This window comes from Schistocerca nitens, chromosome 1 (assembly GCF_023898315.1).
Source record: "Schistocerca nitens isolate TAMUIC-IGC-003100 chromosome 1, iqSchNite1.1, whole genome shotgun sequence".
Lineage (NCBI taxonomy): Eukaryota > Metazoa > Arthropoda > Insecta > Orthoptera > Acrididae > Schistocerca > Schistocerca nitens.
The window spans coordinates 926,685,019-926,829,197 of record NC_064614.1 but is presented as its reverse complement, the minus strand read 5'-3'; the positions used below and the strand labels follow the sequence as shown (position 1 = coordinate 926,829,197).

The window sequence follows — 144,179 nt, the reverse complement described above, 5'->3', positions numbered from 1 at the left end:
GCTATATTGGTCTTAGTAGTCTGGTCTTTATGCTTGTATATACTATAATCACATTTTTTCTTTGCTTTGACCATAGCAGTTCTTGACTCAAGACGAATGACGATGACCGTTTTAATCATTTTCTTTACAGTTGAAGTGCACTGCCCTTGTCTATACTTCCCATATCCTTCCCTGTAGATAAGCACATTGTTAGAGGTATAGGTCATTTAATAGTTTCATGAAGCCTCTAGGGTGCTACACAACCTATAAATATTGCGTTTTTACTCATACAATGCCATACTTTGATTCTATGATACTATTTGTCTAATAGGTGTTCATACAGGCCATACAGAGCCGTACTTTTATATAAGACTTTGTTCTTGTAAAAGCCATCTCGACTCACATATTGTTATTATGAGTTATGGATAGTCCTCCGAGTGCCATATAAAGTTATAAGTAAATGAAATTTTATAATACTTTCTCAGCTTTGATGTTTATGCTACGTAAAACTAGGCCACCTTGAGCCACAAACATGTTTTCTGCCACATATTTCCTATTAAGTTCAGTATTTATTTTATAGCTATTATGATCAGCATTTATGTATGTAAAAAAGCCACTTGACGCCTCTGATCGACTTTTTTCTATTCAATTGTTTTAGTTATTAAGATTTGCATGTATTCTAAGTACAAGGCCACCTGGAGCCATTCAATTCTTGATTGTCCTGTTACGTTTCTTATGTAATTACTGCACAATATTGCTTATACAAGACCACTGAGAGGCACAGTGTAATGTTAAGAACCAGTGATGTTCTATGTCATGTTTGGTTATTTTGTCTAATTGGCAGCCTGATGCCACACTTATTGATGTTGCCATATTCAGAGTTCACTTTTCCTTTTCCTATTCACTGTGATGTAAAGCATTGTTGCTTCATGCAGTGAAGGATACTGAACTTTTTCCGATAAGTTAAATTACTCGATGTTGACATAGGTAGAAATGGTTATGTTCCACTACCTTACCATTGCTACTTTTCTGTAACTTCCATTATCTAGTCTCCTACCTCTGTTCATGGTATAGGAGGAATTTACTACTGGTATTCATACTTCAATGTGATGATGATGAGGTCCTATACTCTGACGTGGCTATAGGTTGTTTGGATCACAGAAGAATCCCCACTATGAAGAGCAGTGATCATGCTGGTCATCATGTCACTGATATTGTGGTAATCGCCAACTACGGTTGTTGGTAGTCTGATGCTGAGTACCTCTTGTGTTGCTGCACATGCCTGAGAAAAATATTACAGAGTTCAGATGTCTTGGTACACTGAATGCAATCCATATGGGTCACTACTAGTTGATGAATCTGCACAAAACAAAAAGATATGGATTTATGATGCAGTCACTTCAACACGCTCCTAGGATTCAGCCGTGACTCTTCCTCTTCCATGTCCAATCCTGTACCATTATGTTGACAATTAGGATTGTATACTGATTCTGCATTATATGATTTGTCAGCAACCTTGTTTACAAGACAATTTACTCAGAGCGTAACCAGATTATGATTTATACTAGTGCAGCCAAGTACTATCAATCCTTTAAAGTTTAATGATGTTATAGAGTTAGATAAATTTACTACACAATTGTTGTACAAGGTACTTCCAAATATGTGCAGATTTGTTAAACGCTGATTGAGGGTTGTGAAAGGTGTCTACCAGGGCACACTTGTACGTGGCACCAGAGTAAGATAAGAATATTAATAAATTAAAATGAAACTACTGTACTATAAATAATTAATGTCTCTGACGGGCTCGATAATGTGGATTGCTGACTGCGCGACAACAGAGCCAAAGATACAGTACTGCTTCGTCGGAGTAAGAGGGCGCTAGGCGCATAGTTGTAGGTGGCTGTCTGAAGGGAAGACGATGGAGTAGTCGGTTGCCGGCCGGAGTGGCAGTGCGGTTCTAGGCGCTGCAGTCTGGAACTGAGCGACCGCTACGGTCGCAGGTTCGAATCCTGCCTCGGTCATGGATGTGTGTGATGTCCTTAGGTTAGTTAGGTTTAATTAGTTCTAAGTTCTAGGCGACTGATGACCTCAGAAGTTAAGTCGCATAGTGCTCAGAGCCATTTGAACCATTTTTGAGTAGTCGGTTTTAGGGGTGTGCCTTGTGAAGCCACCAAGAGCTAGATGAATTCAGGTATGACAATATTGTAGATCATGGAAGAAGTCTTCATGCAACCAAGGTAGAGATGTTAAATAATTATGATTACTGTTTTTGCCAGCGCGTTAGTATAGATGAGTTGGCTGATAATTTGGAATTGTTGAGTAACCCCAGGATGTATGTAAACGGTTTTGACAAAAAGGCTAGTTAGATACTTCATTTTTGTAATGCTTTTAAGATTTGTTAACAGAGCTATGTAAAATTTGATAATTTGCATTTATGTTGGATTAATGAAGTTAGACAATACTTGCTGTTTAAATCTTATTGTTTGTGAATGAAGTGTGAGTAATGTAATTTCAGTTGTCAGATGTTTTTGAAAAGCCAAACGTAACTTGCAATATAATTTTGCTAAAAAAACTCAGTATTAGTAATTCACCATAATCAGTACTGCCTCCCAATCCAGGTCATATATTTTTTAAAGAAGTTGAATTTTCTTAAATATTCTCGTTTATCAGCCAAATGAATGCCATGTGCATTTCAAGTATTATGGCCAGCATTGCACATTGCTGAGCCTGTACCTAGCATTCATATTTTTTGTGAGAGACCAGAATATATCGTGTTACTCCGTTGCTGCTTTAGAGGTAAGATAATTTAACGTATTTGTTATGTGCACAGGGACCAAAGTTATCAGTTTTGAACAGAGCTGGGTGATTCAGTGCATAAGGGGCTGAATATATTGTGCAGTGACTGTATTTCTTTATTGGTATTGGGGTCGTATTGCCCAATCAATTCGTAAAGTTTTGCTAACAATAACAGAGTAACCACACCACTGGCACTTACAACACGCAGCACGTTAATTCGAGTTCAGTAGTCATTCTAAGATCCGACTTCATTCGTCGTAATCTTAAAGCTTTTATTAATTCACATTTTTTTAAAGAACGTAACAAGACATGAAACCTAGAGTAACTTTCTCTCCTTCCTCTATTCTGCACAAATCTGGATAACGCGTTTCAGTACTGCTCTGTCTTGCGTGCCGCTATGCTGCAGTTTTGCAGGGTCGGCATTGTTCTGTGCACATTTGGCAGGGTTAATTTAAGGGGTGGCCGGATGCCCTTCCTGTCGCCAGCCCGGTACCCGAGAGATGATGAGAGTGATGAAATGACGAGAACAACACAAACACCCAGTCCCCGTGCAGAGAAAATCCCCAACCCCGCCGGGAATCGAACCCAGGACCCTGTATACAGAGGCAGCAACGCTAGCCACTAGACCCGAGTTGCGGACTGGTAAGGAAATGAATTATGCGCATAAATTACAACACTACGTTTCTTTTATATAATGAGAGAAAGTGCTCAATGCAGATTTTAAATTTAATGAACTTCTCAACATCCAAACAATACACTTTCTTGTCTCACAAATATAGAGTTTTCAGTACAAAAACCAAGTTATGGTTGGCGTAGCAATAGCAAAAAAAGAAACAGCATCATTATTGTATTTACCTTACATTCCATTAGATTTCTTCCTTCGCAGATCAGTTTCATAATAATGTAGACTGAACAAAATGATAAATTGAGACATCGAATTTGAATCATAATATTGCCATAGATTCGTCACAAACACTGCTTAACATTATCAGCCGAACTATTTAACACAGCTGAACTTCGACAGCTCTGAACATTGAACCACTGTGCCCTCGCGCAGCTCAAAGATACTCACTTAACTTCTGCGATACAGCTTACATCGCTCAAAATCGATTTAGTTACCAAAAATTCAGATACCAAAATTATACGTGACACCTACCAATGGAAGAAGGATAAAAGTCATCTTTTAAGGTAATCCAGTTATTTATATTTGTAACTGTGTACCTTCTAATTGTTAGTGTAGAAATTTTGCAAAGAAGTATATGGTCTTGTAGTTGAAACAAGTATACAGGGAGGCAACTGTACACAGGAATATTTTGCTAAATTATCTATGTGTGAGATCTTCATGAAAACGTGTATTGTTGTTATGGCTTAATAAAGTACAGTTAAATTGGGAGTCTTTCTTCTGATTTATCAGTCGTTAAGATTAGTTCCTCATTTTCATTACTTTCATGACTGTTTGTACATTCGCACTGCAAATCGCGAGCTGTGTACTGAGCACATCGCGAGCTGTGTATTGAGAAGCATTTATGAAAAAAGGTGAGGTACAGCCTTAAACTGCACAGCGCAGGTACGGGAAACGAAATTTCATTTTGGGACAGCCACATGATTATTCTTAATAGCAACAAAATGCAGAGCAGACGGGAGTTCCGTACGCACAGGTACGCCAATAAATTTCATTACCATCAAAATTCATGTCCACTTAAGGCACAGTGATTGGCAGAGAGTATTTGTGAAAATATCAATATCAGTTCAGAGGCTCAATGCCAGTAAAATGTTTCAGTTAAGTGCTATCTTGTGAATTTTTAAGCAATTTTATCAGAAAATCAGATGCGTTGTTTTTTATGTTCCTTTGCTGTGTAATTACAATAACAGTTCTGGTACAGAAATTGTATGCAAGCTAAAGTTCAGCAATATTCGGGACCAACATTTACACTGAGTCATTTTGTTTTGTAGTCAGATGGCGTATGTAAATTTCATTGAAAACGGATTATTTTCTCGCAGACTGGCCGATGCACCGACCAGTGTCGATTTCGCATCGTGTTTTTCACATAGTTTTGTTGCCCGGCGCTGAGATTGTGAGGCAAGATGGTCAATGCATTAATGGAAAAAGTTTGCGGTTGCGTGCTATAATGTTACATATCCCTTGCTACCAAACTGTTCGTAGATGTACAGAAAGTAAATATTCTACGTTGAATATAGCGATATATATAATTAGGAGATAAAGTTATTCATCCTGCTATGGCTGTCTCGTTGCCTAGGATATCAGGTCCTGTTTTTGCTTTCCAATTAATAGGTGCAAGACGTTTTTTTTCAGTAAAATTCTGTGGAGTATTGTTGCTTTTTGGCATCGCAGGTATTTATTCATAAATTCTTGACACTTTCTACGACACCACTTGTTGAATAAATGCATTGTGCCACATTTCAACACAACACAAAGAACTTGATAGTTACATTGACCAATCTCGATAACAATTAAAGCTATTATGGCGCGTTTGAGACCTAAAATTTCCATAAGTATTACGTACATAGCTTCGAGACACTTCTAGAACAGGATGTAGTTCAAATGAAATTTATTATGACTCTCTCAATTGAATTTATTTTTCAGCTATAATTTGCATAATGTTTTCTGGAAATAATTATTTTTATAAAGATGCGCCTAATAATAATGAAGGCTCAAATTCTGAGAATGTGCAACTGTCACATTTCTGTCTTTGTATAAGTGTCGACTCAGTTATCGATAATCAAAAAATGGTTCAAATGGCTCCCAGCACTACGGGACTTAACTTCTGAGTTTATCAGTCCCCTTGAACTTAGAACTACTTAAACCTCACTAACCTAAGGGCATCACACACATCCACGCCCGAGGCAGGATTCTAACCTGCGACCGTAGCGGTAGCGCAGTTCCAGACTGTAGCGCCTAGAACCGCTCGACCACTCCGGCCGTCCAATAATCAAATTAGGAAAATTAAAATCGAAAAAAAATTTTGTTACCATGAAAAATAAAGCATAATAATATTAGTTTAACTGTCAAGTGGTTTTTAACCCATTTAACAATGTATTACTAATTTTCATGGTCGCTAAATGGGGTGATGTGTAACATAAAATTATATTATCAGAAAAATAGCCTTATGGTGATCAAATACATGCAAAATTATCTTTAGTTGTGGAATATATGAGTTTTGTATATAAAACTCAAGTGATGCCGAAATTTATATGGAATCGAACATCTCACTTGAAGTACGAAAGTTCTGAGGAGACATGCATCTCTTCACCCGAAGCAAATCGACCGCCACGTATGTCTTTCTTCAAGACTATAAGAACAGGAAATAGTATATGAAGAGATCCCCACAATTAACACACAGCGGTACATGGAAATTTTGCAAAAATGAAACGAGCCATCAAGTCCAAACTACCAGGAATGAAGACAGATGGCACCATTCTGTCGCAGGACGATGCCAAGGTTGTTTCTATGACGCTGCAGAAGTTTCGCTAGAAAGCCCTTAGATATCCTATATATAATCCCAATCTCTCCCCATGCGACTGCCATATTTTTGGAGCTCTCAAAAAAAAAAAAAAAATAAATAAAATAAAAATCACATTCGTGGTCCTCGATTTGCTTCGGACGAAGAGGTGGACGCCTGGGTGCTATCACGGTTCCGTAGGTTTTTCCACGAAGGCACTGACCATCCTGTCTCATAGTGGGATAAATATATTACCAGTTGTGGCGATTACTTTCGAAATAGTAAAAAATATACTTATTTTCCCCATCTGTTTTCGTTTTGATTTCACTCCCCATACACTTTCTAGAATGACTTCCGACTCTGTAGTGGAATGTGCGCAGATCTGGGTAATTTCCAAGAATGATTGCCTATCGAAGTTGCTATGACCGTCGACACATATCGAATGTACGATCGTAAATCGGTAAATCGCTAATGCGACTCCGTTGCCGGGCGTTGTGATCAATTATTTGTGATCGTCATTTTTATCTGTTTCCCGTTGTTCCCGGAGTTGCTCTAAATTACATACGTCCGCGAATTATTTATGAGTTGATAGGGAAACCCAGAAGATTTATGTCGTTAGTGAGTGGGATGTCTGGTGTTCATGGAAAAATCTTAATTCCATGTTTATCCAGCGTAGAAAATTGTTTGACTTTTTGTCGCAGATATGGAGTACTACTAGACGAGGGAAGAAGGGACTGTGTAGACTAGTGGTGCGAAGTGTGTAAAACTTCGTAAGAACAGTTTCGATGCTGAAATACCGTTACAATTTCGTTGCGGCCTTTACAATTTCGTTGCGGCAGTGCGGAAAACGACGAGTATCAGGAAGAATACATGGTTCGACTCTTCCAAATTATCGATTCAGACCACCGTAATGGACTTAACATTACAACACCGACGACGACTAAGGCAAGTCGTCTCCTTTGCAGTTGTAAGTATTTTTGTAACACTCTTCTTTTGTCATTACTGTAGTGACCACCGTAAACATACCCATAACGCCCGCCACCAGAGTTGCATGGTCGATTTACGATCGCACGTTCGATATGTATCGTTTGGACCCAGCGACTTCGATAGGCAATCATTTTTGGAAATTATCCAGATCTGAAACCTGGCAGATAAAAACTGTGTGCGGGACCAGGACTCGAACCCGAGCCCTCCGTCTTTCACGAGGAAGTGCTCTACCGACTGAACTATTCTAACACAACTCAGGACTTGCTAGGACGGATCGTGTGTCATGCTTGGAAAGCTCAATCGGTAGAAGAATTGTCAAAGAAAAATGCCCCAGGTTCGATTACCAGTCCAACATACAGTTGTAGTCTGTCAGGAATTTTCATGTTATTTACTTTATTTGCTGTTATTTGCAATGACTTGCCACCTGGTGACTATTCCAGGTCGTGTTTTCGCAATATTAAACTGCACGTCTTCTCACCTCTCGCTATATGAGGGAACGTAACGCGTCCAGGAACACTATTGAACATGATCGTTATGGTGGTTTAGGTGTTATGGTTTGAGGAGTCATAATGTTTGCATGGGCCTACTAGCCTCCACATCTTTTAACACGTTACCCTCACCGCTTAACGTTATTGTTACACCGTGCTCTTTCCCCATGTGCCTCATTTCAAGGGTACATTCATTCCACACTTCCTTTTTACGGATGATAGCGTGCGATGCATTCAACAGCACAGGTGGAGGAGCTCTTGGGACAACAAGATATTGGGAGAATGGAGTGGGCCGCACTGGTGGAGGAATAGAACACACAACCACAAAACTTCTTTCCAACCTCATGGCCAGCATGGAAACACGTTGTAGAGCATGTACTGCCATCCGTGGTGAATACACGCACTATTAACAGCCTTGTCCTGCCTTTTATAACGTCCAAAGGACATTGCAAAAATACTACCACGAATCGCGGTGACTTCAGTGTAATTGCTGTCTTTGAATAAAAGAGTAATTTCTACTCGTTTCATTATTCACGCTCGCTTGGTCCATAAATGCGCAGAGAGTCCAACTTGCCATTCCCCTGTGTTCCAAAGATTGATTCCCTGGCTGGTAGCTGTTTATCTCGGTGCTAAGCGTACAGGTCAGGGACTTTACCTTGAGAGAGCCAGTCAGAAGCCCTGCTGCCAATCTCATTTAGAGGAAAGCATGGCGTGGCCAAAATTCAGTCTAGCAGTGTATTATGCTTGATTTGGACCTACTCTGGGTTAAGATTTTGTGTTGGGTGAACGCTGGTGGCTAGTCTACAGTTTCAGCATGCTGCTTCACATATTTGGATGAGGTCACTACGTGCTCTCCGCTTTAATCGCGCTTCCCACACGTGTTTCACTTAGGTTTCTTGCAGGATGTGTCTTTTTCAAGTCATGTTTACGCCTGTATGATGTCTGATAAATTGAATGTCTCTTCGCTAGTAGCTGTGGACATTACAGTTACATTTGAAATTGCCCTGATCAAAGATACTCTCTTTACAAGTGAGTAAAGCACAAAGTAAATAATACTACTACGAGATCTGAGTATCTTCAGGAATAATTCATCACAGACACGCATACAAAAAGCAACAGAAATTTTCTGGGCATCTGAAATGATCTAATATTGATTATGGTGACCTAGTAACGTAACGTTGTCGCTGAGCATAAGGAGAAGACTAATAGCTGATTAATGTTGCATGACTGACGCTGTGCTGTCAGGACAGTCATACAAAGACCTTCTCCACAATATGAATTTGAGAAGCGTATGAAATGGAAAACGTAATGGTGATTAAGATATCGGCTTGCTAACCCGATTACAAATCAAATAACTTGTAAACAGAACGGGATCTGAGCTTCATTTATCGTAACCGCGAGCCTCTCGCTTCTACGTATTCGACAACATTGTCTAAGCAAAAACGTTGTTCTAGTATAGCTTGGCAGGTCGTAAAATAAAGCAACACGTTACTTGTGTTGTGCAATAGGGTCATAGAAAGCTGTACACGGTTGCTGTAGCCACTTCATCAATAAAAGCTCATTGCTGCTTTCGTGTATTGCTCTGTACTCCCCCTCCCCTCCCCCCTCTATCCTCCCTCTCAATATATTTATTATTTGCGAAGAAGCCCATTAGGACTATTCTAAGGACTTAGGGATGGAACTTTGCTTTCCCTTATGGCCGTATTTTCTTCATTCTCTTGGGCTCCCTTTCTCTCTTCAGACAATGTTCGCCTAGTCTTCTTCGGTTTTTCCTCCTGCTCAACTTGACAGGACAGTTGTGAATTTTCGACTTGATTTCGTAGTTTTGAAGATGTTCTCGAGAAATTCCTTTCAGCTTTAGATCTGTTTTGATCTCGTCAAACCATTTCATCGTGTCCATTTTGACTTTGCACCTGTTGTCAACCAAACTATTTGTTTTGCAAGTTTTATCTGCATTTTCAAAGTCATTATGTAAATTTGTGTGTCATTTGATTTTCTAACTACTTCTGACTCGGTATTTTTCATCTATAAGTTTTTGGCCCAGAATTTTTCTTACGATTTTGCGTTTCTTTTCTCAGTGTTTTCAGTGTCCGTTTCCTGATCCACAAAAGCATTCTGATTTAATTACTGTATTGTAATGTCTTATTTATGTGTGTTTTGAGATGAATTTCTTGTTGTAGATATTTCGGATAAGTCGGCATGCAGTTTCCATGTTTTATATTCTAATTTTGTTCGCTGTTGTTTTAGTTCAGTTTTCTCAATATTTTCATCAAAATATTTAAATTGTGGAACTCATTTAATTTTGCAACATTTCGCTGCTTGCTTATTGTATGTCATGTAATCTGTCATTCCAAAAGGTAGCTGGAGATCGATTTTTTCTACATTTCATTCAAGAGTTCAGTCTGATGTTGGGCTGCTGAAATGTAAATGAACAGTGTAAAAACTTCTGCAAATGCTAGGCAGGCTACAGCTAACTTTTGTCTACCTAAAGTGACTGGTAGTTCAATTTTGAAGATTGATTTCCGTTTGCGCCATTCTTGTATTACTTTCTCAAGTACACAGTTGAAAAGTAATGGAGACAGCCTATCACCTTTTCTTAGTCCCGTTTTGATTTAGAACGGATCTGAGAGTTGCTTCATAAATTTAACCGTGGGCTTTGTATCTGTCAGTGTCTCTTTTATGATTGCAAGTGTTTTCAGATCTAGAGCTGTTTCTTTTAATACTTGAAGGAGAGATTCGCTGTCAACTGAGTCACAAGTTTTTTTGAAATCAGCAAATATGTGGATTGAATTATTGCTACAGTTCTGTGGTGTATTACGATTAGCTTTAGGTTCAAGATTTTCTATGGTCATGAACGGCCTGGTCCGAATCCTGCTGATAGCGTGCAATTCTTGGTTAAAATTGTTTCTTTGCTGTATCGAGAAGGCACCAGGATAGAATTTTATATTCAGGTGACATTATTGAGATTCCGCTGCAGTTATTTACATCTGTTCTGTCATCCTTCTGGTGTAGTACGAGAATTAACATGTCTGAAATCTTTTAAATTTTTTCTGTTTGCCAAATGTTGTGAATGATTTTGGGAACTTTTTTATGCAGTGGGAGCCTGCTGATTTAATGATTTCTGCTATGATACCGTCTTTCCCCGATGCTTTATTGTTTTTGAGTCTTTAGATCCATATAGCAATTTCTTCTTCGTCGGGTGGTAGTGAATTTGTCCTCAGATTCTCGTGGTGAGAACTTTTTGGTTGTGGGTAATTAAATAGTCCTTTGAAGTAACTGGCAAGTTCCTTGACGTTTTATCGATTGTTTGGAGCCAACTGCGCATTTTCTCTCACATCAGTATATGTTAATGCAGCCATAACTCGTTAGCACACTATATTACACAGTAGCAAAACACATCTTCATTTCAGAGCAGCTAAAACGGAACAGACTGCAGCAGAACGCCCTGTTTTCCTTCCAAACTCTCAACCCATGCGTGGCGACTCCGCCCTCGCTAGACCTTGGCCGAACACGCTCTGGCCTCAAAGACCTCACGTGGCTACACTCGCACAGCCAAAGCAGCTATGTACATGCAGAAGACGATTAATCGGTCCTGATATAATAGCAAATAAAAATGCTCGCGAGAAAGCTACGTAAAAAACAGAATATTTCGAAGATGAGCTCTGTTTCACTCAATGCCCAGGCGTATCAAGGCCGTTATTACGGCCAGAGGTGGTTGTTCTGGGTACTGATTTCTCAGGATCTATGCAGCCAAATTGCTTGAAAATGTAATCACATGTCAGTTGTAGTATAATATATTTGTCCAATGAATACCCGTTTATCATCTGCATTTCTTCTTGGTGTAGCAATTTCAATGGCCAGTAGTGTAAATATGACAGCAAATTACGTGCGGATGGTTTGAGGGGTGGAGGGGGTCGGAGGGGTCGGAGGGGAAGGAATATAGTGCTGAGACGTTTTAGGCGGCCTCGGTAGCTAGAGGGGACAGTTCGATCTGGGGGCTGCTCAGCATCCCGCAGGAGGCCATAAATTAGGCGCGGGTTTGCGGGCAGCTAGGAGGCGGCTGCAGCATCTGGCGACGCGGCGCGTGCAAACAGCGCTCTGTCTCAAGACGCGGCGCGGCGGTGTGCCAGATGTTTGCCGGCGCCACTCGCCTAAGCTTAATTTCCTTTACTAATTGGGAGCCGGCTCCGCGCGGGCCGAGGAACGAAACTTGCCGGCATTGTTCGCCACTCGGAAGCAATTACAGGGCCACGTGTGTGTCTTGCAGCGATTCCGTCTCGCGCCTGTGTCAATAGACTCAAAGGATTAGCAAGTTCTGGATTTACTGATCCGCGGTGTGCTGCCTGCTGCTACACCCCCACCCCCGCCCCCTTCCTGCTGCCCACTTCCTGCTAGGAACGGCGGCAGGTGGCCGTCCTTGCATACTTCGCTACAAGTAAATTATTCAGTCCAAACGTTTGCACACTCCGCTTCCCCAAGACTCATAATACCTCGCACTGTTATAACGCCACACTTCACGAAGGTTCGAAGCGTGTGGAAAGAGTGTATTTCTTCGCGATGGAACCTGTGGATGTGTAATACAGAACTCTACAATGGTTCAACTACTACTCTAAACGCAAAATTCGTTTCTCCTGAATTTTATATAACAAGTAAATTAACAAATACTAAATGTTTGTTTTTGTTGCGTAACCCAGTTCTCAAGCGTTGTACATTTATTGGCTCTGAGCACTATGCGACTTAACTTCTGAGGTCATCAGTCGCCTAGAACTTAGAACTAATTAAACCTAACTAACGTAAGGACATCACACACATCCATGCCCGAGGCAGGATTCGAACCTGCGACCGTAGCGGTCGCTCGGTTACAGACTGTAGCGCCTAGAACCGCACGGCCGCTCCGGCCGGCGTACATTTCTTAGTCCGCCTCTACATATAGCATCGCCACAAGAAGAGCGATACCACTGAAAAACGCAATACTTGAGAAAAATTGACTTAAAGAGTTCTATGAACCTTCAATTGAAATAGTATAAGCTTCCACTAAATTTCAAATAAGTAAATTTGCCAGTAAATTCCATTACAGTACATACAACAGATTATGGATATGTAGTTCTGTTCTGGTCGAATGTGAGATGTTATCAGGTAAATATTAAATAGTTCTTTGAGTAGTGTCTCTTTTTTCGATTTTCTAAAAACTTTTTCCTTTTTATTACGACCCCTCATTAAATACTTTTGCCTTTTTCCATCCCCGATAATATACGCATCAAGAAAATTTTTTCATCACTTCTTTTCCGAGAGTTCCGGAACCTGTACAGAAATCTGGAAACGAGATCAACATAAACATCATTTTCGCCCTTTTTATTGCTCATGAAAACCACACATTGCACGTTGTAACATAATACAGCGAGACCTTCAGAGGTGGTGGCCCACACACCGGTACCTCTAATACCCAGTAGCACGTCCTCTTGCATTGATGCATCCCTGTATTCGTCGTGGCATACTATCCACAAGTTCATCAAGGCACTGTTGGTCCAAACTGTCCCACTCCTCAACGGCGATTCGGCGTAGATCCCTCACGCCATCCATAAATAGCCCTTTTCCATCTATCCCAGGCATGTTCGATACGGTTTATGTCTGTAGAACATTCTGGCCACACTAATCGAGCGATGTCGTTATCCTGAAGGAAGCCATTCACAAGATGTGCACGATGGGGGCGTGAATTGCCGTCCACGAAGAAGAATTCCTCGCCAGTATGCTGCCGATACTGTTACCCTATTTGTCGGGCATTCACGTATCGTACAGCCGTTATGGCGCCTTCCGTGACCACCAGCGGCGTACGTCAGCCCCACATAATGCCACCCCAAAACAACAGGGAACCTCCACCTTGCTGCACTCGGTGGACAGTAAGGCGTTCAGCCTGACCGGGTTGCCTCCAAACAAGTCTCCGACGATTGTCTGGTTGAACGCATATGCGACACTCATCGGTGAAGAGAGCTTGATGCCAGTCCTGAGCGACCCATTCGGCATGTTGTTGGGCCCATCCCTACCGCGCTGCATGTCGTGGTTGAAGATATGGACTTCGCCATGGACGTCGAGAGAAGTTGCGCATCATGCAGCCTGATGTGCACAATTTGAGTCGTAACACGACGTCCTGTGGCTGCACTAAAAGCATTATACAATATGGTGGCGTTGTGTCAAGGTTCCTCTGAGCCATAATCCGTAGGTAGCGGCCATCCACTGCAGTAGCAGCCATTGGGCGGCTTGAGCGAGGCATGTCATCGACAGCTCCTGTCTCTCTGTATCTCCTCCATGTTCGAACAACATCGATTTGGTGCACTCCGAGACGCCTGGAAACTTCCCGTGCGAGACGCCTGGACACTTCCCTTGTTGAGAGCCCTTCCAGGCACAAAGAACAACGCGGACGCGATCGAATCGCGGTGTTGACCGTCTAGGCATGGTTGAACTACAGACGACACGAGCCGTGTACTTTCTTCCTAGTGGAATCACAGGAATTGATCCGCTGTCGGACCCCGTCCCTCTAATATGCGCTACTCATGCATGGTTGTTTTCATCTTTGGGCGGGTTTAGTGACACCTCTGAACAGTCAAAGGGACTGTGTCTGTGATACAATATCCACAGTCAACGTCTATCTTCAGTAGTTCTGGGAACCGGGGTGATGGAAAACTTTGGTTGATGTGTGTATATTCTTATATTTATTGTCATAAATATATTCGAACATCCATCAAGCAAAATCAGTACTTAAGTTAAAATAACAAATGAAAGAGAAGCTGAAATTATTGTGTCAAAGAAATACCAAGTGCAAAATTGCAACTTGAGAAAATTAGCACAATTTAATAAGTAACGTTAATTAGGTACACTTTAAGAAACACGAGAACATTAAATCATAAAATGGCTTATATAATATGGGACTACTTATCACTGAAAAAGGGATTCAATATGAACTTTGTATATAGCGGAAATTTCCATTTCTTTCCTGTATGATGCAACGCACGAAATTTCGTAATGTTTGCAACAGCCGTAATCGTCGAAACAGTATCTGTTCCTTCAGACATGTTGTTGTTGTTGTTGTGGTCTTCAGTCCTGAGACTGGTTAGATGCAGCTCTCCATGCTACTCTATCCTGTGCAAGCTTCTTCATCTCCCAGTACCTACTGCAACCTACATCCTTCTCAATCTGTTTAGTGTATTGATCTCTTGGTCTCCCTCTACGATTTTTACCCTCCACGCTGCCCTCCAATGCTAAATTTGTGATCCCTTGATGCCTCAAAACATGTCCTACCAACCGATCCCTTCTTCTAGTCAAGTTGTGCCACAAACTTCTCTTCTCCCCAATCCTATTCAATACCTCCTCATTAGTTACGTGATCTACCCACCTTATCTTCAGCATTCTTCTGTAGCACCACATTTCAAAAGCTTCTATTCTCTTCTTGTCCAAACTGGTTATCGTCCATGTTTCACTTCCATACATGGCTACACTCCATACAAATACTTTCAGAAACGACTTCCTGACACTTAAATCTATACTCGATGTTAACAAATTTCTCTTCTTCAGAAACGCTTTCCTTGCCATTGCCAGTCTACATTTTATATCCTCTCTACTTCGACCATCATCAGTTATTTTACTCCCCAAATAGCAAAACTCCTTTACTACTTTAAGTGTCTCATTTCCTAATCTAATCCCCTCAGCATCACCCCATTTTATTTGACTACATTCCATTATCCTCGTTTTGCTTTTGTTGATGTTCATCTTATATCCTCCTTTCAAGACACTGTCCATTCCGTTCAACTGCTCTTCCAAGTCCTTTGCTGTCTATGACAGAATTACAATGTCATCGGCGAACCTCAAAGTTTTTACTTCTTCTCCATGAATTTTAATACCTACTCCGAATTTTTCTTTTGTTTCCTTTACTGCTTGCTCAATATACAAATTGAATAACATCGGGGAGAGGCTACAACCCTGTCTCACTCCTTTCCCAACCACTGCTTCCCTTTCATGCCCCTCGACTCTGATAACTTCCACCTGGTTTCTGTACAAATTGTAAATAGCCTTTCGCTCCCTGTATTTTACCCCTGCCACCTTCAGAATTTGAAAGAGAGTATTCCAGTTAACGTTGTCAAAAGCTTTCTCTAAGTCTACAAATGCTAGAAACGTAGGTTTGCCTTTTCTTAATCTTTCTTCTATGATAAGTCGTAAGGTTAGTATTGCCTCACGTGTTCCAACATTTCTACAGAATCCAAACTGATCTTCCCCGAGGTCGGCTTCTACCAGTTTTTCCATTCGTCTGTAAAGGATTCGCGTTAGTATTTTGCAGCTGTGACTTATTAAACTGATAGTTCGGTAATTTTCACATCTGTCAACACCTGCTTTCTTTGGGATTGGAATTATTATATTCTTCTTGAAGTCTGAGGGTATTTCGCCTGTCTCATACATCTTGCTCACCAGATGGTAGAGTTTTGTCAGGAATGGCTCTCCCAAGGCCATCAGTAGTTCTAATGGAATGTTGTCTACTCCCGGGGCCTTGTTTCGACTCAAGTCTTTCAGTGCTCTGTCAAACTCTTCACGCAGTATCTTATCTCCCTTTCATCTTCATCTACATCCTCTTCCATTTCCATAATATTGTCCTCAAGTACATCGCCCTTGTATAAACCCTCTATATACTCCTTGCACCTTTCTGCCTTCCCTTCTTTGCTTAGTACTGGGTTGCCATCTGAGCTCTTGATATTCATACAAGTGGTTCTCTTCTCTCCAAAGGTCTCTTTAATTTTCCTGTAGGCAGTATCTATCTTACTCCTAGTGAGACAAGCCTCTACATCTTTACATTTGTCCTCTAGCCATCCCTGCTTAGCCATTTTGCACTTTCTGTCGATCTCATTTTTGAGACGTTTGTATTCCCTTTTGCCTGCTTCATTCACTGCATTTTTATATTTTCTCCTTTCATCAATTAAATTCAATATTTCTTCTGTTACCCAAGGATTTCTATTAGCCCTCGTCTTTTTACCTACTTGATCCTCTGCTGCCTTCAGTACTTCATCCCTCAGAGCTACCCATTCTTCTTCTACTGTATTTCTTTCCCCCATTCCTGTCAATTGTTCCCTTATGCTCTCCCTGAAACTCTCTACAACCTCTGGTTCATTCAGTTTATCCAGGTCCCATCTCCTTAAATTCCCACCTTTTTGCAGTTTCTTCAGTTTCAATCTGCAGTTCATAACCAATAGATTGTGGTCAGAATCCACATCTGCCCCTGGAAATGTCTTACAATTTAAAACCTGGTTCCTAAATCTCTGTCTTACCATTATATAATCTATCTGATACCTATTAGTATCTCCAGGATTCTTCCAGGTATACAACCTTCTTTTATGATTCTTGAACCAAGTGTTAGCTATGATTAAGTTATGCTCTGTGCAAAATTCTACAAGGCGGCTTCCTCTTTCATTTCTTCCCCCCAATCCATATTCACCTACTATGTTTCCTTCTCTCCCTTTTCCTACTGACGAATTCCAGTCACCCATGACTATTAAATTTTCGTCTCCCTTCACTACCTGAATAATTTCTTTTATCTCATCATACATTTCATCAATTTCTTCATCATCTGCAGAGCTAGTTGGCATATAAACTTGTACTACTGTAGTAGGCATGGGCTTTGTGTCTATCTTGGCCACAATACTGCGTTCACTATGCTGTTTGTAGTAGCTAACCCGGACCCCTATTTTTTTTATTCATTATTAAACCTACTCCTGCATTACCCCTATTTGATTTTGTATTTATAACCCTGTAATCACCTGACCAAAAGTCTTGTTCCTCCTGCCACCGAACTTCACTAATTCCCACTATATCTAACTTTAACCTATCCATTTCCCTTTTTAAATTTTCTAACCTACCTGCCCGATTAAGGGATCTGACATTCCACGCTCCGATCCGTAGAATGCCAGTTTTCTTTCTCCTGATAACGACGTCCTCTTGAGTAGTCCCCGCCCGGAGATCCGAATGGGGGACTATTTTACCTCCGGAATATTTTACCCAAGAGGACGCCATCATCATTTAATCATACAGTAAAGCTGCATGTCCTCGGGAAAAATTACGGCTGTAGTTTCCCCTTGCTTTCAGCCGTTCGCAGTACCAGCACAGCAAGGCCGTTTTGGTTAATGTTACAAGGCCAAATCAGTCAATCATCCAGACTGTTGCCCCTGCAACTACTGAAAAGGCTGCTGCCCCTCTTCAGGAACCACATGTTTGTCTGGCCTCTCAACAGATACCCCTCCGTTGTGGTTGCACCTACGGTACGGCCATCTGTATCGCTGAGGCACGCAAGCCTCCCCACCAACGGCAAGGTCCATGGTTCATGGGGGAAGATCCAGACATGTATACATGTGTAAAGGACATTGTAATGCAAGATACAGACACTTTGTGAACACCGTCCGTTTAATGATCAATGATATTAAAAATTACGACCACTGTGTCAACACCGACAGTGTAATGATCAATGATATTATAAATCTCGTTCAACCTATCTTATACATGAAAACTGTCAGAACTGCGAATTGGCCATTCTGCTTGAATGGCCCATGCATACCTGCCAATAGCAAAGCTAAAGTAACATTGTTCTCGCCGTGGCGAATCATGAAGTAGTCAGTAACTAAATGGACACAACTGCACTGATAACTAAATGGACACAACTGCGCTGATGGCGACAAATTACGAGACAGAGATGTGAATTTTTTCGTGCACTTTCGGCCACTTCATACATATTTTTGGCTTGTGTCGTTTTCCTTGCCGGGATGCAATATGATTCCTTTTTGTTCATAGATGACTTTTAGTGATGCGTCGTGTTTTATAAATACGAAGCTGTAATGGAATGCTAGGACTGGCTTGATTACATGCGCTATGTTCCAATTTTTTTTATTAAAAACTGCTGCAGGGTATGAAAGCAATCTTGCAGCCACTTAACTCCACTGCAGAGTATGAAATCAACCTTGCAGCCTCGTATCTCCTGAATAAGACACACTTGAAAGACAATAAAAAAGTCTTATCAGAAACAATTCTACTGAAGAGCATAATAAAAGTACAGTATAAAAGTGGTCCGGAAAATATTTATAAGACTGACGTGGAACTCACTCTTGGTAATGAGCAACAGAATTGTCCACCACAGAAAATGCTCGAAACCACGATTTCCACACACCAACCGGTTGCTGTCACTTTTCTGCGGATGCCCATCTCCCGCATTGTCTGTCCGGAGTATTATGTTGTGTCGTTGCATCCGAGTGAGCTAGAGGAGCAGACTTGGCTAGTGACTAGTTGAATGCAGCAAATAATACTGTTCATAATAAAACATCGCTTACTAATTTACGAGTGTTGTACGGAGAACTATAAGTGGAAAGATAATGAGGAACAGTTTGAGCAGAAGCTTAAGAGTGGAAGTGTTTTGTTGAAACCTCCTGCGAAGTCTGCAGTGCAGAACTTAGCGGCATAATGGTGCGGATGAGTTCTGAAGTGAATAAAAACCATAAGTATCAGAAAAAAAGATTACTATCGCGTCAGTCTGACAGTAAATATTTTCTGGTCCAGGTTTGTTTTGCTCACCTTGTGTAATATTTGCATGTAATATTAATACTGAATCAAAATTCCTAATAATGAGAATCAATGACAATTCTACTCTCCAAGAGATGATGCCCAGAAAAATAATGATTCTCTTCTCAATAATAGCAGCTGACCTTGAAACAAAAAAAAATGGTTCAAATGGCTCTGAGCACTATGGGACTCAACTGCTGTGGTCATTAGTCCCCTAGAACCTAGAACTAGTTAAACCTAACTAACCTAAGGACATCACAAACATCCATGCCCGAGGCAGGATTCGAACCTGCGACCGTAGCGGTCTTGTGGTTCCAGACTGCAGCGCCTTCAACGGCACGGCCACTTCGGCCGGCCTTTGAAACAAACCGCAAATACAAATAATATATCAATGTATCTCATATGACCTGGCGAAACTACAATCGTCTGGTCAAAACTGTAGATTCTTCGATTGCTGTGGTAGATGGTTAATTGGAACTACAACGTATGAAACATTAGTTCACGTTATTGCAAGAAGGATAAGAAGATTTGCTCAGCTTCATACAATCCATTGCAACAGGAATGTACCGAAAACTTACAACTCTTCTTGATTATTTGTGCATTACTTGATGCACACTTTTACTAAACTCTTCTTTCAAAGTACATAGTTCTCAGTGCCCAAAGTACATTTCCATCTAACACATGACTAACACATATATCCAAACTACCATATTTGCCATTAAAATTGCTACACCAAGAAGAAATGCAGATGGTAAATGGGTATTCATTGGACAAATATATTATACTAAAACTGACATGTGATTACATTTTCACGCAATTTGGATGCATAGAACCTGAGAAATCAGTACCCAGAACAATCACCTCTGGCCGTAATAAAGGTCTTGATACGCCTGGGCATTGAGTCAAACAGAGCTTGGATGGCGTGAACAGGTACAGCTGCCCATGCAGCTTCAACACGATAACAAAGTTCATCAAGAATAGTGATCGACGTATTGTGACGACCCAGTTGCTCTGCCATCATTGACCAGACGTTTTCAATTTGTGAGAGATCTGGAGAATGTGCTGGCCAGGGCAGCAGTCGAACATTTTCTGTATCCAGAAAGGCCCGTACAGGACCTGCAACATGCGGTCGTGCATTATCCTGCTGAAATGTAGGGTTTCGCAGGGATCGAATGAAGGGTAGAGCCACGGGTCGTAACACATCTGAAATGTAACGTCCACTGGTCAAAGTGCCGTCAATGCGAACAAGAGGTGACCGAGACGTGTAACCAATGGCACCCCATACCATCACGCCGGGTGATACGCCAGTATGGCGATGACGAATACAAGCTTCCAATGGGCGTTCACCGCGATGTCGCCAAACACGAATGCGACCATCATGATGCAGTAAACAGAACCTGCATTCATCCGAAAAAATGACGTTTTCCATTCGTGCAACCAGGTTCGTCGTTGAGTACACCATCGCAGGCGCTCCTGTCTGATGCAGCGTCAAGGGTAACCGCAGCTACGGTCTCCGAGCTGACAGTCCATGCTGCTGCGAACGTCGTCGAACTGTTCGTGCAGGTGGTTGTCTTGCAAACGTCCCCATCTGTTGACTCAGGGATCGAGATGTGGCCGCACGATCCGTTACAGCCATGCGGATAAGATGCCTGTCATCTCGACTGCTAGCGATACGAGGCCGTTGCGATCCAGCACGGCGATCCGTATTACCCTCCTGAACCCACCGATTCCATATTCTGCTAACAGTCATTGGATCTCGAGCAACGCGAGCAGCAATGTCGCGATACGATAAACCGCAATCGCGATAGGCTACAATCCGACCTTTATCAAAGTGGGAAACGTGATGGTACGCATTTCTCCTCCTTACACGAGGCATCACAACAACGTTTCACCGGGCAGCGACGGTCAACTGCTGTTTGTGTATGAGAAATCGGTTGGAAACTTTCCTCCTGTCAGCACGTTTTAATTGTCGCCACCGGCGTCAACCTTGTGTGAATGCTCTGAAAAGCTAATCATTTGCATATCGCAGCATCTTCTTCCTGTCGGTTAAATTTTTTGTCTGTAGCACGTCATCTTCGTGGTGTAGCAATTTTAATGGCCAGTAGTGTAATTTACGAGTGTTGTACTAACAAGGGAACCTCCCCATCGCACCCCCCTCAGATTTAGTTATAAGTTGGCACAGTGGATAGACCTTGAAAAACTGAACACAGATCAATCGAGAAAACAGGAAGAAGTTGTGGGGAACTACGAAAAAAATAAGCAAAATATACAAACTGAGTAGTCCATGCGCAAGATATCCAACATCAAGGATGTAATGGAATCAGGAGCGCCGTGGTCCCGTGGTTAGCTTGAGCAGCTGCGGAACGAGGGGTCCTTGGTTCAAGTCTTCCGTCGAATGAAATACACTCCTGGAAACTGAAATAAGAACACCGTGAATTCATTGGCCCAGGAAGGGGAAACTTTATTGACACATTCCTGGGGTCAGATACATCGCATGATCACACTGACAGAACCACAGGCACATAGACACATGCAACAGAGCATGCACAATGTCGGCACTAGTACAGTGTATATCCACCTTTCGCAGCAATGCAGGCTGCTATTCTCCCATGGAGACGATCGTAGAGATGCTGGATGTAGTCCTGTGGAACGGCTTGCCATGCCATTTCCACCTGGCGCCTCAGTTGGACCAGCGTTCGTGCTGCACGTGCAGACCGCGTGAGACGACGCTTCATCCAGTCCCAAACATGCTCAATGGGGGACAGATCCGGAGATCTTGCTGGCCAGGGTAGTTGACTTACACCTTCTAGAGCACGTTGGGTGGCACGGGATACATGCGGACGTGCATTGTCCTGTTGGAACAGCAAGTTCCCTTGCCGGTCTAGGAATGGTAGAACGATGGGTTCGATGACGGTTTGGATGTACCGTGCACTATTCAGTGTCCCCTCGACGATCACCAGTGGTGTACGGCCAGTGTAGGAGATCGCTCCCCACACCATGATGCCGGGTGTTGGCCCTGTGTGCCTCGGTCGTATGCAGTCCTGATTGTGGCGCTCACCTGCACGGCGCCAAACACGCATACGACCATCATTGGCACAAAGGCAGAAGCGACTCTCATCGCTGAAGACGACACGTCTCCATTCGTCCCTCCATTCACGCCTGTCGCGACACCACTGGAGGCGGGCTGCACGATGTTGGGGCGTGAGCGGAAGACGGCCTAACGGTGTGCGGGACCGTAGCCCAGCTTCATGGAGACGGTTGCGAATGGTCCTCGCCGATACCCCAGGAGCAACAGTGTCCCTAATTTGCTGGGAAGTGGCGGTGCGGCCCCTACGGCACTGCCTAGGATCCTACGGTCTTGGCGTGCATCCGTGCGTCGCTGCGGCCCGGTCCCAGGTCGACGGGCACGTGCACCTTCCGCCGACCACTGGCGACAACATCGATGTACTGTGGAGACCTCACGCCCCACGTGTTGAGCAATTCGGCGGTACGTCCACCCGGCCTCCCGCATGCCCACTATACGCCCTCGCTCAAAGTCCGTCAACTGCACATACGGTTCACGTCCACGCTGTCGCGGCATGCTACCAGTGTTAAAGACTGCGATGGAGCTCCGTATGCCACGGCAAACTGGCTGACACTGACGGCGGCGGTGCACAAATGCTGCGCAGCTAGCGCCATTCGACGGCCAACACCGCGGTTCCTGGTGTGTCCGCTGTGCCGTGCGTGTGATCATTGCTTGTACAGCCCTCTCGCAGTGTCCGGAGCAAGTATGGTGGGTCTGACACACCGGTGTCAATGTGTTCTTTTTTCCATTTCCAGGAGTGTATTTACTTTTTTATTTTCGCAAAGTTATGGTCTGTCCGTTCGTTCATTGACATGTCTGTTCACTGTAATAATTTTAGTGTCTGTGTTTTGCGAACGCACCGCAAAACCGTGCGATTAGTAGACGAAAGGGCGTGCCTCTCCAATGGGAACCGAAAACATTTGATCGCAATAGGTCAACCGATTCCTCGAAAACGCGTCTGATATATTCTATACGACACTGGTGACGGCATGTGCGTCACATGACAGGAATATGTTGTCGACCCACCTAACTTGTACATTTGGCGAATGGGTAAAAAGATTCTTCTACCTTGCCCGATTTAGGTTTTCTTGTGGATGTGATAATCACTCCCAAAAAAGTGATGAAAACATAAGAGTTTGTCACATAAACTGCAACAAATGAATGCAACAGTTTCACAGTCGCACAGTTTTCCCGTGCTCTGTCAAAAATATGTTTTTAACGTTTCAAATTTTTCTATGTGTAGACCGTCAAATCCTACATGTGTCCAAGCAAACCTGAACAAGTCCGGGAATTTTGGAGAGCGAAATTGATTATGTGTGAGTGCCTGAACTTTGATAATTGACACGGACGGACAGATAATAATTGTCTGAAAATAAAAATTTAAACTTTTCACTCGAGGGAAGAATTGAACCAAGGACCTCTCGTTCTGCAGCTGCTCACACTAACCTCGGGACCACGGCGCTCCTGAGCTTAGAGTATCCTTGATGTTACCTATCATGCACATGGACTACTCAGTTCGTATATTTTGCTTATTTTTTCATAGTTCCACACAATTTCTTCCTGTTTTCTCGATTGATCTGTGTTCAGTTTTTCAAGGCCTATTCACTGTGCCAACTTATAACTAAATCTGAGGGGGGTGCGATGGGGAGGTTCCCTTGTAAGCACTGTAAGTGGAAAGATTGTGAGGAACTGTTTGAGCAGAAGCTTAAGAGTGGAAGTGTTATGTTGAAATCTCCTGCGAAGTCTGCAATTCAAATTTTAGCGCCATAGTGGTTCGGATGGGTTTTGTAGTGAATAATAACCGTAACTGTCGGAAAGCAATGGTTTCTATCGCGTCAGTCTGACAGTAAATACTTTCTGGGCCATGTTTATTTTGGTCACCTTGTGTAATATTTGCATGTAATATTAACACTGAATCAAAATTCCTAATAATGAGAATCAATGACAGTTCTACTCTCCAAGAGATGATTCCCCGAAAAATAACGGTTCTCTTCCCAGTAATAGCAGCTGACCTCGAAACACCTCAAATAAGAAATAATAATATATCAATGTATCTCTTATGACCTGACGAAACTTGAATCGTCTGGTCAAAACTGTAGGTTCTTCGATTGCTGTTGGAGATGGTTAATTCGAACTACAACATATGAAACATTAGTTCACGTTATTACAAGAAGGGTAAAAAGATTTGCTCAGCTTCATACAATCCATTGCTACAGGAATGTACCGAAACCAACAACTCTGCTTGCCTATTTAAGCATTACTTGATGCACACTTTTACTAAACTCTTCTCTCAAAGTACAGAGTTCTCAGTGCCCAAAGTACAGTTCCATCTAAGACATGACTAACACATATCCCTAACTAGTTGATGTCTGCTCCGTCGGAGGTCACGAACAGTGGCAGACCCATCCTCTGCTCGGCTGTACATCGGTCTCCGTGTGTTGGCGCTGCGGCACTGGGATAGGGGACACGGCTCCACCAACGCCTCCCATTCGTCGTTGCGGATAGCAGCGAGGCATTGCTAACATCTTTGATATCGGTGTGAGTTTCAGAATTCGGAAATTATGGGTCGCACTGGTCTGTCTCTTTCATACCTAGTAAATGAGGATGACTACTCGATAATACCAAAAGACAGATAAAATAACCTTCCCGCAAGAGAAATGCGTCTTTAGTTTCTGTATGGTGAGGAATCTATGTTGAAACGCCCCCTTAGAAAGATTATGAATGACTGTCCTAGTAAATTTCTACGTTATTTTATACAAAGACAGCTGACTAAAACTGAACGTACTCAGACAGTTATCTCTATACTTATTCTGATCATCACTAAGCTGACATACAATATTTTTTAACGAAACGCAATCTGACTTTCAAAAATCCCTACAAGAGAATGACCGTGACTATCAAAAACCTATACCTTTCATGAATCACTTACCTCACAAAAATCTTCGTCACTCGAACTACTGCAATACATCGAGCGCCAATATTGCCAGCTAAATAAAAGATTCTAACTACTGAAGGCACTAGCTACTGATAGGCATAGTTAGCAAATGAAAGATTTTGATAGAGAACAAGCAATGTATTTACCTTAATAATGTTCAAAAGTCATCATATATATATCTATAAATTCATGACATCCATCTTCACAAATTTCCTTCGTCCGCTTATAGCTGCCTCTCAAAAATCTGGCATCTCTCTCTCCACATCCATCACTGCTAGCGGCTAGCCTCCAACTGCACAACGCTACGCGCTGTTCACATCCAACTGCCCAACACTACACTAGTGAATATTTCAACAATGAGTCCAACCAGCCACAGACTGCACACGGCGCAGTCAGTGATTTTCATACAGAGCGCTACGTGGCATTACCAACATAAAAACCTAAACAGCCTACTTACAGTGTGTTTCCGTTGTTTGTTGGTTTCATTCGTTAACGGTGAACCAAACATTTGTTCATTGGGATCAGATGAGTCGCGAACGCTTGGTCTTTACTTCTTATGTTCCCATTTCAGTGGCAGGTGTCGTCTATTGCTCTGAAACACATTCACCGACAAGGATATTGTAAATTAAACCTACCAGTTGTTTGGATGGTAACGTACCTCCTCAGCGGTGATCTTTGGTTCTTCCATCAGTGATGGTCTGTCGATCCGTGTAACCACACGGAAACAATATTTTCTACTTTTTTATAGTCTCAATTGCTGATTCAACGTCGAAATAAACAACCATCATTTACTAGTCATTTTTCTTTCTCCAGTTTTCCTTGCAAATGCCTGTGGCTTGTCAGGGGTAAAAACTTTACAAAAGTGACCCACTTCTAACTGAACGGCGTCTAAGTCCATGGCGTTGTCGCTGCCCTCTCCCCATCACGGCGTGCTTACCTGATAAACCACATCTGAGAGGCTTCAAATTAAAAAATACAACTTTCATTAGAAAGTTGCCTCAGTTATCCGTAAAACAAAGAGAGTACACCGCTTCCGTCAGTTCACCTCCTCAGCCGCGTTCCTGACCAAGCATTCGCCCTTTTTCTTAGCTGATTAGCCTCTGGCTGTGCTTATCTCAACAGCCAAACAGCTAATACCACTGTTTCTTTTATTTTCTCCACCACAGGCACTTCAAACAGACAATCTGCCACTAGCCAGAAGCCACGTCTCATGTGGTAACTTCAGCAAGAAAGTTAGCCGTCCTCGTTGCCGTTATCGCCAACAGTCGTACCAGCGAGGACACTTGCGGTAATCTTCGTACAGCATAAACAGTGGCTTTGTTCGAACGTTACACTTGAATTCTCTGTCTCAGGAGAACGTTCAGATGAAGCCGTCACGCAAGGCTTGTATCAGCGGTGTGCCGTAGAGGCGAGGCAGTACCGGTGTGAGGCCACGCCAGGGCAGCCTGGGGGCGTGCGCCACAAGCCGTGGTGCCGTGATCGATGCCCGGCGCGGGCAAACACGTGCGGGCACGGGCGGTCCGGGGTCCGGGGCTGGCTGTTTGCTCGGCCGCAATTACCGAACCCGCCGGCGTCGCGACGCAACGCGCCACGCAGCGCCGCCCGACTCCAAATTCAGACCTCCTCCCCCCCCCCTCCTCCGCCCCCACCCACACCCACGCCGACCTTTGTAGCGACGCCGCCATACCACCTGCACTGGCACAGGCACCACCTCACAGCCCTGGGACACAGCGGCGCTTGCAGAATACCGCTTCCGATCCCTTGAAATGTAGCCTACGCTCTCGTCACTAATCGTGATTCCACACGGCGTGAACAAGTCGCCAGGACAATCTCTTAGTCCTTCGCGTCTCCTCCGCACCGTTTTTCACGAAGAGTAAGCGAAAATTCCATTCACCTGTAATCTTCAATCATGCACGTCCATAAGGGGCCAGAAGAGACAGTGCATCTACATCTACAATAATGCACGGCAATTATTATTCAGTGTTCGGAATAGGACTTAAAGAACCACTTTCAGATTATTTCTCGACTATTCCACTCTCGAACAGAACGCAGGAAAATATAACACCTAAATCTTTCCTTGCAAGCTCTGGTTTCTCTTATTCTATTATGATGGACTCTTCGCCCTATGTAAGAATAAAAAATATGTAGTTTACTGGAGGAGAAAGTAGATGATTGAAATTTCGTGAAAAAGAACTCGCCGCAGCGATAAACGCCTTCGTTTAAACAATTGCTACCTCAACTCCCTTACCATATCTGTGACACTCACTCCACTATTGTGGCATAAAACACACTGATCTGCCTTTCTTTGAACTTTTCCGATGTCTTTCTCCAATCCTCTCTAGTGAGGATCCCATTACGTGTAGCGATACTCCAGAAAGTGACGGACAAGCGTAACATAGACTCTTTATTAGATCCGTCGCATCTTCTAAGTGTTCTGTAAATAAAACGTAGTCTTTCGTTCGCCTTCCCCACAACGTTTCCTACGCAATGATTCCAATTGAAATTGTTCGTAGTTATTTTACAATGTATTCTCATTCAGGCATGTATGCGTGTCTGGAGCAACAGACATTGCAAAACAAGTATTGCACTTACATGACAAAAGTCGTTGGATATCTCGTAATATAACATTGGAGCTCCTTTTTCCCGAACTAGTGCAGCAACTCGACGTAACGTGGACTCAAGAAGTCTTTGGAAATCCCTCGCAGAATTACTGAGCCATGCTGCCTCTAAAACAATCCGTAATTGCTGAAGTGTTGCCGGTGGAGGATATTGTGAACGAACTGATCTCTCGATTATGTCCCATAAGTGTTCGATGGGATTCATGTCGGGCTGTCTGGGTGACCAAATTATTCGCTCCAATTGTCTACAACGTTCTTCAAACCATTTGTGAACAATGTGATCCGGTGTCATGACATCGTCGTTGGGGAACGTGAAGACCATGAATGGCTGCAAATGGTCTCCAAGTAACTGCACATAACCATTTGCAGTCCATTATCGGTTGAGTGGGACCATAGAACCAAGTCCATTCTATGTAAACATAATCCACATCATTATGAAGCCACCACCTGTTTGCACAGTCTCTTGTTGACAACCTCCTTTCGCGGCTTCATGGAGTCTGCACCACACTAACATCAACTGTTACTAACTGAAATTGGAACTGAGCTGACCAGACCACGATTTTACAGTCGTCTATGATCCAACCGATATGGTCTTAAGCCCAGAAGAGGCACTGCAGGCGATGTGTTGTTGTCAAAGGCACTCACGCGTGTCGGTCATCTGTTGCCATAGCCCATTAACGACAAATTTCACAGCACTGTCCTGTAAAGGATACGTTCGTTGTATGTCCCACATTGATTTCTGCGGTTATTTCACGCAGTGTTGCTTGTCTGTTAGCACTGACAACTCCGTGCAAACGCCGCTGATCCCCGTCGTTAAGGGAAGGCGGTCGGCCACTATGTTGTCCATGGTGAGAGGTAATGCCTGAAATTGACTCTTTCTGGATCTCGGAATATTGAATTCCCTAACTATTTCCGAAACAGGATGTCCCATGCGTCTAGCTCCAACTACCATTCTGCTTGCAGAGTCTTAATTTCCGTCGTGCGGGCATAATCACATCGGAAACGTTCTCACATGAATCGTCTGAGTGCAAATGACAGATCCGCCAATGCACTGCCCTTTTATACCTTGTGTACACGATACTAACGCCATTTGTACATTTGCTTATAGCTATCACTACAGTGTAGTCTGAAGACTACCTTACAATTTAGCGGTAGCTTCTTACAGAGTAATTAGAATGTCTAGAGTCTCTGTGTAACCCCACCCCCCTCCCTAATCTGCCTACTTGACTGCGATATAATCGACCGTGATCCCGTGTGCCTAATGAAATTTTGCAGTGAATAAGGCTATCGTTACCAAAGGAAAATCATACCGTATAGTACAACGAAACCGTACAACAGACCTTTTTGAAGGAAGAATCTATTCTAAACCTAATCTAAACACTGGTAACAATTTTTAAATGGATGGAATATAGTACAATCGCTCACGGACCACACAGGGGGAGTAAACGGGTACCACGTAATATTTTTAATACAAAAAATACTCATAATGCAAAAGTTACTGATTAGCAAAAACGGGATAATTGAACGGTCGCCATCCCACTGGGGCAATGGGTCTCCGGCATCTTAGGAAAGCTAATGGCAAAGAAAATGAAGCAAATAATCAATGACGTAGCAACAGAAGACTGTCAAGCTTCCCCACAACACAAAAGTTCACGAGGAAATAATTGAATCAGAAACCGCTGAGTTTGCAGTTACTTAATCTGAAGTACTAAATTTTGAACGCAAAGTTAAATGAAGTTATTGATTAAATAAATGACTGGCTGTGACTGAAACTTTGTTGCGCAAAAAATGATTTTTAGTAACCGCAGCGTAACGTAATGCAAAATTTGAAAAGGGGAAACCTTTTAACTTTTAATTATTGAAAGACTGAACTGAGTTTACTTTAAGAAAATGAGTAGCTGAATTTAATTTTAACATAAGTGCAATAACGTACTTACCAAGCCTGCAGAAGTCACTCGCTAAGCTAAATACAAAATAAATGAAATTGTGCACTCTTAACTTGTGCTGTATCCTTAGTTATTAGTTTTGCCATTGAACTTTTGCGTTACTTTAAGTGAGTGAAGTTAATACTCAAATTTGGAAATACATTAAACATCTGGTATACAAAACAAGAATAAAAAGTTACTGAGGCATCGAAGCATGGATGTCAGTTGCGACATTTCACTTAGCTGTAAGTGGATTTTACTGTACGGTGATCTACCCATTTAACCAAGACGCAATTGAGGATTGTCGGTTAGCTCCTTCTGAAGCTCTAAAAGCAAACATAAAAACAGTCACACAAAATGGTGCAACAATCGGTAACTCGGCAACAGCTAGCCTAGAAGACTGCACTCTGCATATCCTTCCTTCTCAACGTAAACGAAAAACCTCCAGAGCTGTACCAAACGCTCTTCACACATCATCTCCATAGAACATTTCTAATATTAGAGAAAGGAAGGAGTGTGGCCTACTGATGCTGAAAGTAGCAAAAACGAAACCTTCTGAATCTAACGGTGGTGGAAAAAGAAGTGTTGGTACCAATAAGAGAGCTAATGTTTGCCTATCTAAGAAGACAGCTAACAAAGTTAAAAGAAAAGTTTTAGACACCGATTCAGATTTCCGTGTCACCGATCTTGTGCCCCTAAATGATTCAGAAGATGAGGCGATGGAATGGTAATCTGGATTCCGAAACGAGAAATGGTCACTTGTTGTAAATGAAGGTAAACGTGAACGGATGCAACGTCAAAAGTGTACCAACAGGTATCACGAATGCTGTGTCGGTGCGAAGGATCATAAGCAATTCTTTTTTGGATGCTGCAGGTGTTTTATGAGAGCAGAAACATTTTACAAAGACTACTTCCCATTAATGTGAAATTAGTATTGTAATTATTATTGTATTATTAGAAGTAACGAATATTAAATGGAAATGAGCATATTTTCAGCTAACTTTCCATGTAATTTACCAATAATTTAGCCCCGAACGATATCCAAATAGTTTCACTGAAATGCACTTTTGTACAATCGGGAGGGTAAATCGGATGACATAAATGTTTGACAATCGTGTACAACTACCTTTCATCAATAGGATAAGTGCACCCAGAGAAGTAATACTACTTGCCAAAAACAAAAATTTTGTTACTAATTTTGATGTCAGTTGGCGCGACCGCTACGGTCGCAGGTTCGAATCCTGCCTCGGGCATGGATGTGTGTGATGTCCTTAGGTTAGTTAGGTTTAAGTAGTTCTAAGTTCTAGGGGACTGATGACCTGAGATGTTAAGTCCCATAGTGCTCAGAGCCATTTGAACCATTTTGATGTAAGTTGAAATTATTCTTACAGCCCCGCTGTACCCTATTGGTATTTCAAACGAACTCTTGACTGGGAACTTAAAATGAATGAGTAAATCGGTTGGTGTATTGACACACATGGTATGAGGGAAACCTCTCCAGCTGCTGGTTCTGCGAGGAAACGAAATCGCACAGTTTCACACATTATCGCACATTTTCACAGCATAGAAATTTCTTACTCGCCGTTGTTTTTAACAGTAAACCTCCAGATTGTCGTTTAAAAGAATTTATAGCCCATGTCCGTCTGAGTGTTTATTAGTGTTTCGTGTAATAATTTAAAGCATATCGCTCAAGAACTTTTTGAGATTTCCACCAACACATTTTCCGTTTAGGTATTCTATGTGTATATTAAAAAGTAAGTAGCCTATGTCCGTCCGGACGATTATTAGAGTTCCATGTAAAAATTTGAAATAAATCGATAAAGAACTTTTCGATGCTTTTGTTAACAATGTCTCCCTATGTATGTTAAAAATATGTGGCCTATGTCCGTCAGAATTTTTATTATAGCATGATGTAAAAATTTGAAGTAAATCACTCAAGTTCCTTCGAGGTTTTGGCAACAACGTTAAACAATGACTTGCCTGTATATAGTAGGCTTGCTATAGCTTCATTTACTGCTGCTCTCACATCTGTAAGGTTCGGCTCATCTGCCGCATATATTTCAACTCTTTCTTCAATGTTGTCCCTGTCCTTTTATGGTAATTATTTCCCATTATGTATAGGAGACAAAATTTCATTTGATGTGATTTGGATTTACAGATTATTTCAGTTCTCCAAACTTATGCTAGTAAAATGAGAAGGTCATTCGGACAGCAAAGAAAGTATTTTAATTCAACAATTTTTATCAACGGCAGTGCTGAAACAGAATCTACACAATTTTCCACATACTTTCGCATACTTACTCGTAAAACTCTTATGGAGTATTAGTTGCAAATTCACTCCATTAGACCACTTAAAAAATAAACAAGCTTTTCACAGTAAGATGTTCTTTCGCCTTCATAAAGAGGCAAATGCACTGAAATGCCGACCCAATGTGTTAGTGACACTGAGATCTGCTTTGTCACTGTTAAACTTGGACATCACAGGAGGGTACTGCGAACATTCAAAACACTGCATTACGTGACTAAGCGGAATGTTCTGCAGCCTAATACTTTCCGTTTACATAAATCGAAGTAGCTTCGGATTTAAAAATTAGTGCGCAGTGCCAGTCGCCACCTCATGTCGTACAGTACGTTCCATTAACCACTAAGTTTGTTATATGTACGTGCTGCGCTATATATGTGTTACTGAAGACAAAGAATGAAACACTGCCTGCACTGGAACAACTCAGGAGGGAGGGCCTACAGGCAGACGTTATTTACTTAGCTCATGAACCTCAAGTAGTTAAATAACTAAACTAATTTCTGAATGACGTGAAAAATTATTCATACTCTCATCGCAGCAACATTACATGTCAGTTGTTGCTGTCGTACATATTGCAATGTACGTCTGTCACAGACTTCAGTCGGTGCTGTAGACTGATCAGTGTTCAGACATGATCAAAATTGGCAACTGTTGCACAGCTTATATGCACATGTTGAAGTTATACAATGATTCCCGCAGTGTGGAACTCCTGCTAAAAAAATTTTGAGGTACATTAAAACAACAAATAAACAACTTCTTTTTTTTAACTGTAGAAACTCATTTCATTCAGTTTTCTTCCATTAAGTTTCATTAATAGCATATCTCAAATAGCTATCATTACTGATGAAACATTTTTATTGTTCTTAGGTTATTTAACAATGAGGCGCGTCTTTTTTGGCGCCGCTATCGAATAAAAATAAGACGACATGTTTCATCAGAGTGTTTCAGGAACTTCCCACTGCATAGACCTGAACATTTGCACCGGTATGGCTTCCTACTAGGAAGCTTGATCAAATAGAGTTTAATGATCACTCTCTCTAACAAAATACATTGGCGTTAAAGACACTGGAATTATCAGTTTCGACTTTTCCATCCTGAGAAATCGTCCAACGCAAGCGTAGTGTTTCTTAGACCAGTACTAAAGACGAGGACTATACTCTCCGCCGACGAATGTCCTGCCTCAACCGTGTTATATAAGCAGATGTGACAGAACAAGGAAGTTTTCCTACAAAAAAGTGCATAGTAGAAACCAATCTCAACTGACAGGAGACGGTTAAGGTATCGATGTTTATTAAACGAACTTACGGAAACCACTGTGTGCTTTTATCATGACCAATACGGTATATATGAGGTAGTCAACGAAGTAAATTGCTTAACCTATTCTAGTGCACTACGTAGTGTTACTGATAACTTAACCACAAATATTTTCTTCTGATTAGCATAGTTGTTCATAAATAAGATAATTCTACGCAAGCACTGATTATACTAATTCATATCTACTTACCTATACCTTCTTTTCGCAAAATAACTGCTGCATGAAGACAAAACTGCATGTGTGCAGTGCTATTTGGTTGCATGCGTCAAATGACAGTGAGACATAGATATCAAATATCAATCACTACGATATTGTTGTTGTTGTTGTGGTCTTCAGTCTTGAGACTGGTTTGATGCAGCTCTCCATTCTACTCTATCCTGTGCAAGCTTCTTCATCTCCCAGTACCTACTGCAACCTACATCCTTCTGAATCTGCTTAGTGTATTCATCTCTTGGTCTCCCTCTACGATTTTTACCCTCCACGCTGCCCTCCAATACTAAATTGGTGATCCCTTGATGCCCCAGAACATGTCCTACCAACCGATCCCTTCTTCTGGTCAAGTTGTGCCACAAACTTCTCTTCTCCCCAATCCTATTCAATACTTCCTCATTAGTTATGTGATCTACCCATCTAATCTTCAGCATTCTTCTGTAGCACCACATTTCGAAAGCTTCTATTCTCTTCTTGTCCAAACTATTTATCGTCCATGTTTTACTTCCATACATGGCTACACTCCATACAAATACTTTCAGAAATGACTTCCTGACACTTAAATCTATACTCGATGTTAACAAATTTCTCTTCTTCAGAAACGCTTTCCTTGCCATTGCCAGTCTACATTTTATATCCTCTCTACTTCGACCATCATCAGTTATTTTGCTCCCCAAATAGCAAAACTCCTTTACTACTTTAAGTGTCTCATTTCCTAATCTAATTCCCTCAGCATCACCCGACTTAATTAGACTACATTCCATTATCCTTGTTTTGATTTTGTTGATGTTCATCTTATATCCTCCTTCCAAGACACTGTCCATTTCATTCAACTGCTTTTCCAAGTCCATTATTAATTAAGAAAAGTCAGTCCTACGAAAAGCAGATTATGGCTCTGAGCACTATGGGACTTAACATCTATGGTCATCAGTCCCATAGAACTTAGAACTACTTAAACCTAACTATTCAAGATTAAATCTAACTTTGGCACAGAAAGGGGTGGATTATACTGGCACTAAAGTCTTTGGTCACTTACCAAATAGTATCAAAAGTCTGACAGATAACCAACAAGTATTTAAGAAGAAATTAAAAGAATTTCTGAATGACAACTCCTTCTTCTCCATAGAGGAATTTTTAGATATAAATTAAGGAAAAAAAATAAAAAAAATAAAAATAAAGAAAAACAAAAAACACAATAAAATAAAGTTGTTATATTAACTTAAGTATGTTGTTAAATTAACCTAATTATGTCATGTATTGGAAAATTCGACTCGTTCCACTTCATTACGAAATATCGTATTCATGATCCATGGAACTAGTATTAATCTAATCTAATCTAATCTAACCTAAGGACATCACACAACACCCAGTCATCACGAGGCAGAGAAAATCCTTGACCCCGCCGGGAATCGAACCCGGGAACCCGGGCGCGGGAAGCGAGAACGCTACCGCACGACCACGAGCTGCGGACAGCAGATTATGATGCGTAAACTTTTTCAGAAATTCATCGAACACTGTCAGTCTCAAGGTGTCGTCGTCGTAACCATCGTCAGTGATAACTTTACATACTACGGTTCTAATTTAAAAGCTTAGGTAAAAATACCATAACTTCCAAGTTGAATATTGCTATATCATTTTAGGCACGTAATAGAGTTCTATTCGTTTTCTATTAGTGGCGTAGCAAAATCGTGACTAAATCACAGTTAACAACACGGATAAATATGTCTATGTATCTAGCCAAAAATTTTCCTTAACCTTTTTTGTGCACGGTCATTAGATCGAAAGTAAACAAATTATATATACGGAAACAGGTATACAATGGCTTCTAATCGTCTCTTCATTCAGCGTTAAAGGGACCGGAATTATCAGTTTCGACTTTTCCCTCCTGAGAAATTGTCCAACGCAAGCGTAGTGTTTCTTAGACCAGCACTAAAGAGGAGGACTATACTAATTGCTAATAATGTAAACAAATTTTCTTGACACGTAGTTGCAGTTTATCTTTGACTTACCTATTACGCCGATCGTAATACTTTCAGATGTAGACCACGGTACTCCTTAAATCACGTTAACAGAGACACGCTCCCAGTTAGCTCCGTCTTTTCCGACCTCTCGAACCCAATTCAATTGTTTCCAAAGATGATATAACGTCTAGCTGCACCAACGACGCTACAGAATTTACATAATCATATTCCTAAAATTAATGTCAAGAAATGACATACAAGGAATATACTGTCGGAATAATTGTCGGTACACTTTACAAAATATTTATTAAGAAGAGCAGGACAGTAGCTTTGTCCAAGTAAATATTTTAATAACAGTGTATATTTTATGTTACACCTTGTATTAATATATGGTGCGTTGGCCCCAAACAAATGTATGAGGTGTCTAATAGTGATTAGTGGCGTCGTATCGACGTTGCGATTCGCTACAGAACTTCCTGTCTCCCGTAGTGAATGGCTTCGAAGAGGATTTGTAATGTCAACAGTACGTGGGAATCACAGTCTACTAATCTTGTCTTGTCAATTCTATTCACTCAACTGATCTTTAATATTATTGCAATTTGTCAGTCCGAGCACCAGGCTAACCTATGTGATATTTTTCCTAGCAGATGCAGCAAAGCTAGGCTCTGCATACGGCACCCTGGAACTATCGAACAATTAACTAAAGCAATACGGTAAGAAATCACCTCAGTTTGAGGTGCAATGACTCTCAATATGATGAGCATCTACTCTAAACAGTATCATTTGTCCAACGCAAACAAGTTGAGATATATGAGTTTTTTTTACCCAAAGAAAAGTAATTTTTCTCTTCGTTCTTTTGTTTGACTTTTATGACTCCTAATATTCAGAGATCATATCACGAAATACGACAGTATTTCTGCCTCACGCTGTAGAGTCCGTAAACTTTGTACGGAATATTTAGAGGTTCAGACCGCAACTATTCATTTGTTACAAGTCACAATGTTGCAGTCTTGTGGACCAGTCCAACCCCGATTATTTAAAGAATCGAATTCCCATGTTTAAAACAGTTTCAAATATCCGATTAGTGATTACTTTACAAATGAGTTACTGTGTTAAATTTGTGACGTTAACTATGTAGGATAAGAGAAGTTTAGAAAGAAGTCTGAAATTACGTTTTAAGTTCCTTGGGAGTCGCTAAGTGCTCTCATTACCAGACGACGAATGAGTACAGTATGGGTAATTTATTGTCTGATTTAAGCAAAACCTAGTTTTCACGCATTTCAATGTTTATGGCGTCATATGCCCCGAACTCAGTCTCGTACAATTGTATAATTTTTCATGTAGATTCAGTGGTATGTGTGGACTCTGCAAAATGTATTGCGAATAAAGTTGGTAGAAAAGAAATACTAAATGAAAATGTCACGCCTCATGTGGCTGTTTTACTGCACGAATAGCGAAAAAGTAGTGGGGGATGTAGCAAGAAAAGGTTTCATAAAGGTTTGAAAATATGTTTGAAGTTTGTGGTAAGTCGCTAAGTGCTCTCATCCTCAAACGCTGGATGAATATAATCTGGGTATCTGTGCGAGGTGAGTTACGCTACTTCAAGACATACTCGTGCACATAGTTTCTAACTATAATACTTCTCTTATTATGTTGAACGTTTAACATAAGCTTATATCTCTTAACGGGTGGATTAAGAAAGAATTTTAAATTTTTAAATTCTGTGAGTAACGAAGCGAAATACAGAAAATCAAACTTTTCTTGCCCCTGGAAGCCGTCAGGTAGGCAGGCACCTGCAACTGGTTCTCTGAACCATGAACTAAAAACCATGAACCGGGACATCCGTTTAGTAATGCCGGTGTTTCCTCGTTTTTTTTGCAGCGTTTTGGTGATAAGTGCTGCTGTTTTCTCTAGGAACTAGTGGAATGATGGCCTGCACGAATGTTATTTTGTACGCATTTTTACTGGCGATGTAAAATAGAGGCCATCACCAAAATAACACAGTAATGCCACGCAGCCAATCATTAAATAAACAAATGTAAGAAACGTGTATCCCGTCGTCAGATTTATACCACGGAACGTGTTATAAAACACGAATACAATAATACGTGTTTACGTACAGTTGTCTCAGACGGATGCAGACAAACTATAAATAAGCCTCTCGTCCTATCATATATTACACGGAAGCAGGTACTGAATGGTAATATTGAAACACGATAATGGCATTCCTGATTTTAATTTAGAAAAACGTGCAAAAGTAGAATTGAAGTGTGCGAGCCATTTGCTTAGTAACTCTTCTTTTATGAGGCAGACATTGATCAGTCAGAACACTATGAGCACCGACATACTATCGATATAAACCCGTGCAGGCGATAGCAGCGTCACCTAGCAAGGAAGCGATCTGTCTGTGTTTGACCGAGAGCAGTTTTTCAAAGCCTGGAGGCCCGGCACGAGCATTTCAGGAACTGCACGACTCGTCGGGTTTAGAGGAGTGCTGCGGTGAGTGTCTTCAACACGTGGCGAAACCAAGGTGAAACCACGTCCAGACGTCGTAGGGGTAGATGTCCACCCCTCACTACAGATGTCGGACATCGTGGGCTGGGCAGCCTGGTAAAACAGGACAGGCGACGAACTGTGGCGGAACAAACATCAGACGTTAATGCTGGGCAGAGTACAAGAGTATCTGAACGCACAGTCCACCGAAAACTCCTAACGATGCGCCTCCGCAGCCGACGACCCATGCACGTGCCAATTAAAACACCACGGCAACTACGACTGAAATGTGCACGTGACCACCGGCAGTAGACGTTGGCGTAGTGTCAGAGCGTTACATGGTCTGATGAATCCCGATACCTTCCTCATCGTGCCGATAGGAGGGCACGAGTCCGCCGTCTTCCAGGGGGACAGCCCCGTGATACCTGTTTTGCGAGGCGGAGACAAATTGACGGCGGCTCCATTATGCTCTGGGGGACATTCACATGGCCATCCATGGATCCTCTGGAGCTCGTGCAAGCACCATGACGGCCAAGGAGTACCGTGCACTGGTTCCAGATCACGTACACATGACGATCATGTTTCCCGACGGCAGAGCCGTTTTTCATCAAGTTAACGCACCGTCTCACAGCGACAGTAGAGTGATGAGTGGTTCGAGGAACGTAGTGGTGAGTTCCAGTTCAGCTGGCCAGATCTGTACTCGATCGAACACATCTGGATTGTGGTTGAAGGTGAAGTCATAGCTGATCGACCTACTCCCTGGAATGTAGGAGAATTAGATGCCTTGTGAAGCAGATGTGGCGCCAATTCCCTCCAGCGACCTATCAAGGCCCCATTCCTTCCATGCCACGACGCGTCGCCGCTGTTATCCGTGCTTAAGGTGGACGTACCGGCTATTAGGTTGGTTCTCATAATGTTCTAGCTGATCAGTGTATGGCTCTGCTAAAATGAAGACCATCCCTTATCGTAAAGAATACATGTGTAAAATAAACTATCATTAATTCTGAACCCGCGATAATTTTTACCACGAAGTGAAACGCTGTCTTGTGTATCAGATATCATTCGCGCCAAGATCATTTGCTGTATAATGTTGAAGGCATCCCCTACCTTCACAGTCATTTCATCCATATCCGATAACCAGAATGTACACTGAAGCGCCAAAGAAACTGGTACAGGCAAAGACATGTAAACAGGCAGAATACAGCGCTGCGGGCAGCAACGCCTATATAAGACAACAAGTATCTGGCGCAGTTGTTAGATAGGTTACTGCTGCTACAACGGCAAGTTATCTAGATTTAAGTGAGTTTGAACGTGGTGTTATAGTCGGCGCACGAGCGATAGGATGCAGCATCTCCGAGATAGCGATGAAATGGAGATTTTAGCCTACCGATGTGGCCGAGCGGTTCTAGGCGCTTCAGTCTGGAACCGTACGGCCGCTACGGTCGCAGTTTCGAATCCTGCCTCGGGCATGGATGTGTGTGATGTCCTTTGGTTAGTTAGGTTTAAGTAGTTCTAAGGGACTGATGACCTCAGATGTTAAGTCCCATAGTGCTCAGAGCCATTTGAAGTGGAGATTTTCCCGCACGCCCATTTCACGAGTGCACTGTGAATATCAAGAATCCGGTAAAACATCAAATCTCCGACATCAAAGCGGCCGGAAAAAGTTTCTGCAAGAACTGGACCAACGACGACAGAAGAGAATCGTTCAGCGTGACAGAAGTGCAACCCCTCCGCAAAATGCTGCTGATTTCTGGGCCATCAACAAGTGTCAGTGTGCGAACCATCCAACGAAGCATCATTTCGGAGCCGAAGGCCCACTCGTGTTCCCCTGACGACTACACGACACCAAGCTTTACGCCTCGCGTGGGCCCGTTAACACCGACATCAGACTGTTGATGACTGGAAACGTGTTGCCTAGTTGGACGAGTCTCGTTTCAAATTGTATTGAGCGAATGGGCGTGTAAGGGTATAGAGACAACCTCATGAATCCATGGACCCTGCATGTCAGCAGGGTACTGTTGAAACTGTTGGAGGCAGTTATAGTGATATGGGACCACTGATAGGTCTATATACAACGCTGACAGGTGACACCTGTATCTTTTCATGTCCGTTGTGCACTCCGACGGACTTGGGCAATTCCAGCGGGATAATGCGACCCTCCACACTTCCAGAATGACTACTGAGTGGCTCCAGGAATACTCTTCTGAGTTTAAGCACTTCCGCTGACCACCAAACTCCCCAGACATGAAGATTGTTGAACATATCTGGGATACCTTACAACTGGGGCTGTTCAGAAGAGATCTCCACCATCTCATACTCTTACGGATTTATGGACAGCTCTGCAAGATTACTGAAGTCAGTTCCCCTCAGCGCTGCTTCAGACATCAGTCAAGTCCATGCCACGTCGTGTTGCGGCACATCTGCGTGCTCGCGGGGACCCCACACGATATAAGACAGGTGTACCAGTTCCTTTGACTCTTCAGTGTATGTAGACTACCATTGTTTGTCGCAAGAGAACAAAAAGTCGAAGCTTATTCATTTGAAACTCACAGGAAGAGTTATGCTAAATTCCATCTCTGCACCCGCTGAAAAGTTCATCAAAGTGTCATGTAGTACAGTATAGTTACCAAGATGAATGTTACAGCTAAATACAAATTGTTAAGTTTAGAAGATAAAATGAGAGTGCTTGATAATATCCGAGCCGATGCTCCATTCCAGAGTGTTATGATACAGTTTGGCATTGTTAAGTCGACTTTTTACGACGTTAAGAGACATCACAATAAAACTTTGAACTTCGTTCTACAAGACTAACTAGCCGGAAATTGAAAACAAGACTTGTGGACTAAAACCGACTGTGAGCACGACTAATGATGCTGTGTACTCCTGGTACCAACAACAACGCTCTGTCGGAGTTTCAGCAAGAGGAGTCGAACTGCTGGTTGCAGCGAACGGATCTGTAGATAAATTAGGCCAGGCATATTTTAAGGCTAGTACTGGATGACTGTTCAGATTCCGTAATCGGCACAATGAAGCTAACGGTAAAATGTGTGAGGGAAAGTTTAAGTGCAGACGTTGCAAGTATTTAACCAATTTGTAAATGATTTAATATTTTAGATTGGGGTAATATGTTTTTGGCATAATGCTTATTTTCGAGGAGAACTATTGAGAAAATTTAGGGAATCGGCATTTGAGGCTGACTACAGAACGATTCTACTGGCGCCAACGTATATACCGCGTAACGACCGCAAATAAAAGATGAGAGAGATTAGCTATCGCACAGAGGCGTATAGAGAGTCATTTCTCCCTTTCTGTATTTTCGCGTGGAACAGGAGAGAAACGACTAGTAGTGGTATAGGGTACCCTCCCCCACACACCGTACGGTGTAGAAGTAGATGCAGACGTAATAATATTTTGCTACGTATTGTTACACTCATTTCCCTCCAAAGGTCTCCGCTAAGGGACTAGAATTTGTCAAAACGTATCAGAATTTTTCTGACAAACGAGTGATGTTTCCGGTAATATTACCTTATTGGTGCAATGAATGCACAATAAAATGTGATGTTAAATCTGGATTACCTCAGCAGACTTTCCTGTGAAACAACACCGTCGTCGTGCATTATTGTGTGTGGTGTGCTTCCATTCTAACCCATCTGCTTAATGATATACTGCCGGTATCGTATACAGCTGTTCACCGTGAGGTCATTTACATAATAGGGATTCTTAAAATGATGAAGTGCCTTACGAATATTTTTCCTGTTTCTGTTCATATACCGTAGGTACAGATTAGAAAACATTGTTCAGTTAGGGGTTTACTATTTTACGACTTTTTGAATGTTTGCTATCAAAATAGGCGTCAGTCTCGCTCTGCCAACGTTGATAATTTCTATTCGTCAGGTTGGCAACTACACGCTCACATAATGCACAAAACCACATTTTATAAAATAATTTTCTTATTTCTCTATATCAGCGTCAGTTTTCAAGGGCTGAAGTAGTTATTTCGAGATTATTTACTTTGTAATGATGTCTGTGCATGTATTTAGTTATCCTTTTAATTTTTGTTTATTTTCCTGCTGAATTCGCCGCGCGCCTGGTTGCGAGACCTGATCACAAAAACTGAGTCCGGACTAAATTGACGATCTTTTGGGCAGGAAAGTAATGGCGCTGTGTTTGAGGCTGTTTCCGACACTGTTCAGAAGCGCTCGGAACGAATTCAAAATTTACCTAAATCAGGGCGTATGTCTTCCTCCTTTGGAATAACGACGACACTGGGTCACTTAGTGGCAAATACATATGCAAAGTGTTCGGATTTAATCCTATTTATAAACATAGTTAGTACGATAACGCATTGTCAACACCTTCCAAGGGGTCTCTGAGGCCAGATTCCGTCTTTAAATGCAAAAAGAACACTGCTAAGAAAAAAATGGGTCAGCTACGTTTTTTTGTAAACGGAAGTATCTGCTAACTTGTAGCAAATCAGAAGGCCCATCGGGCAGAGTTAATGCGGCAGTAATCGGTTCCAGGCAGTTTGGCTTTGACTTTTAGCATCTTTCTTTGACACTTTGCGAAAAGTTGCAGCGATGACAATAACAAGCGTTACGTCATTGTACTCTTCACCTCAAGAGTATCCGAAACCCGTTAGAAAGGTACGAAGAAGACCCGAAAACAACGAAAATTCTTTTGTACAATATCTTGCGTTTGACGGTCATTTCCTAAACTTAAACACCTTCAAATTAGTGTCCATCGGACATAATGCATTTGCCTCAATGATTTTATCCATTGGTAGCAATAGTTTTTAAGCTCGTCTGAAACTACGCTGTGTAATGCCTCCAGCGAGGTTTTCTTTTCACTTCCTCTATGTTTTGAAACGCTGCTCTTTCAGCTTTCTTTTCATTCGTGGGAATTAAAAAATGTCACAGAGGAGTCACGTTCGGTGAGTAGGGTGAGTGAGAATTGGTTTTTGGCCAAAAACTGCATGAAATTCAACACCGTGTGCACATGGACGTTATCCTGGTGCAAAAGCCAATTTCCTGATGGGCACAGTGTGGGTCGCTTTTTCCTCACTGCTCCACGTAATCGTTTTAGCACTTCACGCTTCTAACGTCGGTCAACTGCGCTATTCTGGGGAACGAACTAACGATGGATGGTCCCATTGATGGGAAAAAATCAAACCAACATTGTCTTCACATGGGAACTCACTGGCGTTGCTTCCTTTGCTTTGCTGACGAAGGAGTCTTCCTCTAGCTGGATTGTTGCTTGGTTTCTGGGTCGTATCCATAACACCAAGATTCATCATCTATGAAGACTTTTGCGCCAAAATCCGGATCGGCTTCTGATTATCTTTTCAGTTCCAGGCACATGAGCAAATGATTGGCTTTCTGGTCGCCAGAAAGCACACGCGCAACGAATTTTACTGCAGCATGTTTCATCTTCATATCTTTAGTCAAAATTCTTTAGCATGAGCTCCAGGATATTTCAGACATTTCCACCAGTCCATCGATTGTTCTACGGTGATCAAACATGGCCTTAACATGGATTTTTTCAAATGTTTTCGTCTTTTCCGGAGGTCGAGGGACGTCTTCAATTGATATTTGACCATTTTTAAAACGAGAAAAACACTCGTAAACCCTTGTCTGGCTCAAAGCTTTCTCCCCGTAAGCCGTCAGAAGTAATGTGACTATTTCTGCTTCGGATTTTCTAAACAGGACACAGAACCGGATATTAGCACGTTCGTATGTAATATCTGATATTGCAAAAATCGCCGAACACAAGGAATGACGCTTATAAAACAGTCACACTGACCATAATTAAGCCACACCAATGCTGCCAGGATAACTCATAAAAAATGATGTCTAGCGAAGGCATCTAGTGGGAGAACTAGGAACTAGTGATCTACCATCTGCCAGAGAAAAATTACTGTTAGTTTTCTCTTGTTGCCATGTTAAAATTTGTTTCTTTTGTCAAAACACAGCAGAGTTTACACAATGTCAGCTCTGTAACACATTGTGCAAACGCAGTTGCGAGAGAATTCTGAAGCCGTGGTTTATTAAGACTATTGAGTAAGAAACAGTGGAGAAATAAGGTCAGTAGCTTTTTTTGATGAAGAAACACTTCCCTGGCACAAAAATGAACGTATAATGCCTTTACTTAAGTTGTTCCAAAACCCGTGCCATTTCTCGTTTCACCAGTTACCGATGCCCCGTAAAAATTACATTCTTTCATCGAAAAAGTCAGTATTTATTGGTTAAACACAGTAGATAATGGCGCTTTGCATAATATCTGTATGGAAAAATACTCTTCTCTTTGCATGCGATCATTTGCCAAAATCTCGTTTCGATATCTCAAACAGTTTATGAAATATGAGGAATGTTGTAGATATTTCACAGCTGGTGCGCGCGTCGCAGGTGTGTGGTACATAGGATCAGTTTTCTTGAAATTGGTGGCAGATAGAGACCTCCACCAAAGTTTAAAGAAAAATTCAATATTTTAGCTAAATATACATACAGTAACATATTATGTTATATGCATCAAACGCAAAATAAAAGCGACACCTATTTTTCATTCCAAACTTTTTCTAATTTCACGGAGTGTCTTACTTTCGTAAAAATATCACTATCACAATGACCTTTAACGAAATGATGGGTACATCATCAAAAAGTTGACATATAAAGTTATAAGTAACGCAAAAAAAAAAAATTACGTAATAGTTTCTGTAAAATCGTTCGAGAAAGATTGCAGGGTGTGCGCCTCGATTCTGTAATCGGAGGTCAGCCGAATGGAGGCAAACACTCTGACCTCCCCTTCCGAACTAACTAACGAACTCCCCCATCGCTTTGGACAAAAATTTGCCACCGTGCATCGGCCACCGTACCCTGCGTGGGCTGCAGTAGAGTATGCTAGGTGACAGCTGTGGACTACATGAACATTATTGCAGGTCATCTGAATCGCTTCATGTCCGATGTCTTCCCCGACGGAGATGGTAGCTATCTTCCAACAGAAGAACTGTCCGCTTCGCAAGGCCAGAATCATGCTAATGTCGTCTGAGGAGCGTGTTGAGGAACTCGCGTTGACGTCGTGGCCACCAGATTCGCCGATGAAATACTTCTGGGGCGGTATGGGGCTGCAGCTTCACGCCCACAAAAGACCGGCCCGTAATTTTCGGATATGGCGTGACCTGTAAGTAGACTTGCACGACACATACTTCTAGAAATCTGCTTGTCGAATTCATACCACGGAAAATCGCTGCTGTATTGTGCTCCAGACTTGGGCCAACGTGCTATCAAGAAGGAGGTCATAATGTTCCGGCTCATCAGTGTGTGTGTGTGTGTGTGTGTGTGTGTGTGTGTGTGTGTGTGTGTTACATACAGGGTGGTCGGAAATTCCCGTTACTAACTTCTAGGACATGTAGAGGGTAGTGAGTACATAACATTTTGAATAGGAACCCATGTCCGGAAACGTATCGTTTTTGTTCTACGACAGTTTCAGTTCAGACGTGTACCTCGTCAGCGTCTACTTAGAGCAGGAGAAACGTCTCCTTCCATCCAAGCTCACGGGTCCCGCATACTTAGTCTTCCTACGACACGTTCTTGGAAATTGCGCCACTGAATGTCCGACAGGAAATGTGGTTTCAGCATGGTGGAGCACCACCTCACTTTTCACTGGCTGTCCGGAGGCATCTCAACTGACGGTATGGTGAAAGATGGATAGGCCGTGGTGGTCCAACCACGTGGCCGCCACGATCGCCGGATTTAACCCCCATGGAGTTTTGGAGTCGTATGAAGAACCTAATTTATGAGACACCTGTAGAGACAGAGGAAGATGTGCTGGCACGAGTTCTGGCCACTGCACAAGAAATTGAAGAGTCTCCAGGTGAGATGGAGAGAGTGTACCCGAACATGCTTCGGAGGTAGAATGTGTGTAACAACGTTGGTGGTCGCCACATCGAGCCGCTGTTGTAATGCATCGGTACGTTGTGGCTGGTGCCGTAGGTGCTGGGTCTTGTTGTTGTCGACTAATGTAAACCATATTGTGTAATGCAAATGCGTAAGCAATAACGGAACGAGTCAGTTACAGGATCATTTAGTACCCGCGAAAGCGTTACAGAGATGATAGGTAAACTCCAGAGACGCTCAGTAGCTCGGTACGGGCTTTTGTTGAAGTTTCGAGAACATACCTTAACCGAGGAGTCAAGCAGTATATATTGCTCCCTCCTACGTATATCTCGCGAAGAGACCATGAGGATAAAATCAGAGAGATTAGAGCCCACACAGACGCGTACCGACAATCTTTCTTTCCGCGGACAATACGAGACTGGAATAGAAGGGAGAACCGATAGAGGTACCCAAGGTACCCTCCACCATAGACCGTCAGGTGGCTTGCGGAGTATGGATGTAGATGTAGATGTAGATTCTTTTAAAATAGATTGCAACAATTGTACTGGGTCACACCTAACTACATTCCTCAGGTGGGTGTGGATGAGATGATCATCTGCGACATGGGTTCCTATTCAAAACGTTATGTACTCACTACCCTCTACATGTCCTAGAAGTTTGTAACGGGAATTTCCGACTACCCTGTGTGTATACATAAACACACATCTGACTGTCACATGGTGTACAATTGAAGAGCCACCAAACAGCCAGTTTGTGGAGGAGGAGGAGGACATAAGTGTTTAACCTCCCGTCGTCATTAGAGACGGAGCACAGGCTCGAATTAGGAAAAGATGGAGAAGGAATGCGGCCATGCTGTTTCAAAGAAACCATCCCGGCATTTGCCTTGAGCGATTTAGGGAAATCACAGAAAACCTAAATCTGGATAGGCGGACGCGAATTCTTCGTTCTCCCGCGTGTGAGTCCGGTGTGATGACCAATGCGCTAAGCCATTCGGTAGTCAATTTGTATTCGAACTTGCTGTTTTTAGAAACTTATGACTTTAGGATTTCTCGAATGTGATAATGAAGACAATCACGGTTCGTTTGAATGTGATGTTAATGAACGTGGCTATCACGAACTGATAACCGATGAATTAACTGCCAGTGCCATCGACGACCAAGTCCCTGAAGACGACGAGAAAGAGGCTAGCAACAGCTACCGTACTGAGAAAGGACCAGCCACTGACGACGCTTTCCACTACCTTGAGACGGCTACAAAGTGGCAGAACAACAAGAAGAATGTGATGCTGTCCAATTTCTGCCAATAAAATGTTGTAGATGCAGGTGTAGATGTAGACACAGGTTTAGATGTTCGCGCGATTCAGATGTAGATAAGAGTTGTAGGTGTTTGCGAAATTTAGCTCTGTAGTAAAAACAAAATTTTGGCTTCTTTCCATAAGCAGTAGGTCTACTTTAATGACCATGTCGAACTTTTCAAATTAGGCTATTTAGTAATTTAGATATGTTGGCTGTAAGAAGTGGGATACAAAATACAATAGTTAATTTTTTTTCAATTTTCCGATGCAGTCACAATTATTTTTACAAATTACCAGCTTGGACCGTTTCCAACAGTCATCTTCGTAACTAAATTTAACAATTAAAATCAATTCTTCTACATGTCACATGTTCCAAAAAGAATTTACTGTTATAAAATAATGAGATAATAAAATTCCCATACCCACTCGCTGCACGGGAGAATACATTTCGTGTACCACAATCTAAAAGCGAAAGTAATAGAAAAATATTATCCACTGTCAACGTTTGATGGTGGTTACAAAAGAGATAAAAACATGTTGTGTATGTTAAACTGTTCTGTTAAAAGTTGGAAGATATAAATTTTATTCAAAATTCCATTACTTTGTTGTTACAAAAATATTTCTTATTTCCTTTTAGAATGTAAATATTATAATGTAAAAATTTTTATTTGATTCTTTTTCTTTTCTGCTATATAAAATGTAACAGAACACTCTTCCTCTGGTGACAAGGCATGGTTCTCCTTAACAGCAACTGGGTATGTCAACTTGATTATCTACATGCTTTATTATTATTATTATTATTATTATTTATGAATTCTCCCAATAACGGAAGACATTAAGCAAATGACATTAAGCAAATGACAATCAACTTTTTTTTTGGTTCTTCTTGTTGCTCCAATAGATCTTCATTCTTTTTGAGAAGGCTTGCTTTCGCTCTTCTGACCACTTCGGTCTGTACTGTTTTTGTTTTGGTTGCTCTGGTAAAACTTTCCACTTCTCTACTTTGTGCTTAAAAGTATCTCTGTCTGAAATATCGGTTGCTGTTATATCCGCGTTGGTGAGGTCTTTTCTAACTTCGATCATCCAAGGTGTTGAAGCTTTAAGTGAGGTTACGTAATTTATTAGCTTTCTGGTCAAACGGTTTTCTGGTAATCTGCTAAGATGACCAAAGAATTTCAGTCGCCTTTTCTTAAAATCAATTTCTATGTTTGAAAACTTTTCTGTTGTTTTGATTGTTTGCAGTCTGTAGCCATCTTTAGTCTGTCTCGCTCCTAAAATTTTCCTAATGATTTTTCTCTCTTCTTTTTTGATGTCTTCGAGTTCTCGCTTTCTGTTCAGTACTAGTGTTTCACTTGCATAGAGGACTGTTGGTTTTATGACGGTATTGTAATGCCGAATTTTAGTTTGTCTTGACAAGGATTTCTTGTTGTAGAGGTTGTGGACTAACCAGAATGCTTTTTTGACTTTTTGTAAACGATTTTGCTGTGATACTATTTCTTGGCCTGTTGGTTCAATGTATTCTCCGAGGTACTTAAAATACGGGATTCTATTGATTTTGCCATATTTTGTTTTTAAGCTTGCAATTTCTACTTTTGAACATAGGAATTCAGTTTTTTCAAATGAGATTTGTAGCCCAACTTTCTCAGCACATTATTTGAGTGTGTCAATCTGTTTAATGGCGGTCTGCTCATCCTCCGCTAGTATTGCTAGATCATCTGCAAAAGCGAGGTATGGAATGTAAAGATTGTTTTTGGAAAAGCCAAGTGAAATTGGTTTCCAACACTCATTTTTCATGCTTTATAATAGTAGGCTAAATGCATTTTGCATGTGACATATAGAAGTTTTAAGGTATAAACGGTTAATCTGTGAAATGATTGTGATCGTGTCGGCAAATGGTAAGAAATAAATAAAAACATTTTAATTATTATATAAACTGTTATATATTGACCTCTGTGCAGTTTGGTGTTCTATTCAATGTTTCTGTGTTTCATTTTCCTATGAACACTCGAACGATATATTTTTGTGAACTACTGGTGTAAGTAGGCTGTTTAGGTTTTTTTATTGGTAACGCCACCTCTGTATGAAAATCACTGGCTGTGCTGTGTGCAGTCTGTGGCTGCTTTGCATTGTTGTAATACTCGCCATTGTAGTGTTAGGCAGCTGGCTGTGAACAGCGCGTAGCGTTGCGCAGTTGGAGGTGAGCCGCCAGCAGTGGTGGATGTGGGGAGAGAGATGGTGGAGTTTTGAAATTTGTCATGAACTGCTATATATATTATGACTGTTGAGGTAAATACATTGGTTGTTCTCTATCAAAATCTTTCATTTGCTAACTATGCCTATCAGTAGTTAGTGCCTTCAGTACTTTGAATCTTTTATTTAGCTGGCAGTAGTGGCGCTCGCTGTATTGCAGTAGCTTGAGTAGCGAAGATTTTTGTGAGGTAAGTGATTTGTGAAAGGTATAGTTTAATGTTAGTCAGGGCCCATTCTTTTGTAGGGATTATTGAAAGTCAGATTGCGTTGTGCTAACAAAATATTGTGTGTCAGTTTAAGCACAGTCTTGTATAATTCTTCAAAGGGGACGTTTCATATGTCGACCCTTAGCCTAGGATACCTCACTGGAATCTTCTGATTTTTTCTTGTAGTTTGTGTAATTAGTGTAGCTTTTGCTTATTTCTAGCGCGTAATTGTAGAGAGAATCTCCTTTGTAGTTGCAGTCTTTCATTGTTGTACAGTAAAACAGTTGTGGCAAGCATGTAGATTTGCAGAAAGTATTTCGCAGCTGCAATTAACTACATATTATTTTCAGTGCTATGTTAATGTGTTCTCTTATTCTTGCTCTTCAAATTGTGCTTTTCTGTGTTATCGTGTGAAATATTGTGACAATAATGGCGTGTGAAAAACGTAACACTAGGCTCCAAAGTAAACTGAGAAATAATAGTGACGACGAGCGAAGCTTGCCAGCACCACTGTGTAATGAATTAACAGACGTTCAAAGTAGTAATTTGGTAACTGTGCGTAGGGAAATGGAGCGGGCTGCAAACAATGGCGTAGACAGTGAAACAGGTAGTGAACAGGGAAGCATTATCGATCGATCGCTCGGCAACAGCTCGCCTCAGGAATCCGAAATGACAGGACATAATTTCAACCTGTAGATTCAGGTTTTGCGTCCTCACCGTTTTCTCAAATGAGTCAAGACACATTTTCCGCTTGTCAAAATGTGAATGTTGCCGGTGCAAATTCACTGCCGAAAAGCACTGAGGAACATGTTTCAGACACCAGTGCATTGTTATTACAATTAATGCAACAAATGGGGCAAAAGCTTGAAAAGTTAGACACAATGGAACAAAATCAGAGACAAACACAGCAACAGTTAGACACAATGGAACAAAATCAGAGACAAACACAGCAACAGTTAGACACAATGGAACAAAATCAGAGACAAACACAGCAAAAGCTTCAAAAGTTAGACACAGTGGAACAAAATCTTAAAAAGTTAGACTCATTGGAACAAACTCTTGAACAAACACGTGAAGATTTAAATACTGAGTTACATAACATTGAATCGAAACGTCAAAAAGTCTGTAATGACGTAAAAACTCAAATTTGTGAGCATTTTCAACTTATTTTTTCGCGGCATGAAAATGCATTACAGAATCACGAAGCAGCCATAAAAGAACTGCAAACTATTGTTCATGAAAATCATGAGACCTTGCAAGCTAAATTTGACTCAGTTGCATCTACCGATTCGGTTACGCAACTTGCAAAAACTCAGGAAAACTTAAAGGACACAGTAGGTACTCTGAAAATTGGTTCAGAAAGACACATGCGGGAAATTAATTCATTATCAGAGAAAGTAGTTGAACTTTCGGATCAGCTAAATAATTTATCTACGAAGGTAGATGATAATCTGAATGACACAAAACCGGTAGTCTTTAATGAGACATAAGAGTGCGAACAAATTAGGAAACTGAAACAAAATCTGAATCAAATTAATACGCAACACCAAAGAGAAATCCGGGAAGTACTAGATCAACTGACACAGGTAATACAAGAATTACGTATTTCAGAGGACACTCGCGCCCCAACACGGGAAGAGGGACTTAGAAATACGGAACACCCACAAGATAATAACACAGGACACTTCGGAAATTATGAAAGAAATTGGCAAGGTGCACCGAATTTTGAGATGGAACCGCCGACACGACGTAACAATGACAGATATGCTACTCGCCGACACGATGATTTTGACTATAAGCTGTTTATTACTACACATAAATTCAAAACATTTAAGAATTCTGCCAACGACATTCATCCACAAGCGTGGATCCATCAATTCTCTCATTGTTTTCCTCCCAACTGGTCACTGGAGCACAGGTTAGAATTTATGTGTGGCTACTTGGAGAATGAACCAGCTGTAAGAATGCGATGGGTCATTCACGATTGTCACAGTGAAGGAGATTTTTATCATGCCTTCCTCTCAGCATATTGGTCTCAAGCTACACAAGACCGAGTAAAACATAGCATCATAATGATGAAACATTTCGAACAATCTGAATTTTCCAGTCTTGTGAAATATTTTGAAGACATGTTGCACAAGAATCAGTACCTGTCAAACCCATACAGCCCCTCAGAACTCATCCGCATTTGCTTAATCAAACTGCCTGAACATTTACGACATATTATTTTAGCAGGACGTTGCAAAGACGACATTGAAGCTTTTCAGGGACTGTTACAAGAACTGGAAATTGACACTGACAATCGCGGAACGCGAAAACAGGAGCACAACAATTACAGATCACATTCGTCACAATTCCGCGATGACAGAAATAATACACGACATGGCTATTCTTTCAACGTAAATCGTGACCAAAACAGACACCACCCGTATGACAAACGTTGGCAGAGTAGTAATAATTACAGGGAAAGATCGCCTCTCCGCGGTAATGACTATCACAGAGACAATCAGAGAAACAGACAATATGGGAACCAAAATAATTATTATTACGGGAGACAGAATAACTTTAGACGCAACGGTCCAGCGCGCAGTTACGATTCAGGGAGAAATTCTCCACCACGTGACCGACAAGAAAGAAACTATGGAATCTACCGACATGACGACAGACGATATGATCGTAACGACAGACCTGAATTGCATCAGAACTGGCGGGATTCAAACAGAGCTGGGCCCTCTCGGCAAGGCGAATTTGTAGAAGTTAGTTCTCCTAATCCCCGTAACGACGTGCGCCAACAAAGAGACAATAGGCAATGACTCATACCGCTGGCAGCCACAAAACGTACGTATGACACTAACGACGCAGCAGCCGTAGCTAGTAACTACGTAAAAATGGAAGACATTAGGGACATCTTACTCCAGGAACACGACGTAAAACATAACAACATTGCATATCCTGTGATTCACATTACTTTAAATGACGTAAAATTTACGGCAGTACTTGACCCTGGCAGTCCCATTTCAGTAATTAGTGAAACAGCTTTTAGAAAATGCAACATATCGAACGATTGCCCCACACTTCCGTTACGTAAGATTAAATTACAAGGTGCAATCTTTGGAAAAAGTGTAGATGTACGCCAACAAACCAATTTAGAATTCTTTTGTCTAAGCCACAGCTTCTCTATGAGCTTTCTTATTGTTCCATTATTGTCGACGGAAATTATATTGGGAGTAGACTTTTTGAATGAATACAAAGCAATCTTAAACTTTCACGATGCTGAAATAAGTTTAGAGAAGGAAGGTAAGTCAATAGCTTTGAAATTTGAAGATTGCCTCTCAAACCATGACGAGCAAATTAATCGGCTTTACCTTCTGTTAGACAACAGTTCGGAATTTTCTACGGAACTGGACACTAACAATCGCTCTGCAAGTACTGACAGGGATGATATCGACGGCATATTTGAAATTAATGAGTTAATTCAGAATAAAATTCAAACAATTGAGAATTGTAATGACAATGATAGGCAGGACCTTTTTGAGATTTTACAAGCACATTCCACAGTTTTTACTCACAAAACAGGAACAATCAAGGGATTTCAATACCAATTTCGTGTTCGTGAGCATACTAAATTTTGTGTTAGACCATACGTAATTCCAGCACATTATAGGGACCGTGTTAGAACAGAAATACAATCTATGCTTGACGAGGGCATTATTGAGCCTGCAGTAAGCTCATACAACAATCCGTTACATGTTGTTGAGAAGAAAAATGGATCGATCAGGCTTGTCTTAGATTCGAGACAAATCAATACTATCATTATTCCTGAAACAGACAGGCCGCAAACGTTGGAAGAACTTCTTCAAAATTTTAATGGCGTAAAAGTGTTGTCTTCTATTGATCTCAGATCCAGCTTTTATCAGATCTAACTTCATCCAGAATGTAGAAAATACACAGCTTTCCTTTGTTTCGGCGATTGTTATCAGTTTCGGAAACTTCCTTTTGGTTTGAACATTTCTTCGGCAGCATTCATTCGCGGGCTAAATTCCATATTACCTGAGTTCTTAAAACGTCACATCACCTTATATGTAGACGATATTCTGATAGCAGAAGCCTCATGGGAAAAACACAATCGCATCCTCAACAGCGTGTTACATATTTTTGCAGAATCTGGAATTACAGTTAACTTGGAAAAGTCTGAATTCGGTAGGACAAAGGTGAAGTTTTTGGGACATATTATTTCTTCTGAAGGCATTCAGCCTGATCCTGAAAAGTTAGAAGCAATCAGAGCCATTCCAGTTCCATCCACAAAAAGACAAGTCCGCAGTTTTCTAGGTCTCGTAAATTTTTACCGTCGTTTTCTGAATATGCAAATTCTTGTTACACCAAAACTTTGTTCTCTCACTGGAAAAAATACTATTTGGAACTGGGACGAAGAAGCACAGTTCGAATTCAATTCTTTGAAAGAATCGCTACTTAACGCGCCAATACTAGCTCATCCAGATCTGTCACAAGATTTCTGCCTTAGCACGGATTCTTCTAAAGTCGGTCTTGGTGCCCATTTATTTCAAGAAGCCATAGAAAATGACATTACTGTTCAGAAAACCATTGCTTTTGCTAGCCGAGTGCTAACAACATCTGAAAAAATTTATTCCGTTACTGAATTAGAAGCTTTAGCTATCGTTTGGGCATTTAACAAATTCCGTTTCTTTCTTTCTGGTAAGCACGTAAAAGTATACAGTGATCATCGTGCATTACAATTTCTTATGTCTTCAAAATTAAATCATGACAGGTTAAAACGTAGGGCATTGTTTCTGCAAGAATTCCGCTTCACAGTAGTCTACATTCCCGGCAAGGAGAACATTGTTGCGGACGCGCTGTCACGCGCACCGGCTGGGCTTGAGAAAAGTAACACAGAAGGCAACATTGAGAAAAATTTCAGTATTCTTTACATTCAGAAAGTCGCCTTTGAAAACTTCATCACCACATCTTTAAAGGACATTGCTCATGAACAAGATAAAGATCCGATTTGGAAAGACGTCAAAAGTAAATGGCATGAAAAGACACACAATCAGATTCGGCATTATTACCTGGTTAGAAACAACATACTCTTCAAACGCTGCACTGTTGATGACAAGCTATGGGTACTTTGCATTCCAGACGATTTTGTTAATAAGCTCATTTGGTACATTCATTTCAGCTACGCACATTTATGCCCACGAAAATGTTATCATATTCTTCGAACGACTTGTTATTTTAACAATATGGAAAAGAGAATTCGAAGAGTCTTGTCTATTTGTAAACTTTGTCAAAAGGCGAAACCATCTACTATCTCCCATCGTGCTCCGCTGTTTCCTATCATTCCTTCGAAATTAAAAGAATTTGCTGCTGTTGATCACTTGGGACCGCTTGTCAGAACATCTAATGGATTTTCGTACGTTCTAGTCGCTGTTGAACTTACTTCAAAATTTGTTTCTTTCACACCGTTACGTAAAGCCACTGGACGGTCTGTATCCAACGCCTTTGTTAAAAATTTCTTACGTGAAGTTGGACACGTTAGTAAAGTCATTTCAGATAACGGACCGCAATTCAGATCTGCTGTTTGGTCACGCATGCTTCGCAACCATAAAATCAAACCTGTTTTTATTTCATTGTACTCACCACATTGTAACCCCTCCGAACGGATTATGAAAGAAATCAATAAGCTTTGCAGACTTTATTGTCACAGAAAACATCAGCATTGGGACAGATATTTACACTTATTTCAAAACGTGCTGAATGAAATGCCTCATGATTCCACTGCTTTACCACCTACTCTTGTACTGAAGAATGAAGAACCACCGAACAGAATCAGAGAGCTTGTACCTTTCCCGAATACACGTAAACTTCGACACAAAGACATAATTGATTTGGCTCTTAAAAATATAAAATCTGCAGCAGACAAAAGGAGAAAACTACACGCTAAAGCAAATGCAAAGAAATTGTATATTGGTCAGAAAGTTCTCATTAAAGCTCATTCATTGTCACATAAGAAGAAACACTTGAGTCACAAATTCTTTCTATTTTACAATGGACCTTACAGAATCCGACGTATACCACATGATAATTGCGTTGAAGTTGAAACTCTGCGTAATAGGAAGAGTAAAGGTTTACACCACATTTCACATGTAAAACCGTTTATTGAAAGATAATCTGCTTTTTAACTTTGTCTTTGCCATAAAAGTTTTCACTTCACATTTCTAGTATGCTTTGTCAGACTTAGAATCTGTTAACATGCAACAATGTTTGACGTTAAATATCCAGTCAAGAATCAAGAGAACTTATTTAAACAGAAATTACGAATGCATTGTTATAGTGAACAGACGTCACAGTGTCATTGTGTGTGTACATTCTTGCTTGTTAGTTGCATGATTATGTAACGACTATAAGGCTTACATACTTCGAACATTTAACTGTACTGGTAATGAGATTTTAGTGCAACATTTTGGTTTACTTGAAAATACATTATGGATTCAAGGTGCTTTCTGAGAGATACCAGATGACACAGTGGTTAGTTTATTTGACAGCTACACGACTATATCACGACGCTACTAATGTGTGACACAATTTACCTTGTTGCTTTTGCGGTGTATCTGTTTTATATCTGCACAGTTTTTCTGAATTCTTCTGGAAAGTAAAACATGTTTTAGTAGTAACTTTTGTGGTATAGCTACAAGGAGACAGCCTTTTCTGTAGCACAACAATACGTTACAGCACAGTACTTTCTTCATCACGGCAATAAGCGTAATAACTAAGATATCTATACTCAAAGCATTTCACTTTTGTTTATCATGAGGTAAGTACATTGACTTCTGCAGAACTTAGCTTTCGGAGGACGATAATTACGACACTTCCACAGAATTATCTTACAGCAAGACGCACAGTTTAGCGCTACAGTACACGTATTTGAGTGATTAATTTTGTACTTAAAACATTTTTTAAAGATTTTTGAATTACAAAGAAAGTTTTCCGTGATACATTTCATTCCATTGCTGTAATCTGTAACACTTGAGGGTATAATTACATTAATCCTCAGGGGGGTACACGCTTACTTTGTGTACCATGTGTGTGGCAAGCACAAGGAGCCCTAGCTAATATGGTATTTGCTTATACAACTTTACACATCGGTACAATATTTCTCCAACACAGAATTACATAGCTATCTGATTATTTAACAGAGAAACAAAAATTTTTTTATGTCAGTGACACATGTTTACGCAATTACACAGTTGGATAACTTCACACTTACGAAATTGTATATTGTTTGTACTTTGTGAACTGTTCATATTTTTTCGGAACCATTGTGATACTATGAGAGCTTCGAATGATGTATTTGGTATGAGATCATGATTTTTAAAGTAAGTTTGAGGCAGATGACACTTTTGACATGAGCAGAGAATTTTTTTTAGGTTTTGAAATTATTGCAGAAAGCTACGACGTTTTTGAGATTTGACTGAGGTGTTATGATGTTATTATTACGACGACGATGTGTATTATGCTGCTGAGGTATGTTTATGATCAATAAGCTGATGCTATATGAGTTATTTGAGTATGCTACTTATCTGTTATGATGAAATATTGAAGAAGTGTCGATGAATAAGGTAAGGAATAGTGAGTGGTGGTTAGGGACTCTGGTTTGTGAAAAAGGTTGTTGGAAACCAAGAATAGTACTTTAAGAGTTATGAAATGTGTGTAAATGCGTGAATGTATCACAATGGCGGCGAAAATTTTTTGGACACTGTTATATTCATAAGATTTTGTATCTACACATTTGCAACGCAAATTCTTGACCTGTGAAATATCTTTATATGAGACTGTCACTGTAGCGGAAACTGCCGTCATAAATATTGCAGCAAGAAAGGTAAGTGACCTTGGCGTAATGCGTTTTGGGCGCCCAACTGACAGGTAGACGTCTGACAAAAGAAAGCCATTAGATGCAAAAAAAAGGGAGGCCATTATCCTCGCTATTGACATTCCTTTGTAGAAAGCATCGCAAATACGACACGCTCGAACTTGAAAACATATGATTACACTGTGGAGCTCTTAATTTATGATATTTACTAAAATGCCTAGTGAAATGATGAGAAACATTTTACATCCATTGTCTTTCTAGTTGAGAGATTGCTCATTTTGTTTAATATCTAGTTTCTAGCTGCACTGCAGCGTTGGTTAAAATAGAATTTTATAGATGTACTAATATAAATATTTTCTGTCTACAGATCCAGTAAATACTAATTTTGTAATACACTTCCCAAAAAAATGAGGGAGCACAAAGACATTTCCCTTCACAGGAACTGCATACATAATTTACTTTTCAAGTACTTGGTTATTTTTATGGTAGAATAAGTTGTGGTACACCACTTTAATTACATAGACATTAAGATGTGAATAGACATTTCCCTTATCTGCGTTGTTGTCTTTAGTGTAATATTTTTTTCTGCTTGATCTTTGCCATGCTTAGGTATTAATTATAGCATTTGCTGCTGCTGTTTGCCAGGCATAGTGCTACTGAATTTTAATTTGTGTTACTCTGCTAAGCCAGATTTATTTTTCTTGTTTGCTGCACATTGCCTTATATTAGTTGTAATATTGCAATTGCTTCGCTAATTTCTAAAATGCTGCTTCCTTTGCAAATCTGCACTTTTTTGTCATTGCTGTTGGCGTTAATTGTTTTGTGCTGCTGCATTGCCTCGTCCCTTAGTTTAGCATCTGAGCTCAGTAGATTTAAGTTAGCTTAAGAGGGGGGATACTATATAAGAAACTAACTATGAAGAATAGGGAAGAAAAGCATTGAGAAGTTGTATGAAAACGATTTGGGCCAAAATGAGTATTGTATAATGAGCCATAATTATTTTGAAAGAAATATGGTTAGAATACAGAAAAGAGGTATAGATAGGACTTTTGGAAATAATGAAGAATGAAGGGAGTTCTCCAAGAAGTAAAGAAAGTTTTGTTTGCAAAATACTGCAGTAAAACAAACCCTGTCCTTTCCTTTTGTGTTGTGTACCCTATGTGTTTGTGTACCCTTGTGTATTTGTTTTCTTCCTGTCTCTGTGTACTGTTTCATAGAATTTTTTTCTCTTCTAATACTAAGCTACATTCACTATGATGAGGAATACTGTTATCCTCAAATATAATTGGCATTAATAATATGTTATTTACCTTGTAAATATGCTTAGACATTATTTATTCTGTTTTGTTTTAATGCTCATGTGTGAAGTTGATGTTTCAATAATTATTCTGATCTTTTATTTATTTACTTATGTCATAATTCCTGTAACACTGATGTATATGTTTATTTCTATTCTTTTGTAACGCCCCTATTCCTACAAATGTTATCTGTATTATTATGTTTTTAATTATGTATTTTGTACCGTTGTTATTGTATTCTTATGCTATAAAATTGTAATTGATACCAGTTCATCATATTATTAACTTGTAAGTTCCATTTCACTGCACCCGTTTCTGTTGGTCATAGTATTTGGACAATATGTGGGAAGTAGGGACTGTTAGTGTTTACACGTGTGTTAATAATTCAGCAAGGGACTGGATAACAGCATTGCTGGTTCTAAGGACAATTCCAAAAACTTTGTGAGTGCACAAGTGGTGGTTATGGACTTGCTATATTATCCGCAAGACTCTTCAATGGTGATTGTGCACCTGCACAGTCACAACATATGGCTGCTGGCCATCTCTACAAGGACTACAGTGGGTCTACACCTTTGCTGACTCACCAGTACCATTATCTCTAAAAGGACTGCAGTGGGTCTGCACCTCTGGTGGCCCACCAGTACCGTAATCTCCACCAGGACTACAGTGGACTAATACTCTTCAAAATTTCGACTGACTCTGCTGTGGGTTTGCTCTGTTGTGGCCCATTACCTGTCTGCATGTCAAGAGTCAGCACTGTCTTTTCGTTGGAAGGACAACACTACTTCTTCAAGACTGCATGGAAATCCACTACTTTCGTGTGCATTTTCTTCTACTGCTCAGACTTTGAGAAAAACACTACTGTTTTACCGTGATGAACGATCAGGACTGTCTTTATGGACTGTGAGAAAATTTGAGCTTTTGACCAACATTGTATCAATAAATGTGTGAATTTGATTTCTTTGTTATTGTAATTATGGAAAATTTTATCAAATCATTATTGGCCACTGCCCAAAACAATTTGTAAAATTTTTTGTGGGGAGCATGGGGGCTATGTAAGTAGGCTGTTTAGGTTTTTTTGTTGGTAACGCCACCTCTGTATGAAAATCACTGGCTGTGCTGTGTGCAGTCTGTGGCTGCTTTGCATTGTTGTAATACTCGCCATTGTAGTGTTAGGCAGCTGGCTGTGAACAGCGCGTAGCGTTGCGCAGTTGGAGGTGAACCGCCAGCAGTGGTGGATGTGGGGAGAGAGATGGCGGAGTTTTGAAATTTGTCATGAACTGCTATATATATTATGACTATTGAGGTAAATACATTGGTTGCTCTCTATCAAAATCTTTCATTTGCTAACTATGCCTATCAGTAGTTAGTGCCTTCAGTACTTTGAATCTTTTATTTAGCTGGCAGTAGTGGCGCTCGCTGTATTGCAGTAGCTTGAGTAGCGGTGATTTTTGTGAGGTAAGTGATTGGTGAAAGGTATAGTTTAATGTTAGTCAGGGCCCATTCTTTTGTAGGGATTATTGAAAGTCAGATTGCGCTAACAAAATATTGTGTGTCAGTTTAAGCACAGTCATGTATAATTGTTCAAAGGGGACGTTTCACTGGTTATTCAACAAATTAGTTACCTGAACAGTCTCCCACACCTTGACACTAATTCTTTCAGATAATTAATCGATGCCCACATGTCCGTGACGCAGCGGTGGCAGAGTGGTCAAGTTCCAAATTACGAATTCAAAGGGCACGCCTAGGACCGTCAATCACTCCTAGGATTTTTATCTGTGACTTATATCACTTCTATCCCCTCTGGCATTATTGGTTGACGTGAAAAATGCCGAGTTGCTCCGTGGTTCAGAGCCCACGTTCAATTGTAGGTCCCCCTGTAAGGGAGAAAGTCACTGCAGATGTCGGAGGAAGACAACGGCGTACCACTTCCAATAACACAATGCTTAGTGAAAGCACTGCGGAGTTCAAACCAATCTTCAGACTCCAGACTGAATTTTCAATCCGTAGTGGGGTGTGTACTGATTTGAAACTTCTGTGTAGATTAAAACAATGGGCCGGACTGGGACTCGAATCTGTGACTTTTCCCAAGATTCCAGGTCCTGGATACTGTTTTAATCTGCACGGAAGTTTCACTCTTCAGACTGATGACTTCACAACATAACATCTGAGGATCTAGACTCGTCAGGCGAGCCTGTGGTATTTGCCGAACATTAGGAGACTAGGGAACATCTTCCATAGTTATCTAGAGCACGTCGAGGAACAAGGAAGAGACGTGAAGCAGATTAAAATGCCGATGAAGACGAAGACAGCAAACAAAGATAAGAATGTGCTAAATAGAAAGCGAGTGGTACGAATGGCGTAACACATGGGCTGCTAGAGGAGGAAGGGTCGGGGGGATTGGCGTCCCGGCCCTCGCGAGGGTGCGCGCAGCACGGAGCACAGGAAGGGCTGTGTCCTGATTACCCGTCCTGCTGCCTAATGAAGTCTTTGACGGCGCCGCACGGCGGGACTTGTCGCTCGCTACAACTTCGGCGCTAATTCCAATTTAATCAGTTCTCCATTTACATTTTTTTCTTTCTCGTCGCCGCACTCTGTCGTTTTAATTGTAGAATTACACCGGTGGAAGCGGAACGTCAAAATGAACCCCAGCTATCGATTCTTTCCGCATTACCAAGTCTATGCCTTGTCCTCTGGGCAAAAAAAGTTTCCATTTAACACCTCTTCGCCTGGAATGATTGCTTCTCCCCCTCTGTTTCGATCTAAAAACTTCGTTAAAACAGCTCTTTCTAATATACTCCCTTCTCAAATAAATTTATAGCTAAATAAGGAACTCTGCAGCTTTTTAAGTAGTACGGAAGTGAAGTTCGTAGAGTGAATTGGCTCGTGTGAGAACTGACAGTTTTAGGAACCACACGCACACGTGTGTGTGTGTGGGGGAGGGGGGGGCGGGGGTGGATGTGTGTGTGTAGTGAGTGAAGTGTTATAAAATAATGTGAGTATAGTGCGTGCAGAGACTGATAGTGAGGTATGATTGAACAGTGTGGCATTATTTAATAAGTTATTCGTCAGAAAGTATACCAGGAGTAAATCTAATGATTGTCTCTAACTAGAATTCTGTAAATATATGTGTATACGAATTAGCTTATTTTAAATTGATCTAAACTTGTAAATACTTTGACATGTCCTACATCCTGGTAAAAAGAGATCTACGCATGAATAAAGTTACTACTACTACTACTACTACAACCACTATTCACGAAGGATTACGCTGTGGTTCAGGGGCTGGATCCGCATTCAGGAGAAGGGGACGTGAAATCAAGTCTTAAATTTTCTCCCAGGTACTCGAAACATTCGAGCAAATAAAATTGCGTAGCCTTCCGCGGCCAGAGTCAGCTGACATCAAAGTTTTCTGGTTGTAGTATCGCGACATTATTGTATAAAGCTATTGCTGGTGAAACCAACGGTTTGGTCTCGGTTACAGTGGCCTTATACTAGGTCTACTGGTCACAGCAGACCCAGAAGTAGGCCACTGTAACTGTGCCCGAAATGTTTATATTCCAAGTATTAGCTTTTCTACAATATGACATGGTATAATACCAAGAAAGCTGATATGCCAACTTGAGACAAAGTCGGGTAGTTTCTTCGAGAACATCACGAAAAATTTTCCTTTCCCAAGAAAAGTTCAAGTAAAGGTTCCGTCGACGACGAAATCATTTACAGACGAAGAAAACCATATGTTTGGACAAAAATGGCGGATAAGATCGGTTGTCGTCTTTTTTAGGAAACACGAACGTTTCGGAGAGAAAGTCCGAATTTGGCTGGTCGGAGGAGCCTTGCAACCCCATTTCTCACGAAAACGAGGACAGTATCTTAAGCGCTGCATCAAAAAGCATTCACACATGAGAAGGCAATTTCGAGAGCACGCCAAGGCAGTGTTGTAGGGCTGTTATTTTTCGCAAAACGTTTAGTCTACACTTCTACACTGACAGGCCTGTCAGTGTAGACTAACCGTTTTGCGTCCACTCCATCCACAATTCAACACCTGACCTGTTGTGCAAGGGAGAATAAACTTCAATGGCCTGCTCTTGCCACACATATAGGACTTGTTATAGCCATAATTGTTTGTCTACAAATGACGTAAATACTGATGTAATCTTGTTCAGTACACCGTCCTCAGTCACCAATAAAAATATCTCCTCTTATACCCGTTACATACTTCGTATAGACAATAACGCTGGAGCCCCCACGAAGCTCACAAATGATGTTTGTAGGAAGGCTGGAACCCCAGAATAACGTAGCGAAATGAAGGAAGACCCGAGGAGACGATTGTTCCACCGATGTCAGTTGATCCTAAGAGTAATTAATTTTAATGTATTGTGCGTAAAAAAGATCATATACTGTTCGATTGCTCTACTGGAAGCAAACATGTGGAAAGTACTATAAAATACCCTGGGGTAACTGTGCGGAGTGATCTAGTAACAGATCATGGGAAAGAGCAGCCCGTTTCTTCATGGCTTTGTTTAGCCTGCACAAGAGCGTTACGGAGATGCCAACGAACTGCAGAGGTAGATGTTACAGAATAGGCGTTCTGCGACACAGAGTTTTTCTGATGATATTTCAGCAGCGTACATTGCAAGAAAGTCGGACGACATACGAGGGCTATTCTCTACATAGTCGCCACACCGACTTAGACACCAACATTCCAATACGCTGGTCATAGAAGGCAGCCTCCTGTGCTTTCCGACAATTTTCTACACTGGACTGCAGCTTGGTAACTGTGCGAAAATGCTGTTTTCATAGCCACCAGTCCCTGTGGGCAGAGATGAACATCAGAGGGAACCAACTCCTGGCTGTATGGTGGGTGATCACTTTCCATCGAAAACGCTACAGGAGCATCCTCATTGCCCCTGCAGTGCGCAGCCGAGAACTGCCACGAAGATGGAAATGTATGACAGTTACGTCGGGTTGCATGAAATCAGGTGAAATGTTTCAGCAGACACCAACCCGTACCTGGCGGGAGACACTGTTTTCTAGGCATCCTTAAGTGCTCACTGTGCGCTCAAAACTGGAAAGAGTGGCTTGCTATCTACGGGCACACTACAGACACTGCCCAACGCGTCTGTGCGAAGCTTCATCGGATTGCCACTGTGGTTTCCAGTTCATTACCGATCGACCCCTACTTTCCGAACCGCCTTCGGATTACTTGCGGGCCGAAGTGGCCGTGCGGTTAAAGGCGCTGCAGTCTGGAACCGCAAGACCGCTCCGGTCGCAGGTTCGAATCCGGCTCCGGCATGGATGTTTGTGATGTCCTTAGGTTAGTTAGGTTTAACTCGTTCTAAGTTCTAGGGGACTAATGACCTCAGCAGTTGAGTCCCATAGTGCTCAGAGCCATTTGATTACTTGCGTCCATATACGTCTCATGAAATGATCGCGACGATAAAATGGAAATTACAGCTCATACCGAGGTTCAAGATATTCTTTCTTCCTACAAACCATCTGCGAATGGAGCACGGAATGGCAGAGAAGAGAGATAGGCCAAAAGTATCCTCAGCCTTGCACCTTAGGATGCCTGGCCAAACATAAATGTGGATATAGAAGCGGTACACGTAAAAAACATATAGCCTATATGCTGCACTAACGGAAGTCTGACTGAGGTCCTCATCCGGCATCAGATGTTCAAAATGGTTCAAATGGCTATGAGCACTATGGGACTCAACTGCTGTGGTCATAAGTCCCCTAGAACTTAGAACTACTTAAACTTAACTAACCTAAGGACAGCATACAACACCCAGCCATCACGAGGCAGAGAAAATCCCTGACCCCGCCGGGAATCGAACCCTGGAACCCGGGCGTGGGAAGCGAGAACGCTACCGCACGACCACATCAGATGTCAAATGGCGGCTGCTGCAGAGAATGATGAGCAACTTCATAACAGATTATAAGATCCAAGCTAAGCTGTACGTGGTGTGTCTAAAGAAACGCAGAAAACTGGCGCAGATATGTTAACAGAAGCAACTGCGAATGTGTGGCTACGAAGCGCCACTGATTTCGGTGTGAGATACTGGCATTGTCCTAGCTAGTACAAACGTATCTGAAATGTAGAATTAGTGATTTTGTCTCCATCTCATTGTGCTCGAACTTCAGCCACTATGGTCAACGCATAATCGTGTGAACTTTATTCACAAATTTTATTTGCGTAATATGATAGGCAAATGAAGTACATAAACATGACTGACACGAGATCACTGTCTTCTTAAAAGAAATGATTATGTGTTGACGCAAATCAGTGTGAGATGTCGCTGGAAAATGGCATTGCAGGCCGAAATCGCGAGATGAGACTGTGATCGGGTGGATTAGCTGAGGAACTCTGGGCCAGGGAAAGTAGTTCCCTTTCAGAGATCAGAAATTTTGAGAAGTGGAGAATAGCTAAGAACTGATTATCATTCGACGAAAGATTTCTGGAATTTGATTTTGACGTATAAATGACTTAGCAACCAAAAGGTATTTGTCGGATTGTTGCGTGCATTTACCGATTATTGCAGTTTGTTGATTTCCGATGTTCAGTGATTTCGAGTGTTAGGTAACGCAGACGGTTTATCAGTCATATGTGCAAATTGTTACCCAGTTCCATTGATTTAACAATTTAAAAGAAAAACTTGTAGCAGTTTTATACTTCTATAATGCTTGGTGTCGGTGATGGGGCTAAAAAGAATGAGTAAATTTTAAAAAGGAGTTTCAATATCATATTTACAATTTTGAGAGAATTAAATAAGTTCTAATTTCATTTTATTTTTCATTTATAATCATCTTCTTCCTTTTCTTAAATGATATACGTTTTGAATACATATTGAATGCAGTGAGTACTAAGAGCATTGTTAACAAATGAACAGAACGACAATTGGATAGGCTGTTGCCTTGCTTGACAAGCGGTAATTTATAGAGCTTTTCTCTTTCAGCTTATTATGTCACAAAAGCATTGTCATCGCCTGCTATGCCGATACAGAACAGAACTGACTGTCCGTTGCAGGTAAGACATGATCAGGGCCTAATTACAGAACTCATTTGGATTGAGAGTTCCCTGTTGCGTGCAGTGAAATAAATTAGATGTGAATAGATCCTCGACATGTAATGTGTAGTCAATGTGAGTGAGCATTTCCGCGATAAGGTTAGTTTCATTTAATACTGTCAATGTTCAAAGTAATTTTCATTAGAAATTTCCAAATTAAATAATTTTCATTTTGTTAGATACTCTCCACAATTTCCCATCATTAAATATTTTTCATTAAATACTTTCAAACTGTAAGGCCAAATTGTGTCGGAGATGGTAAAAGATTAGGAAGGTCAGTTGAACAGAATCGTCAAACTCCCACGACGGCATACGGGCTGTTTCAAGAAATAAGGGACCATGTGGAGAGGTGACAACAGAAACTGTTCCACGCGAATAACAGCATGCAGAAAATACTCTCCTCTCGTGCTGTTTTCTGGGACACAAGCAGGGTTAAAAGCCTGCTTCTACTATTTGGGCAGCAAATTAACTGACGATGGCACAAATGGAAAGGATGTAAGTTAAGAGGAAAAAAAAATAACAAGGGCAATAGAAATTTAAAAAAAGAAATTAAAGTAGGTGATGCTGGAGAAATTAGATCATGAAATGAGGCATTGAAAGTAGTAGGAATTTCAGTGTTACGGTAGCAAAGTAACTAACAATGCCGGAATTAAAGAGCATATGAAATGCAGACAATTAACAGTCAGGAAAGCGCTTCTGCAAAAAAAAAAAAAAAAAAAAAAAATGGTTCAAATGGCTCTGAGCACTATGGGACTTAACGTCTGTGGTCGTCAGTCCCATAGAACTCAGAACCACTTAAACTTAACTAACCTAAGGACATCACACACATCCATGCCCGAGGCAGGATTCGAACCTGCGACCGTAGCAGTCGCGCGGTTCCGGACTGCGCGCCTAGAACCGCTAGACCACCGTGGCCGGCGCTTCTGCAAAAGGCAAATATGTTGACATCAGTTTGACATCAGTTATAAATGCAAATTTTAGGGAGTATTCTATAAAAGCATTTGCCTGGCATATAGCCTCGTATGAAACTGAAACGTGGACCACAAACAGTGCAAATAAATAGAGAATAAAGGATTACGAAACGTAATATTGCAAAAGAATGCTGAAGATTGAACAACTTATTATAAGAACGGATAGATTAACAGGTTACATACTGAGACAACCAGGTATAGTTTCTTTTTGAACGGAAGGAAGCGTGATCATAAAAATTTTAAAATGACACCAAGGCTAGCTGGCTGAAACGAATGTACGTTCCAGTAGTTATGCAGAGATGAAGAGGCTTGCACGTGATAGCGTGGAGAACTCCGTCAATGCAGTCTTTGGACTAAGACCAAAACGACAACAGAACGACGACGTGTCTGAAATTCGTTGTTGAGAAGCAGGGGATGTCTACATTCGCTAATAAGACTTTAGAGAAGTAAAGTCGTATTTTTAAGTTGTGTAGTTGGTTATACCGAAAGTTAAAATCAGTAGTCATTCTGATTTTTATTTATATTTAGTTACATTTTCCGCCATTGCAATGTAGTGATTTACATTTTGCATGAATAACGTACCTAAAATCAACCGCATCATTCGGATTATCACCGAGAAATGAAGAAAGACAACGAATGAAAGCCATAACCATGACGTTGATCCACGAATCATGGTTCATTACTGTTTCACGCTGACTGTCGACTTTAAGGCTGTGCTGTAGAATTATGCCGACTACCAAAAAGTATTCTACAAGAAGAAAATTTGCTACCACAGAAGCGAATTATTGTAGACGGTGTCACATGAGGAACAGATTGAAGAACGACAGCTTCTGCTAATAGATGCTTTAATTTATCTAAACAAAGAGTGCCTTCCATTACTGATCAGAATGAAGAAGCTGGAGCTGAAGAGAAATTTTGCAACCGGAGGCGGTGCAGAATTCAAAGTGAATAAGAGCTGGTGCTTCAGGATGAAGAAGAGGTTGGCGCTTACATCCCAACGAACAAGAACGCTAGCTCAACGGATGTGCGCCATTTGTGATTAAATGATAATTTTATTGCGATAAAGTTATTTATGAAACCAAAACGTGTCTTAGGTTAACTGAAGTTACTGTAATTTTGAGGGTGGGTCTTGAGATAATGTGATATCAGTGAGATAATTATTTCGCCCATACAGGATGGCATTATGGGGATTGCGACTGATAATTAAATATAAATAAAATATTTTCTGCGCCAATGACTCGTTTATTGTACACACCATTATTCAGGTGGAGAACTATATAATTACATTCTTAGTTTTAGTGCAGAGAAAACTTGGCCTCTTTCCGCAAAAAGGCTTCTGTGTTATACACTAACAGAAAAACCATAAAAGAATGTAAAAGATGATGTGAACCATCGAGATGCCTGTTGGCACAGTAAACCAGTGACTCACGCAGAAAATCTTTTATTTGAATATATTAGATAATTTGTAATTTTAGTTGGAGAGAATCTGTTAAAAATAAGGATAATCTCAACTAACCACTTCAAAATGAAGAGTCGTCTTTTACTCTTACGAATATATTTTGGTGATACTGAAAGGGAGTCTGACGCAAAACTGTACGGAGTCGGAATAAAATTAGAAAATAAAATAAAAGCCATGTGGGGTGGGAGAAGGCAGTCGGTACGGGCGTACAGGGCGAGGCGCTGCGCCTTTGAAGTGCCCGCCTGGTTGGTGGAGTGGGAGTGGCAACAGCGCGCGCGCCCTCTGCGCCCTTTCGGCGGCACTCGGCTTTCTCCGCCGCCGTTCGTAGCCAGCCCAATGGCTGAACACCGCTATCGATCTGGAGCGTGGTGGGGGAGCGGCGAGAGGGATGAGGGGCGTTGTCGCGGGCGCCTCGCTTCCGCTTCCGGGGCGGCCAATGCGCGCGCGCCGCCTCCCCCCACTCCAGACCCGTGCCCCCTCCCACTACCCAGCCACGACTGCCGACGCCTTCGCTTATTAGGCTGGGCCAGCTCCGCGACGCACGTCACCCGTAAAGCTGTAAGGCGACACTCGACAGCTCTCACTAACCGTAATTGACAAAGCTGAATTGTCGCCATAGTCTGTTTGGCTTCTTCTCGTTCACGGCGAATTTCGGAGAACGCTGCCTATTTTCGGAAATTAAAGTTACCTTTCGTGTCTTGATACATCTCATCTCCTTGATTAAAGAAGCACATTCTGAACATTTAAATTCTTCTCTGTTTAACCTGTGACTTACACCTCAAGGCTTTCTTTCTTTCTTTTCTTTTCTTTTTTTTTTTATTTGACCTTTTGCTTCAACGACGTGGGCTGGGCTCAGGTCGAATACATATCTCCTCATATCGATTGCAATAAAAACTCGAAACGAGTATAATAGACCTTGGAGGTTATATTTCTCGTCTACAAATTTTCATTCTGCCTCAATAAAAAAAAAGAGTAGTTGGGCAGATACTATGTAATCACATATAGCATTCGCTTTATTAAATAATATCTAGCGTCTATATGCTCTCAGTCACGCGTCATACCGTGTAATATGCGCCAAGAAGGGGAAAAATAAATCTTTCAAATTCCGTGTTAGGATTCAGTGACGGCTATACTTGCTCTTGGCGAGACATTCAGCATCAGCTCACTGTTAATCTGGTCGTTCGATAGAGTTTTCTTTGTCACTCAGTTAGAGAATCGACTTTACAGATACGACTAATGCATAGAACGTTTTCTGTAACCCAGCTTACGGAATGGAAGCAGTTAGAAAAGCGATAGATTCTGCACTGGAACGTGACAGGGGCCAAACAGGCAGAAATGAGCCGACAGCTACTGAGAACGACTACGATTGACAGAGTTACATGCTTCGACATATTAACAGTTTTGTTTATCTGTTATCTCTCACGGGCATTTGACTTTAATTTTTATTTTGCGTAATATACAGTATAAAGCAGAACTTGAATCTTATTCTTTAGCGGTCGATCAGCAAATCAGTCGGCGGAGTATTTTGTTTCTGGAACTTTTTATTCCAAGGTACCGTGGCCAAAACAAAGAAAATAATCAGATAGTAATTCGTTGTAGTTTTATCACGAGCACAGAACATCGTATAATTATTTACGGTTAATACTAAGAACCGATAGGAAATGGAATGATCACGTAAAATCAGTACCAGGAAATGCGAATTTAGAGCTTAAATTTATTGGAAAAATATAAGATATCTTCAAATGGAATGCAGATTATTCATTGGTTTGGCCGAATTGTCCGTAGCTGCTTTAGAATTCCCGGGGGTATTTTCGTTCTGTCGTTCTTTTTCCACCAGACGCGTTTTGCTTTATTGACGTAAAGCTTACCTCATCAGGGGTGGTGATTTCATTCTGGTTTCTCGCCTACATCGGGAAATGCGTCTGCTAGCATATCCTGGGAGTTCATCTTCGCTAGACACTGATATTTGTAGTCAAATTTTTAATTTCTCTGCAGAAGTATGCATTTCTTACGACTTAGAGGTATAAGAATAAAGAGAAAACGGTGGTATGCGAAAACGTGTGCCGTGTAAAAAGTGACAAATGCATAGTTCTGCAGAGAAACTAAAAGCTAGACTACAAGTATCAGTGTCTAACGAAGGAAAACTCCAAAGACGTGCTAACAGACGACATTCCCGATGTAGGCGAGAAACCTAGCGGAAATCATAACCACTGATCATGCTTTTTCTCAATAAAGCGAAATGCATTTGGTGAAAAAAAATCACTCATTTTCTTGAAGTTGCAACAACGAAAATACCCGTAGGAATTAAATGGAATGCGTTTCAGATGGTATAAGCACGATATGACGTATTATGACTGAATGTACGAATACCGTACAGGCCTAATAGTCTCCGAGGAGCCAAATTGCACCTATTCACTTGAGAACAAACACTTTACAGTAAGTGCTCTACAGTGGTACCTTTCGTGTTGAAGGTAGGTTTCGATGTCAGCACACGTTCGAAAATTCCAGACGTGTTCCGAATACGTTGACAACCTCCTACAATGCGTTCCCAGACTTCACAGAGACTATGACAGGGCAGGAATACACCAAAACCTTTAAATATCCTCACAGAAAAAGTCGAACTTGTTGAATTTGGGAGACCCGAAAGGACACGGCATTCACGACCACGATCGGCACACTTTTTGTTCAAATAACTTACGTGTAAGGAGGTCGACAACCGCCCACATTTCGGCAGTAGCACGCCCTGCCATTTTCAAGACAAAACTGGAGCAAGTAAGCGGTGTGCGAGCGAATTTGAAACCTCGGTTTTCACAAATACTCCAGAAGGATAATATACACAATGTAAACACCAGCGCCATCACGAACGAAAGGTGACCAACGTCAAGAGTTATCGATGGTGAAATTAATAACCAACGGGTGAGGTAGCATAAACTCTCTATTTATAAGGTTACTCGCTAACTTAATTTCAACGGCTCTTTCAATTACGCTATCTCAATAATTGGAAGTGCATGCCAAAATCTCCGTGTTGTTATATTCCGTAGGACGACCAGTACCGAGACAGTGTTGTACGTTGACGGATTTCCTCGGCTGTTGTAAGCGTGTGTGCCGTTTACGCTCAGTACACCAGTCCCCCACAGTTGTGATAGCCTGACCAACTTACTACATGCTACAACTGCAAGGAATACGGTAGTCACGCGCATTACGCAAACCAAGATCATGCTTTACAGAACCTAAAAGGACCTTGATCTTAGATGGTGGTCAAAAAATACACTTCACATCATATTTCCGTAAGATACAATCAATGCTGTTCGAAGTGCTTCCTGCGTAAGGCAAAACGTCGTAGTCTTTGGTGCCACCTAGGTATTATCATCACTCACCTGGAGCACAGATGGCCGATAGTGCAACGCACATCTGATCTGTCTTTCACTACAACCATTCTGACGAGATTTGACTTCGAGATCGGCTAACTCAGCTGACAAACTGTCAGGGTCCTGTAATCCAATGTCCGAAGTACCGCTTCACGTTGAGCTGGATGGTGGCAACTATCAGACTGCAAGGCTTCCTATCAACGGCGTGTCCCAACGTACCACCCACCTTTCTCCTGACCAACACATCAAAGAAGGGAAGACCGTCATTGTTTTTCACTTCTACCGGGAAAAACATTTGGGTGGATAGAATTCAGGCGTACTAAAATGCCTTTAAGTTCGCACTGCAACAAGACCAAACAACAAAAGAATCGTCTACATATCTGAGAACAAAACACACAGGTTTCAAAGCCTTCGGCACCAAGGCACGTCCCTCGAAACTGTCCGTAAAAAAATTGGCAATAATAGGCGACAACGCGCTTCCCATCGCAACTCGATGTGTCTGCTCGTAGTACTGATCACTGAATAAAAAGTGAGTGTAAGTCGACAAATGTGGAAATAGCTTCTTTAATTCAGCACCAAACCTAACCTTAATCAGCTGTAACGGATCAGCCAGAGGGACACGAGTGAAGAGAGAGACACATCAAAATATACCAGAATATCAGTCTCATTCAAGCGCATTCTCACTAACTGACGTAAGAGATCCGCCGAGTTCTTAATGTGGTGCTCACACCGACCTTCTATAGGTCTCAATATAGTAGCAAGGTGTTTGGCTACTCAATGTGTTGGAATACCAATGTTACAATTGGATCCTTGTGGATCTTAGGGAGATCCTATTACGTAAGGGGAACAGCACAAGGAGAATTAAGACTCTTGACCGTCTCCAGCGATAAGGAACTTTTTGTAAGTTTTTCTCCCAACACTTTTTGTGGGGTCAGCACCGATACTGCGATACGCTGAATCAAACACTGCATATTTTGAACTAATCCTGCTTGTCCAAAACAACGGTAGCATTGCACTTGTCCGCGGGTAAAATAGTAACATCCGTATCCGATCTAAGTGAATGTAAAGCAGCCCTGTCAGCTGCTGCGATATTACTCTCGGGTGGACATACCCCAGTCAGCACACGACATGCCTCCCTCCTAGACTCCTTTGCAACATCAGGAGGTAGTAAAAAAACAGCCTGTTCAACAGAACTAGTAAAATCAACTTCTGGTACACGCTTAAATAGGGAGTCGGTGCAAAATTTAAGGGGAAGTTCACTATCTTTGGCCCGAAAAAAGCATGTTCTTTGAGATTTTGTTTCTCGGGATGTGTTATAGATATCAATGTCACATTTGGCCAAAATGTTTATTGATATTTCCTCTACAAACTGGAATCTTTTCGACCGGAAATGTCGAAGGGCAAAGACGGAAGTGCCGTCGGAACGAAACAAAATTTCGATGTAGACCTCCACGCGCGGTATGTCACAGTTCAGCCGGCTCGTCTGCAATCAAAATTGAGTTGACGTTAGCGAAGTATCTAAGATTCTTTAGGAGCTGTACCTCGCTTAAATTATTTGGACCATAGGAAACAAAATGGCTTCCATTTGAAAAATTAAGGTTTTTTCATCGATTTTTCGACTTCGTCAGCCAAGTAAAAATATTTATAGTTGATGGATCGGAATAAAAGTGGTACAACTCCTAGACAATTTAGTTAGCTTCTTGGGAAACAAAGAATCACGCCAATCGGTTCCGTAGATTTGAAGTTACCATACCGCGCGATGAATACCTTTCGTTTCACTATCCTTCGTTTCAATGCCAGGAAAATCGCAATCTCCACAGTCGTCGCACCAGAATGCAAATGCTTGGGGGCTAGCCTCCAAACACACGCGTTAAAACTTTCATTTGAATTTTGTGTGTTTCCTCACAAGCACCGATACAATAACACGTCCTTCGAATGAAAAAAACTGGTGCGTGAAAAAGACCGATTTCAGGCAGGTGCATTGTTTTGGTCAACCGCGAATAACAAACATTTCCGTTCCGTATTCGGAAAAACGGTTTCAGGGGTGGATTCTAAACACTTTTATGGATCCAAAAATGCAATTTAAAAAAATCGATTTTTTTAACCAAAAGATAGTAAACCTCCCCTTAAATCTTTCCCTAGCACGGGTAAAGCTAGGTCCTCAAAGCTTTCTACGTGAGATTAATCACAGAACGTCGAGGTATAATATTAGATTCCGAGCCATGGAAACGTACAAACTTCGCAAAATGACGGGAAGTTACAGAATGAAATTCACAGTCAGACTGTGACCAAGAAGCACCGTTCAGTCAATCCCAAGAAAAGGCCGAAATTTTTGAAGCAGCCATTAAATGAAGCTGAAACAACTCCTTGGAAACACAATGCAACCGTCGACAAGTGTAATGGATTCTTTCACGAACAAGATCTAGGCCAACGTGTTTCTAGCTGCACTCCTTCGGAATACCGGCTTTTGTGGCTCACATCATCCGGCTGCATTCCCCTAAGTTACTTGAACGTTGTAAACGCCGGGAGAAACACAGGTCTCACAATACGTACAGTTGCTGTCGAAACGCTCTTGTGCATACGTGCATACGTCGTATCGGGGCGACAATTACTTTCCGTACCTATGCTGATTATGATTACCTGCTTGATTCTTGCTCTCTGCTCGCCCGTTCCGTTTGTAGTCTACCTGTAGAAATAAGACAGCTTATATACGTAGATGCAGAACTTTTTTTATCTGTCATACACCAAAACACGTAACTTGAATCTTCTTTTTTTTGGAACGCAACCGGTTGACGTCGTCGACAACGGCCGATATTTCGACACGTGCGCACCCTATCATTTTGAAGGCAAAAACTTCAGCAAATAAGCGCTGTCTTGGCGCCGGTCGTCATATGGAATATAACAACACGGAGATTCTGATATTACCTCCAGCTTTTCAGATAATGCTATTACGGAAAGAACTGAAATTAAATCTGCAAATAACCTTATAAATAGAGATGGGAGTATTTACTTAAATTCTGCGTAGCATCCTGCTCTCTTTCTTGTTGAAAACAGAGTTAATGCTAATTGGTTATTAATTTCACCATCGATAACTCTTGACGTCGGTCATCTTTCGTTTGTGATGGCGTTGGTGTGTGTTACTTTCGAGGAATTTCTGTGAAATCTAAGGTTTTTAATTCCGTTGCACAGCTCTTACTTACTGCAATTTTGCCTTGAAAGTAAAGGGATCTGCACCTGTAGAAATGTCGATGCTTGTCGACGACGTCACCCGGCTGCTTTCCCGTAAGCTATTTCAACGTTGTGTACCCCATGAGAAACTCAAGTTCCTTCTTTGTTGCCTGTCCGTAGACCAGTCAGTGGAGTACCCTGTTTACAGAATAGGCCTATTTCTTTCCAAGGTAGACCCTCGCCTTAGCTAGATAATGTGCTAGGGAATCAAATTAGGTGGTTTTTCGTTACCATTCTCATCAGAGTAGTATGACCAGTGGAGTCGTCATTTAACAGCTGCTATTTTTGATGTGAAGTTAAGCGTTTATGCGATTATCGCGATCGTTTTTCTCCCTCTAACGACTTGAAATAATCGATAAATGTACTGGTTAACCAACACGTTATGCCCACTGTCCACTGCGATATTCAATGTCGCCTGGTGGCGCTGCAGGCACGTCACGCAATAGGTAAAGTATCTACGCAAAGCAGACACAAATGTGGAAACATTCTAGAGACGATACGGGACACAAATGCAGATATCCACTGACAAAGAGCAGTTTTTTGTGGCTCGGTACCTGGGAACGAGCACCGATTATAGAAAACAGCGAAGCTCGTCGGATCCACAGCTCGTGGTCGTGCGGTAGCGTTCTCACTTCCCACGCCCGGGTTCCCGGGTTCGATTTCCGGCGGGGTCAGGGATTTTCTCTGCCTCGTGATGACTGGGTGTTGTGTGATGTCCTTAGGTTATTAGGTTTAAGTAGTTCTAAGTTCTAGGGGACTGATGACCATAGATGTTACGTCCCGTAGTGCTCAGAGCCATTTGAACTATTTGAAGCTCGTCGGTTATTCATTTTCTACTGACATGAGTGTCTATGGAAACTCACAAAGCAGGGCAGGCGGCGACCTGTGCAAACCTAATTACACAGTACGAAGCTGGTGCGGCCACAAGTGTTTCGGAACGAACCATTCAGTGCCCATTGTCGAACAACGGGCTGTGCAACAGATGACTCCTACGTGCTCCCATGTTGACCCAATGAGATCGTCAGTTACGACTGCGGTAGTCACAGGATCGTCGAGATGAGCCGTGGATGAACAGAAATGTCATGCCTGGCCGCATGAATCACTTTGAATTTGGGTAAGCCATCATTCATATTAATGGCTGCTCCAAATATGCACCTCGTCACAGACGCACGCCTATGAGGGCAGCGTTATGTCATGGAACTTGGGCTACTAATGGAAGTACCTTGAAAGCTGTGGAATTCTTGAACATTATTGCGACCATCTCCATCCCTTCATTACTGATGTCACCCTTGACGGCGATGGCATCTTCCACGATACAGTATCACAGGGATATGTCAGTGAACTCGCGTAGATGTGTCCCCCCACCCTCCCCTCCACCTCAATTCGCCCGACATGAGACCAATTAAGCAATCGGGCTGCAGCTTAGCGCTTAGAAACCACCGGCTCGCAATTTACGGGAAGTGCGTCATCTCTGTGTAGCCATATGCTGCCACATACCTCTTGCAACCTGCTAAAGACTTGTCGAATCCGTGTCACGCAGAACCAATGCTGTACTGAGTTCCAAATCTGGACCAGCATGCTGTTAAGCAGGCGGTCAGATCGTTTTGGTTCTTCATTGTACCATAAAGTGAACACTTAGACGCTATTTGCTTCTCTATGCATTAGCATTATGAACTGAGACGTCGTCATGCAACTGGCGCGAATTTCAAACGTCAGTATACACACTGACATAAATTTGAAATGCGCAGTTGTAAATTAATAAGGGATAATAATTATAGTCGAAAACGTAACCTATGAGTTGGAGACACAAGGTTTTCTCCTGCTTAATTTGACGACACACATAGAATTCAGAAAATTCTCTTTGCAGACGACTTAAACTAACGTTCTCAACAGTTATATTGTGAACACACACACACACACACACACATAAACACACAGACAAGTGCGCCCTCGCACGCGTGATCTACTTTCTTTACTCAGTGGTTTGTCCTAGCGAAAATAACTACCATAAGAAAATAAGTAACATAATATACATGTTACACGCTTCTAAAATACCTCCAAAAAATCAGCGTTATTCAAAAAGACGCTGTAACATTTTATGCAGTTTCAAGAAAGTCGTTTCTTTGATTACTGTCTCGCTCCATTCAGGTGAGCTTTATGTTGCTTTCTTCATTTTTATTTTCCTGAAAAATATATTTCGCAAATATCAGTGAATATTTCGACCATAACTGACGGCATTATGAGGGCTGCGACTGTTTTGATAAATACAAATACAAATACAACAATTTCTGCGTGAGTCACTTATTTTGCCACTATGCGTTTAAATGATTCACATCATTTTCAAATGGCGATTTCTTTAGTTACATAACTCGTGTTAGTGAAGAGCAAAGGTGTCTTTCCACAAAAACAGAGCAAGGACGATGCAGGTTATGATGTGTCTTTTTCTGTTGACAAAAACAGTTTTTTTTTTGTAAAAAGACACTTTTAAAGTTAGAAACCATGAATTTGTGACAGTAAATTGTACTTTTGGAGGCAGTAGAATCGTAAAGCCAAAACGAAGAACTGTAAATTTACATACGTAGAAAGAAACTAGGGGAAAGTCTACTCAACGACATTGATGAAACAGGCTCAGCCAACTTTTTCAAAAGCTTTGACAAAGAACTTCAACCATTCTCATAATGTACAGTTCAATGTACAGCAGTTGATTTCATCACCCCCGTTCATTTCCACATAAGTTCAACTCCGCGTATATGCATGATCTGTTGTAAAACTTTTTCTGTATAGAAGCATTTAATATAATAACCAAATTGTGCACATTTTGATGTTCTGTTGTAGTTCACACATAATCTTAAAATACAAGAAAACTATGTTTGTGAAAATCTAACTATGTAATACACTAACTGAAATGTGTACGTGTCCATATTCTGTTGTAGCCCATTCTCCCTTTTAAAATAAAAGAAAGACGAATTTATGTATATAACCGTTTAATAGTATAATGCAGAGTAACGAAAAACAAAGCTTCTGCAAGAGGACATAAAACGACTAACAGTATGTAAAGTTTTTACGACTCTAATTTCACAGTAGAATTTACTGTCAGAAAGTCATGTTTTCTAACTTCAAAAGCACTTATCGTAAAAAAAAAAAAAAAAAAAAAAAAGACGCGTCATACACTACTTTTGCCTTGTCTGCTACTTTGGAAAGGCGTCTGTTCTCATCACTAACACCGGCTATGTAAACAGTTCTGCACCTGAAGATGATGGTGCCAACCATAAAACGGGTTGTTGTTGTTGTGGTCTTCAGTCCTGAGACTCGTTTGATGCAGCTCTCCATGCTACTCTATCCTGTGCAAGCTTCTTCATCTCCCAATACCTACTGCAGCCTACATCCTTCTGAATCTGCTTAGTGTATTCATCTCTTGGTCTCCCTCTACGATTTTTACCCTCCACGCTGCCCTCCAATACTAAATTGGTGATCCTTCGATGTCTCAGAACATGTCCTACCAACCGATCCCTTCTTCTAGTCAAGTTGTACTACAGGCTCCTCTTCTCCCCAAATCTATTCAATACCTCCTCATTAGTTATGTGATCTACCCATCTAATCTTCAGCATACTTCTGTAGCACCACATTTCGAAAGCTTCTATTCTCTTCTTGTCCAAACTATTTATCGTTCACGTTTCACTTCCATACATGGCTACATTCCAAACAAATACTTTCAGAAACGGCTTCCTGACATTTAAATCTATACTCGATGTTAACAAATTTTTCTTCTTCAGAAACGCTTTCCTTGCCATTGGCAGTCTACATTTTATATCCTATGTACTTCGACCATCATCAGTTATTTTGCTCCACAAATATCAAAACTCCTTTACTACTTTAAGCGTCTCATTTCCTAATCTAATTCCTTCAGCATCACCCAACTTAATTCTACTACATTCCATTATCCTCGTTTTGCTTTTGTTGATGTTCATCTTATATCCTCCTTTCAAGACACTGTTCATTCCGTTCAACTGCTCTTCCAAGTCCTTTGCTGTCTCTGACAGAATAACAATGTCATCGGCGAACCTCAAAGTTTTTATTTCTTCTCCATGGATTTTAATAACTACTCCGAACTTTTCTTTTGTTTCCTTTATTGCTTGCTCAATATACAGATTGAATAACATCGGGGAAAGGGGAAAGGCTACAACTCTGTCTCACTCCCTTCCCAACCACTGCTTCCCTTTCATGTCCCTCGACTCTTATAACTGCCATCTGGTTTCTGTACAAATTGTAAATAGCCTTTCGCTCCCTGTATTTTACCCCTGCCACCTTCAGAATTTGAAAGAGAGTATTCCAATCAACATTGTCAAAAGTTTTCTCTAAGTCTAAAAATGCTAGAAACGTAGGTTTGCCTTTGCTTAATCTTTCTTCTAAGATAAGTCGTAGGGTCAGTATTGCCTCACGTGTTCCAACATTTCTACGGAATCCAATCTGATCTTCCCCGAGGTCGGCTTCTATCAGTTTTTCCATTCGTCTGTAAAGAATTCGCGTTAGTACTTTGCAGCTGTGACTTATTAAACTGATAGTTCGGTAATTTTCACATCTGTCAACACGTGCTTTCTTTGGGATTGGAATTATTATATTCTTCTTGAAGTCTGAGGGTATTTCGCCTGTGTCATACTTCTTGCTCATCAGATGGTAGAGTTTTGCCAGGACTGGCTCTCCCAAGGCTGTCAGTAGCTCTAATGAAATGTTGTCTACTTCGGGGGCCTTGTTTCGACTCAGGTCTTTCAGTGCTCTGTCAAAATCTTCACGCAGTATCATATCTCCCATTTCATCTTCATCTACATCCTCTTCCATTTCCATAATACTGTCCTCAAGTACATCGCCCTTGTATAGACCCTCTATATACTCCTTCCACCTTTCTGCTTTCCCTTATTTGCTTAGAACTGGGTTTACATCAAAGCTCTTGATATTCATGCAAGTGGTTCTCCTTTCTCCAAAAGTCTCTTTAATTTTCCTCAAAACGGGTAGCAGCAAAATAAAGGATTGACCGGCCCCGAGAACTCTTTTATTTTTATATATTAGTAAGTCTTTTACGCTTCTATCATCGCTTAGACTGAACATCGGACGGATTAAACTGCTTGAACCATTATGACGCGGGATTTGGTTTGCCATTCATACTCTTGTAATGACGACCATTTCCTTATGCAACTATATCTATGCTACTAAAATGTGCCCTGATTAATTTTACTTTGCTTCTGTTTCTATTGAAACTTTAACCTTCAAGCCGATACTAATTATTTTCAGAACTGAATTGCTCTTCTGTATTTTAGGAAGGTCTCCATCCTAATTTTCTACTTGGACAACAGTGTTTAAAGCAGCTGTTCCACTTCCCTTCGCTCCTCCTACTTTTCGTCAGCTGTTAAATATTCAAAGGAATATTCCGATGCTACTGAAATCCGTAACAAACACGGCACAATAAGTCTTCTGTATCAGTACACGTTTTCGTATGATTTTTTAATACAAACGTCTCTTACTGTTCAATAATGTGCACTCATTATTAAAGAGTAACTTACAAACCTGAGTCATCTAATTACTGTTCGAAATAAAATATACTGACACTGAGTATTACACCATAAACCACAAAACCCTCCTGCGAAAAATTTTCAAAATGGCGGGAAACTACCATCTTACTGAAGTTGTGAGATCACTGATCTACAACAGAAGATACTATGTGGAATTTCAAGAGCTAAGAAGTCGCTGGAGGAACCAGAAGAATGGGCTCCCACAAGGTAGTGTTTCGTCCCCTCTTCTTTTCAATCTGTATACAAATAACCAACCAGTTGGACCAACGACAAGAAGTTTTATCTAAGCTGATGATGTAGCCATTGCCTGTCAATCCAGATCAACCAAACAGATTGAAAGAAACCTAACAGGTAATTTAGAAATATTAACTGAATATTACAACGGGAACCAGTTTCGACCGACTCCATCAAAGACGCAGAATTGTTTAAGGAAGCAAACGGGGAATTACAATTGGAATGGAACTCAGTTAAACTTAAACACTGCCCAAATCCAGTTTATCTGGGAGTCACGTTAGATCAAACATTGTCTTACAAGAAAATGTAGAAAAAAATTAGAGCGAAAGTCAACATACGGAACGGTAGAACCCACAGACTTCCAACTCACACTGAGGTGGTTCAAAATGGTTCAAATGGCTCTGAGCACTATGGGACTCAACTGCTGAGGTCATTAGTCCCCTAGAACTTAGAACTAGTTAAACCTAACTAACCTAAGGACATCACAAACATCCATGCCCGAGGCAGGATTCGAACCTGCGACCGTAGCGGTCTTGCGGTTCCAGACTGCAGCGCCTTTAACCGCACGGCCACTTCGGCTGGCACACTGAGGTGCAAATCCTGAAATTCTATGTACATCATCCATGGAATTGTGCTTTGCTCCAGCTGAATGCACATGCCCCGTATGGAGAAGATCGACACATGCCCAGAAGCTAGATGCAGTACTGAATGGAAATGGAAATGCCGTGTGGCTAGGGCCACCCGTCGGGTAGACCGTTCGCCTGGTTCAAGTCTTTCGAGTTGACGCCACCTCGGTGACTTGAATGTGGATGGGAATGAAAGGATGATGATAAGGACAACACAACACCCAGTCCATGAGGAGAAAATTTCCGACCCAGCTTGGAATCGAACCCGGGCCGTTAGGCGTGACATTCCGTCGCGTTGATCACTCAGTTACCAGAGGCGGACACGCAGCACTGAATGACTCATGTCGATTAATTATGGGATGCCTGAAGTCTACAAACCGTGATCTCCTTCATATGTGTCTGGAATATCCCCCCCCCCCCCCCCCCCCCCCCCCCGCCGCCGCCACAGACCAGACGACAATCGTTGGCGATGACCGAACGAAGCAGGAAGGTAGAAGACATCCCCGGTACGCACATCAGCCAGCGGTGGCAGGACTTAAATCTAGGAAAGATTTCGTAAAAGTTGAACGTCCACTAAACGAAAGTCAACCTACAACCAGAGAATCAATGTGGAAACAGAAATTGGATAAAGGCTGCCTGAAAAGTTGGAACATTAAAGAAAAACTCCCTGCTGGATCACGATTGGAATGAAGAATCTGGAAGAGCCTAAATAGGTGTCAAATGGGAAGATCAAAGGATAACCTGTTCACATGGGGATACGCCGAAGAAGTGCCCTGTCAATGTGGAGGAATACAAACGACGACACACCTGTTGACCTGTCCATCCTTGCTGGCCCCATGCACTTTCCAAGACCTGTGGTTGGCAAACAACTCTGCAGTGAGTGCGCTGAACACTAGAGAGAGAGATGAGCCTTGCTATAGACAATAATGACGACTTATGATATGTGAAGATCACGAATGTATATATGAATGTATAACTATTATTCAGTTATATTTGTAACCTAGTAAACATAGCCTATTAATTAATTACAGATATGATTAAATAAATAAACATGAAATGAATTTTTCATAATTAAAACTAGCGAGAGCAATCAGAGTTTAAAATACTGCAAACAAGTTAAAAATATTACAGTGGTCAAATTTTTGCAGTCACCTAAATTTCATGGTAGTTTAACTACACTGCTTGACCGGAAGAGTGAAGCATCCAGAAGACATGACGGATGTCAGTGCAACTCTGTACACGAACACGCCATCGATCTGTAAGTGAACGATTAGAGTTGTAATTCCCTATGAGAGGTCAAAAGTCACAAGAGCGCGTTAGTGTTCGTGTTTAGTGTTGTTACCAGGCCTGGTGCGGCATATACAGGGTCACAATTATTGAACTATATCACAAAAACGTAAATTAGTTACAAACTACGCTTCATTCAACATATAAACGTCACTACAGACATTCAGATTTACGTTATGACAAGTTCGATATGCCTGCCACAAGTGGCGTTGATGCGGCGCAGACGAATAGCGAAATTCTGCATGACCCGCTGAAGTGTCGGAACATCGATGCCGTCGATGACCTTCTAAATGGCTGTTTTAAGCCCAACAATGGTTTTGGGGTTATCGCTGTACATCTTTTAATATAGCCCCACAAAAAGGAGTCGCATGTGTTGAGACCCAATCGAGGTCCATGCCAGTGACCCCTGGATAAACCAGAGCCAGAATGTGGTCCCCAGAGGGCTCCTGTAGTACATCAGACACTCTCCTGCTTCGATGAGGCCGAGTTCCGTCTTGCATAAACCACACGTTGTCGAAATGAGGCTAACTTTGGATAAAACCTTCACGTACCGTACGGTAGTCACCGTGCCATCAAAGAATATCGCACCGATTATTCCGTGACTGGACATTGCTCACCACACAGTCACCCGCTGAGAGTGAAGAGACACCTCGGTCGCGAAATGTGAATTCTCAGTCCCCCAAACGCGCCAGTTTTGCTTATTGACGTACCCATCCAAATGAAAGTGAGCTCCGTCGCTAAACCAAACCATACAATTCCCATCAAGCCCCGCGACCAACCGCGCAGTTTGAGCGTCCTAACGCAAACCGTTCACAAGTTACGACGATTTTATTTCATATAATTCAATAACTGACAGCCTGTAAGAGGCGTTAACAGCGCCAGGTGCTGGGTGATCACTGTGAAAGACACGGAACTGCCGCGTACTCGAGTAACATGGAGTTACCACAACCTGACTGAGCTTGAGAGGAGCCTCATCGAGGGGTATCCTATATTGGTCGGCTGGTTGGATCGTGCAATATCCATATCTGTGGGCATTCGACTGTGACATTGGGCATATGTTGGACTGCATGGGAGAGTCAGGGCAGCCACACTCGTCGTCAAGATTCCGGGGTACCAAGTGTGACCACTACAAGGAAGCATCACCGCATTGTGCACCAGGTGTATCGTAACCCTCTCACATGTGGCCAGCCATCCGACAACAAGTAAATGACTCCCCGGAACATTCTGTAGGCCTATCATTCCACACCAATGGTCGAGTACTAGCAGCAGCTGTTGCTTTATGAGTGGAGCTGTGGCCCGGAAACATGGATTGGTGATCAATGGCGTCAAGCACTGTGTTTATGGATGAAATGCGGTTCTATACTACCATCGTCGGCGAGTATAGAGGTCCTATTTTCCCATAGTTTTGGAGAGAGCCGGAGGTGTCCTAGCGTCAAGGTGAAGGGAGGCATCGATTATGACTTCAGGTGACGACTGGTACTGACAGTACAAGGTTATGCCACGTACATCCTGAACCTGTGTGTTTTATCTCTCGTGCCAGAATATTGTGGTGCCAGTTTTCAACAGGACAGTGCTCGCCTAACCCAAGGACGTGTCTCTACGAATCGAGTACGTGATGGTTATGCACTCCCTTGGCCAGCGAGATCCCCCGCTCTTTGAAGAGCCAGTGCTAGTACCCTGGATATCGACGGCCAGTTACAACATTGAAATGACACTGAAATCCAGACCATTAGCTTCTTACAGATGTTGACAAATATCAGCGGGGATAGCTGAAAATTTGTGCCCCAACTAGGACTCGAACCCTGGATCTCCTGCTTACATGGCAGACCCTCTATCCGATTGAGCCATCGAGGATTCAGACAGTGCGACTGCAGGGACTTATCTCTGGAACCCTGCCCGTGAGACCCACATTTCCTACTTATTGTCCACACAGTACATTTGTACTGCCCCTGCCCACTGCAGTCATTAATCGCAGCAGTCAATTTACCGATTCCCGTAAGAGTTTGAGCAATGTGAGTGCATCCGCACTGGAGAAGATAATTGGTCCGAAGGAACAGATACCATCTTCATATAGTTACAACAGTTGCGGGCCAGCTTGCCTCAGGTGAGGATACAACGGCTTTAAGACACCCGAAAGAATGAGTGCAGCCCTGAGGTCATACTGACACGTGGGCTTATACTGTCAATTCCTTTGTAAATTTTACTCTGTATGTAATATCTGAAATAACATCACATAACTTTCAAATGCGAACCTTTCTGTGACACGAGGAAGCTTTTTGGTGCTCGCAAGTTCTTTATGGGCACGAATAATCGTACTTAACGCGTCTCAAACACATTCGGTACTTTCTGTTGATGATGCAAATGTCAAAAAGTCCCTCATTGAGTCATTTCCTGCGTAGGCCTTTTCTGTCTTATCGTTAGAAGATAAATTCAAGGTGAACGACTTCGGCGGCCCCACACCTGATTCCAAACGTAACTATGCACGTGCAGGTGGCAGATGTATTCAGAACGAAAATTCGTTCTCTCCATGATGCTGATGCTAGTACTAAGTTACTGAGTTTCTTAACACAAAATATCGTTACTGAAGAGGAGTCATAAGAAATTGCATCATCTGCGATAAGTGCCACGTGTGCTTGAAGTACGTTAAATCGAAGCCCATTCTCGTGCGAAAGGAACAGGAGTGGATACAAAAAGCCCGTCAGTCAAAGAAAAGGCTGCAATTGAAGATGGCTTCGTAACCAAAACCTTTCAATTATGCAAATGGAATAAAATGAAAAAAAAATATATTTTACTCTATACGGTAGCAATGAAATACCTCAAGTATAGGCCCTTACGTAGTAGTACGTGGCGACTTAAACCCGCTCAGAATCAAGTGGAAAAACTGCGCATGCGCTATCAGCAATAAGGTCAAACAGCATTGCGAAGCAATACTGAAAACGGTCTGACAACTGCCTCAAACAGTTAGCCCACCAACCGATTCTCGAAAGAAATAATTAGACCTCCGATCTATGAACAGATCAGATCTTTTCAAGGGTGATAGTAATGAGAGGGGGATTAGGCACCTTCATGTTATCACAGGATCAACAGTTACTAAACAAAAAAGAAATCATCAAGAAAGTAACTCAGCGTGTATCACAAGTTATCTTAATACGACCGTATTACTTTGGGTACACTTAAACGACTTATCAGATTGGGTCAGCAGTACTGTGAGATGTTCTCTGACGAGGCCTCTGTGCACAGGAAAGTATAAACGTTGGGCGAACGTAAGGAGTTGCAGGAAGACTTGGAGAATATTTTCACTTAGGGTAGTGAATGGCGGCTCATTTTAAATGTGGGAAAGTTGTGCGATAATACCTACAACAAACAGAGAAAACCGTAAATATCTGATCACTAAATTAGTGGTCAGCAGGTTGAGCACGACATGTCGTATAAGAGGTGATATGAAATGAGAGTATAACGTAAAATCACTATTAGGGAAGGCGTATGGAAGAATTCAATAAAATTCAATGCATATGTGAAGGAAATGTCATACAGGACTCTGGTGCGACCAGTTTTTGGGTATTGCTTCGGTGTTTGGGAGTCTGCATCAAGTGGGCATCACTACAGACATCGAAAAGTCGTATAGCATTGTTAGCTGGGAGACCAATAAGGGCAGGTTCATTTCCCTTAGAACTATATGGGGTGTATCTTCCCTTCGCCATTATGACGCCTTGTACTTTGCTGGAAATACATTCAGTGAGCTGAAACTTCCTAGCAGATTAAAACTGTGTGCCAGACTGAGACTCGAACTTGGGACCTTTGCCTTAAGCGGGCAAGTGCTCTACCATCTGAGCTGCCCAAGCACGACTCACGCCCCGTCCTCACAGCCTTACTTCTGCCAGTACCTCGTCTCCTACCTTCCAAACTTTACAGAAGCTCTCCTGCAGACCTTGCAGAACTAGCACTCTCGAAAGAAAGGATATTGCGGAGACATGGCTTAGCCACAGCCTGGGAGATGTTTCCAGAATGAGATTTTCACTCTGCAGCGGAGTGTGCGCTGATATAAAACTTCCTGGCTGATTGCAACTGTGTTTTGTAAAGTTTGGAAGGTAGGAGACGAGGTGCTGGCAGAAGTAAGGCTGTGAGGACGGGGCGTGAGTCGTGCTTGGGTAGCTCAGATGGTAGAGCACTTGCCTGTGAAAGGCAAAGGTCCCGAGTTCGAGTCTCGGCACACAGTTTCAATCTGCCAGAATGTTTCATATCAGCGCACACTCCGCTGCAGAGTGAAAATCTCATTCTGGATTCAGTGAGGTGTCTGAATGTCTGTGGAGGAATGGCAGCCCACTCTTTCTTAAGAGCCGAAACCAGAGGAAGTGGTGACGTCGGACGCAGCCGTCTGGAGTTCCGATGGGTTCAGGTCGGGCCTCTGCGTAAACCAGTTCATCTCAGGAATGTTAGCGTCCACAAACTATTGCCTTAGAGATGATGACAGGGTGCTTTGTCATCCTGACACAAGCAATCACCGTCCCCGAACCGTTCCTGTACTGCACGCACTACACAATTCTGTAAAACGTATTCATATCCTTCCACATTCAGAGTCTCCTTAAGCGCAATAGGGGGAAAACAGCCTAACCACGAAAAACACCCCTATTTCGTAAAACCAACTAAGCCGTATTTCACTGCTGGCGCGACACGTTGATGGCAGGTAACATTCTCCAGGAATTCGCCAAACCCAAACACCAGCGTTTCTGACTGCCATATGACGTATCCTGATTCATAACTCCAAATCATTCGTTTCCAACGATCCGTTGTCTATTGGCTATGCACTATCTCGAGCATAGATAAACATTAACTAGAGGTATGAATGGCTTATGAGGAGATGCTGGATCGGTGTACCCCATTATTTTTAACTCCCTACACACAGTCGATTCTGCTAGCTGGACTCCTGCCACCACATGCGAGTTTATACACTCCGTAATGTTCAGCGGCCACCGTGCTTCAGTGCAGAAGGTCTCCCTGATCTTGATTTAGCTTTAGTTGTCCTTTCGCGTTTCAGCTTCAGAATCGCTTCATCACCTGTCGAGTTGGGCAGCTAGAGAAGGGTTAAAATGTTCCTGATGGATCTGCTACTCAGGTGACATCCAATGACTAGCCCACGTTCCAAGTCACGACCGAGCCATTCTGCAGATACTGCTTCTCTGCTGACAACATAATGCTCCCAGATACCTTTTATGCTGTTGGGTCCGCCTCTTGTAACACGTAGTGCACAACTCTGCATCACAACGGCGTGTACGGATACCGTTGATCAGATAGTGTATGTTGTCTGTTTCTTCCACTAGGTCTTCCGAGGCTTATTAAGAGCCGAGAAGGAGGACTATGTCCTTTGTAAACGTTAGCGGTGGCAGTGTAATATGTATTATGGACGTTCTTTTGACGATGGGCAACTTTTTTAACTTGATGGTGAAATGCACATACTCGTCGCTTAGATTTATCTTAAAGAACTGACGTAGCGGAGTTTGTGCAGTACATGATCCAATACAAAATTTATTTGTCTTCATGTTAAATTTATGGAAGGATGACCAGTGGTGATTGATCAGGCTCTTATCTTTAGATCACTGAAACTCGTTGGAGTCAAGGCCGGTTTGAGGCTACCGCAGTCACGACAGCCGCGGGAGCCCCGAGCTCAAATTCTTCAAATTTAGAATGTTGAGAAGTTCCGTTCAGTTGTCAAGAGCACCTTCATTGTTCAACTCATTTTTTTATGAAACCGCACAGATTTGATGAATACCGTGGCAGTCGTTCTACCAGTGAACCGACGAAAACAGGGATTTCTATTTCTGTCCCAGTCGGTCGCCGACCTGCACGGGAATACCAGAGACGTTTGACGTCATTGACCGATGCGCTGTGCCTTGAAGGTGGATCGCTACTGTCAGCCGCAGCGGGACATTACGCGGAATCAGCGGCGACGAGTGAAAATATTTACCGCCCGGGAATTTGAACCCGGGATCTCCTGCTTGATAGGCAGGTGCGTTAACTACTGCGTCATCCGGGACACAGCGTCATCGCAACCGCGCGGCACTCCTCACGGCCGATCCGATCCACATTCCCACCGAGCGCCACTTGTCCTGTCGCCGTCCATTGTACTCTCTGTTCCCTCCTGTGAGAATCCCACATAAGGTCGGATGCATTCGTGCATCCGCACTAAAGAAAGTGGATCCATTCCTCAGCTAGGCACATCAATTATATGAACGTGGGGTGTCGGTACTTTGAAACATATCCGAAAGAACAGAAACCACACATTAATATAAGAGGTATATCCTGCCCGCTACACAAAGTGCACCGTGTAGGCCAGCAACCGGTTCGGGATTTCCGCTGCTAATCCAAGGGCGGACGCGCTCGAGTAAAGGACCCCAATGTTTCTCGTATCTTGGCTCAGCAGCTCAGTCAGATGTGCAGTCTGTGGTCTGCATTTGTTGCTATCGGAGCCTGGAATTTGTTTTATGCTAGAGTGTAGAAGGGACCATAAATACTTGTCAGGTGCCCTAAAAGGAAAATGTAGGTGTGACATTCTAAGAGTGCAGCTGTGGCAAAGGGATTTATTAAATAAAATTGTAAATCAAACTGGTATTTTTTCAGAGAATACACAGAGTGATATGAAAGAATGCAGCGTTACTAAAGCTTCAGCAGTTGATAATGCTGAAGAATCCTACGTTACGTGCATGCAAGAACTAGTGGTTGATGAAAATATGACACTAGCGGAAATAGCTAACAATAACGTTAAAACGTAAACTCCCCCCGAACAGGCCGTGGAGGCGCAAGCGGTACTGACAGGCCGCCGTGTCATCCTCAGCCTACAAGCGTCACTGGATGCGGATATGGAAGGGCAGCACACCGCTCTCCGGCCGTATGTCAGTTTCCGAGACTGGAGCCTCTACTTCTCAATCAAGTAGCTCCTCAGTTTTCCTCACAAAGGCTGAATATACCCCCTCGCCAACAGCACTCGGCGGACCCGATGGTCACCCATCCAAGTGCTAGCCAAGCCCGACAGCTCTTAACTTCGGTGATCTGACAGGAACCGGTGTTAGCACTATGGCAAGGCTGTTGGCAACAATAACGTTACTGCGGGAGAAACCGGAGCAGGCCAAGATCTCCAAGACGAAAGAAAATTATATGAGGAAAATAACGGCCTTCAGGCTGTCGATTTTAGCGATCCGGGCACCCGGACGTATATTAAAAATGATAATTTAAGGATAAGAGCAATTAAGGAAGGTCTGCAAGGCATTAGTGAAAAAATGTCATAGTTCCTCTGGATTTCGGGACGAGAAGGTGTTTAACTGTAGCTGTTTTCCATGCTTCCATCATCTTGAAAATGACGAAAACGTTAAGCCAACGTGGCTTGTATATTCTCGAACAAAAGATGTTGTGTATAGCTTTTGCTGAAATTTGTTAGAGTGTTGGCGCATAACAAGAAATGGTTTAACAGAGTGGCAAAGCTTGTCAAAAAAGTGCAAGAAGAGTGGTATTCAAGTTCGTATCTTTTTTTATTCACATTATTTTCTTCCTCTTTGAAGCACTGGGAAGCACTCAAGAATCACGTAAAGCTGACTCTAAAGCTGCTGTGTGATACGAGATTGGAGGATGGGATTGAAAGTGTCTGGGTAGTAAGATGTGAGCTTAATAACATTGGGCTTGCGTTAACAGAGTAAAAGAACACATGCAAAAATTACCCAATGTATTTCAGTGAAATATGTAGTCCCTTGAACGAAATCTCAAAATTTAAATTTTCTTTGTGCGCTGTGCTGTGGCATAATGTCCTTCGCGGTGTCAACAGAGTCAATACTGCAGTTCAGTAAGGTAGTATGCAATTAGACACCGCAGTAAAATTAATAAAATCAACGCTTAGTGTTATCGAAGAATACAGAGCAAACGGTTTTGAAAAGGCTAAGAAAGAAGCAGAGGAATCGGTTGCATCTGTAGGAAATGTTGCTGAGTTAACAAAATCAGATCTGCAATAATTAAAAGGCAGTTTTCTTACCAAAGTAAAGATGAACCCTTCGTACGGGGAAGAGAACCTCTTGTAAACTTCTTTTAGCTTGTGGCAGACACGGCTATACTTTTTTTAAGGAAAGGGTTCAGCAGCTCAATAACTGTTTAGTGTTATTTTTGATATTAAGAATTAGGCAACAAAGAAATACGTTCTCAACAAAGGAAGCAAAGTCTTGCAAAAGATTTGAGAGACCATAAAATGCATACAAGAGATATAAATTCGCAAAATCTTGCAAAATAATTGGAACTGTTGTCCCCTAAGCTTCAGGAAAGTACGAACACATGTTTAGAAGTACTTCGGTATTCTTCGAAATGAAGTTGCAAAACGTTTTCCCAAATGCTACACTAGCGTTAAAATGCCTTTGTGCGTGCCAATGTCTGTAGCTTCTGCAGGATGTAGTTTTTCCAATTTAAAGACTATTAAAAACTACTTCAGATCTTCAGTGACCAACGGTTAGCTGAGAAGTCTTGCATAATAGACGTGGAAATACAGACTGCACTTTCGTTCGACAACGAGAAACTGGTTAAAGGTTGCGCTACTCAAAAAGAAAGAAATGTTAAGATTTACGTGAGTAATTTTTAAAATAATATTTTTACAATTTAGTAGGCTTTTCCCCATTTTATTTTTCGTTAGATAGAATCTGTTAAATTATATGCTTAATTTTTCTTGTTACAGCGATGCATGTAAAAGTTGTTACTACCAAATCAATCGTGCTTCGCTCGTAACTATTGTGAACTATTACTAACATGTGGTCGTCAGTGATAAAGGATCATGAAAACAAAATCTGATAATGGATAAAAATGGACAGATCTCACCGGCTGCTTGTGTTGAATGTAAAAACCGATCAATGTTTCACACAATCTGAAAACCCAGCGTTGAGACAGCCATTGCAGCTTCTTAAGAAGTAAAAATTATGATGAATCGCTCAGTCGTTAAAGCCACTGCAATATCTGTAGTAATCTGTAAGTCCCTCAGTTTACTGCATGGAATTTTTTTAGTGCGTTTCAAAATCGCCATATACTTCCTTGCTGTTAAATTTGTGAGTTAAAGAGAAACATTATACCAGGCATAATGATTTCAGACGTACTATTCGAGGATTATTTTTTAAATGACATTGCAACGAGGAAGTTCTACTTTGTACCACAATGTGGCACAGAGTGGATTTTTCCAAATTTAAAAACTGTTTTGACAGATGTGATAATGGTCTTTCTGAAATATTTGGAAAAAAATTAGTAATTTACTATATCTGACACAACTAAAATCGGAATTCATTCAATATTATTTTAATGTAAGAAACTCCTACTAATTTTTTAGATTCCTGTTTTTACAGTTTTATTCGGTGTTCGTTTCGGCTCAGGTACGTTAATTTTAAGTGCATATTAGCATATTTTTGAAGAATAATTTGCTTGTTTTAGTATTTATTTAAGGTATTCTTGTAGACAAAACGAAAGAGAGAGAGAGAGAAATACACAGAGATATTGTGAAATCTATACTATCTGGTATTCTTACAACTCGAGGTTAACGCGTTAATGTCCTTTGCAGAAGACACGAAAATTATTTAAAACGGCTCTGGTTGCAGTGAATAATTGGTCAAATGCAGCATAAATACATACCGTGCCATCTGAACACAGTAAAATTCAATGAGTACTTTTACTATACCTGACGATTTACTCCTTCTAACGAAATCTTTAGTAACGCAGTAAGTCATGGACTCCTTATCGTCCAAAATGGCAGCAGCTTTTTCTAGCAGCAAATAATTTGCAGGATATCGTTAAATCTTGCCATTTCGTAGCACCCCGTTGCTATGTTATGCTTCATCGTTTATCCACAGATCCTGCTATGTTGTACTTTGTGCGACGAATGTGTGTTACTGATGACAAGACAAATACAAAACTGGCGGAATTAAAGCTGTGAGGACGGGGCGTGACTCGTGCTTGGGTAGCTCAGTTGGTAGAGCACTTGCCCGCGAAAGGCAAAGGTCCCGAGTTCGAGTCTCGGTCCGGCACACCGTTTTAATCTGCCAGGAAGTTAAATACAAAACAAGTTTCTCACAGTTTGCAATTTCTATTAGGGGTAAAAACTAATGCAATTCTCAAAAGCATCTTTGTCCAAGGTTTCCCACCTTCATTGAGAAAACTTCCTGTCCTTCACACTCTGGTGTCGTCAGCGTCAGAACGCTCCATGACATTTTCCGTTTAGACGTGTTAGTCGTCCGTGGTATTTATGGGAGGTGACAAATTGGTTTCCGAGAGGACCCTGAAGAGTTTAAAACTATTGAAGCAAAACTTGAGAACTGACGTACACAGTAGAAACCGAATGTGACACCTGGCTTCCCGATGAAACAAGCGGATGACATACTCCGGGAAAAACCACTCCCAGTTTTGCAGCACTTCAGGGCGGGGCGGTTGGACGCTAGTAAAGAAAGGGGAAAAAAGCTGCAGAATACAACACTGCTAAACGAATGAGCTGTAGGATAAAACGCAGGTGTGAGGAAGTTCGGGAGCTTCGCCCAACAGCAGCAACTCCTTGTGTTGTGGGTTAGCTACTCTGCAGGAGTATACGTTACGGACGTGGCTGTAATGCGTTGCACCTGTAAATGCACTGTACACACTACTTTCTCACTGTTATTTTCTTCCTCTTACTTACAATGCCTCCTTATCAACCTAACTGTATCATAAGTCCGACCTGTCACTTGTTTGTTCTGAAAAATATATAACGACAGTGAGTCCATGACTTACTGCGACACAAGATTTCGTTAGAAGGAGTAAATCGTCAGCCGATCGACGAGTTGATATCCAGATTTCGCAGTACCGTTCAGTAGATCTCTGTTTACGCATTCTGTTATACATTTTCCGAGTATTCCTTAGATCAGTTTAGGCAAACTCCTAGATGGTTCCTTTTAGTGAGTCACAGAACACAATTTTCAGACAGTAACTACATACAGCATCGAACGCACCTGGAAAGTTATATTCATCCAGTATGTGAGATTGTGAGCACTCAGCGACTTCCGACAAACCTTACACATGATTTCAAACCTTTTTTTCCACTGAACCACCCCCCCCCCAACCTTCCCCACAGACATACACACACAAAATAGTGAAAGGATGACAGCGTATCGCTTACTCGATTTTGGCTGTCCACGCTGTAAAACTTCAGCGTTAGGCATGATGTTTTAAATAATTATCCCATAACTACTTCCTCTGCTCGCAACACATTTTGCAGAGTGTGTCCACGTATGGCACTGAATGAATCTGCAACATTTTAACATTTTACGACACATGGTCCAGGAGATTTGACGTCATAAACATTGAGATCCGAGAAAAACAAGTCTATATTAAAACGGAGTGCAACTTACACAGACTATACTCAACCGGTGTTTGATAATGGGAACAGTAATTTGTAGGTGAATAATTCGAAACTAATAAAACTAATATTATTGAGTTTCTGCGTCTTAATAATAAAGATTTCACATGCTTGAACTGAAATGTTTAATATGTTTACTTATTTGTAAAGTAATCAGATGTTTTTAGTTGTTTGTTGTTTTATACATGGGATTTAGATTTTTTGAGGCATCATAGGCGGTGATTTACTACTAACCTACTATCTGAGAGAGAGAAAAAAAAACAGTGAGATGAGGCAAACTTACCACTCATAAAGATGACTCTTTTTTGAGTCGTACGTCTTCTCTCTGTTGTGTCGCAGCCTGCCAGAAATTCCTCTGCTGTGTCAACCTCTTCATTTCAGAGTAGCACTTGCATCCAAAGTCCTCACTGATTTATTGGGAGTATTCCAATCTCTTTTCCCTGCAGTCTTTATCCTCCACAGATCCCTCAAACACCATGGAAGCTATTACCGTCATGTCTTAACACATACACTATCATCGTGATCCTTCTTTTTGCCAGTGTTCTCCACATATATCTCTCCTCGCCGAATTGGCAGATGCCTTCCTCATTTTCTGTCTTAACAAACAATTTAATTTTCAACATTCTTCTACAGCACCACATCTTAAACCCTTCTATTCTCTTCTTTTCCAGTTTTTACCACAGCTAATGATTCACTTCCATACAAAGTGCACTTCATACTTTTATCCTCAGAATTTTTCTCTTCAAATTGAGATCAAAATTTATACATTAGACTTCTTTGGACGAGATGTGCCCTATTTGCCTGTGCTAGTCTTGTTTTTGTCTCCTCTGTTTCGTCCATCTCTTGGCTTTTTTTCACAAAGAAGCAGATTTCCATCCCTTTATCTACTTCAAGGTCCTCCGTTTCTGTGTTATATTTATCAATTATCTCAATCCTGCCATTCGTCATTATTCTTGTCTTTCTTCTGGTTACTCTCAATCCACACTTTGTCCTCATTAGACTGTGCATTTCATTCAACAGGTCCTCCAGTTCTTCCTCCCTTTCATTGAATATGGCAATGTCATCAGCGAATCTTATTGTTAATATCCTTTCACCCTGATTTTCAAAGGTAAATATAACTCAATAACGGCATTAGCAACTACATCCAAATTTGGTTAACATACCGGTATTACTTACTCACTGGACTTGTAAAAATAATTATCAATGGGGAACACTGAGTAATTAGCTTGTAAAGACATAACTGCATCAGCCCCTACATTCTGCATGAAACTCTAAAATTCTTATAATTAGGCTTCGACAAGATTTGCGCTCCCGGAGTGCGCACGCGCTCCGTGAGCGTAGTCGAGTCTGCTCAGCACCGCAGTTTCCTCCAACACTGTGCTATTTTGAGCTGTTGTGTAACACAGATGTCGAAGGTTGCTGGTAAACGTGTCTGCAACACAGTTCAACCATTTCTAAGAGGCGAATATTACAACATATTTTATAAGCAGGAGTGTAAGATGTGTATTGAAGGTTGAATAACAAGTACACTGCTTTTGTTCTACTATAGAGCGAAAACAGTACACCTGTTATTCAGCATCAAATATTGTTCTACCAAGAAGTAATGGTTCTTCTTCCAAAGCAATAACTGTTATTACTTGATTAAATAAGAGCATTAACTTAAATCCTCCCGAACAGGCCATGAAGGACCAATGGTACCGACCGGCCGCCGTGTCATCCTCAGCCCATAGGCGTCACTGGATGCGGATATGGAGGGGCAGCACACCGCCCTCCCGGGTGTATGTGAGTCTCCGAGACCGGAGCCGCTGCTTCTCAATCAAGTAGCTCCTCAGTTTGCCTCACAAGGGCTGAGTGCACCCCGAAATAAGAGAATTAGATAATGCTAATATGTTGAGCAGAACTATAAAAACTTTACAGACAGGGATTTAATATTAAGCTGTAATGCTTATATATATCTAAACACATTTCAGGTTTAGAATATATAATATAACTGTAACTATGGTTCACGTACAGTGAAACCACATATACACACATCAAAAAAAGTTTTGCTTCACCTTGGTCCGAGAATTCCGGGACCTGCGCAGAAAATTGGAATAGAGATCAACATAAGCATCATTTTCGCTCTTTTTATTGCTCATGAGAACCACATATTGCATGTTGTAGCACCATAGAGCGAAACCTCCAGAGGTAGTGGTCTAGATTGCTGTACACACTGGTACCTCTAATACCCAGTAGCACGTCCTCTTGCACTGATGCATGCCTGTATTCGTGGTGGCATACTGTCCACAAGCTCATCAAGGCACTGTTGGTCCAGATTGTCCCACTCCTCAACGGCGACGCGGCGTAGATCCCTCAGAGTGGTTGGTGGGTCACGTCGTCCATAAACAGCCCTTTTCAATCTATCCCAGGCATGTTCGATAGGGTTCATTTCTGGAGAACATGCTGGTCACTCTAGTCGAGCGATGTCGTTATCCTGAAGGAAGTCATTCACACGATGATGGGTGCGCGAATTGTCGTCCAAGAAGACGAATGCCTCGCCAATATGCTGCCGATATGGTTGCAGTATCGGTCGGAGGATGGCATACACGTATTTCACAGCCGCTACGGCGCCTTCCATGACCACCAGCGGCGTACGTCGGCCCCACATAATGTCAACCCAAAACGGCAGGAACCTCCACCTTGCTGCACTCGCTGGACAGTGTGTCTAAGGCGTTCAGCCTGACCGGGTTGCCTCCAAACACGTCTCTGACGATTGTCTGGTTGAAGCCATATGCGACAGTCATCGGTAAAGAGAACGTGATGCCAATCCTGAACAGTCCATTTGGCATGTTGTTGGCCCCTTCTGTACCGCGCTGCATGGTGTCGTGGTTGAAAAGATGGACCTCGCCATGGACGTCGGGAGTGAAGTTGTGCATCATGCAGACTATTACAGTTGTACAGTTTGAGTCGTAACACGACGTCCTGTGACTGCACGAAAAGCATTATTCAGCGTGGTGGTGTTTCTGTCAGGGTTCCTCCGAGCCATACATAATCCGTAGGTAGCGGTCATCCACTGCAGTAGTAGCCCTTGGATGGCCTGAGCGAGGCATGTCAGCGACAGTTCCTGTCTCTCTGTATTTCAACATCGCTTTGGTGCACGCCGAGACGCCTGGACACTTTCCTTGTTGAGACCCCTTCCTGGCATATAGTAAGAATGCGGACGCGATCAAACCGCGGTATTGACCGTCTAGGAATGGTTGAACTACAGAAAACACGAACCGTGTACCTCCTTCCTGGAGGAATGACTGGAACTGATCGGCTGTCGGACCCCCTCCGTCTAACAGGCACTGCTCATGCATGGTTCTTTACATCTTTGGGGGGGAGGGGGGGAGTGTAGTGGCATCTCTGAACAGTCAAAGGGACTGTTTCTGTGATACAATATCCACAGTCAATGTCTATCTTCAGGAGTTCTGGGAACTGGGGTGATGCAATACTTTTTTGGTGTGTATAGTTACAAAGATTAAAATCTGTTAAACCTTAATGTTAGTGGGACTTGTCAATTTCATAAAAGTGGGAAAAAAAGAAAAGAAAAAAAAACATTTGCACACATGTGGTGAATCAAAAACTGAAATAACGTTAGTGGCTTGTCTGTGCAGTCGAAGATACTCTTGGGGTAACACTTATAAAAGTAATGTAAACTCCTTAAGTGGACAAACAGGTCGTGGAGCTGTTACTGTACATCTATCAGCTCAACTTCGAAGTAACAGCGTACATTAGTAGCCAAAAGCGGGAATGGTCAGACAAATAAATCGAAATCCTTCTTCGGTCACGCAGTGTCTTCAGATCTCTTTGAGAACTCATGATGCAATGTTTCAATTACTGGGAGGTAGTCACTCATGTCTGGTCCACAAATGACTGCACTGAGTTACGCGAAATGTACCATGCTATGAACTTCAACCGATTTTTCGATAGGATTCCTTTGTGTTTCGTAGTATCAATCCTGTCTGCCATATTGTTACCAAATGATTCTCCCCTTGCATTAAGGCTCTTAATGAATTGCCGCGCGGAGTAGCCGCGCGGTCTGGGCGTCTTGTCACGGTCCGCGCGGCTCCCCCCGTCGGAGGTGAGATTCGAGTCCTCCCTCGGGCATGGGTGAGTGTTTTGTCCTTAGCGTAAGTTAGTTGAAGTTAGATTAAGTAGTGCATAAGCTTAGGGACCGATGACCTCAGCAGTTTGGTCCCGTAAGTCCTTACCACAAATTTCCAAATTTTTCTTCGTGAATTCAGATAGTTAGTGATTTCGTCTACAACAAATTTTGTCACCACTCTATTTACTCTTAGCTCAGTTTTTTTCCGTAATGGCCGCCTTCGCTTCGGCGAGTATTTACTGTGGTCCGTCAGAAAACAAGTGCACTCTATAGTCTTTGTGGTTGGTGTTGTATTGATACTCCAGTAAGTGTTTTGCCAGCCCACAATAGTGCGATGGCGTAGTAACCACTTTGCATGACTTTGGAACGATTCGAGAAGTAACGCATTTCCCGTTCAGTGTTGAATGATGTAGCTAATTTCGCTTAATCTATTTTGGACAAGTTGTAGACGCCATAATATTCGTAATGCAGAACGTGAATCTAATTAGATACAAATAGTGTTGTCAGCGAACTGCCTGGCGTTTGACAAGCCGACTGCTCCTCTCTATCGATATCATTCTGCAGCTTTCATGTTCCTCTTACCCTCACCGCTCGGCTCCACTCGTTCAGGGGGGGGGGGGAGGTGGGGGGGCGCGAATGAATTGCACTCGCCCGCGGACCGTTTTCTGACCAAGCCTGGTAAAGACGATAGCACTTACTTTTATATAGGATTAATATCTATATCTTAAAGCCATTTTAGTGGAAATGATAAGATCATAGCATTTCTGTACGAACTACAAAGAAAGCAGGAATGGTAGCTTCAAAAAAATGGTTCAAATTGCTTTGAGCACTATGGGACTTAACTTCTGAGGTCATCAGTTCCCTAGAACTTAGAACTACTTAAACCTAACTAACCTAAAGACATCACACACATCCATGACCGAGGCAGGATTCGAACCTGCGATCGTAGCGGTCGCGCGGTTCCAGACTGTAGCGCCTAGAACCGCTCGGCCACTCAGGCCAGCGAATGGTAGGTAGCTCATAATACAAGATTATGGTGTTTCACTTATTACGAATGACACATATCCATAAACTTTTTTGTGTTACATCGCTGCATAATATCTGTGATGTCGAAGACAATCAGTAAACGTTAAAATGTTTATGTCTGTACGACGAAAGTTAATTACGTGTGATTGTGGCTCCACAGAAGATGTATCCTAGGGGTATTTAAATAGCATTAAAACTAAGTATCTCGGGTAGTGTGGGGTCGTAACATAGGTGTTACATTTTAGCTGGTGGATTAAATTTCACAGAAGGGATGTAGAAGCATAACGGGAGAGCAGGCAGTGTCAGCTACAATGCGCTCGCTCGAATCTGCTCTGTTTGCTGAGTAAATTCCTCGGCGACATACCGCCACACATTTACCCAGACATCGTCGTACACGGACGCGAATCGACGCCCCGCATCGTTTACTCCGAGTGGCTGCAGACCTGTTTTGCATTCCTCGCGATAAGAAACATTTAAAAGGTGCTCCCCGTATTGACCGAGCATATATTTGTTGTATAAGGAGCGTGTTTGCCGCCGAGTACCTAAATATTTGTGTGTGGACACAGCGTATTGGTCCCGGAGCTGCGGAATAAGTTGATACAGTTGAATGGGCGTGATTCAACAGGCGGACCACTATCTGTCTAAATATTTTCACACTCGCTCTCCCGCTCGCGGCTGCGCCGAACAGTGCCCCCGGCGCGGGGCGCCTATTTGATTCCGTGTGTGTGTGTGCGTGCGAGCGCGTGCCTCCTAAAGAAAATGTTTGCCGGCGTATCTAGCGGCGGATACTGTTTATCGAGCTTATGAATTTAGCACCTGTCCAAAGCGCCGCTATCTGCCCATCAGCCGTTCAAACAATCGCCACAGCACAGCGCCGAGTGCGACCGCAGCGCGCCGGCTGAGCTACCGGCGCAATCTGCTGTCTGCTTACCTGTCTACTTGTCTCGTCTGGACGGGACGTCTCGCGTCCTGGCAGTCGCTCTGCGCGGCGGACTTCCGTTTCTGTTGTAAAAGAACTTCGACTGGCCCAGTACACATAAATCTGATGTCATTAAATTTTCAATATTATGAAAAAGGGGCAGCCTTTATTCCGTAGCAAAAGTAATAAGCTTCATGTACAAAGTAAGTAGCTCTGGAGTTTCAGATGACGATTGCGCGAAAACTACGAAGGTCGTTCAGTAAGTAATGCAACACAGTTTTTCTCTCGGCCAGTTTGGGTTGAAACAATGAGGAATTTGTTGTGGGACATCGTGGAATATTCTTGCTTCAGCGCCTATAGTTCCATGAAGTTCCGATAGGTGGCGCTATACGAAGTTTCCAAACCAGCGTCCGTTTGATCCAACGAGGGATCCACTCCTCGGGAAGTTGCTGCAGAAAGACATTGGATCTGGCGTCGACCAAACGGAGAGCTGTCATTGAGTTTCTTTTGGCGGGAAACCAGACCATCGCAGATATTTACAGGCACGTGTAGAATGTCTACGGAGATCTGGCAGTGAACAAAAGCACTGTGAGTTGTTGGGCGAGGCGTCTGTCATAGTCGCAACAAGGTCGCTTAAACTGGTCCGATCTGCCGCGTGCCGGTTGGCTGCACGCAGCTGGGAGTCCGGCAATTTTGGAACGTGCGGACACTCTCATTGGAGGTGTTCGACGGATCACAATCAAACACATCGTTGCTCAATTGGACGTCTCTGTTGGTAGTGCTAACACACTCGTCCCTAAGTTGGGATACTCAAAGGTGTATTGCCGACCGCTGTGGCCGAGCAGTTCTAGGCGTTTCAGTCCTGAACCGCTCTGCTGCAATGGTCGCAGGTTCGAATCCTGCCTCGGGCATGGATGTGTGTGATGTCCTTAGGTTAGTTAGGCTTAATGAGTTCTAAGTCTAGGGAACTGATGACCTCAGATGTTGAGTCCCATAGTACTTCAAGCCATTTGAACCATTTAAAAGGTTTATGCACACTGGGTTCCTCGCCGCTTACAGAAGACCATAAAGAGCTCCAAACACCATCTGTACGGAACTGATCGCGCGCTAAGAGGCTGAACGTGGCAATTTTTTTCTCGAACATCGTCACAGCTCATCAGACATGGGTTCATCATTTCGAACCGGAAACAAAACGGCAATCAGTCTAGTGACGTCCCACAACCTCCTCTCCTGAGAAAAGTTCAAAGCCGCAGCCTCAACCGGTCATGGTGACGGTCTTCTGGGACTCTGAAGGGATTATTCCGTTTGATGTCCTCCTTCACGGTGCAACAGTCAAGTCTGAAGTGTATTGTGCCACCCTCAGGAAACTGAAAAAACGACTCCAACAAGTTCGTCACCATAACGAACTTGTCATTCTGCATGACACCGCAGGGCCTCACAACAGTCTGCGCACACGAGAGAAGCTCACAAAAGATCACTGGACCGATCATCCTCATGCAGTCTACAGCCCGGACTCGCACCTTGCGACTTCCAGCTGCCTGGCGCAATGAACGATGCACTCCACGGGAAGCGGTACGTAGATGATGGGGAGGTTACTGATGCAGCAAGGCGTTGGGTCCAACCTCGACCAGTAGACCGGTACCATGCGGGCACATAGGTCCTTACAGTAACGTGGCGTAAGGCTGTAATTTATGAATTACTGTGCTGGTAAACCCCTTACGTTATTTGATTTACAAACATCTGAGCAAAACTGAACGTACTCAGACATTTCTCTCTTTACTTGTTCTGATCATCACTAAACTGACACACAATATTTTTAGCGCAACGCAATCTGACTTTCAATGTTGTTGTTGTTGTGGTCTTCAGTCCTGAGACTGGTTTGATGCAGCCCTCCACGCTACTCTATCCTGTCCAAGCTTCTTCATCTCCCAGTACCTACTGCAGCCTACATACTTCTGAATCTGCTTAGTGTATTCATCTCTTGGTCTCCCTCTACGATTTTTACCCTCCACGCTGCCCTCCAATACTAAATTGGTGATCCCTTGATGCCTCAGAACATGTCCTACCAACCGATCCCTTCTACTATTCAAGTTGTGCAACAAACTTCTCTTCTCCCCAATCCTATTCAGTACTTCCTCATTAGTTATGTGATCTACCCATCTAATCTTAAGCATTCTTCTGTAGCACCACATTTCCAAAGCTTCTATTCTCTTCTTGTCCAAACTATTTATCGTCCATGTTTCACTTCCATACATGGCTACACTCCATACAAATACTTTCAGAAACGACTTCCTGACACTTAAATCTATACTCGATGTTATCAAATTTCTCTTCTTCAGAAATGCTTTCCTTGCCATTGCCAGTCTACATTTTATATCCTCTCTACTTCGACCATCATCAGTTATTTTGCTCTCCAAATAGCAAAACTCCTTTACTACTTTAAACGTCTCATTTCCTAATCTAATTCCTTCAGCATCACCCGACTTAATTCGACTACATTCCATTATCCTTGTTTTGCTTTTGTTGATGATCATCTTATACCCCCCTTTCAAGACACTGTCCATTCCGTACAACTGCTCTTCCAAGTCCTTTGCTGTCTCTGACAGAATTACAATGTCATTGGCGAACCTCAAAGTTTTTATTTCTTTTCCATGGAGTTAAATAACTACTCCGAATTTTTCTTTTGTTTCCTTCACTGCTTGCTCAATATAGAGATTGAATAACATCGGGGAGAGGCTACAACCCTGTCTCACTCCCTTCCCAACCACTGCTTCCCTTTCATGCCCCTCGACTCTTATAACTGCCATCTGGTTTCTGTACAAATTGTAAATAGCCTTTCGCTCCCTGTATTTTACCCCTGCCACCTTCAGAACTTGAAAGAGAGTATTCCAGTTAACGTTGTCAAAAGCTTTCTCTAAGTCTACAAATGCTAGAAACGTACGTTTGTCTTTTCTTAATCTTTCTTCTAAGATAAGTCGTAAGGTTAGTATTGCCTCACGTGTTCCAACATTTCTATAGAATCCAAACTGATCTTCCCCGAGGTCCGCTTCTACCAGTTTTTCCATTCGTCTGTAAAGAAATCGCGTTAGTATTTTGCAGCTGTGACTTATTAAACTGATAGTTCGGTAATTTTCACATCTGTCAACACCTGCTTTCTTTGGGATTGGAATTATTATATTCTTTTTGAAGTCTGAGGGTATTTTGCCTGTGTCATACTTCTTGCTCACCAGATGGTAGAGTTTTGTCAGGACTGGCTCTCCCAAGGCTGTCAGTAGTTCTAATGGAATGCTGTCTACTCCCGGGGCCTTGTTTCGACTCAGGTCTTTCAGTGTTCTTTCAAACTCTGGCCGTGACTAACAATAACCTATACCTTTCATGAATCAGTTACCTCACAAAAATCTTTGTTACTCGAACTACTGCAATACAGCGATCGCCAATACTGCCAGCTAAATAAAGGATTCTAACTACTAAAGGCAGTAACTACTGATAGGCATAGTTAGCAAATGGAAAGATTTTGATAGAGAACAAACAATGTATTTACCTTAATAGTGTTCAAAAATCATTATATCCTTTCATGACATCCAGTCTTACAAATTTCGTTTTTCTGACGGACACACGTCCAGATCGTTCGCTCTCAAAACTCTGCCATCTCTCTTCCCACATCCACTACTGCTGGCGGCTCACCTCAACTACGCAACGCTACGTTCTGTTCACATCCAACTGCCCAAAACTACAATAGCAAAAATTCCACCAATGCAAACCACCCATAGACTGCACACAGCAGAGTCAGTGATTTTCATACAAAGCGCTACGTGGCGTTACCAACATAAAAACCTAAACAGCCTACTTACAAGATGAAGTTGAAAAATAGAGTTTCGTAGCCTAAAGAGTGGGGAATAATGTGGTGTATTGGTAACCCGAATAAAACCAACCTGCTTCGAGAAAAAATTGTGTAGCGTTACATACTGAACGCCGATCGTATAATATACACTGACAGAAAAAAATGAACACCCAGAAGAGATGTTGCATGTCAACGTAACTTAATTGACATACACAGCATGCCCGTGTTTGTAAATGTTTAGAGGTACAGATGGAACAGCCTCCAGAATGCATTAGTGATGGCCGTGTGTAGTGTTTCTACCAGGCCTGGTAGGGTGTATAAGTGATCAGGGACAAATGTGGAGTGAGTACGGTGACGGACAAAGATATATTGCGTACTCGTATAACACAGCATTATCAGGACCGGAAGATTAAAAGGGGGCCTTGTCGTGGGTCTGCACTTCGCCGGCTGGACGAATCGTGCAATATTGATTTCCGACAGAATACACTCGCATGGTTCTTCACATTTTAAAGCCGAATTTATGTATGAAATTAATGGCAAAAGTGACTGCATAAAAATGATTTACCTAGTAGTTTCGATTTTCTTACTCACTTTGCAAAAATTTCGTTGCACACTGTCATGTACCGATCTCCTTTGTTTTGATAGCACAAAACACGACGGAGAACTGTTCGAGTTGCTTCACAATGGTCGCAGTGTCACCTCTCTATGATATTCCACTTCTCTGATGGTAGCATAGATGCTTAGTGTAGTATGGGGAGCTCTAGGAACGAGAAGTTTTATAACTTGGCAAATACTGCGATGAATATGGACGGCGTTCCTACAGTGACTCCGAGGATATCCCGACCGTGGGGCTGAACCGCGGCACGCCCACCTGAGAGCGGCGCCGGAAGTGTCGGGCGCAGCCAGAGGGCGGCGTCGGGCCCGGAGGAGCGCTAATGGGCCGGGAATGCCGGCGCTGGCGCTCGAGACGCGGCGCTCGCCGCCGTGTTTGCACTCGGCTGCGCCCTGTCCGGGAACACGCAGCGCCGACAAAGGCCGCGGCCGACCGGGCAAACACGCTGTCCATTAGGCGCAAGATAAAACTAATAAGCGACCACTGGCTGTTGGCTGTTTGCTCCCGCCGCCGTGCCTGAACCAGTTCATTATTGTGCGCCGCGGCCACAGCCGGACGGGGGGTACGTCTCTGCCTGGAGCAGTCGCACGGGCTCCTAGTCAAAGGCGGCCGTAGCAGTGCTCAAGCTACGGCACCACTGTGCGAGGCTACTGCAGGGCTACCACTGTACAGAGGCTCGTCATTCCCACATCCTTGTTTCTTCTTTCATTACGTTATACAGCGTGATTCTTACCAACGTTCGAAAACCGAAGCGACGTAATTGTGCTGAGAGAAGTGATTTAATATCATACGCATACGGCTGCAAATGTCGGGAAATACCCTCAAAAGTGGGTGACCAATGTTGAACGTCTGACGTCACTAGGTGGTGTACACCGCCTCACGCGCAGCGGTTGACGTTGTCGGTCTGTCGCAACTCATCACCGCTCCTCCCCCCCCAAATCATGTTCACATCGATGTGGCTCCGAATCTAGCCGGCCCGGTAGCTCAGCGTGTTCGGTCAGAAAGCTGGCTCGTCTCTGTAATAAAAAAAAAAAACTGAGCGAAAGGATCAATAACGAATTTCCACGGATGTCACGTGTCGTCCGCTACTATCAAATACAACGAACAACAATGAACAAAATGAAGTGTTCGGTCAGAGGGTTTAGCTACCCTCTGTAATAAAAACTGAGTGAACGGATGAACGAACAACCTCAACGAGTGTCATCGGACGTCCGCCACGAACAATATAGAACAAAATGAGATTAAAAAAAAACTGCCTACGTGCCCGATTTTAGCAAATGGTTCAAATGGCTCTGAGCACTATGAGACTTAACTTCTAAGGTCATCAGTCCCCTAGAACTTAGAATTACTTAAACCTAACTAACCTAAGGACATCACACACATTCATGCCAGAGGCAGGATTCGAACCTGCGACCGTAGCGGTCGCGCGGCTCCAGACTGTAGTGCCTAGAACCGCTCGGCCACTCCGGCCGGCCCGACTTTAGCACGTAGGGCTTAGGGTTCCAGTCTTGCCCCTACAACGTAGTATTTTTTTTTTCACTGTGTGAGACAATTGTGTTTACATTGATGCATTAATTTATTTACCAGTCTCCGGTCTCCGCTGGTTTATTGCAAAGTACAGTACAACAAAAACTTACCTTATGGTGCCCCAAGTGAGTATAAGCCTCTGAATTGCGTCGTTATCACCAAATAACCCACGCTTTGTTTACTAAATAATGCCCATAAACAAAAAAAGAAGGGACAAAAGGAAAGTAACACAAAATAAGAACAGCTTTTCCTTTGTTACAATGAAGACAATAATTTTGTGGCTTCTACGTTTACAGCAGATCACATTTACAAAAGATGCTCGAAATTTTCACTGTTTACTTGAATGCAGGTATTGAAGCGCTCAGTCATCTCTTCACGTACGCGCTCGAAAATACTCTCCGTGTTTTTGATGTTGAAACGTCCCCTTTGAACAATTATACATGACTGTGCTTAAACTGACACACAATATTTTTTAGCGCAATGCAATCTGACTTTCAATTATCCCCACAACAGAATGGCCCTGACTAAATTAACCTATACATTTCACAAATCACTTACCTCACAAAAATCTTCGTTACTCGAACTACTGCAATACAGAGAGCGCCACTACTCCCAGCTAAATAAAAGATTCAAACCACTGGAGGCACTAACTACTGATAGGCATAGTTAGCAAATGAAAGATTTTGATAGAGAACAAACAACGTATTTACCTTAAAAGTGTTCAAAAGTCATAACATATATAGAAGTTCATGACATCCCTTCTTACAAATGTACTGTTTCTGATGGACACACGTACAGATCACCCGCTCTCAAAATTCCGGCATCTCTCTCCCCACATCCACCACTGCTGGCGGCTCACCTCCAACTGCACAACGCTACGCGCTGTTAACATCCAGCTGCCCAACACTACAATGGCAGACAACAATGCAAACTAGGCACAGACTGCACACAGCACAGCCAATAATTTTCATACAGAGCGCTACGTGGCGTTACCAATAAGTGTTTTTAATCACGTTCACACTTTTACTTATAAAATACTTTATTAAAATATACATAGGTTCACTTCATAAAAGACACACGAAGACTGTCTATTGCGCCCCATCACTCACACATATATACACAAACAGCTGTCACCACAATCGATACTTCTCGAACATACTTTCTCATATCCGATATAAATGTATTACATAATTCCAACACACCTCCTTACATTTATATCGCGATGTTTAACATATTCCTAATTTTAATGAATTTTTCTTTACATAACGACTTTGTGAATATATCTGCAACATTTTCATTTGAATCTACTTTAACAATATCAATGAGTCCCTGTAAATAATACTCATTCACAAAATGGTAATGCACTTCTATGTATTTTGAATTCTTTGTAAAATTACCAAACTTCGCTATATTTAATGCTCCTGAATTGTCTTCATATATGACAATAGGTTTTTCAAATTTAACATTAAAAATGTCTAAAATATCATGTACAAGTTTCACCTCGCTTACAGCTTCAGACAATGCTACATATTCTGCGAAAGTTGAAGCCTTTGTAACACTCGCTTGTTTTCTTGACTTCCAAAATACAACATTACCAAATAATCTAATTACATAACCAGAAGTTGACTTTCTATCCACACTATCACCTGCCCAATCTGAATCCACAAAACAATCTAATATCTCAGCACTTTCATTCCTACAATAGTTTAATTTCAAATCTTTAGTTAAATATAAATATTTCAAAATTCTCAAAGCATATTTAAAATGAGTACTACTGTAACAACTTTGGAATCTGCTCAAGTAATTCACACTATAGCTAATATCTGGTCTAGTACCCGAACTTACGTACAAGAGTGCACCTATCAAGTTTCTATATCTAACATCATTACAATCTTCATACGCTGGTTCCAACTTTAAATTTACTTCCATTGGAGTTTTGTACAAGATCGAATCTTCAATTTTATATTTCGCAGCTAACGAATCAATATATTTTTCTTGACTCAAACTCATAACTCTTGTTTCACAATCATAATTAATATCGATGCCAAGATATCTTTTTACCTCACCTAAATCTTTCATATTAAATCGTTTTGACAATAAGTTCTTAATCTTAACAATTTTTTCTTTTCTCACACAGCAAATGAGCAAATCGTCGACAAAAATAATCAAATAAATCAAGACATCTCCATCTCGCAATACATAAAGACAATAATCATATTTACTCCTTTTAAAACCTAAACTTCTTAAAAACTCATCAAGACAATTGTACCAAGCTCGTGAGCTTTCTCGCAAACCATACAATGCTTTATACAATTTACAGACTCTATCCGTACCATCATCATATCCTCTTGGCTGCTTTACATAAACTTCAGATAAAACTTTACAATTTAGAAACGCAGTCTCTACGTCCATTTGTTCTATAACCAAACCTTCTTGACAACAGTATGACAACAAAATCTTTAATGTTTGCATATTGGTTACTGGAGAATAAATATCCTCGACGACTTCTTTTTGTTGAAACCCCCTGACAACTAATCTTGCTTTGTAAACACTTTCTGATTTCTTTGTGAAAACCCACTTTACATCAATGGCTTCTTTATCAACTGGTTTATCTACTAATTCCCATGTTTTGTTTTTGTTCAAACAATCAATTTCCTTATTCATCGCTTTTTCCCAATAATTTGATTCGGCGCTGTTAATCGCCTCCTCAAAGCTTTCCGGACTATTTGCACTGCAAAAGTTTACATAAATAAAGTTGCTGTAAACATAATCATTTAATATTTTTGGTTTTCTTTCTCTAGATGATCTCCTCAACCCAAGTACTTTCTCTGGTTCATGATTATCAGAAAGCTTTTCATTTTTCTCAATTTCCTTCTGTTTTTCTATTAGTTCAGTTTCATTTTCTATACTTTTGTGTTCAGAATCACTAGAATATTCACTTACTGAATCATAATCTTTAAACCCAATACATTTAACACCACTTTCAACAATGTCCACATGTCGAGCAACAACTATCTTATTATTTATTAGCACTCTGTAGCCTACTTCACAATAACCCATTAAAACCCCCAAATCGACTTTCCTATCCCATTTTGACTTCCTCAGTTGCTCAGGTACTCTTACAAAAACTCTACTCCCATACAATTTCAAATGATTAACATTAGGTCTTTTCCCCAGTAATATCTCATAAGGAGTTTTCTTTTCAATGGTGTTAGCTAAAGTTCTGTTTTTGAGGTACGCTGCTGCACAAACCACTTCAGGCCAAAATCTCTTGTCTACTCGCGCTTCGGCTAGCAGACACCGAGACATGTCCATGATGGATCTGTTATACCTTTCAGCAGTACCATTAAGCTCATGCACATAAGGTGGACAAGCATTCAATACAATTCCTTTTTGTCTCACAAATTCATAGACATTTTCATTTAAATATTCCTTCCCATTGTCACATCTTATCTTTTTAACAGTTTTCCCAGTGAGATTCTCAACTTCATTAATATACTCTACAAAACAATTGTATACTTGATCTTTAGATTTTATGGTGTAAACACGAGCTGCCTTACTGTAATCATCAATGAAAGAAAGAAAATATCTTTCCCCATGCATTCCAGTAGTTGAGTGAGGCCCATTTAGATCTGTGTGAACAATTTCTAAAATTTCTTTTGCTTTGGTTCTATTATTTTTAAAAGGAACATTATGCATTTTGTTTTCGATACAGATTTTACATTTCATAAATTCTGATTCTAGTTCTGAAGGAACCCCATCTAACAATTGATGTTTACATAAAGTATTTAAATAATTGAAATTAACATGTCCCAAAATGCGATGCCATTTTTCCTTTGTTGTCATATTATTGTCTTTACTCATAACATTAACATTAACTTCTCCTTTATTAATAGTACTACTCATTTTATACAACCCACTCTCTTTCCATGCAATCGCAATCAATCCATTAGCTTTATCAAAAATTTTAGCATTATTCCCTACCGATACAATTTTGTGATTATCTGTAATTTTGGCATAACTGATCAAGTTTTTGTCTATGTCTTTTACAAAGAAAACATCTCGCATATTAATTGGAACCATTTGATCATAGACAGGAAAATTACTAATTACATTACCAACTTTAGTAGCTTGCAAAATTTTTCCATCAGCAATTTTTACATTTATAGGTTGTTTTAAAGTTATACTCTTAGAAAAATATTCCTTATTATTAATAACATGATCAGTACAGCCACTGTCTAATAACCAATTGATTTGAATTTGATTGTTGTTACTTGACTCTACTGTTCTATTTTGACCTATCATAGAATTAACCTCTGTTATAAAACTACTCATACCATGATCACTCTGATGGTAACCTTGCTTGCTGTGATGCCGACCGCTGCTAAAACCATGCTGCTCTCCTCGACCACGTTGCCTGCTGCCATAACCTCCACGCTGCATGTTGCCGTAATTTCCACGCTGTACATTGCTATAGCCGCCACGCTGCATATTTCCATTACCTCTGTCGCTACTTTGAAAATGTACTCCACGATGCCATGTGCCTCTGTTACTTGTTCTTCCATGGTTACAATCACGTTTGAAGTGACCTGCTTTGCCGCATCGATAACATACTTGCTCCTGATTTCTTGAATTTAATTTTCTTTCTGTGTGAAATGCATTTGATTTTACCTCTTCATTTCCAGTTTTTGCATTCAATAATTGAATCTTACTTTTAACATATTCAACTGTCTGGTCCTCTTCCTTCAATACGTCCACTAAGTCCCCAATATAGCTCATTGACTCTGGTAACGTTCGCAGCATATAATTTAACTTCTCCTTTTCCGTTACTTTAGCGCCTGCAGATTTCAGCTCATTTACAGTTTTTTCAAATGCACTGAAAAATGTCCCCGTATCACTGTAATCACTTAACCTCAATTTGTCCAACTTGTTTCTGCATAATATTTGAAGGGCTGTAGACTCTTTCGAATATAATTCATCAAATTTCTTCATGATCTCGAAAGCACTTTCTCTGTCACTCACGAATTCTAGTTGCTTATTTGTGATTGCACCATAAATATAGTTGATAGCCTTCAAGTCCTCTTCATCCCACGTTTCTTTGTCTGAGCTCACTTTTGCCCTCGTAATCACTGTATAACATTTCTTCATTTTTAGGTACATGATTATCCGCTGCTTCCAGTTCCCATAGTCTTCGCCATCAAATACAGGAATAGTTATATCAGCCATGTCGAACTTTCTGAATAACACGCGACGGCCACAATATAATATTTAACTTCTACTTTTCTTTTCATTAACCACGCTCTGCTACCATGTTTTTAATCACGTTCACACTTTTACTTATAAAATACTTTATTAAAATATACATAGGTTCACTTCATAAAAGACACACGAAGACTGTCTATTGCGCCCCATCACTCACACATATATACACAAACAGCTGTCACCACAATCGATACTTCTCGAACATACTTTCTCATATCCGATATAAATGTATTACATAATTCCAACAATAAGAAAACCTAAACAGCCTACTTACATAGCCCCCATGCTCCCCACAAAAAATTTTACAAATAGTTCTGGGCACTGGCCAATACATATTTGTTAAAAAAATTTTCACAATTACAATAACAAAGAAATCATATGCACACACTTATTGATACAATGTTGGTCAAAAGCTAAAATTTTCTCACACTCCATAAAGACAGTCCTGATCATTCATCACAGTAAAATTGCAGTTTTTTTTCTCAAAGTCTGAGCAGTAAAAGACAATGCACACGGACGTAGGGGATTACAATGCAGTCTTGAAGAAGTAGTGTTGTCCTTCCAACAGAAAGACAGTGCTGATTCTTGACATGCAGACAGGTAATGGGCCACAACAGAGCAAACCCACCGCAGAGTCAGTCGAAGTTTTGAAGAATGTTAGTAGGTAGGTCATCAAAGAGCAGACCCACTGTAATCCTGGTAGAGATTACGGTTTTGGTGGGCCACCAGAGGTGCAGACCCACTGCAGTCCTTGTAGAAATAATGGTATTGGTGAGTCATCAAAGGTGCAGACCCACTGCAGTCCTTGTAGAAATAATGGTATTGGTGGGTCATCAAAGGTGAAGACGCACTGTAGTCCTTGTAGAGACGGCCAGCAGCCATCTGTTGCGACTGTGCAGGTGCACAATCACCATCGAAGAGTCTTGCGGAGAATATAGCAAGTCCATAAACCACCACTTGTGCACTCACAAAGTTTTTGGAATTGTCCTTAGAACCAGCAATGCTGTTAACCAGTCCCTTGCTGAATTATCAACACACGTGGGAGCACTAACAGTCCTCTTTTTTTTCACATATTGTGCATATACTATGACCAACAGAAACGTGCGCAGTGAAATGATACTTAATTTGAAGAACTGGTGTCTATACATTTATAAATTTACAACATAAGAATACAATTACAAAGGTACAAAATACACTCCTGGAAATGGAAAAAAGAACACATTGACACCGGTGTGTCAGACCCACCATACTTGCTCCGGACACTGCGAGAGGGCTGTACAAGCAATGATCACACGCACGGCACAGAGGACACACCAGGAACCGTGGTGTTGGCCGTCGAATGGCGCTAGCTGCGCAGCATTTGTGCACCGCCGCCGTCAGTGTCAGCCAGTTTGCCGTGGCATACGGAGCTCCATCGCAGTCTTTAACACTGGTAGCATGCCGCGACAGCGTGGACGTGAACCGTATGTGCAGTTGACGGACTTTGAGCGAGGGCGTATAGTGGGCATGCGGGAGGCCGGGTGGACGTACCGCCGAATTGCTCAACACGTGGGGCGTGAAGTCTCCACAGTACATCGATGTTGTCGCCAGTGGTCGGCGGAAGGTGCACGTGCCCGTCGACCTGGGACCGGACCGCAGCGACGCACGGATGCACGCCAAGACCGTAGGATCCTACGCAGTGCCGTAGGGGACCGCACCGCCACTTCCCAGCAAATTAGGGACACTGTTGCTCCTGGGGTATCGGCGAGGACCATTCGCAACCGTCTCCATGAAGCTGGGCTACGGTCCCGCACACCGTTAGGCCGTCTTCCGCTCACGCCCCAACATCGTGCAGCCCGCCTCCAGTGGTGTCGCGACAGGCGTGAATGGAGGGACGAATGGAGACGTGTCGTCTTCAAGGATGAGAGTCGCTTCTGCCTTGGTGCCAATGATGGTCGTATGCGTGTTTGGCGCCGTGCAGGTGAGCGCCACAATCAGGACTGCATACGACCGAGGCACACAGGGCCAACACCCGGCATCATGGTGTGGGGAGCAATCTCCTACACTGGCCGTACACCACTGGTGATCGTCGAGGGGACACTGAATAGTGCACGGTACATCCAAACCGTCATCGAACCCATCGTTCTACCATTCCTAGACCGGCAAGGGAACTTGCTGTTCCAACAGGACAATGCACGTCCGCATGTATCCCGTGCCACCCAACGTGCTCTAGAAGGTGTAAGTCAACTACCCTGGCCAGCAAGATCTCCGGATCTGTCCCCCATTGAGCATGTTTGGGACTGGATGAAGCGTCGTCTCACGCGGTCTGCACGTCCAGCACGAACGCTGGTCCAACTGAGGCGCCAGGTGGAAATGGCATGGCAAGCCGTTCCACAGGACTACATCCAGCATCTCTACGATCGTCTCCATGGGAGAATAGCAGCCTGCATTGCTGCGAAAGGTGGATATACACTGTACTAGTGCCGACATTGTGCATGCTCTGTTGCCTGTGTCTATGTGCCTGTGGTTCTGTCAGTGTGATCATGTGATGTATCTGACCCCAGGAATGTGTCAATAAAGTTTCCCCTTCCTGGGACAATGAATTCACGGTGTTCTTATTTCAATTTCCAGGAGTGTACATCATTAAAGAACATAACATTACAGGTAACATTTGTAGTAGCACAGGATTTACAAAAGAATCGAAATAACATATACATTAGTGTTACAGGAATTATGACATAAGTAAATAAATAAAATAATGAGAATAGTTTTTGAAACATTAATTTCACACATGAGAATTGAAACAGAACAGAATTAATAATGTGTAAACATCTTTACAAGGAAAATGACATATTATTAATGCAAATTATATTTGAGGATAACAGTATTCCTCATCATAGTGAATGTAACTGAGTATTAGAAAAATTCTACAACATAAGTCTTATTAGATAAACACATAAAGACAGGAAGAACACAAATACACAAGGGTACACAAATACATAGCGGAATGATACAAAAGGATACAACCGTCTCCTGGGTTTGTTTTTAGTGTGACATTTGGTACTGCAGTCCAACCCAAAACTTCATTCCATAGATCTTTCCTCTTATTTCAACATTTGTTTCCACCAAAAAAAATCCTATCCAAGCATGCTTTCTGTATTTATATGTTCACATTCCTCTTACCTCATTATTTATTTTCCATTATCTTACCTCATCATATATTTCCAAGAAAATCCTACCTAAACCTGTTGTCCCTAAACCGTACTTTTTTGTTCATATCATCTTTCAAAGTACTTTTTTGGCCAAACCATTTTCGTATAGCTTCTCAATGCATTTCTGCCAATTCATCACAACTCATTGTCTTATATAGTCTTGCCCCTCTTAAGCTAACTTGAATCTACTGAGCTCAGATGCCAAACTAAGGGATGAGGCAATGCAGCAGCACAAAACAATTAATACAAACAGCAATGAAAAAAATGGAAATTATCAAAGCAAGCAGCAGCAAATCTAAACTAGCAGAGCAAATGCAACATTACAACTAATATGAGCCTATGTACAGCAACAAGAAAAATAAATCAGTAGTAAAACTGGCTTAACAGAGTAATACAAAGTGACATTCAGTAGTGCTATGCATGGCAAACAGCAGCAGCAAATGCAATAACTTATATATAAACATGACAAAGCTCAAGCAGAAAAAATATTACAGTAAAAATGGTCATGTCTAATACCTATGTCACATCTTAACACTAGAGTGATGCATCAAGAGAACTTACTCTAGCAAACAAGTTACCAAATCGTAAAAAAATTATTTATACAATTCCTGTGAAGGGAAATGTCTATTTATGTTCCTTCGTTTTCTTGGAAGTACATCATAAAAGTAGTATTTACTGGATCTGTAGGCATAAAATATCTATGTTAGTACATCTATTAAATTTTATTTTAACCAATGCTGCAGTGCAGCTAGAAACTAGATATTAAACAAAATGAGCAATCTCTCAACTAGAAAGACAATAGATGTAAAATGTTTCTCATCATTTCATTAGGCATTTTAGTAAATATAAATTAAGAGCTCCACAGTGTAATCATATGTTTTCAAGTTTGAGCGTGTCGTATTTGCGATGCTTTCTACAAAGGAATGTCAGTGGCGAGGTTAATGGCCTCTTTTTTTTCTCCACTTGTGCCTCTGAAAGGCACACACTAATGGCTTTTTTCCAGGCGACTGTCGCGCAGCTGGCTGCTTACGACGCATTACGTGAAGGTGGTCACTTAACTTTCTTACCGAAATATTTACGACACCAGTTTGTACTACAGTGACACTCTCATATAAAAATTTCACAGGTCGAGAATTTGCGTTGCAAATCTGTAGAAACAAAATCCTATAAATATAACAGTGTCCAAAAAAATTTTCGGCGGCATTGTGATATATTCACGCATTTACACACATTTTATAACTCTTAAAGTACGATTCTTGGTTTCCAACATCTTTTTCACAAGTCAGAGTCCGTAACCACTACTCATTATTCCTTACCTTATTACACATATACATATTCGTCGACACTTCTTCAATATTTCATCATAATAAATACGCAGCATAATCAGATTCCTCATATAGCATCAGCTTATTGATCATAAACATGCCTCAACAGCATAATACACATCGCCATCGTAATAATAACATCATAACACCTCAGTCAAATCCGTAGCTTTCTGCAATAATTTCAAAACCTAAAACAATTCTCTGCTCATTTCAATAGTGTCATCTACCTCAAAAGTACTTTAAAAATCATGATCCCATACCAAATACATCATTCAAAGCTCTCATAGTATGACAGTGGTTCTGAAAAATATATGAACAGTTCACAAAGTAGATACAAAATACAATTTCATAAGTGTGAAGTTATCCAACTGTGTAATTGCGTAAACATGTGTCACTGACGTAGTGAAAAAAATGTTTGTCTCTCTCAGTTAAATGATCAGATAGCTGTGTAATTCTGTGTTAGAGAAATATGGTACCGATGTGTAAAGTTGTATAAGCAAATACCATATTAGCTAGGGCTCCTTGTGCTTGCCAAACACATAGTACACAATGTAGGCATGTACCCCCTGAGGATTAATGTAATTATACCCTCAGGTGTTATACACTCCTGGAAATGGAAAAAAGAACACATTGACACCGGTGTGTCAGACCCACCATACTTGCTCCGGACACTGCGAGAGGGCTGTACAAGCAATGATCACACGCACGGCACAGCGGACACACCAGGAACCGCGGTGTTGGCCGTCGAATGGCGCTAGCTGCGCAGCATTTGTGCACCGCCGCCGTCAGTGTCAGCCAGTTTGCCGTGGCATACGGAGCTCCATCGCAGTCTTTAACACTGGTAGCATGCCGCGACAGTGTGGACGTGAACCGTATGTGCAGTTGACGGACTTTGAGCGAGGGCGTATAGTGGGCATGCGGGAGGCCGGGTGGACGTACCGCCGAATTGGTCAACACGTGGGGCGTGAGGTCTCCACAGTACATCGATGTTGTCGCCAGTGGTCGGCGGAAGGTGCACGTGCCCGTCGACCTGGGACCGGACCGCAGCGACGCACGGATGCACGCCAAGACCGTAGGATCCTACGCAGTGCCGTAGGGGACCGCACCGCCACTTCCCAGCAAATTAGGGACACTGTTGCTCCTGGGGTATCGGCGAGGACCATTCGCAACCGTCTCCATGAAGCTGGGCTACGGTCCCGCACACCGTTAGGCCGTCTTCCGCTCACGCCCCAACATCGTGCAGCCCGCCTCCAGTGGTGTCGCGACAGGCGTGAATGGAGGGACGAATGGAGACGTGTCGTCTTCAGCGATGAGAGTCGCTTCTGCCTTGGTGCCAATGATGGTCGTATGCGTGTTTGGCGCCGTGCAGGTGAGCGCCACAATCAGGACTGCATACGACCGAGGCACCAGGGCCAACACCCGGCATCAAGGTGTGGGGAGCGATCTCCTACACTGGCCGTACACCACTGGTGATCGTCGAGGTGACACTGAATAGTGCACGGTACATCCAAACCGTTATCGAACCCATCGTTCTACCATTCCTAGACCGGCAAGGGAACTTGCTGTTCCAACAGGACAATGCACGTCCGCATGTATCCCGTGCCACCCAACGTGCTCTAGAAGGTGTAAGTCAACTACCCTGGCCAGCAAGATCTCCGGATCTGTCCCCCATTGAGCATGTTTGGGACTGGATGAAGCGTCGTCTCACGCGGTCTGCACGTCCAGCACGAACGCTAGTCCAACTGAGGCGCCAGGTGGAAATGGCATGGCAAGCCGTTCCACAGGACTACATCCAGCATCTCTACGATCGTCTCCATGGGAGAATAGCAGCCTGCATTGCTGCGAAAGGTGGATATACACTGTACTAGTGCCGACATTGTGCATGCTCTGTTGCCTGTGTCTATGTGCCTGTGGTTCTGTCAGTGTGATCATGTGATGTATCTGACCCCAGGAATGTGTCAATAAAGTTTCCCCTTCCTGGGACAATGAATTCACGGTGTTCTTATTTCAATTTCCAGGAGTGTAGATTACAGCAATGAAATGAAATGTGTCACGGAAAACTTTCTTCGTAATTCAAAAATCTTGAAAAATAAATGGTTTAAGTACAAAATTAATCACTCAAATTCGTGTCCAATGCGCTAAATTGTACGTCTTGTTGTAACATAATCTCTGTCATTATTTAAGGGTAAAAATGTGCCAAGTGTCGTAATTATCGTCGTCCATAAGCAAAGTTCTGTGGAAGTCAATGTACTTACCTCGTAATAAACAAAAGCGAAATGCTATGCGTATAGGTATCTTACTTATTACGCTTATTGCCGTGATGAAGAAAGTTCTGTGCTGTAATGTATTGTTATGCTACGGAAAAGGCTGTCTCATTGTATCTATACCACAAAAGTTACTACTAAAACATGTTTTCCTTTCCAGAAGAATTCAGAAAACTGTGCAGATATAAAACAGAAACACCGCAAAAGCAACATTGTAAATTGTCACTCATTAGTAGCATCGTGATAAAATCGTGTAGCTGTCACATAAACTAACCACTGTGTCATCTGGTATCTCACAGAAAGTACTTTAAATCCAGAATGTATTTTCAAGTAAACCAAAATGTTGCATTAAAATCTCATCAGCAGTACCAGTATATGTCCTAAGTATGTAAGCCTGATAGTCGTTACGTAATCGTGCAACTAACAAGCAAGAATGTACAAACAACAACACTGTGTCGTCTGTTCACTATAACAATGCATTCGTAATTTCTGTTTAAAAATTTTCCCTAGGTTCTAGACGGGATAGTTAACTTCAAAAAATTGTTGCATGTTAACAGTTTCTCAGTGTGACAATTTGTACTAGTATCGTGAAGTGAAAAGTTTTATGGCAAAGACTAAGTTAAAAAACAGATTATCTTACAACAAACGGTTTTACATGTGAAATGTGGTGCAATCCTTTACTCTTCCTAGTACGCAGAGTTTCAACTTCAGTGCAATTATCATGTGGTATACGTCGGATTCTGTAAGGTCCATTGTAAATCAGAAAGAATTTGTGACTCAAGTGTTTCTTCTTATGTGACAATGAATGAGCTTTAATGAGAACTTTCTGACCAATATATAATTTATTTGCATTTGCTTTACCGTGTAGTTTTCTCCTTTTGTCTGCTGCAGATTTTATACTTTTAACAGCCAGATCAATTATGTCTTTGTGTCGAAGTTTACGTGTATTCGGGAAAGGTACAAGCTCTCTGATTCTGTTCGGTGGTTCTTCATTCTTCAGTACAAGAATAGGTGGTAAAGCAGTGGAGCCATGAGGCATTTCATTCAGCACGTTTTGAAATAAGTGTAAATATCTGTCCCAATACTGATGTTTTCTGTGACAATAAAGTCTGCAAAGCTTATTGATTTCTTCCATAATCCGTTCAGACGGGTTACAATGTGGTGAGTACAGTGAAATAAAAACAGGTTTGATTTTATGGTTCCGAAGCATACGTGACCAAACAGCAGATCTGAATTGCGGTCCGTTATCTGAAATGACTTAACTAACGTGTCCAACTTCACGTAAGAAATTTTTAACAAAGGCGTTGGATACAGACCGTCCAGTGGCTTTACGTAACGGAGTGAAAGAAACAAATTTTGAAGTAAGTTCAACAGCGACTAGAACGTACGAAAATCCATTAGATGTTCTGACAAGGGGTCCCAAGAGACAACAGCAGCAAATTCTTTTAATTTAGAAGGAATGATAGGAAACAACGGAGCACGATGTGAGACAGTAGATGGTTTAGCCTTTTGACAAAGTTTACAAATAGACAAGACTCTTGGAATTCTCTATTCGATATTGCTAAAATAACAAGTCGTCCGAAGAATATGATAACATTTTCGTGGACCAAAATGTGCATAGCTGAAATGAATGTACCAAATGAGCTTATTAAGAAAATCGTCAGGAATGCAAAGTACCCATAGCTTGTCTACAACAGTGCAGCGTTTGAACAGTATGTTGTTTCTAACCAGATAATAATGCCGAATCTGTGTGTGTGTCTTTTCATGCCATTTACTTTTGATGTCTTTCCAAATCGGATCTTTATCTTGTTCATGAGCAATGTCCTTTAAAGATGTGGTGATGAAGTTTCGAAAGGCGACTTTCTGAATGTAAAGAATACTGAAATTTTTCTCGAGGTTGCCTTCTGTGTTACTTTTCTCAAGCCCAGCCGGTGCGCATGACAGTGCGTCCACAACAATGTTCTCCTTGCCGGGAATGTAGACTATTGTGAAGTGGAATTCTTGCAGAAACAATGCCCAACGTTTTAACCTGTCACGATTTAATTTTGAAGACATAAGAAATTGTTATGCACGATGATCACTGTATACTTTTACGTGCTTATCAGAAAGAAAGAAACGGAATTTGTTAAATGCCCAAACGATAGCTAATGCTTCTAATTCAGTAACGGAATAATTTTTTTCAGATTTTGTTAGCCCTCGGCTAGCAAAAGCAATGGTTTTCTGAACAGTACTGTCATTTTCTATGGCTTCTTGAAATAAATGGGCACCAATACCGACTTTAGAAGAATCCGTGCTAAGGCAGAAATCTTGTGACAGATCTGGGTGAACTAGTATTGGTGCGTTAAGTAACGCTTCTTTCAAAGAATTGAATTCCAACTGTGCTTGTTCGTCCCAGTTCCAAATAGTATTTTTTCCAGTGAGAGAACAAAGATTTGGTGTAACTAGAATTTGCATATTCAGAAAACGACGGCAAAAATTTACGAGACCTAGAAAACTGCTGATTTGTTTTTTTGTGGATGGAACTGGAATGGCTCTGATTGCTTCTAACTTTTCAGGATCCAGCTGAATGCCTTCAGAAGAAATAATATGTCCCAAAAACTTCACCTTTGTCCTACCGAACTCAGACTTTTCCAAGTTAACCGTAATTCCAGATTCTGCAAAAATAAGTAACACGCTGTTGAGGATGCGATTGTGTTTTTCCCATGAGGCTTCTGCTATCAGAATATCGTCCACATATAAGGTGATGCGACGTTGTAAGAACTCAGGTAATATGGAATTTAGCCCGCGAATGAATACTGCCGAAGAAATGCTCAAACCAAAAAGAAGTTTCCGAAACTGATAACAAACGCCGAAACAAAGGAAAGCTGCGTATTTTCTACATTCTGGATGAAGTTCGATCTGATAAAAGCTGGATCTGAGATCAATAGAAGACAACACTCTTACACCATTAAAATTTTGAAGAAGTTCTTCCAACGTTTGCGGCCTGTCTGTTTCAGGAATGATGATAGTATTGCTTTGTCTCGAATCTAAGACAAGCCTGATCGATCCATTTTTCTTCTCAACAACATGTAATGGATTGTTGTATGAGCTTACTGCAGGCTCAATAATGCCCTCGTCAAGCATAGATTGTATTCCTGTTCTAACACGGTCCCTATAATGTGCCGGAATTACGTATGGTCTAACACAAAATTTAGTATGCTCACGAACACGAAATTGGTATTGAAATCCCTTGGTTGTTCCTGTTTTGTGAGTAAAAACTGTGGAATGTGCTTGTAAAATCTCAAAAAGGTCTTGCCTATCAGTGTCATTACAATTCTCAAGCCGGCCGCTGGTGGCCGAGCGGTTCTGGCGCTACGGTCTGGAACCGCGCGACCGCTACGGTCGCAGGTTCGAATCCTGCCTCGGGCATGGATGTGTGTGTTGTCCTTAGGTTAGTTAGGTTTAAGTAGTTCTAAGTTCTAGGGGACTTATGACCTCAGCAGTTGAGTCCCATAGTGCTCAGAGCCATTTTGAACAATTCTCAATTGTTTGAATTTTATTCTGAATTAACTCATTAGTATCAAATGCGCCGTCGATATCATCCCTGTCAGTACTTGCAGAGTGATTGTTAGTGTCAAGTTCCGTCGAAAATTCCGTACTGTTGTCTAACAGGAGGTAAAGCCGATTAATTTCTTCGTCATGATTTGAGAGCCAATCTTCAAATTTCAAAGCTATTGACTTACCTTCTTTCTCTAAACTTATTTCAGCATCGTGAAAGTTTAAGATTGCTTTGTATTCATTCACTAAGTCTACTCCCAATATAATTTCCGTCGACAATAATGGAACAATAAGAAAGTTCATAGAGAAGCTGTGGCTTTGACAAAAGAATTCTAAGTTGGTTTGTTGGCGTACATCTACACTTTTTCCAACGATTTCACCTTGTAATTTAATCTTACGTAACGGAAGTGTGGGGCAATCGTTCGATTTGTTGCATTTGCTAAAGGCTGTTTCACTAATTACTGAAATGGGACTGCCAGAGTCAAGTACTGCCGTAAATTTTACGTCACTTACTGTCATGTGAATCACAGGATATGGAATGTTGTTATGTTTTACATCGTGTTCCTGGAGTAAGATGTCTCTAATGTCTTCCATTTTTATGTAAGTACTAGCTACGGCTGCTGCGTCGTCAGTTTCATAAGTACGTTTTGTGGCTGCCAGCGGTATGAGTCATTGCCTATTGTCTCTTTGTTGGCGCGCGTCGTTATTGGGATTTGGAGACCTAACTTCTACAAATTCACCTTATCGAGAGGGCCCTGCCCTGTTTGAAGCCCGCCAGTTCTGATGCAATTCAGGTATGTCGTTACGATCATATCGTCTGTCGTCTTGTCGGTAGATTCCATAGTTTCTTTCTTGTCGGTCACGTGGTGGAGAATTTCTCCCTGAATCGTAACTGCGCGCTGGACCGTTGCGTCTATTCTGTCTCCCTTGATAATAATTATTTCGGTTCCCATATTGTCTGTTTCTCTGATTGTCTCTGTGATAGTCACTGCCACGGAGAGGAGATCTTTCCCTGTAATTATTACTACTGTGTCAACGGTTGTCATACGGGTGGTGTCTGTTTTGGTCACGATTTGTGTTGTGAGAATAGCCTTGTCGTGTCCAGTTATTATTTCTTTCATTGCGGAATTGCGACGGATGTGACCTGTAATTGTTGTGTTCCTGTTTTCACGTACCGCAATTGTCAGTGTCAATTTCCAATTCTTGTAACAGTCCCTGAAAAGCTTCAATGTCGTCTTTGCAACGTCCTGCCAAAATAATATGTCGTAAATGTTCAGGTAATTTCATTAAGCAAATGCGGATGAGTTCTGAGGGGCTGTATGGGTTTGACAGGTACTGATTCTTGTGCAACATGTCTTCAAAATATTTCTCAAGACTGGAAAATTCAGATTGTTCGAAATGTTTCATCATTATGATGCTATGTTTTACTCGGTCTTGTGTAGCTTGAGACCAATATGCTGAGAGGAAGGCATGATAAAATTCTCCTTCACTGTGACAATCGTGAATGACCAATCGCATACTTTCAGCTGGTTCATTCTCTAAGTAGCCACACATAAATTCTAATCTGTGCTCTAATGACCATTTGGGAGGAAAACAATGAGAGATTTGATGAAGCCATGCTTGTGGATGATTGTCGTTGCCAGAATTCTTAAATGTCTTGAATTTACGTGTAGTAATGAACAGCTTATAGACAAAATCATCGTGTCGGCGAGTAGCATATCGGTCATTGTTACGTCATGTCGGCGGTTCCATCTCAAAATTCGATGCACATTGCCAATTTCTTTCATAATTTCCGAAATGCCCTGTGTTATTATTTTGTGGCTTTTCCGTATTTCTAAGTCCCTCTACCCGTGTTGGAGCGCGAGTTTCCTCTGAAATATGTAATTTTTGTATTACTTGTGCCAACTAATCTTGTACTTCCCGGATTTCTCTTTTGTGTTGCGTATTAATTTGATTCTGATTTTGATTGAATTTCTTGATTTGTTCATACTCTTCTATGTCAGTGATGGCTACAGGTCTTGTGTCATTCAGATCATCATCTACCTTTGCAGATAAGTTAGTGAACTGATCCGAAAGTTCGGCTACTTTCTCCAATAGTGTACTTATTTCCTCAGTGTGTTTTTCAAAACCAAGTTTCAGAGTGTCCATTTGTGTTGAAATCGTATCTACTGTGTCCTTTAAGTTTTACTGAGTTTTTGCAAGTTGCGTAACCGAATTGGTAGTTGCAACTGAGTCAATTTTAGCTTGCAAGGTCTCGTGATTTTCATGAACAATAGTTTGCAGTTCTTTTATGGCTGCTTCGTGATTCTGTAATGCATTTTCATGCCGCGAAAAAATAGGTTGAAAATGCTCACAAATTTGTGTTTTTACGTCATTACAGACTTTTTGACATTTCGATTCGATTTTATGTAACTCAGTACTTAAATCTTCACGTGTTTGTTCAAGCGTATGTTCCACTGAGTCTAACTTTTGAAGCTTTTGTTCCATTGCGTGTAACTGTTGCTGTGTTTTTCTCTGGTGTTGTTCCATTGTGTCTAACTTTTGAAGGTTTTGTCCCATTTGTTTCTGATTTTGTTCAAGCGTTGTGTCTAACTTTTGTAGCCTTTGTCCCATTTGCTGCATTAACTGTAATAACAATGCACTGGTGTCTGAAACATGTTCCTCAGTGCTTTTCGGCAGTGAAGTTGCACCGGAAACATTCACATTTTGACAAGCAGAAAATGTGTCTTGACTTATTTGAGAAAACGGTGAGGACCCAAAACCTGAATCTGCAGTATTTGCAAGATTGTGTCCTGTCATTCCTGATTCCTGAGGCGGGCTGTTGCCGACCGATCGATCGATAATGCTTCCCTGTTCACTAATTGTTTCACTGTCTACACCATTGTTTGCCGCCCGCTCCATTTCCCTATGCACAGTTACCAAATTACTATGTTGAACATTAGTTAATTCATTACACGGTGGCGCTAACACACTGCTTTCGTCTGCACTGTCATTTCTCAGTTTACTTTGCAGCCTAGTATTACGTTTTTCACACGCCATAATTGTCACAATATTTCACACGATAACACAGGAAAGCACAATTTGAAGAGCAAAAATAAGAAAACACATTAACATAGCACTGAAAATAATATCTAGTTAATCGCAAGCGCAGCTGCGAAATACTTGGTGCAAATCTACATGCACGCCACAACTGTTTTACTGTACAACGATGAAAGACTGCAACTACAATGGAGATTCTCTCTACAATTACGCGCTATCAATAACAAAAAGCTACACTAATTACACAAACTACAAGAAAAAATCAGAAGATTCCAGTGAGGTATCCTCGGCTAAGGGTCGACATATGAAACGTCCCCTTTGAACAATTATACATGACTGTGCTTAAACTGACACACAATATTTTTAGCGCAATGCAATCTGACTTTCAATAATCCCTACAAGAGAATGGCCCTGACTAACATTAACCTATACCTTTCACAAATCACTTACCTCACAAAAATCTTCGTTACTCGAACTACTGCAATACAGCGAGCGCCACTACTGTCAGCTAAATAAAAGATTCAAACCACTTAAGGCACTAACTACTGATAGGCATAGTTAGCAAATGAAAGATTTTGATAGAGAACAAACAACGTATTTACCTTAAAAGTGTTCAAAAGTCATAATATATATAGAAGTTCATGACATCCCTTCTTACAAATGTACTGTTTCTGATGGACACACGTCCAGATCACCCGCTCTCAAAAATTCCGGCATCTCTCTCCCCACATCCACCACTGCTGGCGGCTCACCTCCAACTGCGCAACGCTACGCGCTGTTAACATCCAGCTGCCCAACACTACAATGGCAGACAACAATGCAAACTAGCAGAGTGCACACAGCACAGCCAGTGATTTTCATACAGAGCGCTACGTGGCGTTACCAATAAGAAAACCTAAACAGCCTACTTACAATGCGATATCACAGGTTAACATTTGTCGTCCTCTTTTGGGGTATTTGCCGCCATCTGCGGCACTATATGTCTTATATTAAATCGCTATTAAATAGTGCTTGCTAGACAAGCGGCATCTTACCAGCTCATAACACATATGACTCCATTTTTCTAAGGCAAAGTTTCATTAGACTTTGCAAGGCAGATTGAAGTTATTACATGTGATTTAATATTCTGAGGGCCCGCATCTCGTGGTCGTGCGGTAGCGTTGTCGCTTCCCACGCCCGGGTTCCCGGGTTCGATTCCCGGCGGGGTCAGGGATTTTCTCTGCCTCATGATGGCTGGGTGTTGTGTGCTGTCCTTAGGTTAGTTAGGTTTAAGTAGTTCTAAGTTCTAGGGGACTTATGACCACAGCAGTTGAGTCCCATAGTGCTCAGAGCCATTTGAACCATTTTTGAAAATTCTGAGGAAAAGGGCTTGCATTAAAAAATGAACAATTTGAGGAGAAAGAGGCAAAGAGAAAAAAGAAAGAAACCAGTTACGTAAAACATGGATCCCTATTTTTATACACGATACTTTATAAACGGTAGATACAAACGAAAAGATTCATTTCTCCTTCCTAGATTTACGTGAGGCATTCGACTGCGTCGCCTGATAACATCGATACGATGGCGCAAAATATATTCTCAAATGTACGGTTGGCTTGAGTAGTTTTGTCTGATAGTCTCAAGTACGCTATACTGGCTCATAAATGTTCAACAGAAACGGAAGGAAAACCTCGGTAGCTTCAACGAGCATCTAATTTCCCGCTAACATTTTCAGAGTACAGGGTGTCCCAAAAAAGCACCGGCAACGCTTAGTACGTTGTGCACGAAGGCACACTGATCGATTTTCAAGAAGGAATCCATATCCGGAAGTGCACGGCACGCTGGAGAGGGTCGAAGTATGAGATGGGTGTCTGTTCCACATTACGTCAATAAACCGAACACGAACAGCACATCGCGCTACCTAAATTGCAAAAGGGCTTCAAACTGCGTACCTCCCACGTCAACGCAGAGCCTACATCACTGCGTCGAGCCCCACGCACTTGAGCCTATACGTCCGGCTGTCTGTGAAGTATTTCAATCGCTCCGTAGACTCGAGGAATAAAGCCCTCCGCTGACGTTACAGGTGTTACATACGCTATACTCTTCGTACTATACCACAGAGAACAATATAGAGGTGATACATCAGGTAACCGTGCTGGCCGTTGAACTGGCCCACCTCTACCAACCTATCGATTGCGTTATGCGACATTGAAGTGATTCCGCATTTCAGCATCAAAGTGTGCTGGAGCTCCTTTGTGTTGCAGTCACCCAAACATTTAGGGGCATTAGATCTACTAGGTTAGATAAAATATCTCTAACGAATGTGAAGTAGACCGGTCCAGTCAGTCCGCTTGGCGGTGGACATTATCCAATGATATAGTCACCAATTATCCCGACCAAGAAACGTTAATACCGACCCTATGTCGGTGATTTTGAATCACATGCGCGGGTTTCTTACACCCAAACAAGCCCGTTGAGCAGGTTTTCAAAAAGTCTCTCCGCACTGCCGCACGATTGTTAGCCACGCGTGCCGTATGCCGCAGCGAATATACCGAAATGAAACTCAATGAAATACAAGTTATTAGTTTACAAACTGCCTATTGGCTTCTGTCTCGGGTTCTTCGGCCGACGTTCATCTAATGATTTTTCTGACGTTTCGCCAGCACGAGTGGCTGGCATTGTCAAAGCTTCACCCTCCATTGCCGGTGGTGAACTGGAGCCGAGCTCGCGGCCTCAGACTATATGTCCGAGGGCTTCTCCGCGGTCATTTCCGGTACGGTTCTCCTCTTGCTACCTGCGACGGTCGTTCGCTGCAGTACGGGAAGCCAGGATCCGTTTACCTTAAGGATTTCCTCTTTCTTGTTCAAACTGTTGGCGTGTTTTTGTATTTCTACAGCTTCTCTGAACAAGCGCGTGTGATAGTGCTTCTCTACAGCCAGAACTTACGTGTTGTCGAATTTTATTACGTGGTCGGTCTCATTCAGTGCGTGCTCTGCCACGGCCGATTTCTCCACCTGCCCCAACCTGCAATGTCGCTTATGCTCTTTGATCCTGGTGTTAATGGATCGTCCAGTCATTCCGACATAAACTTTTCCACATGTGCATGGTATACGGTATATTCCCGACATTGCAAGTGGGTCTCTTTTCTCCTTCGCCAATCTAAGACACTCTTTGATCTTCCTTGTCGGTTTGAAAATCGTCTTTACGCCATGTTTGCGCAATATACGGCCGATTCTGTCCGTCACTCTGGGAATGTATGGCAGAAAGGCCGTACCCGACATTTCTTTTTCTGGTTCCTTACTTCGCCGAGTGTTTGGCTCTGTTACACTTCTAATATAATTTGTGGAGTACCCATTGCTCCTCAGGACAGTTTCCAGGTGTTGCATTTCTCGTTTGAGGTGTTGCGGCTCACATATTCGTCCTGCTCTCGTTACGAGCGTACTAATCATGCCTCTTTTCTGGCTCGGGTGGTGGTTTGACAGTTTGTGCAGGTATCGGTCCGTGTTTGTCGGTTTTCGATACACGCTGTGTCCCAGGTTTTCGTCGTCCCTTGTGACCAGCACATCTAGAAATGGCAGTTTCTTGTCCTTTTCTACTTCCATGGTAAATGTTATGTTGGCATGGAGGCTGTTCAAGTGTCTTAGGAAGTCTCGCAGCTGTTCTTCACCATGGCTCCACACCACGAAAGTATCATCGACGTACCTGTACCACACCTTGGGTTTGCAAGTCGCCGAGTCCAGTGCCTGTGCTTCGAATTGTTCCATGAAGAAGTTGGCCACCACTGGACTGAGAGGACTACACATGGCGACGCCTTCCAGCTGTTCGTAGAAATCGCCATTCCACGTGAAATAGCTCGTGGTGAGACATGCATGGAAGAGCTTGCAACTTGCACCAAACGACGTCCTGGTCAGCTTTGATGTTGTTTCGTTATTTACGAAAGTGCCACTCAGTGGCTCCATTTTCCCGCAAGACATCAGAAAGCTCAAAATTTGTTACTCAAATCTTGCACAGTATCGCGATGTGGGAGTGTTGTCTCCGGGAAAACTGAATTAAATGTTTGACAAACTGAAACTGTGTATTTACCGCCAGCTTTGAACACTTGTTCGACTAAAAACACACGTTCTTCAATGGTTAGCATTTTAACAGCGACAAAAACGAAACAAACGAACAAAAGTTAAACGTTCACGTCAACACGTAACGACACACACCAACGATACTACTGACGCTGGCTGAGATAAACAAAACAGTGGAATGTTGGGAGAGTCCACTTGAAGGGAAGTAACCCAGGCAGGTGAACTATCATATGGCACGCGCCAGACGGCCAGTCTCAGCATCAGCCAGACAGTTCACACAGATACGTACAATGTGTGGACGAACATTGTTCTGTTGAAAAGTGGCAAAATGACACCATCGCACGAAAGGTAACACATCAGGACACAGGATGCCCCAGTTTATCCTGCAGACGCCCCTGCAGATATATCCATGTGCCACAGCCATGCGCTGAACACGATGGTCTTCCCTCTCGGTAGAATCACATGGCTGGCCGGCGCCGGTCTTCTCGCTGCCGTATACTTTCGTGTTTACCGCTGATTTAGAGTGGCTACATTCCTGTCAATTCTGACATTGCGATTAATAATGGAAGCAAGTCTAAAGAAAAATCAAGACACGATCATAGGATTTGTCGACCTGGAAAAAACGTTCGACAGTGTAAAATGGTGCAAGATGTTCGAAATTTTGAAAAAAGTGGGGGTAAGCTACAGGGAGAGACTGGTCATATACAATATGTACAACAGCCAAGAGGGAATAATTAGAGTGGACGACCAAGAACGAAGTGCTCGTATTAAAAAGGGTGTAAGACAAGGATGTTGCCTCTCGCCCCTACTGTTCAATCTGTACATCGAGGAAGCAATGGTGGAAATAAAAGAAAGGTTCAGGAGTGGAATTAAAATTCAAGGTGAAAAGATTTCAATGATACGTTTCGCTGATGACATTGCTATCCTGAGTAAAAGTGAAGAAGAATTACATGATCTGCTGAACGGAATGAACAGTCTGTTGAGTACAGAGTATGGATGCGGCTGGTCTTCAGCAGGTCGTGTGAAATCGAGGACACAAAATAATTTTAAACAGTCCGAATCATTCCGGCTCTTTCTACCGCAGCAGCTTAATCGACAAATGAGGGCTATTCCGAAAAAAAGTTCCTATGAAATGGAAACCTCTGTGACAATAAACAATATGTTCTATTTGCAACACTTGCCTCACCTTCCACCCGTCTCTCTACATAGTCACCGCTCCAACTTAGTCACTTGTCGTAGCGTTGTATCAACTTTCCAATATTCTCTTCATGGGAGCCATCCGCCTGTGCTTTATGCCAATCAACGGCTCGTTGCCTATGCCAAAACGTTGTCTTCATAGCCAGCAGCTCATGTGAGCGATCGGAACTCACCTTCCAAACAGCCCTCGTATGAAGAAGCGATGTAAATCGAAGACTGTCAAGTCAAATTTGTGTGCATGTGAATAAATGGAATATGCATTCTGTCATTCGCACTTCATCTGAAATTATTATGAACATTTTACCTTGTAATTGCCTCAAATATATGTGGATTCACATGCAAATGATCCAAAAATACTGAGGAAGCAAGGGCTGTTGCACTAGCGGCCCAAAAGAGAACACGAAATTGACGACAGGTAAAGGCTGGTAGTGATTCGTGCGGCTGTGAAAAGATCCATGCGCAAAGCATTCAACTACCGCCATCATACTTTAGCAAAGTATCTGGCCGAGAAAGCGACAAAATTTCGGTCCCGCTTCCATCCAGTCACTCGTTGACCAGTCTGGTATGGCAGTTGAAGACAGCATAACAAAACTGAAAGCTTCAGATTTCGCGTTTAAAAATTTTTCACGCATGAGAATCGTGCAAACATACCATCGTTTGAAACTTCCTGGCAGATTAAAACTGTGTGCCGGACCGAGACTCGAACATCTCCCAGGCTGTGGCTAAGCCATGTCTCCGCAATATCTTTTCTTTCAGCGAGTGCTAGACCTGCAGCGTTTGCAGGAGAGCTTCTGTAAAGTTTGAAAGGTAGGAGACGAGGTACTGGCAGAAGTAAAGCTGTGAGGACGGGGTGTGAGTCGTGCTTGGGTAGCTCAGATGATGTCGGCACGGTAGCTCAGCGTGTTCGGTCAGAGGGCTGCGTGCTCTCTGCAATAAAAAAAATCTGAGTCAAGGAATCAACGATCAACTTGAACGGATGTCTTGTGACGTCCGCCCACACCAAACGCAGCGAACTATACCGAAAAAAAAATATGGTAGAGCACTTGCCCCCGAAAGGCAAAGATCCTTTGTTCTAATCTCAGTCCGGCACTCAGTTTTAATCTGCCAGGAACTTTCATATCAGCGCACATTCCGCCGCAGAGTGAAAATCTCATTCTGGAAATACCGTCGTTTACTCATCGAACAGACCACCGTATGGACGACATAGTAATAAGCATCCCTGGAGTAGATAAACGTCCCAAAGATTTGAAAACAAATAGGATGGAATTTCAATTCGGTTTTGCAACGAGTACTCTGTGACATTGAGCCTTATTTAGCTTGCGTTTACCGTCAATCTGTCACACAGCGCAAAGCCCCAGGCGACTGGAAATAAGCACAAGTGACTCCTGTGTCTAAAGAAGGGTAAAAGAACGGACCCGCAAAATTACAGATCAATATCCATAACTTCAGTTTGCTGTAGAATCCTTGAACATATTCTCCAATTATAGAAAATTTTCTTGCGACCGAGACGCTCGACCACGAATCAGCTCGGTTTTAGGAAGCATAGCTCGTGCGAAACTCAACTTACCCTTTTAACATGTTATCTACTAACTAAGGGCGAATGGCAACAGGCAGATTCCATATTTCTAGATTTCCAGAAAGCACTTGACACAGTGCCTCACTACAGACTGTTAACGAAGGTATTAGCGTATGGAATAGGTTCCCAGATATGTGAGTGGCTCGAAAACTTGTTAAGTAGCAGAACCAAGTATATTGTCCTCGACGGCGTGTGTTCACACGAGACAATGCTGTCGTCAAGAGTACCCTCAGGTAACGTGAGAGAACCGCTATTATTTTCTATATACTTGCATGATCTGGCGAGCAGGGTGGCCATTAATCTGCGGCTGTTTGCTGATGATGCTATGGTGTAAGGGAAGTTGTCGAAGTTGATTGATTATAGGAAGATAATAGATGTCCCAGACAAAATTTCTAGTTGGTGTGGTGAATGGCAGCTAGCACTAAATGCAGAAAAAGTTAATGCGGATGAGGAGGTAAAACAAACCCTAATGTTCTGCATACAGCATTATTAGTGTCCTGCTTCATACAGTCACTTCGTTCAAATATCTGTGCGTAACGTTACAAAGCGATATGAAATGGAACGAACATCTCAGAATTGTGTAGGGAAGTCGAATTGTCGACTTCGCTTTAGAGGGAGAATTTTAGGAAAGTGTGGTTCATCTGTAAAGAAGACCGCATCTAGGACGCTAGTGCGATATATTCTTGAGTACTACTCAAGTGTTTACGATGCGTATAAAGTCAGATTAAAGGTAGACATTGATGCAATTCAGAGGCTGGTGCGAGATTTGTCACCGGTAGGTTCTAACACTCAGATGTTACGAAGATGCTTCAGGAAATGAAATGGGAATCCCTGGAGGGAATTCAGTCCGGAACCGCGCTGCTGCTACGGTCGCAGGTTCGAATCCTGCCTCGGGAATGGATGTGTGTGATGTCCATAGGTTAGTTGGGTTTAAGTAGTTCTAAGTCTAGGGGACTGATGACCTCAGATGTTAAGTCCCAAAGCGCTCAGAGCCATTTGAACTTGGAGGAAAGGCGACGATTTTTTTTTTCGGGGGTTATTATTAACACAATTTAGAAAATCGGAATCTGAACATGACTGCATAACGATTCTACTACCGCCAACATACATTTCGCGTAAGTACTACGAAGATAAGATACGATAAATCAGGGCGCATACAGAGGCATACAGACAGTTGTATTTCCCTCGCTCTGTTTGCGACTGGAACAGGAAAGGAAATAACTAATAGTGCCACAGGGTATCCTCTACCACATATCGTATGGGGGCTTGTGGATTATGTATGTGGTTATAGATGTAGATCAGACGTTGTAGTTTCAGTATGTAAATAATTGTACTACTCTTTGACTTAATAAATATTTTTATCATGTACGTAGTGTATTTCTCTTGCACTGTAAGTATGCTTACTTTACTGGATACGACAGTTCTGTTGCAATGAGACATTTATTTGTTCTGTTGGTGCTGATTTTGCCCTATATTTCAGCGGGCTGGGACAGGGTGGTACGCCATTGTAACAGTCAAAATATATGAACTTCAGGCTTCCAACATTTGATTGGTTCTTTATACCCTGTTATAACCTACATAGAGGTCTTGTTCGCTTGAGGTAAATTAAATATTTACCAGGGTTATCTGCCTTCTAAGAGGTTACACCAAAAATAAATATTACACATATGCAATTTAAAGCAAAGCATATATTTTTGTTAGAAGTTCGGAATCTCAAATGGAAGAGGAGGAAGATAGAACGTGAAAACGAAGAACAAACAGATTGTGTGTGGAGAAGGTTGATAATGCAGGGACAAACAAACACGCACTGTGTTTGCTCTGTCTGTGATCCACTGTTTGACCGGAAACTGGTCACTCTTAGCGACATTTCGCATTGTAGTCTGGCGCCCTTCACTTTGATTCACACATTTCTGAATGGTTGCGTACAGCATAACGACTGGCTGTTGGAAATCTTCCAGTATTTCTGCTTCACATCTATTCTTACAACTGTGTGACTTTCTATCTGATGATAATTCGACAGTCATCCAAAGAAATAAAGAATTTTCAAAATGTTCCACAGAATTCGTTGCGTAATTTCCACTGTGCACAAACTGCAGAAAGTACATGAGAAAATTCTTTATAATCAGAATCTGTTGTAGCTAACCACCAATACTGTAAAACATAGAAAGCCTTAATCGACAGAATATCATTGTTCTACACAGCTGTTGTGATTATGGTAGTCGCATATATGATCATGTCAATATTTGTCCACACAGAAAACTGGCAGAGCAGATTTACGTGGGTTGTACTCAATAAAGGAGTTCCTTTTATCATCCCAGACTAAACTGGCAGGAGAAAATCTCACGACGATAAACGACGATAGTTGCGATTTTGCCGCAGAAGACACTTGGGCGTATATTGCCAATGAATCATCGCGAGCAGACGAGAGGAAAACAAAAATACTGAGATGGTATACTGTTTAAGACACTGGACTCGAATTCGGGACGACAGCGGCTGAAATCCCGTCCAGCCATCCAGATGTAGGTTTCCTGTGGTTTCGCTAAATCACTTAAAGCGAATGCCAGGCTGGCTCCTTTGAAAGGGCATGACCAATTTTCTTCCCCATACTTTCCTAATACGAGTTCTCACCCTCCTGCTATCTTGTCGTCGATGGGACGTTACAACCAAATCTTCCTTCCTTCTCTTTTACGTCGGAGAGAAATGTTACTCCTGTTTGTATTGTAGCAGCGTCTTGGCAGTCACTTGAGTTATCAGTTGCTCGAAGAACAAGTGACACCACTCAGCTTGTAACAATACTTGTAACTATACTGTCAGCTACTCGTTTCATATCTGTCTTAATTTGGAACTAAAGACAAAAGTGTTGCCACAGTACTCAGGCCCACAATTTGTTTTGTCAGGTGATACATGTAAATATATACACGAGTGTGTAAAAAAAGAATCACTGTAATTTTTAATTTTCTGTTTTTTAGGATCCCTGGGATCGAATGAACCAAATCCAATTGGTCACTAAAAGAGCCACTACATAAATGTTGAAGGCTGATAAGAAAGTAAAAAAGCCGAAAAAGTAAGACTATGAAAACAAAAAATAAATGTATAAAAAGCTTAGCGGTTACTGTATATGCAACAAATTGTACATTACAGTGTAAGGCTAGAGTCTGCGAGGACCTCGTGAACAGAAGAAAGAAGTACACTGCAAGGGAGAGATTGAACTTAGATTTGAAAAATTAGTGTTTGTCCAAAAATTCTTGAGTTCTGCTAGAAGAGTGTTGAGACTTGCCAGGCAGTGCATACCTTTCTGTACCATGGTTAACGCAGCTTCATAAGGGTAAATAGTCATTCTGTCAAATGCTGGGTGTTACTAGCGTGTGAGTCCCTATTATTGATCACAGATCACGCTAGGGAGTAAATGTACAGGGACGTCAGAGTTTGAGGCTTTTGAACAAGGGTCTCCACACAGTTCGCAAACTGACGCCGCAATCGTTGTGACAGCTCTGTTTCGGGCTAAGAATATACGTTGTGAATTTGCAAGATATCTAGAAAATATCCCGTAGGATGTAACAGAGTGAAAACGTTCGTGTTGCAGCAATAGAGACGGTGGAAATTATTTTTACAGTGAAGATAACAGCTTTTAGTTTCCGCACAAGATCCTGAATATGCTACACGCAATGGATCTTTTCGACCTTTTCGGCTCTCTTCAGCACTCAGGCTTTAAAAGGTTTCATTTAATTGAGTGTTAATTAGTCACCATGTGACATTAAAATTTTGTTTCTGCATGAGTTCCGTGTCAAAAGCTAAGTGTATTGCCATTTGCTACCGATAAGGAAGAACAAGGTTTCTGTAAGCTGCTAGCTAATGTTATTCACTGCTTTATTTATGAAATCATTCACGTTGTATTTCACGTCCTTGTGGGAAACAGAACAATTGCAGCTCTCTCTGCCTCTCTCTCTCTCTCTCTCTCTCTTGTAGAGGGGACTTAGTAGGTAACACTTTGACAAGCAACCCATATAAAAGGTTTTAAAATACCGTGATCAGACACTTGTAACGGCATTTGAAAAACCTTTTCATATTTTTGAAACAATCACGGTCGATTAGTAGTCAATATGGCTCCAAATTAGAGGAACCCTTATACTGAAATGTAACCATTTGGCTGTTAAATAAATTTGAATAGCTCTGTTCACGGCACGCACACAGCGAAGACAATGAGCTCTGATACATGTGCTCCAAAGGATCTGTTCCACGTGACAGCCCTTCTGTTCGTTGCAAAAAAGTGTATGGGGGGCTCAAGCTTTCATCGACACGGTTTACAAACCCTAGTGCCCGTCGGCGGAGCACCACAGTAGCACCTCCTACTTGCGAAGGTACCAGTTTCTCGCAGCCATTGTTGTAGTCGGACGAAAATGTGTTACGTGAGGGACGCATCGGACCTGGGAAACGTCCTCGATATATGAGTTGTGTAGTCCTATCATTACATACAGTACCGTAAAGCAGGATTCAAATGGCTCTGAGCACTATGGGACTTAACATCTGAGGTCATCAGTCCCCTAGAACTTAGAACTATTTAAACCTAACTGACCTAAGGACATTACACACATCCATGCCTGAGGCAGGATTCGAACCTGCGACCGTAGCGGTCGCGCGGTTCCAGACTGTAGCGCCTAGAACCGCTCGGCCACACCGGCCGGCCGTAAAACAGGAGATTTTAAAGTGATCCGATCTTCGAACTTGAAAACAATACTTTGTCATGTATGTGTACCTCATGAAAACTTTATCTACTAAGTCCTCTCTACAAGTTCTGTAAGTCTGTAATAAGAATTATGTAACAGCCCTTATATATCGGATTCAGGATAGAATCCAGTGGCAAACCAGATTTTCAAGCACTCCACTCGGAATCAAATTTGCTCCCTGTTCGTTAGTACTGATGGATAACCTACTGTTTCCTGTTTTGTAGGTGCGAGATTAACAAGAATTCACCTTTTCCCTAATTGAGTCCGGAAGCGCGCTGCTGCTACGGTCGCAGGTTCGAATCCTGTCTCGGGCATGGATGTGTGTGATGTGCTTAGGTTAGTTAGGTTTAAGTAGTTCTAAGTCTAGGGGACTGATGACCTCAGATGTTAAGTCCCGTAGTACTCAGAGCCATTTGAACCAACTGCACCTAATTGAGTAGGGTTCGAACTTGTGAGAAACCGTAGCACGGTGCAGACAGTCACACGCTTGCGCCAAATCGAAGAGGATACCTACTGCTGCTAACTTAATATCTAACCCAGCAAATGCCTCACACAAAACAAAGATTTTGCATATTTTTTGTTTCTTTACTGATGACAAATCGCAATGTGACATCAAATTATGTGAACTAAATATTGTTAATTCTTTCTTGTACATTGTCGTCTTAAAAATCTCCGAAAAGGTATTCACCCGTAAGTGAGTACATTATCTCTTACTCCCTGCTTATGATGTGCTTTTACTAACGAATTTTTTAGTTTATCTGGAAACTGAGTACACTTATAAGGTAATTTTCACAAATGATTGAGTGTAAATTAATGCAGTTCCCATAAAACGCTTTGATTTACTCTTTTACCGGCTGCTCCTGTATTATCTAAGACGACATTTTTTTTACACGAGGGACTCTTTGGTTGTTTTGACCTGGGGTAATACGATAAAAAGAATATATTATATATTTTTGATTGCGGTGGCTCTGTGGTGTTTTGAGGCTTTCACGTTAATTTCCTTCTACACACTACGGTGTTCCCGGAATTCTGTCGCTTTGGTGCGCCCGTTGTTGTTCAAACGTGACTCTATTGGCTAACAGAGACCTCGAAAGTATACGACACAGCCTGCCCAGTCAAAACAAGACTCGAGCATCACTCTGAGGTCAGAGAGGAGAAAAAAAGGCAGCTTGTCCGTACGCTATAAATTAACTGGAAAAGGGAGCAGTGTATGTGCGAGGAGGCAAACACACTTGATTCTTAGTACACAAAGCGCCATCACGAAATTAGTAATTACATCGAGTGCGTGTTTTTCAATACGCACTCGCCGCTGTCCATTTAAGCGGGCAATAAAATGAGTTCCGATGGAAACGGCCGATATTGCGGCAGCCAATCCATTACGCGGCGACAGTTACTGTCCGGGCCGGGCTGAGTGATGGCGCCACCGACACACCGGCAGAGCGGGTCGCAGCCGAACGGCGCCGGCCGCCGCCGCCTAACGGAACGCTGCTTGTACTCCGTTTATCATAAGAACAATCCTCATGTAAACATTACGCTCCATATGCTTCCGCGTTTCCTATTACCTTATTCGATTTTAGTTCCCGCGGAGCTTCAACTGTATGTAGTCGATTTTAATAAAAGCATCGCGCGAGCGGTTCTAGGCGCATCAGTCTGGAACCGCGTGACCGCTACGGTCACAGGTTCGAATCCTGCCTCGGGCACGGATGTGTGTGATGTCCTTAGGTTAGGCAGGTTTAAGTAGTTGCCGCGCGGGATTAGCCGAGCGGTCTGGGGCGCTGCAGTCATGGACTGTGCGGCTGGTCCCGGCGGACGTTCGAGTCCTTCCTCGGGCATGGGTGTGTGTGTTTGTCCTTAGGATGATTTAGGTAAAGTAGTGTGTAAGCTTAGGGACTCATCACCTTAGCAGTTAAGTCCCATAAGATTTCACACGCATTTGAACATTTTTTTGGTTAAGTAGTTCTAAGTTCTCGAGGACTTATGACCTCAGGTATTAAGCCACATTGTGCTCAGAGCCATTTGAACCATGGGAAGGGAGTGAAACAGGTCTGTAGCATATCCCCGATGTTATTCAACCTGTGTATTGAGCAAGCAGTAAAAGAAACAACAAAAATTGGAGTAGGAATTAAAATCCATGGAGAAGAAATTAAAACGTTGAGGTTTGCCGATGACATAGTAATTCTGTCAGAAACGGCAAAGGACCTGGAAGAGCAGCTGAACGGAATGGACAGTGTCTTGAAAGAAGGATAGAAGATGTACATCAATAAGAGAAAAGCCAGGATAATGGAATGTAGTCGAATTAAATCAGGTGATGCTGAGGGAATCAGATTATGAAATCAGACACTTAAAGTAGTAGATGAGTTTTGCTATTTGGGGAGCAAAATAACTGATGATGGTCGAAGTAGAGAGGATATAAAAAGTAGACTGGTGATGGCAAGGAAAACGTTTCTGAAGAAGAGAAATTTGTTGACATCGAGTATAGATTTAAATGTCAGGAAGTCATTTCTGAAAGTATTTGTATGGAGTGTAGCCATGTATGGAAGTGACACATGGACGATAAATAGTTTAGACAAGAAGGGAATAGAAACTTTTGGAAGTGGTGCTACAGAAGAATTCTGAAGATTAGATGGATAGATTACGTAACTAATGAGGATGTACTGAACAGAATTGGGGAGAAGAGGAATTTATGGCACTACTTGACTAGAAGAAGGAATCTGTCGACAGGACACATTCTGAAACATAGAGGAATCATCAATTTAGCGTTGGAGGGAAGCGTGGAGGGTGAAAACCTTAGAGGGAGACCAAGAGATGAATATACTAAGAAGATTCAGAAGGATGTTGGTTGCTGTGGTACTCCGAAATGAAGAAGCTTGCACAGGTTAGGGTAGCATGGAGAGCTGCATCAAACCAGTGTCTGGACTGAAGACCACAAGAACAGCAACTGTTGAGAAGATGTTTTAATTTTTTAAGAAAAGTTTTTCTTCCTCAATTTTATAAACCAAATACTCTTTGTATGGAGGCCTCCTGACGGTAAATTATGTACATAACATTAGAAAAATTAAATTTGTTTTCAGCATAAATGAAAAGCATGGGCCTTTTTAAGGTCTTTCTTAACAAACCGGACGGCTCCCTAACTTTGACAAAATCCTGGCTTCGTCCTCGTATACATTAGCACGTGGTGATGGCGACGGCGCTCACTGACAGTACTCGTATCAAGGGAGGGTGAGTGCTGTGACAGGAAGGTGTTTCACAAAAGAACACGACGCCATTTTCATCGTACACTTGGGAAACACGAACGAGTGAGAACCACGAAATGACCGCTGCGTGGTTGTTGCGAAGCGGTTGGATGGGAATGGCGGCATAATTAGCGCCATTTTCTTCAGTACTCGCTTCACATATCTGTGAAAATGAAGTACAAACAAAACGTAAATTTCGTTTTCAGAAAGGCGTTTTAACAGAAAACGCCATATATGCTTTCACTCATCAAATATTAAATGTTCTGAATAACCGAACATGAACACCTGTAATTTTTTTGTGGTCTCTTTAAGGACCTTTGACTGAGTGAATCATGAAATTCTTCTAGATAAGCTTAAATATTGTGACATAAGTGGGAAAGTGCACAAATGGTTTAATTCATATTTAACTGGAAGGATGCAGAAGGTTGAAATTAACCGTGGGAAAGTGTACGAATGGTTTAATTCATATTTAACCGGAAGGACGCAGAAGGTTGAAATTAAAAGTACAGATACTCTGCAAAAATCAGCAGACTCCTCTAGCTGGGGAGGACTCAAGAATGGGGTAGCACAGGGTTCCGTTCTGGGTCCCTTATTGTTCTTATTATATATTAATGACTTACCACTGTGTAATGATGAAGTTGCAAAGCTAGTTCTTTTTGCTAATGATACAGGTATAGTAATCACGCCCAACAAACAAGAATTAGCTGAGGAAATTGTAAATAATGTCTTTCGGAAAATTATCGAGCGGTTCTCTGTATATGGACAGTCATTAAATTATGGGAAAACACACTGTACAGCAGAGTATATGGCATAACACCATTGATAAATATAGATTTTGAACAGAAGTCTGTTGCTAAGGCAGAATATTCAAAATATCTGTGTGTGTGTACACTTGTGAGAAATTCAACTTGAAGATATACAGTGATGATATGCTGGAACGTCTGAGTTTATCTACTTACGCTATTAGGCTTACTACAAATTTTGGTAATAAACATATCAATAAATTAGCCTTCGGTACCTGTTTACATGTACTGCTTTCATATGGCATTACGTTTTTGAGTAATTCATCATTAAGAGAAAAAGTATTCATTGCACAAAAGCGAGTAATCAGAATAGTAGCTGGAGCCCACCCGAGATCACCTTGCACACGTTTATTTAAGTAATTAGGGATTTTCACAGTTACTTCACAATGCATAGTATATTCACTTATGAAATTTGTTATTAATAATCCATTACAATTCAAAACCAAAGTCAAAGAGCACAGCTTCAACATTAGAAGAAAGGATGATCTTCACTATTTTGGGTTTAATCTGACTTCGGCACAGAAAGGGGTGAATTAGGCTGCCACAAAAGTCTTTGGTCTTTTACCAAATACCATTAAAACTCAGACAAATAGCCAATCACTATTCAACAACAAATTAAAAGAATTTCTGAATGACAGCTTCTACTCAGTAGATCATTTTTTAGATATGAAGTAGTAATTGTAAAAAAAGGAATTGTGTAAAGAAACCTTATGTTAAACTGACACGTTCCACATCATTATGACATGTCGTACTCATGATCTATGCAACAAGTATTAATGTAATGCAATATACCTAAGTATTAATTGTGTAATCGATGGATATTCGTGCATCAACATAACTTTGAGTTTTACAACTCACTGAATGGATAAAATACGGTGAATCCCCCTTTGTTTCTTTCAGCATCATTGAACTTTCATAACATTGTAAGAATCGTAATACACCTATCAGTAGCGCAGACCTTTCCACAGTTCACAGTCCACGTCTAGTGGTGATTAAATTCATAAAATAAAAATAATAGCGTGAAGCTGTTGAAATATTTCACAGTTCTACCGAAACGCCTCCAGTGCTGATGTTTTATTTTTAAACAGCCTGCCTGCTAGTTCATTTAATTCCTTTTTTTAATTGTGCGGTAATTTTTGATTTTTCTGTTTCCTGTTATTGGAGGAATGTAGAGAGAAGTTTTCTAGGTTTGTATGCACTCCACTTTCGATGATAGTCACAATGTAAGGCTTCATAAAAATTATGTATGTTAAAGAAAGACCATTAAATAATTAGAAATAGCCAATATGTCTCTTAGATCTGTATTGTTTTTATGAAAAAGAATCAAGACTTTTAAATCTTCATTCACGGTGAAAAACTACTCGACTGGATTTCACAGTGACTCAGGCGTGGACCTCCATCGTCATGCTGAATGTGTTTGCACAAAGAACGGAAAATCCCAGTTGTGGTTTCTGGGAGCCAAGCCAGCACCGTCTCTCTGCAGCTCCACAACTGTCTGTAAAAGACGTTATGAATTTGGTAACTACGAAATGATTTTAAAACAGGGTTTTGAGAAAGACTGACATTTTTCTTCAAAAAACGAGGATGACGTAATTTCTAGGCCTTGTTTCCTAAGAAAGGACGCACTCTTGACTGCTTAAACCATCCGTCATTGTCGAAGCAGGTGGGCAGAGTCAGTAGTTTTTAATTGTTCATAAATAATTACTGAAAATTTATTGGAATTTTATTTGTTTATTTATGAGGGTAGTATTTAGACAGATTTCGTCCACTGGGGTTCTGAGCTCGCATTATGCCACTTAAATGATGAGTTGTAGATCCACTGTACATATTGTCAGTATTTTATCAATGTGTCTTTCTTGTGTTTGTTTCGAAATAAGCTCTGAATAAATGTTTAATGTTATTTCTGAACCAGTAGACTCAGTGGGGATGAGGACAGTAAATTTTAATAGTGATAGCTTTAGTATTCTTTTATGTCCCACCTTGTATGGGTCCACTACGGTAGAAATGTCTACATTGGAGTTCACTAGAGAAGCACACGGCAGCTACTACCAATTTTGCGCCGTACACTTCCATACCAAAACCTTAAATCTGAGTAGCGAACGGAGTTTGATGGTTGATCCCCACTCTTCTTGAATGTGAATCCGTTATCTTAACTACTGCGCGAACTTTTTGGAGACGCCAACGTTGCTAGGCTGTTTGGGTTTACGAAGTCTTGGTTTGGCGTTACGGGTGTACACCATAAACACATAATCTGACTGAAAACCGACTTAAAGCTACCTACTGTATCTTCAGAAGTCATATTTCTATATTCTAACAAAACCAGAGTAATTATCTTCTCAGCAACTTTAACTACGAAACTTTTCTTTAGGAGATTTTGTTCTAATTGGCTCATATTAAAAAAAAAGTTTGAAGTTTTGATAAAATTTTATTTTAAATCAACTAAAAAATGAAGTGTGGCAATGGAAAATTAAAAAAAGATAAAAGTAAAAATAAAATAGAAGAGATGTAGAATACCCGACGAAGAGCGGCTCGTTTAATAATAGAACCGTTTACTCAGTGCGAGATATGCACAACAAACTCCACTGGAAGGCGTTACAAGAGAGGCGTTTGTGCATCACTAAGGATAATTTGAGAGCTTATGTTCCAAAAATAGTCGGGCGGCAGCCTATTACCTTCTCCAACAAGCGTCTCGCGAAATTATCACGAGCAAATCAGAGGAACTAGATGTGATAAAGAGGTTTACAGACGACCATTTTTCCCACTCACCATTTGTGAAGGAAATAGGAGAAAACGAAAAGATGGTGGTATCCTCCACCACAAACCAGACCTGGCTTACTTGTGGATTATAGATGTAATCATACATTCTTCTCGGGTTTTGAAGCCAGAGTATTTCCATCAGACGAAACATTCTTAAACATTATCCCGCAACAGGTCTTATAATTTTTATGGATATCACACAATCATATTTCAGAATTGCAGAATTGATACTTACGAGGGAGGGGGATAGTAAAAACAATTAATTGTTTCGTTTTGTGTACATACTACTTTTGAGCGGACATACTTCTACGTTGTCTTGCATCTTTTGAGTGGATACAGTTGTTCTTTGTTTTGTGTCTTTGTCATAATTAGTTTAAGGGTTGGCCGGATGCCGTCCCTGTCGCCCCCCCCCCCACTCCCTCCTTCCACCAAAGTATGTATACCTGCTATTTACTACGTGTATTATTACTCATGTGGAAGTGAGCGAAAGGTTTCTAAATGTCTATGAATAGTTGACTGAATCGAACTTGGTTACCAGTCAGTATTCACCTAGCGGTGTGTGGGAAACCGCCTAAAAATCACAGCCAGGTTGGGCGGCACACCCACCCTCAGCGTTAATTCGCCGGGCGGATTCATCCGGGGACGACGCAATTCCCCATCCCAGGAACGACACTTTAACACACTCCTGTACAGGCCGTTAGTAAGTACATACACAGCTTTAATAGACGGTGATCCAGCTGCTCCTATCGACGTCGTCTTACGCAACCCGCAATGTTCCGTCAGATCTTCAAGATCCAGGCTCGAGATTTTCATAATCTCTCGCTCACTAAGTGCAAATTACTTTTCCTACAGAGAAAGGTTAACATAACATTTTTGTATGATATTTAATGTAATTCAATTTTTTAATGGCATACCTTATCGCTACATTCTGTAGTTTTCGAATTACACTACTGGCCATTAAAATTGCTACACCACAAAGATGACGTGTTACAGACGCGAAATTTAACCGACAGGGAGAAGATGCTGTGATATGCTA

At 41.8% G+C, this 144,179-nt stretch overlaps 1 pseudogene; it reads right to left on the bottom strand.

Moving 5' to 3' along the window:
- Window positions 1-89,709: 89,709 nt before the first annotated feature.
- Window positions 89,710-89,827, bottom strand: LOC126207115 (5S ribosomal RNA; annotated as a pseudogene).
- Window positions 89,828-144,179: the final 54,352 nt, after the last annotated feature.